The 144,179-nt window shown below is 43.9% G+C and overlaps 3 protein-coding genes and 1 non-coding gene across 7 annotated transcripts; 3 read left to right on the forward strand and 1 right to left on the reverse strand.

Annotated features, from left to right (window-relative positions):
• Positions 1 to 1,121: 1,121 nt before the first annotated feature.
• Positions 1,122 to 76,607, reverse strand: TBC1D22B (TBC1 domain family member 22B). 4 transcript variants are annotated; one of them, XM_045390792.2, is made up of 13 exons: positions 76,406 to 76,607; positions 63,522 to 63,578; positions 54,929 to 55,236; positions 52,534 to 52,713; positions 51,946 to 52,016; positions 50,430 to 50,558; positions 48,136 to 48,201; positions 43,853 to 43,967; positions 21,622 to 21,728; positions 20,771 to 20,846; positions 17,785 to 17,912; positions 17,409 to 17,504; positions 1,122 to 3,021 (listed from the first exon to the last, which is right to left on the reverse strand). In XM_045390792.2, the coding sequence occupies exons 1-13, from the start codon at positions 76,459 to 76,461 to the stop codon at positions 2,893 to 2,895; spliced, it is 1,518 nt and encodes a 505-aa protein (XP_045246727.1). In that variant the 5' UTR covers positions 76,462 to 76,607; the 3' UTR covers positions 1,122 to 2,892. The 4 variants fall into 4 exon arrangements, with proteins under 4 accessions (XP_045246727.1, XP_073894280.1, XP_073894279.1 ...); XM_074038179.1 differs by lacking the exon at positions 76,406 to 76,607 and adding an exon at positions 76,151 to 76,282; XM_074038178.1 differs by lacking the exons at positions 1,122 to 3,021; positions 17,409 to 17,504; positions 17,785 to 17,912; positions 20,771 to 20,846; positions 21,622 to 21,728 and adding exons at positions 32,251 to 33,660; positions 64,517 to 64,595.
• Positions 76,608 to 84,149: 7,542 nt separating this feature from the next.
• Positions 84,150 to 84,253, forward strand: LOC123573251 (small nucleolar RNA U13). Its single transcript, XR_006697978.1, has one exon. It is a non-coding gene; the product is annotated as a small nucleolar RNA U13 (small nucleolar RNA).
• Positions 84,254 to 114,900: 30,647 nt separating this feature from the next.
• On the forward strand, positions 114,901 to 116,854 carry TMEM217 (transmembrane protein 217). Its single transcript, XM_015449466.4, has one exon. It carries the CDS (start codon positions 115,274 to 115,276, stop codon positions 115,910 to 115,912), a length of 639 nt encoding a protein of 212 aa, XP_015304952.2. The 5' UTR covers positions 114,901 to 115,273; the 3' UTR covers positions 115,913 to 116,854.
• Positions 116,855 to 121,177: 4,323 nt separating this feature from the next.
• TMEM217B (transmembrane protein 217B) lies at positions 121,178 to 121,913 on the forward strand. The gene has a single exon (XM_005553132.4). It carries the CDS (start codon positions 121,373 to 121,375, stop codon positions 121,883 to 121,885), a length of 513 nt encoding a protein of 170 aa, XP_005553189.1. The 5' UTR covers positions 121,178 to 121,372; the 3' UTR covers positions 121,886 to 121,913.
• Positions 121,914 to 144,179: the final 22,266 nt, after the last annotated feature.

The following is a 144,179-nucleotide window of genomic DNA, read 5'->3' on the forward strand; positions in this document are numbered from 1 at the left end:
TTTATGTGAGGGAGAAGTAAATTCTCATCCTGTACAAGTCACTGTTATTTATTTATTTATTTATTTATTTATCTATAGACGGTGTCTCGCTCTTGTTGCCCAGTCAGGCTGGAGTGCAGTGGTGTGATCTCGGCTCACTGCAACCTCCACCTTCCCGGGTTCAAGCAATTCTCCTGCCTCATCCTCCTGAGTAGCTGGGATTACAGATGCCCACCACCATGCCTGGCTAATTTTTTTTTGTATTTTTAGTAGAGACGGGGTTTCACTATCTTGGCTAGGCTGGTCTCAAACTCCTGACCTTGTGATCTACCTGCCTTGGCCTCCCAAAGTGCTGGGATTACAGGCATGAGCCACCGCGCCCGGCCTATTTTTGTTTTTTGTTACACATAGCTGAATTTAATTTTTATATGGTTCCTAATGACTGAAACCAAGAAATGCTCTCAAATAAATCCTAGGAAGGAATTCTGGGTGGGGAAACCATTCCAACCTGTCCTTTGTAGATGAAATGTAATCAGCTACCTTTCTTGAGATATTTCACAGTAAGGTTACCAAGAAAAAAATCAACAGCTGACGACCAAAATGAGACTTAAAGACAACCTTACATGGCGGCCGTCTTAGTTCTTTCTGCTTTGGTGGAAACGCACTGAACAGGCAAGCCAGGACACCGGTCCTCTGGTTCTTACTCTGATGACTCTGATGCTGTCTTCCTTGGCCTTGGCTTGGATTTTCCTCTGTGAATGAGGGGGTTAAACTAGATATCTCCAGGTTTTCATCCAGCACAGAAATTCTAGTCTGTTTTCTACCCTCCATCAGATAACATACTCCTTTCGGATGAATCAAATAATCCATGTAAAGTGCTTATCAAAGTGGTTGGCAAGTTAACTCCTTTTAGTAGTTTCATTTACCAAGTTACTCATTTGTGTAGTTTCCACAGTACCTTTCACAGATGGATGCTGGGTAAGTGTTTGCTGGCTGTCCTCTAAGAATGCTTTTTGATCCTCTGCTGATCCCCTGCTCACCTCACAGAAGGCCTGACCGCACACGTACTAGTATCAGCAAGAAAAACTCAGGAAGAGGAGACTCTTTAGGTTCCATGAACACACAGGAGAAAAACCAGCAGATGGAGGAGGAAATACACCATTTATTTACAATTCTTTTCACTTTATCCACAATTTCCCATACAAACATAAAAACTAAAAAAATAAAACCACCACTTGGGAACACAAGTGTCTTTCTTTAATTAGTCCGGTTGAGGGGACCACTGAGGCACACCGAAGGGGAAAAGGAAGAGGGTCGGGAAGAATGCCTGAGAAACAGCTCCAGATGAGAAACCTAACTCACACTGGTGTGGTGGGCCTCACTGGCAAAGAGACTCAAGGGTGTTACCCACCAGGGATGCTGCTCGGCTTCCCAGGAGGATGACAGCTGCTGGCCCCCATCCCCCCACCCTCCACTACCAAATACCAAAACTCAAACAAGGGGTCACACATCTCATGAGCTGTGTGGGGAGTGAAGGTGACAGTAAGGGACAAGGAGTGCTGCTCTCTGAGAAGAGCCCCAAACCCGAGGGACACACAGGAAGCCCCTTTCCTTGGCACAGTCTTCAGTCACAGCTTCTGTCCTGAATACAACGCTGAACTTGAAAATGTGAAAACAAAAGCCCTCCCCAGATTCCGGGGAAGGTGGGAATAAAAACACATAGAGAGGGCTTGCCCGCCTCTGCAGTCCCTTCTTGGGGAGGCTGCTAGGAGCAAAGCGAAGATGCTCCAGGAAAGTCTGGGGGTTGGAGGGCAGGGTGAAGAAAGGGGCAAGGAGGACTCTGAGACACTGATGCTTGGGATGGCTCCACCCGCTCAGCCACTCACTCCAGCAGCCTCCCGTTCTACCCCTCACAGCAGGACACCCAGGACCAACCTGGAGGCGCTGAAGCCACCTTCCTGGCAACTTCCTCTGTGCTAGTGACCTAGATTGCTTCCACATGTTGATGCACATTATAAATATAAAATCATATCTGCTTACAAAGAGGACATATATTTGTACATCTTTACCCATATACATAATAACACAATTTACACATAATATCTTGGAGTGGGTCATCATGGAAAAGGAGTTTGGAGAGGTAAACAGCCCCTTCTGCCTCCCCTGCCCTGATCCCTCTTCAAGGGATGCTTATACACTTGGTCACTGGGGCCCTTCCCAACTAGTCTGATGGGGCTCATCTGGACACAGAAATTCAGACATGTGACTAAATGCTGATGGGTGTGTATACACATTCACACCCACACACACATGCAGACACCTGGTGAGAAAAGGAAAAATAAAATTCCTAGCTCTTGGGTGTAGGCCTCTTCCCAGAGTTACAAGCATCAGTGTCTCCTCCATCTAGAATAATGATTTTAAAAAGCTACCCCTCACTGGCTCAGACTAGGGCAGACGGGGAAGGGCTAGGAAACCAGGGAGAGGGAAGAGGAGCCGGGAGTCTTTTGAAAATATAAGGCGTTTTTGACCTGTGATCAAATCAAACTATGTTCACAAAAAAAAGCAACAGTTTTCAGTTGGGGCCTGTCCCTGTAGGGACAATGTGAGTTGAGACCCTGAGCCTTCCCCTTCTTTGTCCAGTTTCTTTTAAAGGGGCAGACAACCCTGTACCACCTTTTCTGTCCTCTCCCAGAACTGGGCCCATCCACGTGGCATGGAATACTGACAGTGGTCCAAGTGACACATCCAGAGACATGGAGTGGTGGACGCCAGAAAGTTAAGACCTGGGCGGCGGGTGTGAGCTTTGTACAACAGGAGTGGTTCCTGGCCGGGGTCCACGGCTCGCACAGTGGCCACAGTGATCAGACTGCCATCAGAGATGAGGGCAGTCTGGGTCCCCGGAGGAGACAGCACCTATCGGCGGTAGTGATTCGGGGCATCAGCAAACATGTACTTGAGTCTGTATGCCTCGGCGAGAAGCAGCCCAATCTCTTCGTTGCCCCAGTGTATTGTAGGTAGGTTCTGCAGCAGCATGAGGAGACCCTGGAATGCAAGAAAGGGCTTTTTTATCATACCAGACTATAGACCAGCGGACCAGCAACCCCATTCTTAGAGACCAAGGCCTAGAATGGGGCCCCTTCCTCCTGGCTCACACATCCCAAAGAGTCCAGCCTCCTTCCTCCCAACAGCACACAGCTTTCAGTCCTAGTTCACCTCAGGAAGCCTTGCAAGCCTCTGCTGATTCTCTAGTCCACTAACATCTGCCTCTTTAAAAACATAAAAACATAAATAGGGAATGACAACAATAAAGATTTTTAAGAGAGAAAAATAATCACATCCAAATATACCTCTCTTAATCTTAAAGTATTCATTTTCGGTCTTTTTTTCACATGCATATTTCTTTAAATAGTTGTAACAATAATTATGACTTTTTTTTTTGAGACAGGTTCTTGCTCTGTCACCCAAGCTGGAGTGCAGTGGTGCAATCATAGCTCACTGCAGCCTCGAACTCCTGGGTTCAAGTGATCCTTTGACAAAGTTAAAATATAGCCCGGGCGCGGTGGCTCACACCTGGAATCCCACACTTTGGGAAGCCGAGGCGGGCGGATCGCAAGGTCAGGAGATCGAGACCAGCCTGGCTAACACAGTGAGACCCCGTCTCTACTAAACATACAAAAAATTAGCCGGGCAAGGTGGCACATGCCTTTAGTCTCAGCCATTCGGGAAGCCGAGGCAAGAAAATCGCTTGAACCCGGGAGGCGGAGGTTGCAGTGAGCCCAGATAGCACCACTGCACTCCAGCCTGGGGACAGAGCGAGACTCCATCTCAAACAAACAAACAAAAAAGAAACGGACAAAATATTTATAACATTTATAGAAAATAAAAGGTTAATATATGAAATCTATAAGGAATGCCTACAAATCAGTAAGAAAGAAGGCGAACAGCCAAATGGGAAAACAGACTATCCATGTGAATAGCTAACGCACTAATGCCAGTGGCCACTCACACTGTGATGACTTACAAACCCTGCTCCTAGCTGACTGAATACTCCAGCAGCGTCCTGCAGTGCTCAGTGGAAAGGTCTTGTGCATCCTTTATGAGATTTTCTCCTTTAGTTCTAGAAGTGTAGCTGGGCATAAAGCTGCCCAAGGCACATCACTGCTATGTGTGGCCAACACAATTAGGTTCTGGCCAATTCTGGATATGAACAAAAATGATAGGTGTAACTTCCAGGTTTTGCTCTAAACTTCTCTCCTTCCTAAAAAATGGATATGAATGGAGGAGTAGAAGTGATCATCTTAGACCATAAAATTAAAGCACGTGTTGAAGATGGCAGAGTAGTAAGACAAAATAAATCAAAGTCCCTAACACTCCAAAACCATAATGTTAGCCCTGGACTGCTTACACTTAGACTGTTAGTTGAAGGGAAATAAACAACCATCTTGTTTTAAGTCACTGTTATTTTGAGGTCGTGGTTACAGCAGACAAGTTTATATCATCTTAAATACATACCATATCTATCAAAATAAGAAATGCACTCGGTCTTTGATCCAGCAACTCTCCTTCTAACTCTCTATCCTAGGGAAATAGTCACACTATTGTGTGTACAAAGGTATTCACTGCATCATTGCTTCAAATAGTGAAAAAGGATACTAGAAAAGCGTCTGCCAGTGTAGGAATGGTGAGATAAACCATGGATTATCCACATCATGAGATGCAAGGCAGCACTTGAAACAAGTGAAGCCGGTCTACATGTATCAATATGGGAAGATATAGAAGACATTTTGGAAAGGATAAAAAAGGCAGTTGCAGAAAAATATTTACAGTATGATCCCACTTAGGTAAAAGAAAAAAACATAACAATATATTTGTATAGGTACATGTACATATAAACATTTTAGAGAAGTGGGAAACTGTTCACAGTGTTACCCTTTGGGATGGAAGCCTTTCACTTTTCTCTCATTATACTTATGCATCTTATAGAATAAAATCTTTGTATATTATTGTGTTATAAAATAACTTTCTTTTGAGTAATAACTACTCTGGGCTGGGCGCAGTGGCTCATGCCTGTAATTCCAGCACTTTGGGAGGCCAAAGTGGGCCCATCACTTGAGGTCAGGAGTTTGAGACCAGGCTGGCCAACATGGTGAAACCCCATCTCTACTAAAAATACAAAAATTAGCCAGGCATTGTGGTGGCCACCTGTAATCCCAGCTACTTGGGAGGCTGAGGCAGGAGAATTGCTTCAATCTGGGAGGCAGAGGTTGCAGTGAGCCGAGATCGCACCACTGCACTCCAGCCTGGGCAAAGCTACTCTGTGGAAATTTTGTTTACTGAAAAGTAAAAAAAACAGAAAATAAATTACCGATAACTTCACAATCAAGAGGAAGTCATTTTAAGACATTTTGGCATATTTCCTTCCAGTCCTTTTCCTACACATTTTACATGCTTGAAATAGTTTCTCTATATAATTTTGAATTTATTCAGCATTTACCATAAACATTTCCTCTAATATTAAAAATTCCTCGTAGATATTTTCTATAACCAAAGAATTTTCCATGAGGTAAGATGTACCATAATTTACATCCTCCTGTTTTGAGCATTTAATTATTTCTGGTTTTTCACTATAAAAAATTATAATGAACATCTTTATGCACAAAGTCTTATCTTGGATTATTTCCCTAAGCCAAATTCCTAGAAATGAAATTACTATTTCAAAGGGCATAAACTTTATTTATTTATTTATTTATTTATTTATTTATAGTCAGAGTGTTGCTCTGTTGCCCAGGCTGGAACGCAGTGGCAAGATCTCAGTTCACTGTAACCTCTCCCTCACAGGTTCAAGCGATTCTCCTGCCTCAGCCTCCCGAGTAACTGGGATTACAGGTGTGTGCTACCACACCTGGTTAATTTTTCTATTTTTAGTAGAGATGGGGTTTCACCACGTTGGCCAGGCTGGTCTCAAACTCCTGACCTCAGGTGATCCACCCACCTTGGCCTCCCAAAGTGCTGGGATTACAGGCATGAGCCACTGCGCCTGGCCTGCCACAAACATTTTAAAGGTCTTTAACATTCAACCAGAAAATACATTCCAGAAAAATGCCCATTTCCCTAGATCTCTACCAGCACTAAATACTCTCATTAAAAACAGCAAACTTTGCTAATGCTAATGTCTTCCCTTTGGTCTCCAAGCCAGAGAACAGTACTCAAAGCCATAAGTCACGATGGTAGTGAACCACCAGAAGACTGCACATCCCAAGGTCCCCACTCTCCCCTCCATGGTTGCTGGCATCTGCTTTCTCCAACCCTCCAGGCAAACCCCTCCAGTCACATGGTTACAGAAATTCACTCAACCAGAACAGTTATTCAACCAGTTACTGATATTCACTCAACCCAGCAGATGCTTTGCTTTTAAAAACTCTGCCTTCAGCTGATCGGAACATCTTTGGAATACTCCCTCTCACAGGAGTCATTCTCTCTTGGTTCTATCCTGGCCTCAGTCCTGTCTGCCTCAAAGCTTTTTTTGTTTGTTTTCTTTGAAAGAGAACCATCATTTCTATCTCAACTTATTTTTTAAAATGTTGACCTTGGACTATAATACATACCCCCACCCCCATGCCACCATGAATTCCCTGGCCTGTGGTCCCTTTGACTCATCTCTCCTGCTTCCTACCTCCTTCCTGCAACGTGCCCCTATCCCACAACAACTGGAAAAGGCGTTGCCTCTTTTTGCTAACATTCTCCTCAGGCAGGCAACTTCTAGCCTAAGTTAGGCAGACTCTCTTTGTAATGGTCTCAATCTTTTCTGTACCTTAGACTCTTGGGCTGTCTGGTGAACCCCATCCATCTCCTCAGAATAATGGTTTTAAATATTAATACATAAAATAAAATGCATATTAATCAAAAATTTTTTAAAGATTTGTGATATTCACCTCTGTGTGGTAAGATTTCTTTTTCTTATTTTTTGAGATGTAGTCTCGCTCTGTGGCCCAGGCTGGAGTGCAGTGGCATGATCTTGGCTCACCACCACCTCCGCCTCCCGGATTCAAGCAATTCTACTGCCTCAGCCTCCTGAGTAGCTGGGACTACAGGCACAAGCCACCACACCCGGCTAATTTTTTTTTAATTTTTAGTAGAGATGGGGTTTCACCGTGTTAGCCAGAATGGTCTCAATCTCCTGACCTCTTGATCTGCCCGCCTCGGCCTCCCAAAGTGCTAGGATTACAGGCGTGAGCCACTGTGACCAGCCTAAGATTTCTTACAGGAATTTTCTAAATTTTTCTATGATGGTTACATACACTTGCATAACTGATAACAAACAAGAACAGCCAACAAAGGACATAGCTCTCTAGAAGAGAATACTTTTTTTTTTCTCTGAGGCGGAGTCTCACTCTGTTGCCATGGAGTGCAGAGGCAATCTTGGCTCACTGCAACCTCCAACTCCCAGGTTCAAGCGATTCTCCTGCCTCAGCCTCCCGAGTAGCTGAGATTACAGGTACGCACCACTGCATCTCACTAATTTTTGCATTTTTAGTGAAGACGGAGTTTCACCGTGTTGGTCAGGATGGTCTCGATCTCCTGACCTCGTGATCTGCCCGCCTCAGCCTCCCAAAGTGCTGGGATTACAGGCATGAGCCACCGTGCCCGGCCGAGAATACTCTTTGTTGAGATGAGATCTACCTATAATTTCCAATTCTTCCAGTCTTAACAGAAACCTCTCAAAAGCTTCCAAATAATTCCACCCCTGGACAAGTGAACGTCCCCACTTCCCCCAAGGGAAGTGACGCTTAGCCGTAAGGAACCACTCTACCACCTGGTGGCTATACCTAAAACTGCAACATCCCCACCTCTAGCCCCTACCCTAGTCTACCACCTGCTGTCCTCATGCTGCAACAATGGGAAATCCTGCCCAATGGATTAAAAAGTAGAAACTCACTTTGGGAGGCCGATTGCCTGAGCTTAGGAGTTCACGACCAGCCCAGGCAACATGGTGAAACCCCATCTCTACTAAAATACAAAAAATCAGCCGGGTGTCATGGCGTGCACCTGTAGTCCCAGCTACATGGGAAGCTGAGGCAGGAGAATTGCTTGAACCCGGGAGAACTGCTTGAACCTGGGAGGCGGAGGTGGCAATAAGCCAAGATTGCACCACTGCACTCCAGCCTAGGCGACACAGCGAGGCTCCGTCTCAAAAAAAAAAAAGTATAAACAATAATTATGGCTGGGGGATGAAAGTGCTAATCACAAATCAGGAGCTTTTATCTAGGGGCAGAGAAGAGACACTACCAGGGCAGGGAACAACTGAAGATTTGTTACAACGCCAGTTAATGGGAGCACTTAAGTATGACATGCACTCAGATGAGATACTACAGTCAGCAGGAGAAGAAAGCTTGTAGGGCAAGCATCAGAAAGAGATTCCCAATTAATAGAAAGGGAGCAAACACCTTTTGTAGAAAACAGCTGGAAATGGCAGAAAAGGGCCAAGCATAGTTATCTGCTGAAAATCTACACAGGAAAAGGCAATATGGCAGAGAAGGACTTTGAGTCATATGTGACCAGTGGAAAAAAAACAATTAGATAAGAGGCCAAAGGTAAAGGGATAGTGGGTAATAAGCAGAGACTTTGAAAAGGGAAACGTATAGGAAAAGTATAGGAAAATTCCACTAAAGACTGTCCAATAAAGGTGGGAGAATAATTGAGGAGGAAGAGGAAGAACACCAAAGATAATCAGTATAATGGCATTTATTGAGCACTTATTACGTAACAGATGGGCTCTAAATGTTCCACATGTACTTTGTACTAGTTTGTTTAATCCTACGAGATTAATCTCATAGGATTAATCTCATATGTATCTCTCTATGAGATACATATTATTACCTCCATTTTACAGATGAGGAAATTGAGGCACAGGGTTAAGGAACTTGCCTGGGGTCACAGGGTAGTGCTGGCCAGGCATTTGAGTCCAGACAATCTGGGCATGTGCTCACTATCACTAGACTATATACTGCCTGCCCTGGCATGAGAAGTAAGGCATAAAGTAGAAGGAACAAAAAGAAGAGAAGTCATAAAAGAGGCTGTTTGAAGGAAATCTAGAAGCATTCACTTTTTTTGTTGTTGTTCATTTTTACTTTTATTTAGTCATTAAGTCCTTGGACTCATAGTAAGGCTTGATGCCATATTGGTGTCACACTGCCAAGCAATCCAAAGCATATGTTAGCCTTCTATTTCAACTTCTTTGTTTACTAATGTATCACTGGACCCAGCAGGCAGCTCACCCAGACAATCTTAGTAAGGGATTTTGGTGCATAATAGGCCACAGTCCTTACAAAGTATCCAGTTTGTCTTACAGCTGAGAGGTGTGAACCGGCTGCAGATGTGTTACAGCTAAATTCTTTTTTTTTTTTTTTGAGACGGAGTCTGCCTCTGTCGCCCAGGCTGGAGTGCAGTGGCCAGATCTCCACTCACTGCAAGCTCCACCTCCCGGGTTCGCGCAATTCTCCTGCCTCAGCCTCCTGAGCAGCTGGGACTACAGGCGCCCGCCACCTCGCCCGGCTTATTTTTTTTTTTTTGTATTTTTAGTAGAGACGGGGTTTCACCGTGTTAGCCAGGATGGTCTCGATCTCCTGACCTCGTGATCCGCCCGTCTCGGCCTCCCAAAGTGCTGGGATTACAGGCTTGAGCCACCGCGCCCGGCCACAGCTAAATTCTTGAATGGATTTTTATTATCAGTGCCACTTCTTCCTCTGCCTCTTCTTGGTCTTTCCCAGCCACCAGTGTGACCCAGCTGGTGACTAAGAGTTGACTAATTTTACTCTGCAATAAGGGCTGGCACAACCAAAGACAGGATGTATAATGATGAGTAACAAAAGAACATTAAATATGTGCTACTAAATAAGATACTGTATATAGAATCACTTTGCAGTACTGGAACATTCTTTGCAAATGTAAAGTGTATTCAAGCATGTAAAAATACCTTTCTAGTCAAATACTTTAAAACAAACCTCTTCTATTTTGAGAATCAGTGAGGAGGCAAAACATTTCCTCTGGTCCCAAGACAACTTTTCAAAAACACGTCCCTGCCATACAAGCTTGTTGAGAGTCAAACTTTTATTCATTGGATCTTCCTGAATCTAGGCATTTGACAAAGTTTCCTCTCAAAGAAAGCTGTGTAGTTTCCCTCAATGGCTTGTTTTTGTTCATATGTCTAGGAATTGTGCCCTTTCTCACACCAGCTTGTTTTGGGCAGAAGATCTTCAGTTCCCAGGGTTCCCTCCGAACCCTTGTGTGCAGGATTCAAACTGGCAATTCACCAAATGTCTGTAAAGACAGGGCCCCCATTTGGGCAATGTTCCACAATCGCACCCTTGAGTTCTTGCAGAAGTGGTGGGTGGATGCCATCTGGTTCAAGGGATTTATTTACATTTAGTTTATTATTGAGGTCTGGAACATCCTACGGGCTTAGCACTATTTAATAACCCTGACCTGTCTCCTACAAAAGAAACCTTCAGAGTGGGAATCTCTCCAATGGTTTCTTCCAGCTGACTCCCTTGTCATTTCACTCACTCACTCACTCAGTCACTCACTCACTTGAGATTCACTCTGTTGTCCACTGATGGCTCATTGCACCGTTGACCTCCCTGGCTCAGATGATCCTCCCACCCAACCTTCCTAAGTAGCTGGGACTACAGGTGTGTGCCACCATGCCTGACTAATTTTTAAATATTTTTTTGGAGACTGGGTCTCCCTATGTTGCCCAGGGTGGTCTTGAACTCCTAGGCTCAAGTGATCCTCCTGCCTCAGTCTCCCAAAGTGCTGGGATTACAGGCATGAGCCACTGCACCTGGCCTCTTTTTATGTATTTAAAGAAATGTTGATTATTAGTCCTTAGAGTGCCCTGCATGGTGCTCCTCAGATTCCGTCCTGAGCCCTCTGAGGCCTTGCTGGCGCTGGCCGACATATTCCTGGGCTTCCATGTTCTGGGCTTTGCTGCTGCTGCTTTCCCGAGATGACTTTTTAGAATAGAGTGACGAGGTATTTGCTCAGGCACCTGTCCCCTCTGACTCAGGCAGACACTCTTCATAGAACTATTATCCTAGAGTCGGTTTTCAGGCCTCCTATGGGTTGCTTAATACTGTACAGATTTTCTGCCTGCTGCTCATCTAAGTGCCCACAACTGGGCACAGCTTATGCTCGTCTACACGTGCAGTGAATTTTTGACTTTTGGAGGTGTTCCCCTGCTCCCTGTTGTAACCCCTTGGTTTTGGGTTGTAATTATGTGTGCTGCAGTGACCACAGGGGGCTTGTCATGCCTTTCCTCATCACGAACTCACTCAACCAGTTCCTGTCCTGAGGTCTGACATTCATCTGCTTTGGGAAGTCTTCCCCAAGTCTGACATCTGCAACCTGCCTTGATGGCATATTCTGCCAATGGCTGTTGGGAATAAAAACATGTTTTTATTACAAACACCTGTGGGGATAGCAGGCCTCTCAGCACTCACAGGCTCCAGCTGTATTCCCTCAAAAGTTCCCTTTGCTTACTTCCTTTTTCTTTTTCTTTTTTTGAGACAGAGTCTCACTTTGCTGCCCTGGCTGGAGTGCACTGGCGCGATCTTGGCTCACTGCAATCTCCGCCTCCCAGGTTAAAGCGATTCTCCTGCCTCAGCCTCCCAAGTAGCTGGGATTACAGGTGTGTGCCATCATGCCTGGCTAATTTCGTATTTTTAGTAGAGATGGAGTTTCACCATCTTGGCCAGGCTGGTCTTGAACTCCTGACCTCAGGTGATCTGTCTGCCGTGGCCTCCCAAAGTGCTGGGATTACAGGCATAAGCCACCATGCCTGGCCTCTTACTTCCTTTTTCTAGGATCAGAGTGGAAACAGGAGGCCCTGACAGGCCTACTATTGCTGGCCCAGATGGCCCTGTCCTCTGGGCAGATACAGTCCTCGTCAGGCTCCCCGCTGGGTAACAGAAGCTCCCTTCACTTCCGTAGTAGTACATAACTTACGTAACTGTACACTGTGGTAATGAATTGTGATTATGTAAAAACGACCTGCATCAAAATGGGTAGAAAACATCTATTTGTCGGCCGGGCGCGGTGGCTCAAGCCTGTAATCCCAGCACTTTGGGAGGCCGAGACGGGCGGATCACGAGGTCAGGAGATCGAGACCATCCTGGCTAACACAGTGAAACCCCGTCTCTACTAAAAAATACAAAAAACTAGCCGGGCGAGGTGGCGGGCACCTGTAGTCCCAGCTACTCGGGAGGCTGAGGCAGGAGAATGGCGTGAACCCGGGAGGCGGAGCTTGCAGTGAGCTGAGATCCGGCCACTGCACTCCAGCCTGGGCGACAGAGCGAGACTCCGTCTCAAAAAAAAAAAAAAAAAAACAAAAAAAAACATCTATTTGTCTATTTGGTAGGTAGATTTGAGCACTCTTACATTGTCTCCACCATTTACTTTCCTTCCAACCTTTTGAGGGTGGACTCATGACATAAATCTTAAGCGTGCAGGTTGATGACTTTTTACCTAAGTACACACCCAATTAACCACCACCCAGATGAAAACAGAGAACACTTCCTGTGTCTCAGAGACTCTTGCTCCTCCCCAGTCAACACGGCCTCCCCAGCCACTGATCTAACTGAAGCCTGAGAGCTCCACCAGGGCCCAGGCAGGGCTCTACGGCTCCACAGATAGGCCCAGAGCTGCTCTTCACCCATAACCTGCACCAGCCCTGTGGACTCCCTGCTGCAGTCCGCCCTGGAGCATTAGAACCTCTGCTTCCCCCAGGGATGCGTGCGAGGTGATTTCAGGCCACTTGGAGGGAGAGCATGAAACGGCAGCAGGAGATCACGGATCTTTCTGGCAGTGGAAGGAGAAAAACCCAGGAGCCAGAATAGGAGGAGGTCACAAGGAAGACCCTGGGAGGAATTCTTTTTCAGTTTTAAAACAATAGGTTTTTGTTGTTGTTGCTAAATGTTTCTTTGTGAGGAGAAAGCCTGCTAGCAATCTCCAATGTAGGGGGATACATGGGGAAGAAGAAATCTTGAGGTGGAAACATAAGCAGATCCTTGCCTGGGAACAGCCACCATGTGAGTTTAGCTCAAGAGCTCCAGGAAGCACCTGGCAGGCCTGGGACTGACAGGCAGCAAAGCATAGTGGTTCAGAGAGTGGATTCCAGGCCTCTACCACTCACTCGGGTGACCTTGGCCTAGTTACTTTAAAAAAAAAAAAAAAAAAAAAAGGCCGGGCGTGGTGGCTCAGGCCTGTAATCCCAGCACTTTGGGAGGCCAAGGTCTCCCCAAAGTGCTGGGAACCCAAAGGGATCATGAGGTCAGGAGATCAAGACCATTCTGGCTAACCCGGTGAAACCCCGTCTCTACTAAAAAATACAAAAAAATAGCCGGGTGAGGTGGCGGGCGCCTGTAGTCCCAGCTCCTCGGGAGGCTGAGGCAGGAGAATATGGCGTAAACCCGGGAGGCGGAGCTTGCAGTGAGCCGAGATCACACCACTGCACTCCAGCCTGGGCGACAGAGCGAGACTCCATCTCAAAAAAAGAAAAATAATAATAATAATAATAAAGCGCTAAGATTTAGCTGCTATTAGATTGAGCCTCACAAAACTGCCAATATTCAATCATTCTGATCTACAAAAACAATTGCATATGATTCAACCTAACATTATTACTACGATTCTATTACACTAGCCCAGGCTGAGGGCAGGAATTGTCGAGAGTCCCCTCCTACCACAAGAGGCTTTGACCCAGCTCTGCTGACAGCTCTCATTTCAAGCCACCCATGGGCCCCGGAGGATCCAGCCATTCTGCTCCCAGAGTCCTGTGTGCAAATGTGCCTCAGGCTTCTTTGTCCAGCGGTCTCAGGAAGGAAACCTCTCAGTGTGATCTCCTTGTCAGTTTTTGGTCCCTCTGCCAGGCAGTGGCCCCAGACAACTGCTTGGCCAGGGAGAAGCACGCACCCTTGCTGCTGGGGGGTTCTGCTGCAGCTGGGACCCAGCCCTTTGCCCCTGTGTTTTCTGATGCCTCATCCCAGTTTCCTCATCCAGGTCAGCAGTTTCCCCCAGTATGAACCTTGTGTGGTTTACTCATTATGTTAAAAACCACTTAATTAGAAAAGTGGGTTTTTAAAGCTTGCCTCATTGCTTCCAGGACTCATGAATACACTAAAGGTAGTATTAACATCAATGATAATAAGCGCACTGTTTTGAGGACTATGTATCAAGTACACTATTCTAACTGCCTCACATGTATTTGTTACTTTAATCTCATCATAGCCCAAGGAGGTAGGTCCTATTGCCCCATTTATAGATAAGAAAATGGAGGCACAGAGAAACAAGTTACTTACTTACAGCTGCATGTTTAGGAAAGTGGGAGAGCTGGGATCTGACCCCAGGCAGTCTGGCTCCAAAGACCATGGTTTAACCACTGTACTATTGTGTACAGTCCCCAACCTTGACAGGAAGCTATCTGCTTCCTCTCTGGACCCCTTACTGGCTTCCCTTATATCTGGCTCTTTTTCCCTGTTCTTTAAGTGTAACCAGTTTGCTGGTCTGCTAAGACTGCTGCAACTACCACTTTTATTTCTGTAACCACTTCACCTGGTTTTAGTTTGAGTCACTTAAGGTGGCTTTTAGCCCTAAAACTTCTCTTCCAGGCTGGGCATGTTTGGTTTTTTACAATACCTGTATTCATCTACAGAGCTTCCTTCACAGTGATTTCACCACAAGCAGCCCTTCAGCAGTTAGGATACACGTGCCTAATTTCTCTGCGAAAGTCACACCCAACAGTTCAACCTTACACAATGCTCTGTGCCCTTGTTCCTCACACCTCTGCCATGATTCTGTCTCCTAAAGGGCACTGCCTGTCTAGCCTAACACCCAGGCACATTTTCTTCTTTTATCATTCATAGAATTTTAGAACTATGGAGGTGGGAGGAACTTTTCACCTTATCCAGTTTAATCGCCCATTCTATTTTGTCTGAAAGAAAGACTTGAGACTCCTCCACGAACAGGATTAATCGAGGTGTTAATAGCGCAGCAGACAATAGTCCCAATGCTGTTCTGCTGGGTATTGCCAAAAGACCGCAGACCTACCAGATAATTGAAAATGCTACCCAGTAAAGAACATCTCCAGGATTAACATAGCTGTAAAGTCACAGAGTATTGTCCTCTGTTCTGCCGATATTGTGAACTGCTAAAAGCCGTTCCAGGAATCATCTGCACCTCCCTGAGCTGATCTGGGAAGCACTTTTATCACATATGGCAAAGCTCTGAGCCTCGCTCATGATAACTAAATTAAACTTCATGCTCTTATTATCCGGCTCCACCTCAACCACATTATCAAAATGGATAGCTCATCCCGGCATACAGCCATTCCAGCCCCTTGTCCTCATTTATCCTAGAATGCCACACATGCTGCTCACTGGCAGAAGCCATGGTTCTTAATCAGTAGCCTGAAGCCTTGGCACCATGGCTAGCATCTACTCACAGAAATCAACGCATCCGCTCTCCTTTTTCTTCCACAGCCCTTACTTGGGCAAGCTGGGTCCTGTCTTTCCATCTATCTACTAAACAGTCTTCTGTTCTTTTGCCACCTAACACCAATCACAGAGTGGTAACGCTCAGGGATCACATGAGACACTGCTGATCTTCAGAACATCTACGTTATAGTTAGAACTTATAAAAGCATTCAACTTTCTCTGGCTTTTCCCCTTGCTTTTAAAATAAGTATATACCTATTAAAAACAAACCAACCAAAAAAACTCTCAGTTCAGAAACGTGCAAAGCATAAAAGTAATACACTCCCCACCCATAACCCCAATGATTCTCTTTGGAGAGCCTGACAATCTCTCTCCTAAATCCTTATTTCCCTGACCCTGGAACAGCTCCTACCCCACCCACCACCTAACACAGGCTCTTCTTGAGTTTTCTACATAGGGACTCTGAAGCACCCCCACCCCAGGGATTCCTGGAGGCTGTACTCTCTCTGGTCATCCCCTCTCAGCCTCCTCTGCTCCCTGACCTCTTCATGTAGTCACATAAGAGTGTGTCAGGGCTGGGGCCCTGGTCCCCTTCTCTGTCCATCCTTCCTTCCTTAGGGATCTCATCTAGTGTGTTGGCTTTAAGTAGCGTCTAGGCAAAGGCTCCAAAATTTATAGGTCCAGTCCAGATCTCTCTTTCAAACTCCAAACTCAAGATATATTTGCCTAGTCTGCCTCTCTATTTAGACGTCTAATGGTACTTCAAATCCAATATGCCCGAAGCTAGACTCTTGCTGTCCCCACTGTAGCCTTCTCCATAAACTATAAAGCCATCCAGACTCACCCCTTTCTGTTGTACTCTACACCCAATTCATCAGGAAATGTTGTTGGCTCTATTTACTAAATAGATCCAAAATCTGGCCACTTCTCACACCTCCACTGTCACCATCCAAGTCCCACCACCTTCATGTCTCATCTGGAGGACTACAGTAGCATCCTGGGTGGTCTCTATTTCCACTCTTGCCCACACCTACAGTCTACATAGAAGCCAGCGTGGCCCTATTGAAACGTAAGTCAGATTGTGCCACTCTCTTCTGCTCATGGCTCTCTTAGAGCTCCTCTTCCACTCAGAGTAAAAGTCAAAGTTCTTACAGTGGCTACAAAGTCCTCTGTGATCTGGGTCCCTGTGACTCTTCTGACCTCACCTCTTCCTACTCTTCGCTTGGATCACTCTGCTCCAGGCCACACCAGTGACCGCCATGATTCCTTCCATGGCTCAGGCATGCTGCTGCCTGAGGCCCTTGCACTGGCTGTTTCCTCTGCCTAGACACTCTTCCTGCAGATGTCCAGGTGGCTTGCTCCTTCACCTTCCCCAGGTCTTTCCTCAGACGTCACCTTCTCAGTGAACCTATCGAGACTTTATTCGAAATTGCAACCTATCTCTTCTCTATCACCTAATAAAACCTTTACCCTGCTCTACTTTTTAAAAAAATATTATTTCTTAGCACCTTTACATTCTTTTTAATTTACCATTTACTATGATGTTTACTGTATGTCTCCCCACCACTATCAGAATATGTAAGCTTTATGAGAACAGAGACCTCTCTCTGTTTTACTTCCTAATATAGCCTTTGTCTTTGACAGTGCTGGCATGTGGCAAGCATTCAATAAATGCTTGTCAATGAATGATTGAAAGATCTCTCAGGCCTGCCCAGTCACTCTGCAGCCATTCTGGCACAAAGACCCTTCTCACACTGAAGAACCCTGGGCTCCAGTGACTTCCTGCCAACTAAGAGGGATGACCCCTTCAGAGCACCCCTTCTCCCTTCCTACTCCCAGCCAGGTACCTGCTGTGGCACCTTCTGTCTGCGCCGCCCACTGAGGGGCTAACTCCCATTCTAATGTTCACTCCCTGCCCACGCTAAGCTCTTGGCCACTCACCTGAAAGTCCTCCTCATCCAAGATCTCTTTCCTCCACTTGATCAAGAAGGCTGCACACACATAGAGATGAAAGTGGGAGAACCCTTCTGGTTCAGACTGGGAAGCAAAAAAATAGAGTTAGGTCTCCCAGCCCTGACAAGGATTCAGCTCTGGTCCTTTCAGTTCCATTCCTACTGGGAGGAGGGAAACTCTTTCACGGTTGGGGAGATGGAGTTGTGAAGAGACTAAGCAAAGGCCCTGCCCTGAGGCTAAAGCAGACATGGAAGTAGAAACGGGGAGGAGGGGAAACTTCTAAGCAGCTACACTCCACAACTTGGCAGGGAGCTGGACACCTCAGGGACAGCCTGGCACAGAGAGGCCAGGGAATCCCTCCTACCTGATATGTGTCCCACAGGCGGATGGTGCAGCGAAGAGGAAGCTCCCGCATAAGCAGGTTGTTCATCCAGCGGAAGGCAAACTGCAGGTATTCTACCTCGTACCTCCTGAAGTGATTATGTACCTGCTCTGAAACACGAAGCATCATTGGGGATCATCATCCTAGGGGACTGGACCCTGAAAGGGCCACAGGAGCCAAAACAGCGGCCCCCACTTCTTACTGCCCCTCCCATGGGTAAGCAGACACAGAGGGGCAAACAGGCGTCTGACTGTCCTTTATGTTTGATTCCATCATCTCACGGCAACACTGCATGGTTAACTCAGGCCAGCAGACACAACTATTTTAACATCCCACAGCGATGTTCTAGGAGCCCCACTTCCTTCGCGGGGCCGCTCTGGCCACAAAGCAGAGGATGTGAAGTTCACTTGGCTGCTCCACCTTAGTACTCATCAGAGAAGGAGCCAGAATGGAAAAGAACCATGGAGGTCACCTTGGCCACCCTCCTACTGGCAAGGAACTCCTCTTCAGCATCCCCGCCAGATGGCTAGCCAGCAGGAATGTGAACACTGCCAGCGAAAGGGGCTCACAAACTCCACTCAAGGGCAGCCTCTTCCACTGACATATGAAGTGATTCACCAGAAAGCGCTTCGCCATATTCAACAAAACCAGCTGCCTCCTGACTCCCAGCCCTTGTTGTTCGTGTGGTGTTCTCAGGTAAGCCCAAATAAACCTGACTGCTGTTCTACATGACAGCTCTCCAAATAATGCTTAGTGGGATTGTTTTCTAAATTACTGTCCTCAGTCTCCTAACCTATAAAATGGGAATAATCACTCACACCTCAGAGGGTTTCAGGGAAGATAAACGAGAAAACACAAGTAAAGTGCTTACAGTGGCACCTGGCACATGGTAAATATTTCAAACAATTCTTGAAAGAAGAACTATTAACAATGGCCAGGTGCCATGGCTCACGCCTGTAATCCCAGCACTTTGGGAGGCCGAGGTGGGCGGATTGCTGAGCCCAGGAGCTCAAGACCAGGTTGGGCAACGTGGCAAAAGCCTGTCTCTAGTAAAAATACAAAAATTAGCCAGGCATCATGGTGCACACCTATAGTTCCAGCAACTCAGGAGGCTGAGGTGGGAAGATCCTTTGAGCCAGGAGGTCCAGGCTGTAACGAGCCAAGATTGCACCGCTGCACTCCAGCCTGGGCGACAGAGCAAGACTCCATCTCAAAAAACAACAGTTATTTCTGGGGAGAAGAATTTAAGGAGAGGAAGGATTCCTACCTTATCACCCTGGCTGGAGTACAGTGGTGCGACCTTGGCTCACTGTAGCCTCGACCTCCTGGGCTTGAGAGATCCTTCCATCTCAGCCTCCTGAGTAGCTGGGACTATAGTCGTGTGCCACCATGCCTAGCTACTTTTTAAATTTTTTGTAGAGATGTGGTCTCACCATGTTGCCCAGGCTGGTCTTGAACTCCTGGGCTCAAGTGATCCTCCTGCCTCGGCCTCCCAAAGTGCTGGGATTACAGGTGTGAGTCACTGTCCCCAGCCTGTTTAAATTTTTTTAAATGAGGAAGTATTACTTCTACAATGCAAAGAAACATCCAAGATATATATACACTTAAAAATCCACTATTCCAAAGTACTATGCCTTTATGTATCATGTATTTGTAAGGGCGGAAAAAATAAGGATAGGGCAGACAGTGGCAGAAACCACAGCATCTGCTTGTTGGAACCTGATTGATGACCAGCCTCTGGCAGCCAGCTTATCCCCCAGAAGAGGGCAGCATACACCCTGTGCTAGGATAGGCTCCGGTTGAGGGATGTCAGAGACCTGCCCGCGGGGCCCCACCGTGAGGGCTAACAGCTGGGCCAGAGTGATAAGACACAGCGGAAAAAAACATTCCACATGCGGCATATGGGAAGTAACTGTGAATAAACAAATGGGTTCAGAAGACTGAAATGCTGAGTCATAAAACAGAGTGAGTGGAACAACTCAAGGAAGGTTTTCATGAAAAGAGAACCTGGGAAAGAAGACAGAAATATATACAATGCTGGGGGTGGGGGTGGGCAGCAGGTTAGGGAAGAAAGGCTTTGCTTGGGTGAAGCAGAAAATCCAATGAGTAGGAAAGCCTGGGAATAACATTTGTTATTTATAAATGTTATAAACAAATAACATTTGTGTCAGTCAGGACAGGCAGAGTCCTGCGGGAGCTACTACAACTTAACTAGTGTTAGAGATCCCACCGACTTCTCTCCCGGGGCCTCAGTTTCTTCATCAGTCAACAGCAGAGCTTCCTGAGTTGTCCTTTCATTCTAACATTCTACAACTCTAGGCTAAAGCTGAGGAATTCCTGTAAGGCTGTTCCTCAAAGACATGTGCCTTAGGAAGAGCCACATCTCAATTTCCCCACTCCACACAAGTCCTGGGAAGCTGTGTAAAGTCCTGCTCGGGTATCAGCCAGGCCCGAAGACTCCATGTCAAGCCCAGGAGTTCTGAGTTACATCACAACATGAAGGACAAGGCCGGACGACAGGCTGGATGCTGAAGGCAATGGAGAGTCATGGGAGGCTTCAGAGCAGAAGAGGGATGTGGCCAGAACGGAGCTGCAGAAAGATGCAGTTGTGTGACAGATAGTTTGGAAGAGAAGAGTATGGAGGAGGCAAGTCCTCTGAGAAGGAAGCTGGACCAGAGCTGTGGCTGGGGAAATGGGGAAGGGGTGTACTGAGGAGAGCTGCTGAAGGAGAACCGATAGAGACTGGTGATAGGAAACCAAGGGGAAAGAAGAACTTGAGATAACAGCACAGTTCTCACTTTGCCTTCCTGCTGAGATATGGAAGGATACTGGTGCTGCCAGCAGCACTGAGTGCACTGGAAAGGGTCATGGCTAGGAAGACAGCTGAGGAGAGGACCCACAAGTACAACCGGCTCATATCAGAATCAACTGTGCTACTGCTAGAGAACTCTTCTCCCTCTGAACCTACCATCAATCCGGCTGACAAGCTCTTCCAGTGCCTTCACCTTCTTCTGGATCCCTGGTTGTGCAAAGGTGTAGTTATCCTGCAAATGACATAGAGCCCAGGATGAACATGGACTCTAACTTGTGCTATCACCTGACATTCACTGAAACACGTTTAAAAGTTCAGGCTGTTTTCCAAAGCTAGTACCAATGGCCAGTGACAGTGTTCTGGGAAACAAAGAAATCTACAGAACAACAGTGTAGGGGGAAAGCCCAATGGAGCCCTGCAGTGTGGAAGAAACCAACATGCTTGGGGTGCAGGGCAGAAAGGAGCAGTCTACTTCAATGACAAAGCCAAGGCAACATGGAGATTTCTGCAGACTCCAAGGGACATGACACCATCACTGTTTTGTTTTTGTTTTTGTTTTGAGATAGGGTCTCACTCTATCGCCCAGGCTGGAGTGCAGTGGTGTGATCATGGCTTACTACAGCTTTGACCTCCTAGGCTCAAGCGATCCTCCCACCTTAGCCCACTGAGGACCTGGTACTACAGGCACATGCCACCACGCCTGGCTAATTTTAAAATTTTTTGTAGAGATGGGGTCTATGTTGCTAGGCTGGTCTTGAACTCCTGAGCTCAAGCGATCCTCCAGTCTTGGCCTCCCAAAGTGGTGGGATTATAGGCGTGAGCCACCGTGCCCAACCCACCATTGCTGTTTGAAAGCTGTAAAGCTAATGAAGAAGGACAGAGAGAGACCAAAAGGAGGAGGAGCCATAGTGGGTGGTCCTGCCTGATACAGAAGAGCAAGAATGAAACCAAAGGCCTGCTGGGAGCCCCTGGACCTAGATGCTCCCACAAGGGCAGAAGCAGCTCACCTGGATTCCATCCAACAGCTTGCTCATGCACCAAAAGCTGTCAGCCTCAATGCTTCGCAGCATGTCTTGGGACAAGTTGGTCACATCAAAGTTCTCCACATCCTCTTCTGTAAAACAAAAGGTGAAGAAAGTCCAGAGGTCTTATCTAAAAATAGAGAGAGAAAGATAGATTCGAGTGTCTTCAACGGGGTCTTTAGCACCAAGTGAGGACCAGGCTAACCTGATGTTAAGAAACGAGGGCCTGCCCCTTGACTCTCTGTGTCAGGTGGACAAAAGTGTCCCAGGGAAGTTCTTGAAGATCTCATTACAACACTGGACAGGCCATTTCTCACACTAGTCCCATCAGGTTCAACATATCTTTCTCTTCCTTGGTATTTGTTCACTCACTTTTCGAAAATGATACTTCAGGTCTCATGTTCAATGAATTATACTCAGCTCCCTGAAGATGGCCTGGAAAATGTCTTTGATTTCAGCTCAGTGAGCTGTCTAGCACACTCACACTCATATGTAGGGAGAACAGCTAGGATCAGAAAGCCCCCACAGTTTAAAGATGGAATTCCCAAGTTCTGGCAAGGCAGACCCACAGTCTTGCCACTCAGAGGAGAAGGTATGCATGTGAAGGAAGATGAGTCAAGCCTGTGAGTGCTTCTAGGACTTAATTCCAACAAGACGGTATTTCTCAAGATGGGTTCTGCAAAACATCAATCCTACAGGACACTCAAAAAAAGGGTGGGGGGTTGGGTTCCACAGACAAATATGGTTGGGAAATGATGCATTAGATATCCCCATCTTGGAGATTAGCGAAGATCACAGAACACAAAAGGGTTTGAGAAGTTAACAGAAATTCTGCATTAAGTAAATCTGCTTAACTTTGTTTATCCAGCATTTCCCAAGTTTATCTAGCCACAAGACCTCTTTGGAGAGGACTATCTGTTAGCTTCTCATGGAAACCTCCCACTGAGTAACAGGAATGAGAATCTGTCTCGTCTGAGATGCAAGTGAGGAAAACATAAGCAGCCTTCCAGAAACCCGAAGAAGGAAAAGGCTATGTGATGTGTCCTTCCTAGCCAGTGTTTAACTCCCCCTTCCTGTCACAGAGAGGTGAAGTAGTAAGAAGTGCTGTGTTTGCCCAACAAGAAAGGCCCCTGTGTATGTCTGCCAGAGGCCGCACACAGAAACAGTCAAGCCCTTGAGTTCTCCACCAGACAGCTTTTCTCCTCAGACCTACAACCCCTTTTCTGGAAACAGATGTTCACTGCAATCCCTTGCGCTACAGAGACGTAGGCATCAGACAAAATGTATTCAGAATCTAGCTTTTTTTTTTCTTTCTTTTTTTTTGAGACAGGATCTCACTCTGATGCCCAGGCTGGAGTGCAGTGGCATGATCTCGGCTCACTGCAGCCTTGACTTCCCAGGCTCAGATGATCCTCCCACTTCAGCCTCCCAAGTAGCTGGGACTACAGGTGCACACAACCACGCCCAGCTAATTTTTTGTATTTTTTGTAGAGATGAGTTTTTGCCATGTTTCCCAGGCTGGTCTCAAACTCCTGGACTCAAGTGATCCTCACACCTGAGCCTCACACAGTGCTAGGATTACAGGAGTGAGCCACTGTGCCTGACCCCAGCCTTTTCATTTCTAAGAATTGTTACTAAGACCTATAACTGAACCTCCTCAAGATAACATGTAACAACTCTTGGATTCTCATCCTGTTTGAAGAGCCATTTTTAACATGAACATCTGAACATCGAGGCTGGGGAAAAAAAAAAAAAAACCCCTCTTGAGAAGGGTGGGGTGCTTTATCAGAAAAGCCATGACTCTACGAATGATCTGAAAAAAAAAAAAAAAAAAAAAAAAATCCAACTTGAAGGCCAGCTGCAGTTAATATACATAAAGTGCTAAATACAGTGCCTGGCACACAGTAGGCACAATATAGCTATCTTAAATGAAATTTATTAGGAACTTGTAATGACATAAAAAAGCATGTCACAGTATTAAGGAGGAAAGAGGGGAAAAAGTATTTATGGCATACTTTCGTACTGTGCATACAATATTTATGTGTTTATATAAGCACAGAGGAAAGACAAAACATCGCAAGGTTTACAGTATTTATTCCCCAGGTGGTACGAATGAAGGATTTTATTTCCTTAAAGCTTTATTGGACTTTTCAAAATTTCTATAATAAGCATAATTTTTATAGTCATTTTACATGCACAGTATGTTAGAAAAAAAAAGAGCCACAATTGACTACATCTGCCGTTTATCACCAAAAAAGAATAAAGAAGATTTTGTAAAACAACACTAAACTTGCAGAAACTAAAAATCTAGATAGCATATAAAGATCAATTTGAGAAATCACATTTTATTTTTATTTTTGAGACAGAGTTTTGCTCTTGTCACCCAGGCTGGAGTGCAATGGCACGATCTCAGCTCACTGCAGCCTCTACCTTCCAGGTTCAAGCAATTCTCCTGCCTCAGTCTCCCAAGTAGCTGGGATCACAGGCATGAGCCACTACGCCTGGCTAATTTTGTATTTTCAGTAGAGATGGGGTTTCACCATGTTGGCCAGGCTGGTCTCAAACTCCTGACCTCAGGTGATCTGCCTGCCTCTGCCTCCCAAAGTGGTAGGATTACAGGTGTGAGCCACCATGCCCAACTGAGAAATCATATTAAAAAAAACTCTTCCAGGAAATATCATTTTTCTTTTATTCCTATTATTCCTTTTATTATTTTTCTTGCATTCCTATTATTCCTTTTATTCTTTTATTGTATCCTAACTTAAACATTTACTATGTAGTGGTTTTTTTTTTAATGTATGTAAGTATATATACATATTTGTTTTCTTATATATGGAAGTATATATACACATTTGAAAATATATGTAAGTAAATTTTATATATAGATCTATGGATCTAGATATCTATATACAGATATAGATTATATATCTATAGCAATCTATAGATCTCTGTAGATATCTATAGAGATATACTTCTATCTATATAGACAAAGCTATATTAAAATATAATTATATTTTATATTTATATATTATATATTTTATATTTATATAATATATTATACATTATATAATAATAATATAAATATATAATATATTTCTATTTCATATATATGAAATATAATTAAAAATTATATTAAAATAATTATATATTTTATATATTTTATAATATATATTTACATATTACATTTAAGTTGTTTTATCTAATATTTTACATTATGTTTTATATTATATTTTAATATTATATAATTAATTAATTTGGTTAAATTATATTGGGCTGTAAAACCCAGCTCAGGATCTTCCTTTGACTTTCTGCTTCATGTTACATTTCTAAGGTCTGTGTTCCTGTACATGCCTCTAGTTCATTGCTGCATAGTGTGCTTCCATCACACTTTATCCATTCCCTCAGGGATGGATATACCCAGGTTGCCTCCAACTCTTATGACCATAAACAATGCTCCAAGGAACTGTCTCCTTTGAGAACTGCTCTGGGTCACAGGCTCAGGCAGACTCTTCTCCAGGACTAACCTCACAACAATGCACAAAGGAGGAGAGCCCTTTCCCTATTCATGAGCATGACTTCTAATCCATCCTAGGCAGCAGCTCCCTCTTTATGAGAATAGGGTTGTTGGAAAAAAGTGAAACCCACAAGGAAGGATCGAGACAAAAACCACCCCCACTCCTCATACACATTTCCCAAAGGAAGATCCAGAGCTCCATAAAAAATTGAAGGGTCTTTTCCAACTTGGGCATTTTAGGATTCCAGAACATTGCAATGTAAATACAAGCAGAATTGGAAACCGCACATAGCAGGGTAAAAAAAGAGCAAGAGCCCCAGTTCCTGGGGGCAACAGGATCATCACTGTCACATCAGCCCTAATGACCTGTGGCTTTTTTGTCAGACAGAATAGCAAGCACGTGGCTAAGAGAAGACTCTGGAGCCAGACTGCAGACCTCAAGTCCTGGCTCTGTCACTCAGTAGCTATGTGACTTTGCACAAATGACTTTACTTTCTGTGTCTCAATCCTCATGTGTTAAAGTGGTAATATCGGTACCAATGTCATAGGATATCTTATGGATTAAATAAGTTAGTTAACATATGAAAAGTGCTAACAACAGTGCCTGGCATAAAATAAGCATTACATAAATGTTAGCTGGCATAATTATTATTGTTACCAAAGGAACAAATACACTTCTATCTTAGTTAAGCCACTTTTTTTTTTTTTTGAGATGGAGTCTTGCACTGTCGCCCAGGCTATAGTGCAGTGGCGCGATCTCGACTCACTGGAAGCTCCGCCTCTCAGGTTCACGCCATTCTCCTGCCTCAGCCTCCTGAGTAACTGGGACTACAGGCGCCCGCCACCATGCCCGGCTAATTTTTTGTATTTTTAGTAGAGATGGGGTTTCACCATGTTAGCCGGGATGGTCTTGATCTCTGACCTCGTGATCTGCCTGCCTCGGCCTCCCAAGTGCTAGGATTACAGGCGTGAGCCACCGCGCCTGGCACTTTTTTTTTTTTTTTAATTAAGAGACAGGATCTTACATTATTGCCCAGGCTGGTCTTGAACTCTTGGGCTTAAGTGATCCTCCCACCTCAGCCTCCCAAAGTGCTGACATTACAGGTGTGAGCCATCATGCCCAGCCAGCACTGATATTCTGGATCTATATTATTCATAGCCAAACTTAATCCTGATATACCTGCCATCCCAAAACATACTTTAAAAATAAGTCAATTTTAAAAGTTCTCTACTTCTGCGTTTCATCTTAAGGAGGAAAACCTGACTAACAACATGAAGTCATAAGTTGGTAAGGTGCCATGCTCGGTAACTGTACCCACTCCAAACCTTTAGCCATCTAGGGAGCAAAGGGAATAACAGACAAGGCACTGAACCCTATTTTGGGGCCCTGAATTGGGGGCTGTTGTTTGCCCATTAGCCCTTTGTTTTCACAGCCAGTGAGATAGCTCCCTAGCACTTCAGAGAGTGGGAGGGAGGGTTTAGTTCTATTTTTCTGCCTGCTGGGAGGATAAAATTCAAACATTTAGTCAAAAACTGTGAGCTGAGTACACCAGCAAAAAGCAGCGGAGAAAGGGAGGAGCAAATGCTCTCTGAAGGGCTTCATTCAGCATAAACAATCTGTTCAGAAGGATCATTAAGCGTCCACTTGAGGAAATTCAACATATAATTGAAGCTGAAATGGGAAACCATGCCAGCAGTGTAGTCTCGAGTGAGGGCAGCGTCTTTGGTTGTCATGACAGAGCATACAGCAGCAGGACTCAGATGGGAGGAAACGAGATTTGAAGGGATATTTTACGGCTATTTTAAGAGGCAAGGCATCCAAAAGGAGGAAACCCAAAAGCTCTTCATAAAAATCAAATTGGCCACTCTGGGCCTGACAAAGAACATGCCCATTTATTAGCTGATGAAATATACTTGAGTGATGGCTCCAGTCAACTGTTTAGTTTTCTAAGAACTCTGAGCCCCAGTCCTAAAAAATCAGCTTAATATATGCCTGAAAAATTCCCTGACAGCTTTGGGAAGAACTGGTTTTGCCTATACTGACAAGAGTAACTTGTCTATTCACTGCTCTAGGCACTTCCCAGGAACCATCTGTGATCTCAGGGCAATTTTCTAGATGTGATCTGGTGGGCCAGCATGATTCAACCTGACCAGCCGGACCAAGACGCTCCAGTGTCTCAGCTGCAGATAGCCTTTCTATTTTCCAAAGCCTCTGGTTTACCTGATCCGGGTCCTTGTTGTTGTTGTTGTTGAACTGGACTCATAAGAATACCTTGTGTAACATTTTCTGATAATAGGCCGGGTGCTATGACTCACGCCTGTAATCCCAGCACTTTGGGAGGTCCAGGCGGGTGGATCACAAGATCAGGAGTTCGAGACTAGCCTGGCCAATATGGTGAAACCCCGTCTCTACCAAAAATATAAAAATTAGCTGGGCATGGTGGCAGGCACCTGTAGTCCCAGTTTCTCAGGAGGCTGAGGCAGGAGAATTGCTTGAACCCGGAAGGCAGAGGTTGCAGTGAGCCGAGACTGCGCCACTGCACTCCAGCCTGGGCGACAGAGAGAGAAGACTCCGTCTCAAAAAAAAAAAAAAAAGAAAAAAAAAATGTCTGATAACAAAAGTAAACTGAGAAAAATAGAAAATCCTTTTCAACCATACATCTAAAGAACCCCTTGAAACAGGAACAAATATTTCATCCAGAAAAAAATAGTTTTAAGAAAACCATCAAGAATTCATCTTATTCTATGTAATAATTTTAAACTGGTTCAAGTGCTATATATAAACATATTGTTGGGTGTTATGCATCTGGCATTTTCAGGCAAGTACCTCATGGGAGCAGCTGAGACAATAACAGCACTGCAAACCTGTAAGTGTAGAGAGGGTGGAGAGGCCCCTCACTAAACCTGGGAAAGCCAAACCACCTGACAAAGACAGGGGAAGCTGGTCTCTGAGAGAGATGGCCACTCCAATGAGATGGTTGGAGGAAAGACTTACTCCGAGATTCCCACGGAGAAGAGACCCACTGGGAGGTAGTTCTGTTTCGTGAGGCCCATGTTTCTGACTGTCAGAGGAGATGTGCTATTTTGAAGATGCTGCTTAGCTGACCATACAGCATTCTGACACTGTGCCTGTCAATCAGGGTGGTGACTATTAACTTGGAATAATACATGAACTCTGGCTGCTCAGTATGAGATAGCACAGGTATACATGTATCATGATGCTCTGGTTAAAATTAATTTTAAAAACCAACGTACCACCAAGTTTTCACTGTTTTCCTTAAGTTGCTGTATTACTTTTACTTTCATTTGCAAACATTAGTTGCTGCTGGTTAAGTCAGCCTCCTGACATTGGCTATAGGATCCCAGATTATATGAGCCCAAACTCTGAGTATTCGGGCTATGGGGTAAAGGAAGAGGAAGCAAAGGAAAGGCAAGGTCCAGCACATACTTAACCTTCCAGGACCTGCCCAAAGACCATTCCCAGAGATGGGCAGCCTGTTACTAAGACGCTGTGGATGTGAACAGGCTCTGGGAGGCTCAGGACCCCCAGTGCCAATGTCAGCTGTTCATACCTCAACTTCTCCTGTTACGATTTCTCACTTATCCCTGGGGTCAGATAAGGGACAGAGAGCAAATGCGTACCACACCCTGCTCAGCTCACTGCCAGGGTAGAGGACCAGGCTAAGTCTTATACTCTCAGAAATGACAAGCCACAACTTGCCCTTGGAGAGCTTACCTCCTGCAATGATAGGAAATCCAGCACTGGACACCCCACCAAACGCACACACCGTCCTCAAATGTCACTGAAAGCAGCTCAGCATCCTGGCTGGGCTATCTCCACACACTGCTGGGAAGACCCTCAATGTTTCTCAGCTGCCTATCACACAGGAGACTACTTCATCTATGAAGATGGGGCCAGGAGGCAGCTTGAGTCCCAAATAGGGTGGCTGCTAAAAATTCAGCATCAAGCCCACTCCCCACCAATTCCCTTCAAACCAACAACATTAAAGTGGAAAGTTCTTACTGTATGATTCAATTCAGATAAAGCTTAGAAATAGGCAAAACTAATCTAGGTGTTAGAAATCAGTAAAGTAGTTACCCTTGCAGGGGCAGGGGAGGAGAGGACAGGGTAGGGACTAGGAGGGAACACAAGGGGACTTCTGAAGTCCTAGAAACGTTCCATGTCTTGCTATGGGTGCTGGTTATTTTGGGGAAATTCATCGAACTGGGCATGTATGATAGATGCACTTTTCTAAATGTACAATTTAATATAAAGTTCACATTTTAAAAAGCAGAAAAGGAATATCCTCTTGAGACAATAATAAAGTTTGTCCAGTTTCATCTTTGGCCTAGCCAGACAGGGAAGAACAGACTGCATGAGCTGATGTCATGTGCAAAGAGTCAGATGTAAGATGGAGGATGCCGCCTCCCAGGACTACAGCAGTGCCCTGCACGTGTGGGTGCTCATCAAAGACTTGTTGACTAAGTGGTGGTGCTCCACCTCCATCTCTTAGGGGAGAGAGAACTTCGGCTAATTCGGCACAGAATCAGAAAAGTGTAACTCACTGCCCTCCAGTGGCCAAGCCTGGTGAAGCTGTACTCATTTCTGAGTATTCTGCAGTTATCACGGAATTTTCATTCTCTCATTCATCTGGACATGTGTGGAATGCCTATTTTGGACGCCAAAATGAAGGTACTGGGGATATGAAGATGTTTAAAATACTCTTTGGTCTCAAAAGTGCCATGGGAGAAATCTACAGAGTGACAGAAATAGCAATACTGGATGCCGGGGGTCGGGGGACCCCAGTGAAGGCTTCTAAGAGGAAGGGGAGTCTTAAAGGGTACACAAAGATTAGCTCAGGAGATAAAGAGGTGGTGCAGGATAAGGCTTTACATTTACAATGTCCATTCTGGATTGCTGAGTTTGAGGGGTGAAGCAGAGAGCAGGTCACAGGGCCTTTGCATGCCAAGTTAGAAAACCTGGACATTTAACCTATAGGTGATGGAAGGATTTTTGTCAGAGGAATTGTATGGGTGAGTCTGTGTTTGAATGGTGTGGAAGATTGGTGTGAAGGAGATAAAACCGGGGGTGAGAAAACATGCTTGGCTGGTTCAGCAATCCAGGCCTGACCTGGGGCATGCATAGTGGGAATGAAGAAGAAGCATATCAAGAAACATTTAGGACGTAAAATCATCAGACCTTTGTAAATGATTGGATATCAAAGAGCAAGGAAACAGAATCATGAAGAATTCTTAGCATTTCTGACTTAGGTGACAGGAAATGCTGCCAACTAAGAGAAAAGGGTGCCTGGGTAAGGGAAGGAGAAGAGCCAAACACAGAGTCTGAGGAGCCTAGGAATAGCAAAGATTGCCTAAAAATAACTGTTCCCTTCTTCCTCCTCGGTAACAGGACCCCTAAGGGTATTGGCCACCTAAGACAGACTGTTTCTCAGCCACACTTGCTGCTAGGTGTGTCCACAAGATTAAGTGCAGACAAAAGAGAATCAAGCCCCAGAGTCATGCACCGCTTTCAGAAATGTTCTTAAACAGAACAAGTATGCCTTGCTTCCTTTCCTTCTCTATACTGGTTGGAATATAGATGTGATGGCTGGAGCACAAATAGCTCTTGGATCATGAGAAAGAAACCACATGCTGAAGATTGCAGAATGAGAGAGAGGAACCTGGATCTCTGATATTTTGGAGCAGCAGATAAGCCCCAGATTACTTACCTCTGGACTTTTAATGTGAGAGAAATAAGCTTTTCCATCTTACTTAAGGAACTGTTACTTGGGTTCCCTGTTATGTGTAGCCTAGCTAATCCTAAGTGATCATCTATGACATAATCACGTGGAATGTCATGCAGGGAACTGGACACAAGTCAGAGGTCTGCGGAGGACTTCCTTTCTGAGAGTTCCACTGCCATCATGCTTCCAGGTAAAATCTACAGTGAAAATCTTATTGTGCTGTTTCATGCAGAGGAAAAGAGAAAAGGTTACTTGATAATTGGTGTTGCATTTTGTACCCAAAAATATCATCAGATACCACTCTTCTTTTGAAATAGGAAACATCATGAGTCCTGCTCTTCTACATGACTTCCTTATATGAATCACTTCTGTTGTTCCTGTTAAGCAGTTTATTTTGATGACAGCAACATGGTCAATTGGACCTTAGTAGTTCAGAGCTAGGCTAATATTGCCTAAGCCTAAAAGCTCTTGGAGGAAAGAGTTTAGAATTATACCAGTCTCAGAGATAAGATTCCAGAGACTTTATCTCCCCAGGGGTGACCCCCCACACCTGCAGCACTGTCACCACTAGACCCAGACACAGCTGGCTTATCTGCAGAGGACCCACTTTTACAGGAGCAGCTGGCTTCAGCAGATAAAGAAGCTGCTTGGCGGCAAGGCTAGAGCTATAGACAACTTCTCTATCAACTCACAGGGGAATCACTGGAACTCACTGTTTCCAACTACTTTACAACAAACATGGCATAAAGCATGAAGCAGGCTCAGGTACTAATTTTTAAAAGTGATAGAGGTGGTAGAGAATAGGTAGGGGAAGAGATATGACAGAAGCCAAATAACGTCCCAGTGGCGTGTGGACCCCATGACTCTACTAGGGCAGATCCCCCATGCTATGATTCAGTGAGATGGGGCAGTGGGGTAAGGCTGCCTGGAGAGACCTGCCCAGGATAATGAGGGCAACTGCTGGCCTGTTCCATGAGAAAGACACTTGAGGCTTCCTACAGTAGGGAGAGTCACACCAGGAGGGCCATAGAAAAAACCTTTGACAGCAGCTGCCTCATCCAGATATGCCACCATGAGAGAAGTACAGAAGAGAAGCATTATTGCCCAGACAAAAAAATGATGCTTGATGGCCACAATGTTGTATCTATGTCTGTTCAAGAAACGCGTGAGGGTGAGAAGTCTGTATTTCTTTGAAATTTAATTTATATCCAGCAAGTGACAGGTAAATAAGATGAAGTACATCCATATAATAGAATATTCGGCCATAGAAAAGAATGAAGTACTGACACGCGCTACAACATGAATGAATTTTGAAGATATTATGCTAAATAAAAGCCAGACACAAAAGACTCCATATTGTGTGGTTCCATTTATATAAAATGTCCAGAATAGGGAAATCCCTAGATACAGAAGATTAGTGGTTGCCCAGGGATACAGGGGCTGGGAGGCTTAGGGGTGATGGCTAAAGAGTACGAGTGTTCTTTTTGGGGTGATAAAAAATGTTTTAAAATTGATTGTGGTGATATACAACTCTGTAAATATACTAAAAATTATTCACTGTACCCTTTAAATGACTAAACTGTTTGGCATATGAAGTCCATCCCAATAAAGCTGTTACCAAAAACCCCACAAAAATGGTAACTTATAAATTTATTGCAACTCCAATAAAAACTGTATTAATAAAAGGTTCCCCACTCCTAAATTTGATAAAAGTTGATTCTCAAGCTCAACTGGATGAACCTGGAAGACATTATGCAAAGTAAAAGTTGGTTTACAAAAGGACACATGCTGTACGAATCCACTTACATGAGGTATCTAAAACAGTCACAAACATAGAAACAGACAGAGTGGTGGCTGCCAGGGGCTGGGGGAAGGGGAAACAGAGGGTTGATGTTCAGAGGGTACAAATTTGATAACTGTGTGCAAGATGAGTATGTTCTAGAGATCTGCTGTACAACAATGTGCCCACAGCTAATGATACTGTATTGTGCACTTCAAAATTTGTTAAGAGAATGGTACTACCTAGGTTTTCCTCTAGGATTTTTATGGTATTAGGTCTAACATTTAAGTCTCTAATCCATCTTGAATTAATTTTCGTATAAGGAGTAAGGAAAGGATCCAGTTTCAGCTTTCTACTTATGGCTAGCCAATTTTCCCAGCACCATTTATTAAATAGGGAATCCTTTCCCCATTTCTTGTTTCTCTCAGGTTTGTCAAAGATCAGATGGCTGTAGATGTGTGGTATTATTTCTGAGGACTCTGTTCTGTTCCATTGGTCTATATCTCTGTTTTGGTACCAGTACCATGCTGTTTTGGTTACTGTAGCCTTGTAGTATAGTTTGAAGTCAGGTAGCGTGATGCCTCCAGCTTTGTTCTTTTGACTTAGGATTGCCTTGGAGATGCGGGCTCTTTTTTGGTTCCATATGAACTTTAAAGCGGTTTTTTCCAATTCTGTGAAGAAACTCATTGGTAGCTTGATGGGGATGGCATTGAATCTATAAATTACCTTGGGCAGTATGGCCATTTTCACGATATTGATTCTTCCTATCCATGAGCATGGTATGTTCTTCCATTTGTTTGTGTCCTCTTTTATTTCACTGAGCAGTGGTTTGCAGTTCTCCTTGAAGAGGTCCTTTACATCCCTTGTAAGTTGGATTCCTAGGTATTTTATTCTCTTTGAAGCAATTGTGAATGGAAGTTCATTCCTGATTTGGCTCTCTGTTTGTCTGTTACTGGTGTATAAGAATGCTTGTGATTTTTGAGCTTCTGCACAGCAAAAGAAACTACCATCAGAGTGAACAGGCAACCTACAGAATGGGAGAAAATTTTTGCAATCTACTCATCTGACAAAGGGCTAATATCCAGAACCTACAAAGAACTCAAACAAATTTACAAGAAAAAAACAAACAACCCCATCAAAAAGTGGGCAAAGGATATGAACAGACATTTCTCAAAAGAAGACATTCATACAGCCAACAGACACATGAAAAAATGCTCATCATCACTGGCCATCAGAGAAATGCAAATCAAAACCACAATGAGATACCATCTCACACCAGTTAGAATGGCGATCATTAAAAAGTCAGGAAACAACAGGTGCTGGAGAGGATGTGGAGAAATAGGAACACTTTTACACTGTTGGTGGGATTGTAAACTAGTTCAACCATTATGGAAAACAGTATGGCGATTCCTCAAGGATCTAGAACTTGATGTACCATATGACCCAGCCATCCCATTACTGGGTATATACCCAAAGGATTATAAATTATGCTGCTATAAAGACACATGCACACGTATGTTTATTGCAGCACTATTCACAATAGCAAAGACTTGGAATCAACCCAAATGTCCATCAGTGACAGATTGGATTAAGAAAATGTGGCACATATACACCATGGAATACTATGCAGCCATAAAAAAGGATGAGTTTGTGTCCTTTGTAGGGACATGGTTGCAGCTGGAAACCATCATTCTTAGCAAACTATCACAAGAACAGAAAACCAAACACCGCATGTTCTCACTCATAGGTGGGAACTGAACAATGAGATCACTTGGACTCAGGAAGGGGAACATCACACACCGGGGCCTATCATGGGGAGGGGGGAGGGGGGAGGGATTGCATTGGGAGTTATACCTGATGTAAATGACGAGTTGATGGGTGCAGCACACCAACATGGCACAAGTATACATATGTAACAAACCTGCACGTTATGCACATGTACCCTACAACTTAAAGTATAATAATAATAAATAAATTTTAAAAAATAAAAATAAAAAATAAAAATAAAAAAAAACAAAAAAAACAAAAAACAAAATTTGTTAAGAGGGTAGACCTCGTGTTAAGTGCTCTTATCACTGTAAGAAAAAGATAAAAAATAAACAAAACTGAAAAATAAAGAAGTTCATCTGGAAGAACAACCAAGACAGTATTTTTTGAAAGGGTAATGAAAGAGACTGGCACTGGGGTGGGCAGGGGGGCGGAATTAAAAGAAAAAAGCCACTAATAAAAAATAATTGGCCAGGTGCAGTGGCTCATACCTGTAATCCCAGCGCTTTGGGAGGTCGAGATGGGTGGATCACTTGAGGCCGAGAGTTCCAGACCAGCCTGGCCAACAGGGTAAAACCCCGTCTCTACTCAAAAACACAAAAATTAGCCAGGCATAGTGGCGCATGCCTATAGTCCCAGCTACTAGGGAGGCTGAGGTGCAAGGATGGCCTGAATCCAGGAGATGAAAGTTGCAGTGAGCCGGGATTGCGCCATTGCACTTTAGTCTGGGCAACAGAGTAAGACTCCATCTCAAAATAAATAAATAAATAAAATATATAATAATAATAATTTAACAACTTTATAAACTCAAAAAATCTAAGCTGTGTGGTACTGGATAGAAATGGAGACAAATGAAATTAAACCAACAAAGCAGCAGAACCATGTAATTAAATGTATGTAATATTATGAAGAGAGATAGAGAGATTTCACATCAGTGAAAAGATGGTGTATCATTTATAAATGGTGTCGAAATATTAGCTATGCAACTGGAATAGTAACTATAAATTTCAGTTCTCACCATACAAGAAAATAAATCAGTAATGGAATTTAGAAAGTTAAATGTTAAAACCACCAGAATATTAGAAGAAAACATGGGAGAGTATTTTTGTAATCTTTTTTTTTTTTTTTTTTTTTTGACAGAGTCTCACTCTGTCACCCAGGTTAGAGTGCAGTGGCGTGATCTCGGCTCACTGCAACCTCTGCCTCCTGGATTCAAGCGATTTTCCTGCCTCAGCCTCCCGAGTAGCTGGGAAAACAGGCAGCCACCACCATGCCCAGCTAATTCGTGTATTTTTGGTAGAGACGGGGTTTTGCCATGTTGACCAGATTGGTCTCGAACTCCTGGTCTCAGGTAATCCACCTGCCTCAGCCTCCCAAAGTGCTGGGATTACAGGCGTGAGCCACCGCGCCCAGCCAGTATTTTTGTAATCTTGAGGTGGGGAAGGAAAGAGTTCCTAAGCAAGATACCAAATCCAAAAATCCTAAAGGAGAAGCTGCTTCCTTCAGAGGCTTCATCACAGTTTGCAATTATCTGGTGACTTGTTTGTGAGCCTCCCTACCAGACAGGAGTTGCCACAAGGGCAGGCCATGTCTATCTCCTTGTCTATCTCCTACACATAGTGACAGCTCAATAAATACTTGTTGGACAGATCTGACTGCATAAAAATTAGTAAGTTCTACATAAAGAGACACAATTAGCAAAGTTAAGAGATAAACAATGGTCTGGGGAAAATATTAGGTTGGACTATATAAAATCCCCATGTTGGGGGGTAAAAAATGGTTGAGTATTAACAATTTATATGATTCAACCTAATATTTTTAACACATAGCAGATGAAGGATGAATTTATCTAATATACAAAAAGCTCTTACAAAACAAGACACGTCAATAATCCATTAGAAAAAACAGGTTAATGATTAAAGCAGCAGACCACAAAAGAAAATGATAATACAGATGAGAAAAGATACATAGTATCACTGACCAGAAAGTAGGAACAAAAACTGAAACAAACCATGATCTATCTGCTAGACAGGTAAAATACACTAGACTTCATCCATACACAGGTTTTGCTAAAGAGGTGAGGAAAAGTGCATCCACACATTCATGGCTGGAGTACAAACTGGTATAAACATTTTTGGATTATAATTTAGTAGTACCTATTTGGCATGCTTTTAGGATTAGTCATTTCACTTCTAGGACTCTTTCAGAGAAATACGTATTTTAACAAGTGCACAAGAAAATATGTACAAGGATATTCACTGCAATGTTACTTACAACAGCTAAAAAGTGTAGGCAACTTAGGCCGGGCACAGTGGCTCACGCCTGTAATCCCAGCACTTTGTGAGGCTGAGACGGGCAGATCACAAGGTCAGGAGATCGAGACCATCCTGGCTAACATGGTGAAATCCAGTCTCTACTAAAAAATACAAAAAATTAGCCGTGCGTGGTGGTGGGCACCTGTAGTCCCAGCTACTCGGGAGGCTGAGGCAGGAGAATGGTGTGAACCTGGGAGGCGGAGCTTGCAGTGAGCCGAGATCATGCCACTGCACTCCAGCCTGGGCAACAGAGCAAGACTCCATCTCAAAAAAAAAAAAAAAAAACAAAAAAAAAACAAAAAAAACTGTAGGCAACTTAAATGTCCTTCTAGAGAAGAAAACTTAAATAAACTGGTTAAGCCTTATTACAGAAATAATGGAATTGATGAAAATAATGAAGTGGATCTGTATGTTCAGGCTTGGAAAGCTTGCTGTATGACATTTTTAAATGAACACAAGCAAAATATAGAAAAGTATGAATAGCTTGATTTCATTTTTCTGAACCCAGTAAAGAAAAACAATGCATGCAGCTCCATCCATACATAGGAAACGGTCTGGAAGAACACATAACAATAGGTTAACAACTGTAGTTATCTTGGGGGTGTGTGCGTGTGTGTTGTAACACTTCTATATATATATATTTTTTATTATACTTTAAGTTCTGGAATACATGTGTAGGACATGCAGGTTTGTTACACAGGTACACACATGCCATGGTGGTCTGCTGCACCCATAAACCTGTCATCTACATTATGTATTTCCCCTAATGCTATCTCTTCCCTAGGCCCCCAACCCCCAACAGGCCCCGATATGTTATGTTCCCCTCCCTGTGTCCATGTGTTATCATTGTTCAACTCCCACCTATGAGTGAGAACATGCGGTGTTTAGTTTTCTGTTCCTGTGTTAGTTTGTTGAGAATGATGGTTTCCAGCTTCATCCATGTCCCTGCAAAGGACATGAACTCATTCTTTTTATGGCTGCATAGTATTCCATGGTCTAAATGTGTCACATTTTCTTTATCCAGTCTATCATTGATGGGCATTTGGGTTGGTTCCAAGTCTTTGCTATTGTGAACAGTGTTGCAATAAACATACACGGGCATGTATCTTTATAGTAGAATGTTGTTTTGATTTTTTAAATAAGCATACTTCTACTACAATTTTTTTTTTTAAAGATGAGCAATAAGAAAGGTGCTGCCTGCTTTAGAGCATTGAATATAATTGGTGAAGCCATTAGAAGTCCAAGGACAAGGACTGAAGTTGAGATTCCACCAAGTCATATAAAGAGCACAGGTATTAAGACCAAAATACCTAGGTTTGAGTTTGAGAAGCTCATTAGACCCCTGAGTCTTGGATTTTTCACCTTATAAAATGGCTTGATACGTCTACCTTAAACAGACATTGGGCCCTAGTAAAGGAAATCAGGTATGTCCAAGATCTTTGCAAATAGTGAAGTACTTTAAAAACCAGGGTAATGTTGCTTCTTGGCCAGAAAAACAAGGGCTACAACTACAAACTCCTAGGGAAAGAGAGATGGATGGGAGCTGGAGGATTAGGAGAGACAGCCAAGTATAATATGCAGCTCTGATTTGGACCCTGATTCAAACTGTTAAATAGATTTATGAATACGAATGTATAGTAGATTACATAAAGGAGCTATTACTACTTTTTAGATGTGATAACTGCATTGTGGCTTTGTGTTTTAAAAAATGTCTTTGGCCAGGTGCAGCAGCTCACACCTGTAATCCCAGCACTTTGGGAGGCTGAGGCGGACAAATGGCTTGAGTCCAGGAGTTCAGGACCAGCCTGGGCAACATGGCGAAACCCTGTCTCTACAAAAAATACAAAAATTAGTCAGGCATGGTGGTGCGAGCCTGTAGTCCCAGCTACTCTGGAGGCTGAAGTGGGAGGATTGTTTGAGCCCAGAAGACGGAGGTTGCAGTGAGCTGAGATCGTGCCACTGCACTCCAGTCTGGGTGACAGAGTGAGACTGTCTCAAAAAACAAACCAAAAATTATGTATGTGTGTGTACATACATATATACCTTTCAGAAATACATATAAAAACATTTATGCATAAAATGATATGATGTTTGATATTGAGATTTGCCTCAAAATAATTCACAATGGTGAGGGAGTAGAGAATGGATACAGGTTTAGATAAAACAAGACTGGGATCAGGCATGGTGGCTCACGCCTGTAATCCCAACACTTTGGGAGGCTGAGGCAGGAGGACGCTTGAGCTCAGGGGTTCAAGACAAGCCTGGGCAACGTGGCAAAAACTTATCTCTACAAAAAATACAAAAAATTGGCCAAATGTGATGGCACTCCCCTGTAGTCCCAATTATTCGGGATGCTGAGGTGAGAGGATCACTTGAACCAGCAGGTTGAGGCTACAGTGAGCCATGATCATGCCACTGCACTCCAGCCTGGGTGACAAAGTAAGACCCTGTCTCAATCAATTAATCAACAAATAAATAATACTTTATTATTTATTATTATTTTTTGAGATGGAGTCTCCCTCTGTTGCTCAGGCAGGAGTACAACGGCGCGATCTCAGCTCACTGCGACCTCTGCCTCCTGGGTTCAAGCAATTCTCCTGCATCAGCCTCTCCAGTAGCTAGGATTACAGGTACATGCCACCACACCCTGCTAATTAGTAAATAATACTTTATTATTAAAAAATGCTATTTACTGAATCATCTGAGCCTTCAGCAAGTCATAATCTTTTTGCTACTGGAGGATCTTGCCTCAATGCTGATGGCTGCTGACTGTCAGGGTGGTGGTTGCTAAAGGCTGGGCTGGTTGTGACAATTTCTTAAGACAGTAATGAAGTTGGCCACATTGATTGACTTTTCCTTTCACAAAAGATTTCTCTGTAGCATGTGATTCTGTTTGACAGCATTTTACCCACAGTAGAACTTCTTTCAAAATTAAATCAGTCTCTTGCCTGCCACCATGTAAGACATGACTCTGCTCCTCATTTGTCTTCTGCTATGATTGTGAGGCCTCCCCAGCCATGTGGAACTTTGGCTGGGGAACAGACCAGGGAATCAATGGCTTTGGAGAGGAGCCAAGAATTAAATCTCAGCTAATGAACCTTATTCAGTCTGTAAGAATATTGATGAGAGTGGCATTGATAATAGTAAACTCAACTGCAATTGTGTTTCTCTTATTATTTGGATGAGTATCAGTAGAGGAAATGGCGACTCAGAAGACATGCCAGCAGAAGTTATTACCTCAGTCATTACTGGAAATCTTAGCTGGCTGACCTTGCACTTGACAAGAATGTAACGGTGAAAATAAAACCAGACTTTCTATTTATCTGAAAAAAACAAAAAAAGTTAAAAAATGAAGTCAATCTGGCCAGGTGTGGTAGCTCACTCCTATACTCTCAGGACTTTGGGAGGTCAAGGCAGGACTGCTTGAGGTCAGGAATTCAAGACCAGCCTGGGCAACACAATGAGAACCTCATCTCTACAAAAAATTTAAAAATTAGCTGGGTGTGGTGGTGCACAGCTGTAGTCCCAGCTACTCAGGAGGCTGAGGCAGGAGGATCACTTGAGCCCAGGAGTTTGAGATTAGTTTGAGCTATGATTACACCACTGCACTCTAGCCTGGGCAAAAGAGTGAGACCCTGTCTCCAAATAAATAAATAAATAACATTTTTAAAAAAATTGGAGTCAACCTTCTCAAATCCTGCCACTGCTTTACTAATTGAGTTTACATAATATTCTAAATCCTTTGTTGTCATTTCAAATGTTCATAGCATCTTCACCAGGAGTAGATTCCATCTCAAGAAAGTATGTCAGCTATAGCTTTACTAAATTACTAAATATATCTCTTAAATAATAAGACTCAGAAGTTGAAATGACTCCTTGATCCACAGGCTGCAGAACAGACATTGTGTTAGCAGGTATGAAAACATTAATCTCCTTGTACATCTCCATCAGAGCTCTCAGGTGTCTAGGTTCATTGTCAATGGACAGTGCTATTTTGAAAGAAATCTTTTTTTGTGAGCAAGAGGTCTCAACAGTGGCCTTAAAATATTCAATAAACCATGCTATAAACAGATGTGCTGTCATCCAAGCTTTATTGTTCCACTTATAAAGCACAGGCAGAGTATATTTTGCATAATTCTTAAGGGCTCTAGGGTTTTTGGAATGGTAAGTGAGCACGGGCTTCAACTTAAAGTCACCAGCTGCCTTAGTCCCTAACAAGAGAGCCAGTCTGTCCTTCGAAGCCAGACTCTGACTACTCCTCTCTAGCTATGAAAGTCCTAGATAGCAGGCTGGTCATAGTGGTTACTACATACTTGTAATCCCAACTACTCAGGAGGCCAAGACGGGAGGATCACTTGAACCAGGAATTCAAGACCAGCCTGGGCAACATACTAAGACCCCCTCTCTACAAAAATTGTTTTTATAAAGTTAGCCAGGTGTGGTGGGTGTGCATCTGCAGTTCTAGCTACTCAGGGGGCAGGAGGATGGCTTTAGTCAGAGTATAATGTTACAGTGTGCTATGATCATGCTACTGTCTCTTAAAAAAATAATTAAATTTAAAAAAGAAAGTCCTGGATGGCATCTTTTTCCAATAGAAGGCTGTTTTGTCTATACTGAAAATCTGCTGTTTAGTGTACCACCTTCATCAATGATCTTAGCTAGATCTTCCAGATAATTTGCTGCAGCTTCTCCATCAGCACTTGTTGCTTCACCCTGCACTTTTTGTTATGGAGATGGCTTCTTTCCTTAAACTTCATGAAAACCAACTTTGCTAGCTTCAAACTTTTCTTCTGCAGCTTCCTCACCTCTCTTAGCCTCTATGGAAGTGAAAAAAGTTAAGGCCTTGCTCTGGGTTAAGCTCAGGATTTAGGGAATGTTGTGGCTGGTTTGATCTTCTATCCAGAACACTAAAACTTTCTCCATATCAGCAATAAGGCTATTTTGCTCTCATATTATTTGTGTGTTCACTGGAGTAGCACTTTTAATTCCTTCAAGAACTTTTCCTTTGCTCACAATTTGGCATACTGGCACAAGAGGCATAGCTTTCAGCCTGGCTCAGCTTTTGACCTGCCTTCTTCATTAAGCTTAATCACTTATAGCTTTTGATTTAAAGCGAGAGACATGTAACTTCCTTTCCCTTGAACATTTACAAGCCACTGCAGAGTTATTAATTGACCTAATTTGAATATTGTTGTGTCTCAGGGAATAGGTAGGCCCAAGGAGAGGGAGATGAGGAAGGATCAGCTGGTGGAGCAATCAGAACACACACAACATTTATAAATTAAGTTCACTGTCTTATATGGAGGCAGTTCATGGCACCCTGAAATAATTACAACAATAACATCAAAGTTCGCTGATCACAGATGACCATGACAGATATAATAATAATGAAAAGTTAAAAATACTGTGAGAATTACCAGAATGTGACACAGAGACACAAAGTGAACACATGCTTTTGAAAAGTGGCACTGATAGACTTGCTCAATGCAGGGTTGCCACAAATCTTCAATTTATAAAAATGCAATATCTACAAAGCTCAATAAAACAAGATATGCCTGTACCAAGATTAGAAAGCAGTCATATCTATCACAGAAAGGCACACTGCTTGATGGGGTTGAGGTAGTAATGGGATGGGCACCTAAAGAAAGTGAAGACAGGCTTGGAACAAAATATAAATACAAAAAACAAAGCTAACAAGATAATTAAATATCTAATCAGAACTACAGCTGCTGAGGATTATTTTTAACTGGCACAACACTGTTAGCAAGATTTCATGACAGCATTTAGACTTCAAATGTAAATTAATGAATGGGTTAATACCATCCTAGGCTCATTCTTCAATACTATTTTAGAAAATTATTACTGCAAGAAGCAACTAAAAAATCCCAACAGATCAGCTAAACTGCTCTCTTGATAAAATTATACAACACAGTAGAATTATGCTGCTTCCAAAAGTTGGTCTATTCAGGCAGGGGGGTGGGGGGAAGATGTAAAAAGTCCTCTAGAAAAAGCCTTCTTAGTCAGTTGCCTTAGTTTTCCAAGATTGCCTCATGAAAGACCTCATCATCCCTTTGAGCCCCATTGGAAAACCTGGATAGGATAGACCAAGTGAGACATTTCTTATGCTGTCCTCTCCAAAGGGCTCCACTCTCACCCATTTCTCATCACCCAACCCCCTAACCCCTCCAAATGGCTTCCTCCAAAAACCACAATCATCCACCACCCTCAGAGTCTAAAGAAAATGATTTTAGTCCTAGCTCTGCCTCTAATAAGGAGACAGAGAATCTCAAAACTTCTCAGTGAAATGAGGGATTACGTGAATGGCTTTCTAAGATCCCTTTCGATGTTCTTATTCCTACATGAGGTTCTCCTTACCTAAGGAAACAAAGCATCAGGCCGTGGCAGATGGGTTTTCCTGTGACTCTCTCAGCAGAAGTGATTAAGGAAACCAAAACAGAGACACAGGATCCTCAACTCCTTTAAGACTCTGCTTAACTTAGGCTGGCCGGCAGAGGCTGGGACTACAAGAAAACCTAACTGCTGCCATGAAATCAAATATCTTTCTAAAGTGACAAGAACCCAGTGGGGTGAGAGGTGAAGAAGGAGTGGGGAGAAATCAAGGTCTTGGAGTTCTCCTTGGCCCATTCCATCACTTCCTGTATGTGCTGGGTTCTGGTGCCACAACCTTTTGTCCTCTGCATGTCCACATCCTGCTCCTAAGATATAGCAAGTGAACTGGAGTGTGCAGGCCTGACGTCCAATCTAAAATTCCAGTTTACATGGATGAGAGCCTGAGTCGGAAACAAGTTCAAAATAATCCTAAAATAATCTCAAATAAACCATAAAACTACAAAACATATCAATGTGGTCATTCTTGTGACAAAGCAGATCTTTTTAGGTGAGATCTGTGACCATCTTAAGAGATAAATTCCAGGCAGCAATCGCTGTTAAAAGTAGTTTTAGCTGTGTATTCCAAAGGCACTATCTATTTTCTAGCAAGACATACCCACTGGCTGGACTCTTGGGAAAAACAAACAGACAGACGGCAGATAAGAAAGAGCAATAGCTTGTTCAACTTGGTACTAATGCTTCTTACCCACATATTCTGAGAGGAAGACGACAAAGAATGGAGTGACCAGGTCATTAATTCCCTGGACATACCCACTGGCAGGGTGGCGGATGGCCCAAATAAATAGAATTCTTTCAAAGATCTAGGAAAATGAGAAAGAAAGACACGAGTGTTAAATCATGGGGACACACTCCCTCCCTCCGTTTACCTACTTCACTATTTACCTCTGGGTTGGTGTAGAATGTTTAGGAAAATTTTAAAATACTGTGGGATAAAGAAGTATATAAATGCAAAAAGTTTCTAATACACTAATTGTTTTCAAGTAGGGGTAGACACTTCTTGCTCTTTATTCATTTTTTCATTATCTGGTCACCATAATACGAAATTGGGAAAAGGAAAGAATTGCAACCCAAATGACTTAGAAAACATTTGGGATGAATGCTGTTAATTCAGGCCACCACATTCTCATCTGTAGATACTGTTTTCTATTTCCAAGAGCAAGATATCAGAACATCCTAGTTCTGATGCTTTTTTCTAAATTTTTTTTTGTCATTATAGGATTTAGAGAGGAAATACCTTCTCTACTACCCTCCACTCTCCCTGCTGAGAAGAAAGGAGGTCTAGATTTAATTCTAACCCAGCCTGACTAGGACCAAGCGACAGACTGCACATTGCAGGAAGTCACTTCACATATCAGGATACAACTCAGACATCTGCTAAGGATAGGAAGTTAAACAAAATCCTATGGACTCCTACAGCTGGGTATTTGAGAACAGAGAAACCAGCCAGGGCCCCCATGGGAAAGACCCTGGGGTTTAGCGTATTAGCCACAAGAAGCCAGAGGCCTAGGCTGGGGACAAAGGAAAGATCTCTATGGTCCCTTTACAGAATCATGCCCTGTACCACTCAACTATACTCTCCTTGCTTTCATTAGGCCCTCTGAGTTTCTCCCCACCTTCTCTCAACCTGATGATACCCATTGCCTGGTTTCATTCTGTTGACCACAACTCCTGAGTCTGACACATTCTTGAGACTGGTTTTGACTGGGCTGCCTCATGTCTCTGTGAACCACACCAGAGAGATGACAGAGGTGATGGTGAATACATGCAGATGATAGGGTAGGAGATTAGAAAGCACGTGGACTCAGGAGAATCTCAGCCAATCACCTCAGCATCAGAATGAAGAGGCCCTCTCAAGCAGGTGCAAGGGAGAAAAACCTCCCAGGGAGACCAATAAACAGGAAATGGTTATATGGTTTTTGGAGATGGTTATCTAGTGTAGGAGGGACATAGAGAATCTAGAGACATATAAAGGATGCTCCCCAGCCCCTCTGTCATAGATAGTTGTGTCTACAGCTGGCAAACAGAGCTGAGAAACGGTTTCCTTCACTGTCAACACTGCTGCCTTCACAGGCAGTGAGAACAAAGCCCTCCCTCGAAGGGAGCTGGCCTCTCTGCCTTCACTAGACCTACCCATTTGCTTTGTGCGGTTGAGGAAAAGGCACAGCAACCTCAATTGCATTCAGCCCAACACTCTAATGGGAGCATTCTTATACTCTATTTCCTCTCTGTTGCTAAATGACCCCTCTATCTTGAAAACACAGCCAAAGCTAGAACCATCATTTTCAGGAAAATCTCAAGAATTCCCTGGCTCACTCTCTTTCTTTGTATTTCTTGTGACCTGGGTCTGTCTAGATGCCTCTGTTAAAAAGCTCCTCCAGGTTGGTCTTTCCAAAGGACTTAGAAGGGCTTCTACTCCATAGGATCAGCTCCTTGTAAATACTCATATCCTTGGTGCCTGGCTGTAACAATGGCCAAGTACATGGAAGCTAGCTGTTCAGAATCAGGAGACCTGCAATCATCCTCTTTAGTAAGGGTGGGACAACACAAACACACTCACACGGTCAAAGTGAAGTGGTCAAAGAGATGGAAACTGAAGAGCACCAAGCCTGGTAATCAGGGGAGACCATGGGATGCTCACTGTAGAAAAAGTCTGGGATAATCCTGCCTTATAGAGAGGAGTGGATAGGAGAACCCCTGGAGGTTTTCCTATGTCTCTTCTACTAGTGTGGGTACTTTTTACATACTATAGTCAATTCTCAGGTATCTTTCAGGTTTTCAAAGCAAGCCTTTCCGTATTCAGTGTTACTTAGTTCTTTACTTCTTGGTTGGCATTTTTACTAGACTGGATGGTGGCTCACGCCTTGTAATTCCAGCATTTTGAGAGGAAAAGCAGTAAGAGTGCTTGAGGCCAGGGGTTCAAGACCAATCCTGGGCAACAAAGCAAGACCCCATCTTTACAAAAAATTATGAGAAAAAAATTAGCCAGGTGTGGTGGTGCATGATTGTAGCCCCAGCTACTTGGGAGGCTGAGGCAGGAGGACTGCTTGAGCCCAGGAGGTAGAGGCTGCAGTGAGCTATGATCACACCATTGCACTCTAACCTGGGTGATAGAGTGAGACCCTGTCTCTTAAAAAGTTAAAATAAAAAAAAATTAAAAAGATGACTGTAGCCTGCTAGATGAAATGGTAATTCAGGAAAAATTGGAAAGAATAAAGTTTGAGTTCCCATATTGTATTCAGGATGCACTACTAAGAGAAGCCACCAGCCCCCAACCTTTTTTTTTTTTTTTTTTTTTTGAGATAGGATCTTGCTCTGTCACTCAGGCTAGAGTGCAATGGCACGATCATGGCTTATTGCAGCTTTGACCACCTGGGCTCAAGAGATCCTCCCTCCTCAACCTCCCAAATAGCACAGGCACAGTAGCACAGGCACATACCACCATGCCTGGCTAATTCTGTAACTTTTTTGAGACAGAGTCTCGCTATGTTACCCAGACTGGTCTCAAACTCCTGGGCTCAGGCTGGTCTCAAACTCGTGGGCTCAAGCAATCCCTCTGGCCTTGGCCTCCCAAAGTGCTGGGATTATAGGAGTGAGTCACCATGCCTGGCTGAGAAGCCTTTTAAACTGACTACTTTCCCCATCTCCAAATTTAGAGTAAGCATGCACAGGTAAAAGAAAAGTCTCTGAACATCTCCAAGTTAAAATGAGGAATAAGCAGTGCTGACCATGGAAAACTGTATGGGAGGATAAAGGGATCGTGAATGGGTTTTTAGCTTCCTATGAGCTGAATCTTATAGTTAAAATAATGGTGTTACCTTCAAAATCTTATTTATGCTATGGGTAAGACATGAGGGACCCCACCAGTGGAGACATCTATATTTAAACAAAATTATAAATACAACCCAAAGTCAAATAGAAATTATTTTCAGCATTTTAACCACCATCCCTCTCTATTATGAGAATGGCAAGTTCTGTTAAAAGAGCACTAACACTTAGTGTCCTGGCTACTGTAAAGTTGCAAAGGAAATCCCTAATCTTAAGAAGTTTACAGTTACTGCTTGAGTCAAAACATAATAGTCCCACTGACACCTTCCATGTACTTCATTAACTTGTTAGGTCTCAAAACATAACTACTAATCCCACTTCTAAATATATACCCAAAAGAATTTAAAACAGAGACTCAAACAGATAGTCACATACCCATACTAGCAGTAGCATTACTCACAATAGCCAAAATGTGAAAGCAACCCATGTGTCCACTGACAGATGAAGAGCTCAACAGTATGTGTTACATATGCACAACGGAATATTATTCAGCCTTAAAAAAGGAAGGAAATTCACACATGCAACAACAGGCATGAATCTTGAAGATATTATGCTAAGTGAAATAAGCCAGTCACAAAAGGACAAATATTTTATGATTCCACTTATTTGAGCTACCTGGAGTAGTCAAATTCTTGGAGACAAATAGAATGGAGGCTGCTGGGGAAGGGAGTTAATATTTAAAGGATACAGAGTTTCAGTTTGGGAAGATGAAAAATGTTCTGGAAGTGGATGGTGATGGTCATACAACAACGTGATTGTACTTAATGCCACCGAGCTGTACACTAAAAAATGGTTAACATAGCAAATTTTATATTATGTATATTTTACCACAATTTAAAAAATCACTACTTCCAGCTTGATAAAGTAGAGCAAATACAGGAATAGGAATTCTAAGATGTGGGTTCTTCATTCTGCCACCAGGTAGACTCGAAATTCTGAGCAAGTTCCTTAGCCTTTCAAAGTGTTATTCCGCTCACAGATTTGTTATGAAGATGAAATGAGAATGCATGAAACCATGCTCTAAAGGAACCAAAGCTGCATATATGAACATAAGGTACTATTATGATTAGCCGCAAACCTGTAAACAGGTGCCACAGAACTATGCAGGGAGAAGCGCCAAAGAACATTAAGTAATTCCCTCACCTCCTGTACAAGTGGTTGCTGGAACAACGGAATGAGAGGATTCGTCCTTGGAATGTCAATGTGAATCTGAAAAAGAGAAGGCATGTCCAAAAACACAAATGCCAGTTTGTTCTTTTTTTTGTTGTTGAGACGAAGTCTCACTCTTGTCCCCCAGGCTAGAGTGTAATTGGCACTATCTCGGCTCACCGCAACCTCCGCTTCCAGGGTTCAAGCGATTCTCCTGTCTCAGCCTCCCAAGTAGCTGGGATTACAGGTATCTGTCCCTATGCCTGGCTAATTTTTGTATTTTTAGTAGAGATGGGGTTTCACCATGTTGGCGTAGCTGGTCTCGAACTCCTGACCTCAGATGACCCACTCGCCTCGGCCTCCCAAAGTGCTGGGATTACACATGTGAGCCACCGTGCTCGGTCCAGTTTGTTCTTTTGACAAGTTTTTTTTTTTTTTTATTAAAGAAATGGGAATGAAAGTAGTAAGAAAACACAGTTTATCTTCAGAAAGAAGTGACTGACACAGAAAAAAAATCTAGTTATACCTACCTGCCCATATGGAACATGTTTCCATGATAACAGTAGTTTATTAGGAAACCGCCCAAAAGAAACCACTTAAGTCAAATGGCAATAGGCTTCACAGCCTGAGGGTTTTTTCTTATTGCTCTGAAGTCTGTTTCACTCTGGGCTGGCATGTATGTAGCAGGTATGATCCAAGTAGGTACCCCTCTTTCAGAATCTTACTCATCGACAGTTCCTAAGAACTAGAAGAGCTCAGAAAGCTGCATAAATGTCCTAAAATAGGGAACCAGAGATGAACTTGTTTATGAAGTCATGACGTGTAAGAAGTGGGGAAGGGCCAGGGGCAATGGCTCACGTCTGTAATCCCAGCACTTTGGGAGGCCGAGGCGGGTGGATCACTTGAGGTCAGGAGTTTGAGACCAGCCTGGCCAACATGATGAAACCCCATCTGCACTAAAAATACACAAATTAGGGCTGGGTGCGGTGGCTCACACCTGTAATCCCAGCACTTTGGGAGGCTGAGGTGGGTGGATCACCTGAGGTCAGGAGTTCGAGACCAGCCTGGCCAACATGGCAAAACCCTGTCTCTACTAAAATTACAAAAATTAGCTGGGTATGGTGGTGTGCGCCTGTAATCCCAGCTACCCAGGAGGCTGAGGCAGGAGAATTGGTGGAACCTGGGTGACAGAGACTGGTGTGAGCCGAGATTGCACCACTGCACTCCAGCCTAGGTGACAAAACAAGACTCCGTCTCAAAAAAAATAAACAAAATATTAGCCGGGCCTGGTGGCGCATGCCTATAATCCTAGCTACTCGGGAAGCTGAGAGGCAGGAGAATCACTTGAACCCAGGAGGCGGAGGCTGCAGTAAGCCAAGATCACGCCACTGCACTCCAGCCCGGACCACAAAGCAAGACTCCATCTCAAAAAAAAAAAAGTGGGGAAGGACCAAAAGCAGTTGGCCTTCAGTAACTGAAGCTGAAAGTTCTTACTTCTGTTACCTAAGACGTCACTATGTCCATTTCAATTCGGGGATTTCCCAATGCCCAGTCTAGCTATGCAAAAGAATGTGTCAGCAGCAGCAGCAGAGGCTACTTCAGTTCTTGAGGCTTGTTGTAGATAGCTGCCCACCTTTCACTTTCTGCAACCCCTGGCCTACTCTTCTCCTCCCTCCATGTGTGATGTTGGGAGCAGACCTTTCTGCAGACCATGAGGACCATTATGGGCAGACGGAAGACTCCCTGACAAGACTACTGATAGCTACAGCTCCTACAGACAGTCACAGAGGCCGAAACAGCACTGCAGCTGCCAGGAAGACATACGGATGTCATAGTCCAGAGGGACTGGACCACTGCTAAGTGAGCTTGTCTTTCCTCTCCATACTCGATAACTCTTACTACTCATAGCGTGGTTGGTGGACCAGCAGCAGCAGCATTGCAAGGAAGCACATTAGAACTTCAGGTTTTACCCGAGACCCGCTAAATCAGAATCTGCATTTTCTCATAATCTCTAGGTGAGATCGTATCAAAATCCTAGGTGATTTGTATGTACATTAAAGTTTGAGAAGCACCGCACTGACTAGTGCCAAAAAAGTCTGTCTATTTAAAATGGCTAAAATCAGAGCTGCTGAATGAAAAGAGGGGAAACAGTTTTGAGGATAAATTTAACTCCTAACCAACATACCACAGCCTGAGGACTTGGAAAGCCTGTACCCTGAGAGCACTACCATGAGACACACCTAAAGTGTATGACTGGTAAGCAAAGAGGCAGCAGGTGATGACTATACCTGTCTGTAGGTATCCTGGTGATGTTCCTCATTTCGAGAGTCATAATACTGTTCAATGAAGCCAAAATATTCCTCCCGCTTCCGCTGCAGGGTCAACTTTCTCCTCTCAGTGTTTGCTGGGAGATAGCCCTATAGACAAGACTGCTGGTCAGATAGGGAAAGACAATGGTTGGATAAATCCTTAATTTTTATTTTAATCTATGCAGTGGTTTGGAAACTATCAAGAAGGAAAACTGCCAAGGGTAAATCCCTTCTTGGTTCTGGCCACCCATTTTTTGCCCTCTTCTCATTGAATGAGATCCACATGTGAGCAGATGAAGCAAGGCCAGCTTTCCCAGGATTATTTACTCCCTTGGCCCTGTACTGTGCTGAAGCTTGAGCCACTGGTGAGCACTCCTCAGCTCCCAGAGCTGGCACAGTACAGGAGTGAATGTAGGTCAGTGGGAGGGAGCTGGACCCAAGTCATGGCCTTGGAGGGCTGCGTGTGTCCAGGGCCATACTTCTGAGAAATGCAGGGATATAGCAACCTCTACAGCACATCTCAGCAGTGTGCCAAGTAAGTTGGTGCCAGTTACATTCTTTTCCAGTGTAACTTTCAGAATTACCAGCTTAGGAAGCAGCTGAATGGAATCCGTGACATAACAGCTACAACACTCAGACAGAACTTCTGGCAGCAGCCCCCAGCCTAGCCAAAGCTCCAGGCCAACTTTCATTCTTATCCTTGGTCTAGATCCCACTTTCATTCTTATATTTTCTGTTCCCCTTCCGTTCTCACCAAATCTACTCTGAATAGCATTCAAACTGATTAGAAGTGGCAGAGGCAATGATTACATGGTTGCAAGAGTAGAGGTGGGGCGAGCAGTCAGGAGACAGACCCTTCTTCTTGAAAACATTTATGTAATGCATTCCACAGTGAGTGCCTGGAGAGCAGGGACTGTGGTTTATTCATTTTTGTATCTGCTCAGAGCATCTGGCACTATGCCTGGCAAACAGCAGACCCTCAATCAATCCTCACTAGATGAATGAATGAATTTTACAGGCTCAGGAAACCCAAGTGTTCCTATCGTAGCGGCTGGCACAGTGCTCTGTACTTGGTGAAAGCAGGACTAGTAAGGCTTCCAAGGGAGGCCCATTTATCAACTCTTTACAGATCAAAGTGGGTTTCAACTTTTGGTTACTCCAACTGAAACAGGAGTAAAGCACAGGGAATGTTTGAGCTTGCTCAAAGCAAGTGCTGGGGTCACCCTATCTCACTCACTCTATTCTTCTTCCTCGCTGTTAATAACGTGAGACCATGACTATTGGTACAAGTCTGTGTACCTCTACATGTGTGTGAATAAACTCTCAAGAAAGTGTTTCTTTATGCACAGAAATAGGACTACAGTCCCATAGTTCTGTCATATCCAGTAGGACTAGAGAAGTCTATGGAGTTAAGACCAATGTGTCCAGACTAACCTCATCAGGCAAGAAGGGCTGTGTGAGGCTCACACTTCTCTACACAGTAGGTAGAACTCACCGACAGGAGTCTCCAGGTTACAGGTCGAACCTCCCTGGGAACCCCTGGCCAGCTACACTTCCTCAGTTCATCTGTAAACAGAAAACAGCCTTGTTAGGTGAACTCTCCACAAATGCTCTAAAGCAAACCGCAACCAGCACTGCCTGATGTCTCCTTCCATTCATGTAAGACCACCACCACCACTTGCTACCCATAAGCACAGGGAAAAGCCCAAAACAGCCCTGAGCAGCCAAGTGCCAAGGACATGGCCTTGCAGTAGCAGTCCTGTCAGCTCAGAGATGAAAGTTAGAGGGGAAGAGAAAGACCAGTGGGTGTAGATTTCAGCAAGAGTCACCATGAGATAGAGGAGATCAAAGTCAGAATAGTTGCACTAGGGTCTACAGGTCACAGAAACCAGTCCCACCTAATTTGGTCCATAATCTCTAGTAACATATGTCTGACTTAATACCTGCATGTCACTGCAATGGGCACCAGGTCAGGAGAAGCTAGAAAAGTAAAAGAAGGAAGAATAAAGAGCAGTAGCTTCCAGGTCTCTGAGAATTCCAGTCACCAAAAGCTCCTACCTTGCCTGGGCTCACAGGGACTCACCTAAGTCAGTGTTGTGGCTGGAGAGAAGCTGACGGAATTTTTCTAGGCGGGTTTTCTCCCGGACAGTCATTGGGGGGGCCCCAGAGGCGTTCTGATCCGAGATCCGGGCAACGAGGGGGATGATGGGCCGGAGAGGGAGTGACTGCTGTTTGTGGAGTGGGTTCCTCAGGCATGTATCACCTGAGATCATTTGAAAAAGAAACAGAATGGGCTGTGTGAGGAGCATGGATTCTGAGAAGCCTTAAACCTAATCGTTCAGCATCGTGTCTCCTCCCCAAGGCCGTGGCTGCCTGTGTGCACTGCCTGAGGTGCCCAGCTGAGGGGCAGCGAGGGACCAGAACCCAGCCACGCTCCATTCACTGCCCAGAGAAAGGGCTGCATTTATATCAAACACACCAAGGCACCTTAGGTGCTAACAGAGACTCCAGAAGCTGCAGCAACTTTTGAGAACTTTTTTGGTGACTCTAAAGGAAAATCAAATGTTTTCTTTCTGCCCCAACTTGGAACTTTTCTTGATGCCAAACAGTGAGTTTAGTTTAGTCTAAGGCAGAGTTTTCCTTCCCATTCCACATCCCAGAGCACATAAGGAATGATGACAAGGCAGATGACACCACAAAGCACAAGGCTGCAATAAATGGAGGTGGTTGCTCTCCACAAGCCCCGGAACCCCCGGCTGCTCCATGGACTAAGAGGATCAATATCTCCACACATCCTGTACCTGGTTCTTGGCCCATCAGTGTGCCCTGGTGAGAAGCTCTGGCCTAAGGCAATCCTGCCTTTGGTGGCTGCGGTTCCTTTGTGCACCTACATTTCCCACCAAAATGAACCAGTTCTTAATTCTGCCAGGATATGACTGAAATAACAAACAAAGACTCAAACTGAACTCTGTCTTGTTCTCGACATTTCTAGACTGGATGGTGGGTAGGGTGAATAAGCACTACAGGACTCACATATATTGAGTGTTTCCTATGTATAAGGCATATAGGTCACTTTTACATATGACCTCTCATTTGATCCTTAGAACACATGGTAGGAATGTATAACTATTTTACAGACAAGAAACTGCAGCTCAGGGAGATTAAATTATTTGCAAGTGAGAGGTGAAAAACCACCTTAGGTAAGCCTGACTCTGAAACTCTTGTATTATCACAAGCAAAACTCAGTTTTTAATTCTAGTTGTGCTTACATGACTGCCTCATACTCTTTACACGGCTGGGCCTTAAAAAGTAGTAGTCATAACAAAAATTAAACATTGAATATCAACCAACCAGTACTACTAGAAGGCTTACAAAAACAACTTCCACGAGGCAGTTGGCTGGGACGCCTAGTGTAACGAGAGGACTAGAAAATGCAGACACACTGCAGAGCTGAGACAGCTGTAAATCTCCGCTATTACCTATTTACAGACAGATGCCCGCAGGAGAAAACCTCCTCAGGGAGAATGCTCTGGGCTGGGCTGGGGAGGTCCTGGCTGCACAGGGCAGCTCATTATGGATCACAGTAGGGGCCTTCCTCACACTGGGAATCTCTGGAGACCCTCCATCACCGTGTGTACACACCTTCCACAGCCTGCAGCTGTGGCCACCTGGTCAGTAACACTGAATGCCTATCTGTGCATGGCACTGAAGGTTCACGCTAGAGCCCAAATCAGTGATGGAAAACAACTGTGGAATGATTGCAAAGACCTTACAGCCATGAAAAAAGTTCCCTCAGAACATGAGCCAGGGCTCTGATGTTCTTCTACTTCCTTTTCATCCTTTACCCGCTCACCGCTTTAACTCTCACTGCAATGACAAAGCTTCCCTCTCCAGTTCCCAACACACTTTCATAAAACCCATTAGGGCAACATTAAACACAACCATGAATATTTAAAGGAATACACTGAGAGTCCCCAAAGGTCTAATAAAACCACCATCGCATCAACCGTTACTCTGGCCAGTTTCCCGAAAAGAAACAGAGAGGCCTCTACTTCCATCCCACCCAACCTGATGGGACCTGCCTGATGGTCAGGAAGCCGAGACCTGGGGCCTTTAGGCACATTTGCTCCCTCCCTCAGGAACAGGAAGAGACAATTTTATGCTAGTAGCTGTTCCCCAGGGCTGAGAAAGTCAAACCACAGTGGCCAAACAATTGTGAAATTCAGCCACTAACAGCTTTAAATTAGTTAATATTTCTAAACCTGACCAGGACTAAAGCAATGTGAAGCAATCAAACCAGAAGTTTTGGACTCCACCACAGGGAAAGTAAGAAGAGAAGAGGAGAATGGCAAACAACACCTGGGTGTTAGAAAGTGAAGCCCCAGGTCACCAGACTGGGCAGCCACCACAAATCGCTTTTATTTAAAATGCACGCTGCTGAAAAGCCTGAGGCTATGAAGGGAGCAGGAAGGACTTACTAGAGTTTCTGGACAGCTGGGCATCACTGCTGGACTTTATGACCTTGTAGTTGGCAGGAACATCCGATGTCGTTGACTGGGACCGTTCTGGTTTTACCCTCAGCTTGCTGTGGTTTTCTAGAACTTGGGCTGCAGTTGCCAAAGCAACTTTTGAGTTCAGAGTTTGGAAAGAAGGTGAGGAAAAGTCCTCTTCCTCATCATCGCCAATGTCCCAAGCATCACTGGTATTCCGTGCAAACTCATGAAAACTGGAGGCCTTCTTATTCTTCAGAGGAACTGTGCTGACTTTTGATCGTTCTTTAATGAAACTTCAAGAAAGGAGACACAATTACCAAGGAATGGCCTGACACATCTGACCACCTGCATTTGCTTATTATTATAATGTTAATAAATTACAAACTACTCCATACATAATCATTAGCTTCTTCAAACAAAAACTGCCCATATCCATTCTTCATCTAGATACATCCAGACCAGCCTGAGATCGCAGAGACAGATGTAGCAGAGACAGCAATGGTCACCAAACATCCCATGTGCTCTTGTATACTTCCTGGCCCCCATGCACTTAGGTGAGGCCATATGACCAGTTCTGGCCAATGGACTAAGAAGAGAAATAAGGCGATTACTTCCAGGCAAAGTAGAGAATAGGTGTCAGTTCTGTATAACCTCTTTTTTTTTTTTTTTTTGAGACAGAGTTTCTGTCACCCAGGCTGGAGTGCAGTGGTATGATCATGGCTCACTGCAGTCTTGACCTCCTGGGCTCAAGTGATCCTCCCACCACAGCCTCTTGAGTAGCTGGGACTACAGGTGTGCACCACCATGCCTGGCTAATTTTATTATTATTTTCTGTAGACACAAGGTTTCACTATGTTGCCCAGGCTGGTCTTGAACTCCTGGGCTCAAGTGATCCTCCCACCTCGGCCTCCCAAATTGTTGGGATTACAGGTGTGAGCAACCATGCCTGACCTATAGCTTCTCTTCTATCATGATGACTGGCAAGATGGTAGAGACTCCCTCAGCCTAGGTAACTGAGTGACTATGTGAAGCAGCAGTAACTATGTCGAGGAGCCTGCCCTCTGCCCTTACCCACCCCCATTTTAGACATGTAGCATGAGCAGGAAATAGACCTTTACTATGCTAATCCACTGAGATTTGAGAGTTGATCTGCTATCACTTAGAGTAGCACATAAACTACTGGCAGAAAACGAGATAATTTTAGGTAGTCCACATATGTAGCATTAAACCTTAAGTCTCAAAATAAAAAAGTTGTTCCACTTTTTGGTCTTCCACTAGCCTTGAGAAGAAAGTTGAAGTTTGGTGCTACTCTGTCTTTAGACCATTTTCTAAGTAGGTGCCAAAGTGAGAGCAGCCTCAGAATCAACATATTTTCTAGCAACAAGATCTGGCTTTAATAAGACTGTTTGGTTTTTCACTGGGTATTTATACGGTTCTTTTCTTTTAAGAGTCAGGGCCTTGCTCTGTCACCCAGGGTGGAGTGATGGAGTGCAGTAGAGAAATCTTGGCTCACTGCAGTCTTGAACTCCTGTGCTCAAGCAATCCTTCCACCTCAGCCTCCTGAGTAGCTGGACTACAGGCGCACACCACCATGCTTAGATTTTTTTTTTTTTTTTGAAGAAATAAGGGTCTCATTATGTTGCTCTCGCTAATCTCAAACTCCTGGCCTCAAGTGATCCTCTCACCTTAGCCTCCCAAATTGCTGGGATCACAAGTATGAGCCACCGCGCCCGGCCGGTTTTCATTACATTTTTGAAGCAGATGATGATTCAATATATTTGAAGTAGATTAAGAATTGGAATTTATTCAAATGAAGACTTGCCAATAGAAACTGGGAGGACACTTTCCAACACAATGAAGAAGAAAGAAGGGAGAAAAGACTGTCATTCCCCGTGACATAAAGACATGAGACTCAAGGCAGACCATTCTGAGGTTGCCAGAAATGATTTTAAGGACACCAGCCCACAAAACCCAAAATTCAACCAACCAATTTAAAAGGCAGCTCTACCCTGAGGAAAGAAGCTTTCCTGGAGGAAGGGGTTGGTTTCACCTAGAAAAGGGGAAGAGTCTGAGGACAAAACAAGGTTGGTGAGAACCACCCACAAGAATGAAAGAGAAGGCCAGGCACAGTGGCTCACACCTGTAATCCCAGAACTTTGGGGGGCCGAGGCAGGCAGATCACCTGAGGTCTGGAGTTCGAGACCAACCTGATCAACATGGTGAAACCTCGTCTCCACTAAAAATACAAAAATCAGCCAGGTGCAGTGGTGCACACCTGTAATCCCAGCTACTCGGGAGGCTGAGGCAGGAGAATCGCTTGAACCCAGGAGGCAGAGGTTACAGTGAGTCATAATTGCGCCACTGCACTCCAGTCTGGGTGACAGAGCAAGACTCCATCTCCAAAAAAAAGAAAAAAAAAAAGAACGAAACAGCAAAGCAAGAAGTGAAAGGTACTTTGGTTTACCACTGACAGAAGGCAGAGAATCCACAGACCAGGAACAATAAACAATAATGGGTAAATTTAAGGCTCTGAAGCTTTTCCATGTTTACTAGTCATACTCTCTCCAGAGGAGATACATAAATTCACACATAAATATTGGCTACTCACTGGCTACCAGACCCTATGCTAAATTTTATATATACCCATTGTCTCATCTAATGCCCATTAACAATCCTATGAGGTGGGTATTGAGCAGGCAGTGAGGTCTGGGCTCAAATCCAGGTCTACCTGACTCCTGAGCCAGCGTGTGCTGCTAACTACTTACTCTACCTAGAAAAAAGCAGCTAAAAAGAAGAAGGCCAGGGCCTAGAAGGATCTGTAGCCTAGGAAGAGAAGTCGCCAAGTAAACTGAGCCACACACCACCACAGCTGTAATTCTCCCCAACTATACACAGCCAATAAGCCCGACTCTCACACCCCGTAGGAAAAAAAAAAATCTCACCTTGTAGGAAAAGACTTAGGTCTGACACACACAGCCTATTCTGAGTAGACAGGAAAGAAGCCACATCTAGGCATGGGCTCCTTGTACGAGAAATGTTGCCCCTTTCTGTTGACCCCAGTAGTTGCAGCAAAAAGTTAATCCAGGTAACTCCAGCTAGGGATGCCTTTGGTTTATACATTCCATTTAAACACAGTTCAAAGTAGTTTATACTTAACTCAAGGTAAAAGAATGCCACAGTGTGGCTTGAAGTCTAACCAAGATTATTTATTATAATTATTATGATTGAGATGGATTCTCGCTCTGTTGCCCAGGTTGGAGTGCAGTGGCGCAATCTTGGCTCACTGCAACCTCCGCCTCCCGGGTTCAAGTAATTCTCTTGCCTCAGAATCCCCAGTAGCTGACTAGGGACTACAGGCGCATGACACTAAGCCCGGCTAATTTTTGTATTTTTAGTAGAGACGGGGTTTCACCATGTTGACCAGGCTGGTCTCGAACTCCTGTCCTCAGGTGATCTGCCCACCTTGGCCTCCCAAAGCGTTGGGATTACAGGCATGAGCCACCATGCCCCACCTTAACCAAGATTATTGAAACACAACTCTATCAAAGTCACAATCAAACTGGCCTCTGATGAACACCTTCACCATACCTCCTTACAACTGTACGGCAAATCACAGTTTAGAAAGCACCTTTGCAGATACTTCACGCAATCCTCACAAATCTGTGAGGTAAGTCTTACTATCTACTTTATGAATGAAGAAACTAAGGCTCAGAAAGTTTCAGTAATTTGCCCAAGGTCATGGAGATGGTAAGTGGCAAAGAAAAAGGGATTCAAGAAGTGTAGGGAATACTAAAAATTTCAAAAACCTAATAAATGGCACATTTGACTTGGTAAAGTACTTGGTGATGAGTACCTTAGTAACACAAACACCTAAGGGTATGTTGAAAAAGAGTGGCCACAGGTTACACTGGTTAGGAGTATAAAAGATCAAGCATTCTGTCATTTGATCATACTACACTGTCTTACTGACACAGATGTTCTACTTAACAGAATTTTCTAGAAAAATGTTTGACACTGGCAAGTGATATGAAGTAAGTGGAGAAATTTAGTAACAATCAAATAAATTCAGGTATCTTAGTAACTAGTGTGGCTTCATATGAACTAGTTTTATAACTCGGAATTAGGACCTAGCATACTTAAGCATCAATTCAGAAAACAATAAACTCAGAAGCTTGTTATACCATCAAGTGGCCAATGGAGCTGCTCAGCAATGAGACTAGTTTTATCTGAGCTATAAAAATTATTGCAGGCAATAGTATCACTAATAGTAATCATTTGGCAAATTAAAGTCAATATACATGGACAGGGAATGACTTCCTGTGCTTGTGCAGTTTCGATGATTGAAGACCCAATGTAAAGGCTTCTGCTGTGATGTGTATTAACCACAAAGTAATTAATGATGGGCTGAAGTGGAACGATAATCATGTAGCAGAGAAAGTCATAAAAATGTCCTAACAAAGGTACTAAAATAGAGGCGATAAATGTTTTATGGCAACAATCTGAAATTGTAAAATGGTCTGGTGCAGAGGTAGACGTGGTCCCATGTTGTAAAATATCAGTATCAAACCACCACATACATGAAAAAGGGAACCAATTAATCCAGTGACAATTAAATTCCTCCCAAACTGTAAAGCTAAGTAATTACTCCTATTGAAAACATGACTGAAACTCTGCTGAGGGATCAATGAAAATATTCACGATTTTATATCATTAATAGGTGAGAAAATAATAGTATATAAAGTTTGCCTTGGCAGTTTGAGATATGGAAATATTCCTGAAGATCTGTCCTAAATACAAAATTAGGAAAAGCTCAGTTGATAACAGGTGCAGACAAGGTATGGTGATCTTGATCAAAACATAAAATGGACAGTACACTCAATGCCTTATATATGAATGGATGAACGGATTTATAGGTTAGCCACGTGTTTGTCAAAGGTTGTGCTAGAACAGATCTATTAACAATCAATAACTCCTGACTGTGACCAGAATGGTTGTGGTTACATGTAACATAATACTCAACTATGATCCTTAAATCGTAAGACCACAATGTAGGTCTAGGCTGTTGTCTTTGCTATTTTCGTTGTTTTTTTTTTTTTTTGCCTCGGTGTTACAAGTTGGCTGCTATAGCTTTCAGAATCACACTCACACTACCACGTTCAAAAGCATGAAATGTGAATGGCAGCCAAAAGAGGGTTTCTTCACAGAACTGTCTCCCATTCTGACCAAAAAAGAAAATCTTTCCAAGAACCCTCCCCCAGGAGACTTTCTTTGGCCAGAACCAATGAGATGAGACCACTCTATGCCAGTCACTGGGATTACTAAAGAATTATCATGAAAGGCTTAAACCAATCTTAATACCTCCCCTAAGTGCATTGTTGCTTACTCAATATCTGAACAAAATTATGGTTCTTGAGCATGAAAGAAGCAGGCACAGGGAAGACTATCAGGTAGGTAACCAGTAGTGCCTGCCTCACTGGCCAACAGACCAGAAAGTCAATTCTTGATAAAACCAAAGAATAGTAGAATTCATTCTATTTAATGTGACGATCACACAGATATCACAGAAAACATGCTCCCCTTAAGAGCTAACAGCCAGATACGGTGGCTCACCCGTGTAATCCCAGCACGCCGGGAGGCCAAAGCAGGCTGATCACTTGAGTCCAGGAGTTTGAGACCATCATGGGCAACATGGTGAAACCCCATCTACACTAAAAATACAAAAATTAGCCAGGCATGGTGGCCCACGCCTGTAGTCCCAGTTACTGTGGGTGGGGTTGGGGGTGAGGCATGTGGGAGCTGAGGCAGGAGGATGGCTTGAGCCCCGGAGGTCAAGGCTGCAGTGAGCCCTGATCGTGCCAGTACACTCTAGCCTGGGGAACAGAGCAAGACTCTGTGGGAAAAAAAAAAAAAAAAGGCCGGGCACAGTGGCTCATGCCTGTAATCCCAGCACTTTGGGAGGCCAAGGCAGGTGGATTACTTCAGTTCAGGGGTTCGAGATCAGCCTGGGCAACATGGCGAAACTGTGTCTCTACAAAAAATACAAAAATTAGCCAGTTGTGGTGGTGCACACCTGTAGTCCCAGCTACTAGGGAGGCTGAGATGGGAGGACTGCTTGAGCCCAGGAGGCGGAGACTGCAGTGAGCCAAGATGACACCACTGCATTCCAGCCAATAGAGTGACCCTATCTCAAAAGAAAAAAAAAGAAGACATAACGAAAGGTGCAAACCAAGGAACATTAAAGAAAAGCCTGCTGTTTAAGTAAATGAGATAGTTTCATTCCTTCATTCAATAAATATGTACTCAGTGCCTACTCTGTGCCACATGCTGGTCTAGAGGCTATGAGTACAGTAATGAACAAAACAAAGTCCCTGCTCTCAAGAAATCTATACAATAGTGGTTTCTGATTTGAAAAAAAAAAGCGTGCACCTTGCAGACAAGAACAGCAGTCATGCTTCCTCAGTAATTCAGAAGACTGTGCCTTATACATACACCAAATCGCAAAAAAAAACAAGTTGGAAGAATTATAGAAAGTGCACCACATACTCAGCTAGGTTATTTTTAAAATTTTTAAATACTGATAATGCATATTTGATATAGCATTCTTCTAGGTATTCAAAATACTTTAATGTATATAATACTTTTTTTCTTATTTTAAAAACTACTTTATTTATATATTTAGAACAGTTTTAGGTTCACAGCAAAATCCAGAGGCAGGTACAGAGATTTCCTATATACTCCCTTCTCCCACATAGGCACAGCCTCTCCATTATGAACATCCGCCACCACAGTGGTACATTTGTTACAACTGATGAACCTACACAGATACGTTGTAATCACTAGAAGTCAGTAGTTTGAATTAGGGTTCACTCTTGGTGTTGTACATTCTGTGGGTTTGAACAAATGCATAATGACATGTATCCACTGTTTTTTGTTTTGTTTTGCTTTGTTTTTTGAGACAGAGTCTTGCTCTGTCGCCCAGGGTGGAGTGCAGTGGCTTGATTTCAGCCCACTGCAACCCTCGGCTCCCAGGGTCAAGCAATTCTCCTGCCTCAGCCTCTGGGGTAGCTGAAATTACAGGCGCCCGCCACAAAGCCCGGCTAATTTTTGTATTTTTATTAGAGATGGGGTTTCACCATGTTGGCCAGGCTGGTTTCAAACTCCTGACCTCAGGTGATCCGCCCACCTCAGCCTCCCAAAGTGCTGGGATTACAGGGATGAGCCACTGCGCCCGGCAGTATCCGCCGTTTTTATACTATCATACAGAGTAGCTGCACTGCCCTAAAAATCCTCAGTGCTCCACTTATTCATATCTCCCCTCAACCCCACCCCTTGGCAACTGATCTTCTCACTGTCTCCCTGTTTTGCCTTTTCCAGAATGTCATATAGTTGGAACCATAATTGTACATTATCTTGACTTCCCTATTAAGACATGGGCCCCAGGAAAGTGAGAACCTACGTCTGTATCTCCCAAACCATTCAGCTTTCATTACAAACAACAACTTTCCCAGAAACTAGTCTCTAAAATTAAGCATGCCCCCAAATAGAGGCCAAAGTTCTTAGAAAATCTCACAAGGTGACCTACCCCCTCATTTAAGTTCACTGTGGCTCAGTGATGGTCCATGAGAGACAGATGGGATAAAGGGATAACTGGGGGTATGGATACATAGCCACACATCTTGGATTTAACTAAAGTCTCTGTTGCATTTGAAAATAATTTATTAGAGTTCTAGAGATATAGCCTCCTAAATAGCTTTTATTTATTTATTTTTATTTTTTTGAGATGGCATCTCACTTTGTCGCCCAGGCTAGAGTGCAATGGCATGATCTCAGCTCACTGCAACCTCTGCCTCCGGGGTTCAAGTGATTCTCATGCTTCAGCCTCCCAAGTAGCTGGGATTACAGGTGCCTGCCACCACACCCAGCTAATTTTTGTATTTTTAGCAGAGACAGGGTTTCACCGTGTTGGCCAGGCTAGTCTTGAACTTCTGACCTCAAGTGATCCACTTGCCTCGGCCTCCCAAAGTGCTGGGATTACAGACATGAGCCACCATGCCCAGCCCTAAATAGCTTTTAACTCTTCTGTACATATGCCTAGGTCTCTTTGAGTGTGTCAAAGGGAAAGAGGAACTAAAGAATGTCAGCCTAAAGTTATACTCTGTTGCCCTAGTTCTCATAGTAAAAGTGAGGAAAAGGTGGCAGACCTACCTATATTCAGAAGCAGTGAGCCTCGGAAACCAGATCTCCTGCTAAAAGATCTGGAGGTCATCAATCTTCTGGTTTCAGGGACAGCATTTAATCAATAAAGACGTTTTGACCATTCTCTTTTGACCAAAGAATCGGATACCAAACCCTACATATACCAGTTCCCAATATAGGAAAACACAAAATCTCTAATGGATGTTAATTTCCCATTTAGCAACGGACCATTTGGAAGTAAGAAGATTGCTCATCTCCCGGTACAAAATAGGGCAGAAGAGAAGCTAAAAAAGGTCAAAGTGGAAACTGTCATTTCAACAAAATAGGGGAGCGCATAGGGGTGACAGAAGTAGATAGATAAAAGGAAAATGTCTTGACTTACTTTTTGGTGAGCCGAGGGTCAAGAGGAGGATGCTGTGCTCCATATACAGGCTGGATGCTAAAAGCAGAAAAAAGAAAAAGAAGAAATAAACTGTTAGTTTAGCTGGGAAACTAAATACGTTGGCTGAGTACCATCTGCATCACAAAATTGGATGGGACTTTGAGAAATAGGTTATCTCTAATAACTGTACTCAAGTCATCCCCCAAAGAGAGCAATCTTCCCTTTAAAAAATATATTTGATAATGTTCATTTTCCCTGGTGAAGTTTCAGTGCCTTACACACCTATGCGTAAAGAAGGCAAGATGGAAAGGTAACGGGCTTTAGAGCTGGAGAGAGCAGAATTCAAATGCCAGTGCTGGCACTCAGTACCACTATGAACTTCAGCAAGCTTTTTGACTCCTTTGAACCTGCTTTGCCATCTAAAGTGGGAATACTGCCTACTTGAAAGGCTCATCGGGCTAAAAGACAGTGAAGGGTGACCTAAGGAACTCACACACTGCAGGAGGGGTATAAAGTGACATAACCACTTCAAAAAACAGTTTGGCCATATCTAGGAAGAATGAAATATGCATACCCTAAGACCCAGTATTTTCACTCCCAAATAGGTACCTTAAGCTAAATACACACCTATATGTATTAGGAGACATATATAAGACTATTCAAACCACCATGGCTCCTCTTAGCCCCAAACTAGAAATAACCCAAATGTCCATCAGTAATAACAAGAGAAATCAATTGAAACACATTTATACAGTACAACATTATACAGCAATGATAATATATGTGAAGTAGGGCTTCGAGTAACAATGTGGATGGATCTTACAAATGTCATGTTGAACAAATGAAGTATAAGAGAATAAATACTGTATGATTCTACTTATATAGACTTCAAAAACTGACAAAAGTAGTTTCTATTGTTTAGGGATGCATGCAGAGTAATATTATAAAGAAAGAAAGGGGCCGGGCGCGGTAGCTCACGCCTGTAATCCCAGCACCTTGGGAGACTGAGGCGGGCGGATCACGAGGTCAGGAGATCGAGACCATCCTGGCTAACACAGTGAAACCCGGTCTCTACTGAAAAAAAAAAAAAAAAAAAAAAAAAAAAGAAAGCAGTAAATGACATAGTTCCCTCTGGGGGAAAGAAAGGAGGAGAGAGCAAATAGACACAGAAGTTTCTGGGGGTGTTCACTTTGTGATTATTCATTAAGCCATCATACCACACATTTGTGCTTCATGTACTTTTCTGTAACATATCACAATTAAAAGAAAATGAGCTGGATGGGATGGCCCACACCTATAATCCCAGCACTTTGGGAGGCTGGGGCAAAAAGACTGCTTGAGCCCAGGAGTTCGAAACCAGCCTGGGCAACAAAGTGAGACCCTGTTTCTACAAGAAAATAAAAAATTAGATGGGCATGGTGGTGCATGTCTGTAGTCTCAGCTACTCAGGAGGCTGAGACAGGGGGATCGCTTGACCCCAGGAGTGTCCAGACTGCAGTGAGCACACCACTGCACTCCAGCCTGGACCCTGTTGGAAAGGAAAGGGAAAGGGAAGGAAGAGAAGAAAGAAAATGAGAATAAATGACTTGAGAATAACTATATATCAAGCCAAATTATTGTTTAAGTATAAATGTAAAACAAAAACAAAACAAAACAAAACAAAAAAACAAAAAAAACTACTTTCAACATATAAGAACTCAGGGAAAATGTGTTCCTTAACTCCTGCCTGAAGAAGCTGTGAGAGAACAAACTTTAATCATGAGATAGGGAAACCATGGCAAAAGGATTGGTGGAGAGCCCTGAATGAATCCAACCTTACAACTAGGTCTTACATTTGAGGCAAAGAGAATGTAAAAGTAATATAATTGACAAATGTTAAAAGGAGGAAAAAATGGACAAATGAAGTCCATTGACTTCTTCATCTTTTACCGACAGGGCTCAGAAGATATTTAAAGCAGATAGCTCAATGTGCAAATCTATGTCACTACCTGCTTAACATTAAATCCTAATGTAGATTTGCAAATGTGAATAGACGAATATGTATGTTTTACGACAGAAAATAAAACCAAGAAAAATAATATAATCAACTAGAAGGAGGTGGAAAGAGAGGGGTGAGGAATATACTTACTAATTTCATCATTGCTCATGGTAGGGAGTCAACGGGTACTGTCTGAAGAAATATCGTATAAAGTTACACTTACAAACATAATCACTATAATAAAAAGATAAATCTTCCAAATTATCAGAATATATATATATATATATATATATATATATATATATATATATATGAGGGGAGGGCATATATATATATATGCCCTCCCCTCAAAAGCAAGCATAGTCCACATAGTGAAAGATTTTTTTAAGAAGAAAATATTTTTAAAAGGTCAAGCATGGTAGCTCACATCTGTAATCCCAGCACTTTGGGACACTGAGGTGGGAGAACCGCTTGAGGCTAGAAGTTTGACGAGCCTGAGCAACACAGCAAGACCTTGTACCTACAAAAAATTTAAAAATTAGCCAACTGTGGTGGTGCATGCTTGTAGTTCTAGCTACTTGGGAAGCTGAGGTGGGAGGAATACTTGAGCCCAGGAGTTTGAGACTACAGTGACCTATCATGTCACTGTACTATAGCCTGGGCAACAGAGTAAGTCCTTATCTCAAAAAAAAAAAAAAAAAAAAAAAAAGGCAAGGCACGGTGGCTCACACCTGTAATCCCAGCACTTTGGGTGGCCGAGGCAGGTGGATCACGAGGTCAGGAGATCGAGACCATCCTGGCTAACACGGTGAAACCCTGTCTCTACTAAAAATACAAAAAAAATAAAAATAAAAATTAGCCGGGCATGGTGGCAGGTGCCTGCAGTCCCAGTTACTCTGGAGGCTGAGGCAGGAGAATGGCATGAACCCGGGAGGTGGAGCTTGCAGTGAGCCAAGATCGCTCCACTGCACTCCAGCCTGGGCGACAGAGCGAGACTCTGTCTCAAAAACAAACAAACAAACAAACAAAAAAGATGAAGAAAATATATATATATATATTTTTTTTTTTTGAGACGGAGTCTCGCTCTGCCGCCCAGGTTGGAGTACAGTGGCCGGATCTCAGCTCACTGCAAGCTCCGCCTCCCAGGTTTATGCCATTCTCCTGCCTCAGTCTCCCGAGTAGCTGGGACTACAGGCGCCCGCCACCTCGCCCGGCTAGTTTTTTGTATTTTTAGTAGAGACGAGGTTTCACCGTGTTAACCAGGATGGTCTCGATCTCCTGACCTCGTGATTCGCCCGTCTCGGCCTCCCAAAGTGCTGGGATTACAGGCTTGAGCCACCGCGCCCGGCCTGAAAATATTAAAAATTGAACTAAAACTAAATAAATATATCAGTTATTCCAATAAATATAAAGGAGCTAACTTACCTATTAAAAGAGAAAGGATAATTACCAACAGGAAAGTAGTTAAATAAATTACAGTACATCTTTTAAAAAGAATGGGGCAGTTCTGGCCAGGTGCAGTGGCTTGCGCCTGTAATCCCAGCACTTTGGGAGGCCAAGGAGGGCAGATCACCTAAGGTCAGGAGTTCAAGACCAGCCTGGCCAACATGGCGAAACCCCATCTCTACTAAAAAATATAAAAATTAGCCGGGCATGGTGGCAGGCGCCTGTAATCCCAACTACTCAGGAGGCTGAGGCAGGAGAATCACTTGAGCCCGGGTGGCGGAGGTTGCGGTGAGCAGAGATCGTGCCACTGCACTCCAGCGTGGGTGACAGAGCAAGACTCCGTCCCCAAAAAAAAAAAAAAAAAAAGAATGAGGCAGTTCTATATTCACTGACATGAAATAAACTCAGACATTAACTGAAAAAAGATGCAGAACTATATGTATGACACCATTTTTGTAAAAATCTTTAAAATAGATATACGCATTTTATGTATGATTAGGTCTATGTATTCACAGAGTATCTGAAAAAATACAAAAGACACTGGTAGCAGCAGTTTGGAATAGGAACCAGATGACTGGAAGATGATGGGACACCAAAGAGACTCAGTTTTCACTGCAAACCCTTTCTGATGTAGTATCATGTACAAGTATCACCTTTATAAGAAATAAGCAATCTTGAGAAGGTTAGAAGGTTCAAGTGGGATGATATGTCAAAAGCCCTTCAGCATAATTCCTGGTGGGTGGTAATGCTCATTTAATGTTAAGCAAGAAGTGACGTAGATTTGCGAACGTTAGAACACTACCCAGCACACACTCAGTGCCCAAGAAACGTTGATTTTCTTCCTGCCTCCCATTTTTATAATTTAATCCATACCCAACATTTAGAAATTGAAACAAACTTACCAAATACTTGTTTCACATAACAGAGGTGATCCTAAAGGATGCTTTTAAATAAAAATATAGCCAATTCAATCACTTTCACATTAATTTCTATTAAGATTTCAGAGGAAATCTTATATATAATCTTTAATTTATGAATACAGTCCCTACCTGTTTAGCTATAAGAATCTTTACTCCCTAAACCTCTCTGGAAGATTAATACGTGTAAGCGAACTATTACCTATATTACTACAGAAATACAAACTCTGAAAACAATACTAATTGATGTGTTTAAAGGGTTTCCTAGGCAGAGAGAAAAAAAGAGGAATCAGAGTAAAGGGAAAGTTCTGCTGAGAGAGGAAGGGGGTATTAGACACGGACACCCCCACCTACTGCAAAAAAAAATCCCAAAGGGCTACTGATATGCACATTAACAGCTGCAAATAACCTAAGAGTATACCTGAATTATTCAAGTCCACAAGCCCTCCTCACAGTAAAATATAAAATCAGAGGATAAACTGCATGAAGATCTCAACAGGCTGGTTAGGTAAGGTGACTGGGTAGAAAAATAAGAGAGGGTCCTTAGATCCTCTCCTTAAAGGAGTTTTACCATCTGCGAGTAACCCAGGTAGAAAAAAAGCAAACCTAATTTGTGTAGGCTGAAGGGCCAGAAGCCATCAGTTACCATCTAGGAAAGGAATCTTACAATCACAGTAGACTATTTTTTTAAAGCTGTCAGCCCAAGGTGCTGGCATAGCCAGAAAGGCTAAGATAAATGATGGACTTTATCAGCAAAGGCATCAGAGCCCAAATTGAATTTGTTAACATATTCTTGAACTAAACCATTATGTATCTAAACCTGGAACACTTTGTATAATAAATCAGTTTACTGCAGCTTAAAAAAGACAGGCAAGAAGTTAGAAAAGAGAAACCAAGATGATCACAGAGACTAAATGGAGATAGACCAGAAGAGCCCAATGATCAAGGTGCTCAATTTCCTGACATTTATAATTCACCTATCACTGTCTGTATCATCCCTACTCCTTCCAAACCCAAACTCAGCTCTAAGAAAGGCTGATCTCCACTCCACCTTCCAAACTTATTAAACCCATTATTAAATAAGGCTCTTTTCCCTACTTGGAATGCTTTTCTATTTTCTACATCTCTTTTCAAAACTGTATCCATCCTGCAACATTCTCTTCAAATTCTACACCCCTCATGAAACTTTCCATATCCCTACCCCCAGCATCTACTAACTCATGTCTTCTCTAGTTCCCTAACATACATAAATCAGGGCTGATATTACTTTTTTAAAACAAACTAGATTTAGGTCATAATATAAGACACAATCAGGGCTGGGCGTGGTGGCTCACACCTGTAATCCCTATACTTTGGGAGGCCGAGGCAGGCAGATCACTTGAGTTCAGCAGTTCGAGACTGGCCTGGCTAACATAGCAAAACCCCGTCTCTACTAAAAATAGAAAAATTAGCTGGGCTTGGTGGCACACACCTGTAATCCCAGCTACTCAGGACACTGAGGCACAAGAATTGCCTGACTCTGGGAGGCAGAGGTTGCAATGAGCCGAGATCATGCCACTGCACTCCAGCCTGGGCGACACAGTGAGACTGTCTCAAAAAAAAAAAAGAAAAAAAAGAAAAAAACAAAAAAGACACAATCAGATAAGCACTCAACATTCAGCCTAAGCAATAAGACATTATACAGTCAAAATCCCAGCCAGGCACGGTGGCTCACACCTGTAATCCTAGCACTTTGGGAAGCCGAGGTGGGGGAATCACCTGAGGTCAGTAATTTGAGACCAGCCTGACCAACATGGAGAAACCCTGTCTCTACTAAAAACACAAAATTAGCTGGGCGTGGTGGTACATGCCTGTAATCCCAGTTACACGGGAGGCTGAGGCAAGAGAATCGCTTGAACGTGAGAGGCAGAGGTTGCGGTGAGCCGAGATAGTGCCATTGCACTCCAGCCGGGGCAACAAGAGTGAAACCCCGTCTCAAACAAACAAACAACAACAACAAAAAACACCCTTGCATACCCCTTCCTCCCTTCCTAGGAAGTTGCTCTATTGGATCTGGCATTTTTCACACTCATTTTTATATTTTCATTTTCTGTGTATGTATCCCTAAATAATGTATGATTTTGCATGTTTTTTAAACTTTATATAAATAATATCACACTGTAAATATGACTTATTTTGGCTCTAAATCATGTTACTTTAAATTTTACTTAATTCCATGGCTAACTGGCTGATTTCTCCAACACAAGTTAAAAAAATACAAAACATTAACTCTAACACAAGTGAAAAAACATTTTTTTTTTTTTTTTTGAGACGGAGTCTTGCTCTATCGCCCAGGCTGGAGTGCAGCGGCCGAATCTCAGCTCACTCCAAGCTCCGCCTCCCAGGTTTACGCCATTCTCCTGCCTCAGCCTCCCGAGTAGCTGGGACTACAGGCGCCCCACCTCGCCCGGCTAGTTTTTTTTTTGTGTGTATTTTTTAGTAGAGATGGGGTTTCACCGTGTTAGCCAGGATGGTCTCGATCTCCTGACCTCATGATCCGCCCGTCTCGGCCTCCCAAAGTGCTGGGATTACAGGCTTGAGCCACCGCGCCCGGCCTGAAAAAGCATTTAATTGACATTTTCAAACACAAAGAAAAGTACAGAAAATGACACAATAAACATCCATGAACCCATCATTCTGATTTATAAATGTTAACATTTGTCACATTTCATTTAAGAAAAAAAGTGTTAGGCCGGTCATAGTAGCTCACGCCTGTAATCCCAGCACTTTGGGAGGCCGAGGCAGGTGGATCACAAGGTCAGGAGATCCAGACCATCCTGGCCAAAATGGTGAAACCCCATCTCTACTAAAAATACAAAAAAAATTAGCTGGGCATGGTGGCGTGCACCTGTAGTTCCAGCTACTCGGGAGGCCAAGGCACGAGAATCGCTTGAACCTGGGAGGCGGAAGTTGCAGTGAGCGGAGATCAGGCCACTGCACTCCAGCCTGGCAACAGAGTGAGACTCTGTCTCAAAAAAAAAAAGAAAAGAAAAGAAAAGAAAAAACAAAGTGTTAGACTACTGAAGCCCCAGATGCAGTCCCTAGTCCTGTTCCTTCACTTCCCAAGAGATAACAATTACTCTGAAATTGGAGGGAACTCCTCCCATCTGTTTTTATACCTCTACAGATATTCATACATCCATAAACAATACACAGTATTTTTTATGTTTTTAAACTTCACATAAAACACAGCACATTGTACATATCATTCGACATCTTGCTCTTTGCATTCAACAATGTGTTTTCACCCAATTCCACATTTAAGTTTGTCTGATTACAAATGTAACATATGTTTAGTGGAAAAACCAGAAAGTCAATCATACACAGCCTCTTCTCCAGCCATGATGCCAAGCAGATTTTTTAGTGGTGCCATATCTTTTTCTGTAGCCCCCTTGCCACCTGGCAGAGCATGACACATATCAGCAGGCACTTAACAATATTTAGTAAGTGAAGATTAGATCTCTACAAAACCTAGGCCTCTGCTTATGCTAGACCTAAAAACCAGAGGTTAACACACTGCATCTTGAAGAAAACACACCACATACGCAGAGAAAAGAATGCCATGGAATATGCTGCCACACAGACAAAATGGAACAAAAGTTCTGATTAACCTCCGTCACTCTCTTTAATAAAACCAACACCATACAATGTACTGACATAGCTGTTTTGACTAGTTGGAACAGTGCAAACATCTTGGTAGGAAAAATCAACAGGTGTCTGTTTAGCACCGATAAAACAGCTAGCACAAATATGGGAAAAAGACCTATCAAATTTAAATGCCAAATGTGTTGGCAACTGATCTAGGTTCACATACTCAATCCACATTAGTCTTCCAGAACAGGTGATCTATGCTGTTTCAATGATAATTTGGTATCTTCTAGTCACTCACTCTACCAGTAAAACATCTCTAAGCCAAGAACAGGTTGTAATGTACCTGCCCAGACAGGCTATGACTTTTACACTAAGTCTCCTGTCAGATTCATTATTACTTTAGGATTGGGTTCAAGTCCTTAACTTGGCCTCTCCTTCCAACAATGAAGGGCCTAGAAGACTCAGGTAATTTGGATTTTGGCCAGACGCAGAGGCTCACGCCTGTAATCCCAACACTTTGGGAGGATGACGTGGGCAGATTGCTTGAGCCCAGGAGTTCATGACCAGCCTGGGCAACATGGCAAAACCTGGCTCTACGAAAAATACAAAAATTAGCCAGAGCTGGGCACGGTGGCTCACACCTGTAATCTCAGAACTTTGGGAGGCTGAGTAGGGGGCGGATCACTTCAGGTCAAGAGTTTAAGACCAGCGTGGCCAACATGGCAAAACCCCCTTCTCTAGTAAAAATACAAAAATTAGCTGGGCATGGTGGCATGTGCCTGTCATCCCAGCTACTTAGGAGGCTGAGGCAGGAGAATTGTCTAAACCTGGGAGGCAGAGGCTGCAGTGAGCCAAGACCATGCCACTGCACTCCAGCCAGGGCAACAGATGGAGACCCTGTCTCAAAAAAAAATAAATAAATAAAGTGATTTTTTTTTTCCTCCTGTGCCCAGGTTCTAGACACACACACACACACACACACACACACACACCCCGATCAAAGCTTTTTTTCCCCCCACAGGTTTGCGCCACCACGCTCAGCTAATTTTTTTGCGTGTTTTTAGTAGACACAGAGTTTCACCATGTTGGCCAGGCTGGTCTCGAACTCCTGACCTCAAATGATTTGCCCGTCTCAGCCTCCCAAAGTGCTGGGATTATAGGTATGAGCCACCACACTCAGCCAGATCAAAGCTTTTCAATTTCAGTTTCAAAAACTAAAGCAAGGAGAGAAAACAAAAATGATAGCTACTATCATTGTAACTATCATTATTGTAATAGCTAATATTATTGTGTACCTCCTAACCAATTATTATGTATTATCTCATTTAATCCTCATAACAGCCCCATGGGGCAGATACTCTGTCCCTATTTTAGAGATGAGGAGACCGATGCACTGAGAAGTTAATTAAATCCCATAAGATCACATAGCTAGAAAGTAGAGCTGGGATTTGAACCTAGGCAGTCGGATTTCAGAGCCTGCATTTTTTTTTTTTTTTTTTTTTGAGACGGACCCTCGCTCTGTTGCCCAGGGCTGGAGCGTAGTGAGGCAATCTCAGTTCACTGCAACCTCCGCCTCCCAGGTTCAAGAGATTCTTGGGCATCAGTCTCCTGAGTAGCTGGGACTACAGGGGCACACCACCATGCCCAGCTAACTTGTATTTTCAGTAGAGATGGGAGTTTCACCACGTTGGCCAGGCTGGTCTTGAACTCCTGGCCTCAAGTGATCTACCCTCCTCAGCCTTCCAAAATTCTGGGATTACAGACCACCACACCCGCCAAAGCCTGCATTCTTAACAACAATGGTACAGATTGCCTCTTATCTTCTAGGCATCAACACAATGACCATTTGATGTGCTAAGTACACAGGGCTCATGTGAATAACTCAGAGAACTTAAAAAGATGTTTAGTTCCACCAAGTTACCACATGACCCAGCAATTCCACTCCTACTTATCAGCAGAAGAATAGAAAATATATATCCAAACAAAAACCTGTGCATAAATGTTCATAAAAGCATTATTCACAATAGCCCAAAAGTGAAAACAATTCAAATGTCCATCAACCGATGAATGAACAAAATGTGATATATCTACACCATAGAACACTATTCAGCTATAAAATAAAATGAAGTACTGATACATACTACAGCGTGGACAAGCCTGAAATCACTGTGCTTAATAAAAGAAGCCACTCACAAAAGGCCTCATATCATATTACTCCATATATATAAAATGTCCAAAAGAGGTAAATCCACAGAAACAGAAAGTACATTAGTAGTTACCAGGGTCTGGAGTGGGGTGGATGGGGAGTGACTGTAAACAGGTATGTAGTTTCTTTTCGGGATGATGAAAATGTTTTGAAATTAGTGGCGATAGTTGCACAAAACCATCTGTACTATAAATGAATATACTAAATACCACTGAAATGTACACTTTAAAAGAATGAATTTCATGGTATATTAATATCTCAATAAAGCTGTTATTTTTAAAAAGAACGTTTCATTCATTTGTAACTTGTTATTTTATGTAATAAAATTTTTATTTGTTGTCACTAAGGTTGTTGGATCATGATCAGACAGAAAGAATCTTGTCATCGCTTTGATTTTTCACCTTTCAATTTGCAATGAAGAGTAAAGCAGTTTCATTTCCAAGTTGCCATGCGTCTAGTACAGTCATTTGTGTCATTTCCCCACCCAGGAGAAAGTTTTTCTTCCCTAAGACCGAAAGAGTACAGATGCAAAAGTTCTATTCTTGAGAAAATGCTCTAATATTTTCTTTAAATCAAAGTACCTTTCTATCTAAAAGAACCTTAGTTTTCTCCCACGACCAGAGGCTTGTGGGCTTTACTGCTAAAAGCACACAGCTGAAAAATATTTCTCTTTACCAAGTAAGGTACTAAAAATTATTATGAATTGTGACAATATTTGAATACCTTAAAACAAACAAGGAAGACAATGAGCTGGGGTAAGGATCTGAGTAACATTCTTTTAAATGTTTACTTGCTCTAATAATGACAGTAATATTAATAACTACTGTCTTCTGAGCAACTATAATGTGCTAAATAAACACTGTCCTAGGTTCTTTACAAATAGGGTATTTCACTTAGTCCCCACAGTAACTCTGAGGAAGGTATTTTTATTTCTCATTTCATAGATAAGGAAACTGAGGCCTAGATAGATTATTTGTCTTGGTCACACACACAGGAGAGCCCAAATAGTAACCCAAGTCTTTCTGAACTCAAAAGTTCTCTATTTCTCTATATTCTTCGAAATGAAAAGGGAATCCAGAAGCTTGAAGAAACTGAAAAGACTTCTCTTCCTATCTCAGAAAAGTAGTGCTTTAAAAAAGTTGACTGTTCTTATAGTCAAATACAGGAAATACAGGAAAAAAAGATTGTTAATAGCAACCACCAGTCAGAAGGCACAGAAGCACATCTCTTGCACTGCTTCCTGATACAACTGTCTTCCTATTGATTCTGATTATAATCTTAGGATGTCAAAATTTAATGATCTCACTATGGAAAACCCCGGAGAATAGCAGTTAGCACAACTAGAGAGCTCACTAAACCAGGAAGGAAAAGGAATCAGTTGGCAGGAAGTGGTGCTTACCTAAAAACACAGAACATCTTTAACAGTTATATCAACACCGCAAGTCCGCAGCACTTTAATCTGAAGTTATCTTTCTATTATTTAATAAGTATTACTAAAAGCTGATTTCCACCTATTTTCCATATGTCTACTAGGATCCTTAATAAAACAAGACTCTTGGTGGGGCATGGTGGCTAACGCCCACAATCCCAACACTTTGGGAGGCCAAGGCAAGAGGATCACTTGAGGCGAGGAGTTACAGACCAGCCCAAACATAGTCAGACCTTATTTCTATTTCATTGGGGGGAAAAAAAAAAAGTAAGGCTCTAACTTAGCCACTATTGACCCTCATCTCCCTCTTGCTTAAAAAAAAAAAAAAAAAAGTCACGAGTTCAAAAGATCATCCCAGAAAGAAAAAACCTGAATCCATTAGAAAAGGTAGCACGTGGGGCACAACCAAACATGAATTTCATCACCAAGTAGACTGTGGCTGGCAGAAATCTTAGATTCACGACTGAAATACACACTCTTCCTTATACTTCTCAGGACTTTGCCCAAAATAAACTGAAACAGTAAACCAACAGTAGACTGATGAATGGATAATTTGCCAAAAGTCTCAACATACACCACAAAGAGGGTGGGAGTAGTCTTAGGAGGTCTGCTCTCCAGCTAAACAACTGAAGAATGAAAGAATTTAGTGCATTTGCACAAGAAGTGCATTACAATACAGGGGAGGAAGAAGTCACTTGGGGTTGGACAAATCCTTAGAAAATGCCAAAGGAATAACCTGATTCTGTGGTCGCCTTGTAATAATTCCCAGTGGGAAAGGCCAACTCAAGATAAAGTAAGGTCGGAGTTGAGAATTGTCCTCACTTTTCCTGCCTAACCCTCTCGGCAGGCGACCCCAAACTCCCACAAGAACCCTTCGGGTAAGTGCCGAGCTGGGGGAGCAAGCCATCCTCGAGCGACCAACCACCTGTGCGTGGTGGAGACCCCTGAGAGGGAGTCCTAATTAGAGTGGGAAGCAGCTCTGGGGAGGAACCCCCGAGACCAGGGCCGACACTGACTACTCACCCAACTCCACTCCCCTTTACGCCCAATCTTCGGCCACCTTCTCGCTGAGGTCACCCCTCCAGAAACCTCCGCCCCCAGACCCCGGTCTACACCCACATCCAGCCGTCCCCAAAGCTCGCTGTTCGCTCCTCTGCCTGACAGCTGCCCCAAACCAGTCTTCCGGCCTCGGTGGCGCCCCAGGGCCGCGGGATTTAGGGATTAGGATCTGGAAGGGTTTGGTCCAATACCCTCTCCCTCTCAGCGTCCTGGGCTCACCTCCCCGGCAGCTTAGCGCTCCTCTTCCAAAACTGCTTGCTGTTGTCAGCGGCCATTGCTCTGGCAGGGGGAAGGCCTTGTAGGCGGGCCAAGGGGTTGCCTGGCGAGATGCCCCCAGACCCCGCAATCTGAGGGCCAACCCAGGCCGCTTCCCCGCCGCCGGTCACCCGCTCCCAGCTCCTAGGGACGCCATCTTGGATGTGGGCACCCCTCCACCCAGCACCGCTGCCATTGGTGGGCTGCGCAAGCCGTGGACGGGCCGACCAATCGGGAGCCGGAATCCTGCAGGCCGCTGAAGCCAACGGGTAACGTCAGGGTCTGGGCACACAGGTGGACGGGGAAGGCGGAGCTTGGACGAGCAGAGAGGTGGGGCTCAAAGTTCCTAACCCGCAAGAGGGAAGAAGCAGGTAAAGTAAGGGACCTATGGGAAGGAAGAGAGGGGATTATCTTCTTCGTGAGGAATGAAGTTCCTGAGTCTAATATTTTTTGGCAAGAGAGAGCATACTATGTATTTATATATAGGAATATTTGACCTAAAAGTAAAGGCCCATGTGTTTGTTGTGGCCCATTTTTAACATCTCTCAACTCAATGACACTCTGGTTATTACCCTCCCTTCCTCGTTCCGTTTAGATGTCCATTCGTTTTTCTGAAGGTCAGCAGGGACCCGATAGCCCGGGATTGCTAACTGCTCAACACGTGAGCAACGGTTCATCAGAGTCTCCCTCTCCCTCTGTTTATTGAAAACGATTGAAGGACTTGTGCTGTGGGTGAAAAATTCAAATGATCTAATCCCTATGTCAATCCATAACTCTCACTTTCTGACTATGCTAACGGTGTATAGGAAATGGTTTATCATAGCTGTCCAACTCAGATTACCAAATACGATTTCTTTGAAGGACACAGTATAGCTCCATCGTGTGAATCACAAAGTTAAGGATGTATCTCCTCCCGGCCCCACCAACATCCTTAATTTCCCTTGTTAATCTGTTATAAATCTTGCACCCTTGAATTTATTTTCAATCTAATTTTCCCAGACAATGAGATTTAATATTAGCATTTTGAATCCTTTGAATGTCTTGTCGGTGTTTTTTGCTGTTTTTGAGTTTCTGTGGTTGTATTCCGTGGTGATTTGGGGAGAGAGGGAAAGCGGGCACCAGTCCAGAGTGGTTTTTGTCCCATCGAAGGACTGTTGAGGTGGGCTGCGTGTCCCCCACTCCCCCGCCACCCTCCATTTACAGCTACCACATGTACTTCCACATATTGGAGAATACATAAAGACCCGACCCCCGACGGGTATGTCCTCCAACGACGGTTTCTACATTACTCCCATTTTCAAGCTTCTTTTGTCCCCTAATTTTAGAATTATAGGATTGGATGATGAGGGCTATTTTTACTTCTTCTGAATCTTTCATGCTTTTATACACTTTCATCTTATTTTCTTCATGGGCATTTAACCCAGGAAAAAAAGAAAGAAAAAGTCCCTGTATTCTTTTAATCATTTTACCTGCCATTCTCTGGCACTTCTTTTTCTTAGGATGCAGTGACCAGCACTGCACACTAAGCCCAAAGAGGGATGTACTGAGGCTTTGTTAAGGTTGATATTTTGTCTTTATTCTGAACAGCCAGAACTTTTGCTGGCTGTTTGGGCTTTAGAAGAGTTGATGTCTTGAAGGAGTAATCTAAAACAACTTCTAGATTCCTTACTTGGGTGGCAACCAGCAGTTCAGAGTTCACTGTCTTAAAGGTATCCTCTGGATTGTCTTCCCCTATGTGAGCTGCCATACACTCATCCATGTGACAAGATACCTGCCACTTTCCAGCTTACACACATGGTTTTAGAGATGTTCCAGAAACTGTTCCCTATTGATTTGACATTTTACTATGTAGAAAGCAAAGTATAATTTGTGTACCTAGAAATATCTCAAAACACTCCTTTTTCTTAATATTTTATGAAATGTTAAATAACACTGATTCCCAGGGGATGTTGTTAACAGTGCTCAACCCAGAGAAGCCCTATTATCACTACACTTTGTTTTCTATATCAGTTTCCCCTCCAAGAGTTTTTAAAAATTCACACCAGTTACCTGGTGATGACTTTTTAAATAGTATTTGGTAGGGAAATTGAGATCGTTGGAACCTTTTTCACCACTACCAGTTGGTCACCCTAATCTTCACCAACCACACACCCGCTTACAGCAGCCTGCTATTCAGCTCCCTGCTTCCACTCTTACCCCGTTACAGTACATTACCCATATAGCAGCCAGAGAGACCTTTTTTTTTTTGAGACCAGGTCTTGCCCTGTCACGCAAGCTGGAGTCCAGTGACATGATCTCAGCACACTACAACCTCCACCTCCCAGGCTCAACCAATCCTCCCACATCAGCCTCCTGAGTAACTGTGACTACAGGCACATACCACCATGGCCAGCAAATTTTTTGTATTTTTGTAAAGATTGAGGTTTCACCATGTTGCCCAGGCTGGTCTCGTACCCCTGAACTCAAGCAATCCATCAGCTTTGGCCTCCCAGAGTGCTAGTATTACAGGTGGGAGTCATCACACCCAGCCCAGAGACACTCTGTTAAAATGTAGACCATATCATGTCACTCCTCTGCTCAAAACCTTGCAATGGCCCCCACTGTACTTGGCATAAAATCCAAGCTCCTTAAAGACCCTACATGACTTGGCTCCACTCACCTCTCCAGCCTCATCTCATTACACTTTCTGTCTTGCTTAATCTGCTCCAACCATGCCCATTGGTCTTATTGCTGTTCCTTGAACACTCTAAACATGTTCCTACTTCAAGGCCTTTGCATTAGCCATTTCCTCTGCTTGGACTTCTCTTCCCCTAAATGCCTTGCTTCCTCATTTCATGCAGGTATATACCCAACTGTCTTTACCTTGTAGAGACCCTCCCTAACCACCCATCTTAAATACTGGCTACACTGCTCTATTTTTCTTTTTCTTTCTTTCTTTAGTTTTTTGACACAAGGTCTCACTCTGTTGCCCAGGAGTGCAGTGGCATGACCACAGCTCACTGAAGCCTTGACCTCCTGAGCTCAAGCAGTCCTCCTATGTCAGCCTCCCAAGTAGCTGGGACCACAGTGCATGCTACCACACCCAGCTAATCTTTTTATTATTTGTAGAGACAGTCTCCCTATATTGCCCAGGCTGGTCCCAAACTCCTGGGTTCAAATGATCCTTCCTCTTCAGTCTCCCAAAATGCTGGGATTACAGGCATGGGCCACTGTGCCTGGCTCTGTTTTTCTTTGAAGCGCTATCACTACAGGCCATATTATGTACTTGTTTGGTGTCCATCTCTATGCGCTAGAATAGAGGCCCCCTGTCTGTGTCCTGTTAGGAACCAGGCCACATAGCAGGAGGTGAGCGGCGGGTGGCATGCAATCATTACCGCCAGAGCTCCGCCTCCTGTCAGATCAGCAGCAGCATCAGGTTCTCATAGGAGTGTGAACCCTATTGTGAACTGTTCATACAAGGGATCTAGGTTGCACATTCCTTATGAGAATCTAATGCCTTGTGATTTGAAGTGGAAACGTTTCATCCTGAAACCCCCCTCCCGCAAAATTTTCGTGGAAAAGTTGGCTTCCATGAAACTGGTCCCGGATGCCAAAAAGCTTGGGGACTGCTGCCCTAGAATGTGAACCCCACTAAGACTGGGACTTTGTTTTGTTTCCTGCTGTATCCCCAGCACCTAGAATAGTGTTTGGCACACTCGCTAGTGCTTAGTAAACGTTTACTGAGTGAAAGAAGGAAGAATATAAATATTTCTTGTCTTTGAATTCTATGTTGTTCACATATTTTTTTGTTAGGAAAGATGATAGAAACAGTGTTTCCTAACCCGTAGTAGGATATGTCCACTTCACCAATGATTCTACATCCTTGCCTACACTCTTGGTTGAGGAACAGTCTTCTCTGAGAAAGATTGTATTCTTCAAACTCTTTTGCAGCTTTAAAGGAATGTGCCTGTACCTGGAATGATGAGGGAGGGAGCCACCCACCTAGTCAGGAGATCAGTTGGTAGCTGTCATCAAAGGGCTGATAGCTATGACAGCCACTCTTGTCCAGCAAGAGGTGTAAACCATTGGTTTGAAGTTCCCGAGAGGTCCTTAGAGGCCTTCTGATGGAGATCCTTCTTGGCAGACATTCACTGGTCCACTAGACCAGTGCTTCCTATACTATATTGCACATGTGAATCACTGAGGATTATATTAAAAACCTAGATTCTGATTCAGCAGGTCTGAGGTGAAGCCTACAACTCAGAATTTCTTTCTTTTTTTTTTTTTTTTTTGAGACGGAGTCTGGCTCTGTCACCCAGGCTGGAGTGCAGTGGCCTGATCTCAGCTCACTGCAAGCTCCGCCTCCCAGGTTTACACCATTCTCCTGCCTCAGCCTCCCGAGTAGCTGGGACTGCACGCACCCGCCACCACTCCCGGCTAGTTTTTTGTATTTTTTAGTAGAGACGGGGTTTCACCATGTTAGCCAGGATGGTCTCGATCTCCTGACCTAGTGATCCGCCTGTCTCGGCCTCCCAAAGTGCTGGGATTACAGGCTTGAGCCACCGCGCCCGGCCACAACTCAGAATTTCTAACAAGCTCCCAGGTGACACTGATGCTGCTGATCTATGGACCTCACTTTGTAGCTCTTCTGTTACTAATATAGTATGGCCTGTGATTGTTGAATTTATCTCAAGAGTTTATTCTGAAACTATAAGTAGAGGCTTCTCAATATTGTTTACCTGCAACTTTTTACTTTTCCCCCTTCAAATTCATCTTCATTCAAAAGAGGGTTAAACAACTTAAAATGGGGCAAACTATAGTTAAGGGATGAAATATGCTTGGGTTGACTGTGGACTCAAAAGAGGTAGGCATATCCCAACCCTTAGAGAAAGTTTTATGAGAGATAATCCTTGAGTAGGGACAGAAAAGGAAGGAGAAAGGCCTGAAGAAAGTGACTATAGGAGGAAAGTCACTTCAGGACAGGAGCTCCAATGGGAAGATAAAAATAGAGAAAAAAACCTTTGGACTTACAGAGAGATCACTGGCAGACTTTAACCTTAGCAAAGGAGTGAAGTGGAATGAAGGAAGTAGACACTGTGATGAGGGGAAGGGTTAAGAAATGAGAGCAAGAAGCAGCCCTCACAATGCACTGTGCAATGTTGGGCCACCTAAGAGATAGTGAGGTCAAGCTGGGATTTAACAGGAAGAGAGCTTTACAGTATCTTAACGACCACTGTAAGAGCCAATGCAGAGATCAGTTATATTAGAGAAGGCAAGGGGATAAGCAAAAAGACTGAAAAAGCAAGAGGTTATAGGAATAGAGGAAGAGAGAGTTTTCAGAATTTGGGGGTGAAGGGAAAACTAGGTATTTCATTCCTAAGAATTTATTCTAAGAAAAGAAGTTGGCCAGGCGCGGTGGCTCACGCCTGTAATGCCAGCACTTTGGAAGGCCGAGACAGGCAAATTACGAGGTCAGGAGATCGAGACCATCCTGGCTAACACAGTGAAACCCCTTCTCTACTAAAAATACAAACAAATTAGCCAGGCGTGGTGGCGGGCGCCTGTAGTCCTAGCTACTCGGGAGGCTGAGGCAGGAGAATGGCGTAAACCCGGGAGGCGGAGCTTGCAGTGAGCCGAGATTGCGCCACTGCACTCCAGCCTGGGCGACAGAGAGAAACTCCGTCTTAAAAAAAAAAAGAAAGAAAGAAAAAGAAAGAAAAGAAGTTACCGTACCTGGCAAGAAGAAAGGAGAAAATCTCTGTGTACAGAGATATTCTTTGCCTTGCAACCAATAATAAACAGGGAAAAATGAAAAGAATATGAAGATTTAAACATGAAAAGGCAGTTACGTAAATTATGGTGTGCAGTTTATAAACTTGAACCATGTCGTACCATTAAAGAGGGCGAATTTGAATGCTACATAGCACATCAAAAAGGTGTATGAAATGATGTACGGCAGGGAAAAGGTAGAATATAAAATATCTTTGCATGCTTTCAGTAAGAATATATGGGTTTTGTCAAAGATTAGAAGAAAACGTGGAAAAAATAAGCAAATTTTGGTAGAGGGTAGAATTATACATCTTGGTACTTCTGGAACTTTTCTTTAATGTTACCATTTCATTTATTTATTTATTTATTTATTTATTTAGAGATGAGATGTTTTTGAGATGGAGCTCTGTTGCCCAGGCTGGAGTGCAGTGGTGCGATCTTGGCTCACTGCAAGCTCCGCCTCCCGGGTTCGCGCCATTCTCCTGCCTCAGCCTCCCTGTAGCTGGGACTACAGGCGCCCGCCACCGCGCCTGGTTAATTTTTTTTGTATTTTTGGTAGAGACGGGGTTTCACCGTGTTAGCCAGGATGGTCTCGGCCTCCTGACCTAGTGATCCGCCCGCCTCGGCCTCTCAAAGTGCTGGGATTACAGGCGTGAGTCACCGCGGCCGGCCACCATATTTTAATATTATAAAATATACATCGCCTGGGTACAGTGGCTCACACCTGCAGTCCCAGCACTTTGGGAGGCTGAGGCAGGTGGATCACTTGAGCTCAGGAGTTCGAGACCAGCCTGGGCAACATGACAAACCCCGTCTCTATCAAAAATACAAAAAATTAGAGAAATGTAGTGGCACACACCTGTGGTCCCAGCTACTCAGAGGCTGAGGGGGAGGATCACTTGAGCCCAGGAGGCGGGGGTTGCAGTGAGCCGAGATCGTGCCATTGCACTTCAGCATGAGTGAGACCGTATCAAAAAATACACATATATATATATACACACACACACACACACACACACACCCCTCACGCCCCTCACTACATATACATGTTGATATATCTGTGTGTATGCATATATATGTGCATACAGGTATCTGTATGTTATGTATGTATACATATATGTATATATGTCAACCAGGGGTTGACAAACTTCTTATAGCAAGGGCTGAATTGTAGATATTTTTAGACTTTGCCAGCTATATGGTCTCTGGTGCAGCTATTCATCTCTGCCATTGTCGTGTGAAAGCAACCATAGACAATAAATCAGCTCTCGGAGCTGTGTTCTAATAAAACTTATTTTATCCACATAGAAATTTGCACTTTGTTACATGTCATGAAATATTCTTCTTCTTTCAAGTTTTTCAACAATTAAAAAATGTAAAATCCGTTTTTATCTCCTAGATCATATAAAAATAGCTTACCAGATTTGGCCCATCATTGGTAATTTGCCATCTCCTGCAATAAATAATAAAGAACAAATAAGAAAAAGATTAATAAACAAAAAATCTCAAAATATAATTAAAGTTCCATTTTGTTCCTCTCTGATCTCATTCCCCTCCCTCTCTCCAGTGGAAACCACGATCCTGAGTTACAAGTTCAGCATTCCCATGCGTGTTTTAGAGTTTTATTACATATGTGTGTATCCATAAACAACATGTTTTTCATGTTTTGAAACTTTATAAATAACATCATACTGTACATATGCTTCAGCAACTGGCTTTTTCACTCAACATTCTGTTAATATGTTGAGCTCTAGTTTACTCATCTTAACTGCAATATATCATTCCATTATGTGAATATTCCTCAATTCTCATTTCCAGTTATTTTTATTTTGAGCATTGCTCATTCAACACTTTTATACATTATCTCATGGAAATTTTTCTCTAGTGCAGTTTTTTTCAAATTATGGTTTCTCAACTGTCTTAGTCCATTCAGGCTGCTATAACAAAATATCATAGATCAGTCTTTTTGCAGTTCATAAGCAAGATGAGTGGGTGTTCATGCCCGTGTGTGAGATGTGCCTCCCTCAAACCTTGTTAAGATGTCAGCACATTAGCTGTCTGACATGAAAAAATAAAAAACAAAATATCATAGATTGGGTAGCTTGTAAACAGCAGAAATTTATTTCTCACAGTTCTGGAGGCTAGGAAATACAAGATCAAGATGCCAGCAGATTTGGTGTCTGGTGAGGGCCCATTTCCTGGTTCATAGGTAACACCTGCTGGCTGTGTTCCCACATGGTGGAAAGGGCCAGGCAGCTCTTTGGAGCCCCTCTTAAAAGGGCAGTAATCTACCTTCATCACCTCCCAAATACCCCACCACCTAATGCCATCATATTGGTGATTAGTTTCAACATATGCATCTAAATCCAATTTTGAGGGGACACAAACATTCCATGGCATCAACTACTAGTGAGTTAAAGTGAACTTAAAGGTTAGGACCTTTAATGAAATAGAATAGACAGAAATAGAAAAGATCAGAATGTGTTGCATGTAATATGGGCATTGTTTTGCAAAATTTTTTCCCAGCTTTTTTACGCTTACACATACATACGTGTGTGTGTGTGCATGCACGCCTGAGAGCGAGAGATACTTGGTTTGATGTAAAATGTACTTCTCAATAAGAGGTTGTGATCAGCATGTTTGAAAAGCAGTGCTTTAAGGTACAGTACTAGGAATATCTAGGAAAGGCATTGCTGGATCACAGAACATGTACTACTTCCACTTTACTAGATGGTGCCAAATGTTCTCCAAAATGGCTTTTCCAGCTTATCCTCACAGCAATGAGTGTGAGTTTCCATTGCTCCACGTCCTCACCGGTAGTAGAATTTTTTCATGGGATGTTAAATATATCATACACACAAAAGAATTTATAAAACTGATGTGCACAGTTTGATTAATAACATTTGCATTCATGTACCCACTCCCCATGCTATACAACAGGATATCACCGATACCTTAGAAGCCTCTTAGGGGTCCCTTCCTATGGGCATTCCTCTTTTCTCTCTCTTTCAGATGTAACCACTCTGCAGAATTTTATATTAATAATTCCCTTGTTTTCATATTTTCTACCTATGTTTGTAACCTTAAGTAACATACTATTAATATTGTATATATCTATTCTTCTGTTGCCTGCTTCTTTTAGACAATAGTATGATTTTGATATTTACCTATGTTGATGAGTGCAGCTATAGTCCACTCATTTTCACTGTTGTAGTAGACCATTTTATAATATCATTTTATCTATGCTGCTACTGATGGACATTTGGTTGTTTCACATTCTGTGCCACTATGAACTCTGCTGCTACAAACTTTCTTATATGTGTCTTCTGGATAAGTGAACAACTAGAAAGATTTCTCTAGGATGTTGACATGGAAGTGGAATTGGTGGTCTGGAGTGTATGCATAAGTTCACCTTTGCAAAATACAACCCAACTGTTTTTCAAAGTGGTCATTCTACTTTACACTTCCAACCACATGGGATGAGAGTTCCATTTTTATTTCCTGTAACATGGTTTCAACAGTAAATAAAATTTGGAGGGAAAAGGTAGTTCAAAGTCAGATCCTGAGGGAAGGACAAAATGTAGTTGAACAGGAAGCAGAAAAGTAGAAATCTTAGTCTCTGTACCGTCACATAGAAATCTTCCTTCCACTGGGTGTGGTGGCTCATGCCTGTAATCCCAACACTTTGGGAGGCTGAGGCGGGTGGATCACTTGAGGTCAGGAGTTCGAGACCATCCTGGCCAACATGGTGAAACCCTGTCCTCACTGAAATACAAAAAAATTAGCTGGGCATGGTGGCACGTATCTGTAGTCCCAGCTACTTGGGAGGCTAAGGCAGGAGAATTGCTTGAACCTGGGAAGTGGAGGTTATAGTGAGCCAAGATAGCACCACTGCACTCCAACCTAGGGGACAGAGTGAGACTCTGTCTCCAAAAAAGAAAAAAAAAAAAAAAAACAGGAGAAGAAGAAGAAGAGGAAGAAGAGGAAGAGGAAGAAGAAGAAGAAGAAGAAGAAGAAGAAGAAGAAGAAGAAGAAGAAGAAGAAGAAGAAGAAGAAATTCCTTTCTTCCTTTCTATTTTCATAAATTTCTACATGGCACAAATTCAAAATCTAAAAATGGATATGCTTAATTGTGGCCACAAAAAAGGTATGTCTACATTAAAATCCCTGGAAACTGTGGATGTTATGTTATTCAGAAAAAGGGTCTTTAACAGATATTAAGTTAAAGATTTTGAGATGAGATCATCTTGGACTGCTTGGCTAGGTCTCAAATCCAATGACAAGTGTTCTTTTATGAGAGAAGATACAGACAGAAGAGAAGGAGGCAGTGTGACGGCAGAAGCAGATTGGCATGATGCAGCCACAAGCCAAGGAATACATGAAGCCACCAGAATCCAGAAGGGGCAGGAAAGGATTCTCTGCTAGAGCCTTTGAAGCATAAGTTTACTTGATTTGGGACTTCCAGCCTCCAGAACCTTAAGATAACAAATTTCTATTGTTTTATGCCACTATGTTTGTTGTGTTTGTTGCAGAGAAGTCCTAGGAAGCTCACGCCGGATATAAAGAAAAACTTGATCTCCCTCACAACTTTTTGCCCATTGCCACCTATTTCTGCTCCCCAGAGGCAACCACTGTTACCAGTTCCTTGTACACCATCCTTATAGAGATATTCTTAAAGAGACCCCTAGTAATTGGCAGGAACATTGAAAATCATTTTACGGATGAGAAGACTGAAGCTCAAAGAGAGGAAGAGGCTTGCCCAAGGACCCTAGGGCTAGCCAGCGGCAGATGAATAGCAACCCAAGTTTCCTATTTCTTGTGCTCCTTTAATGTAAGAGAAGTATCTAGAAGCAGATTTTGATATTAGGCCAGAGAGAAAGACGAGCAAGGCATTGGGTGAGTGAAGGGAGGGGAATGCTGTGAAGGTGAGAATGGGGGAAAAAAATTATGATTTTACCTTAGGTTGACCTCAATTCAATGCAGCACTGCACCAAATCATTGCCACACACTGTAGATAGAAATCAGTTCTTCTAACTAACTTTTATTGAGCATCTACTATATTCCTGGCACTAAACTATATTAAGAACTATAAACATACAGCTCCTGTCCTCAACAAGTGTATAATCTAGTAGAGGAGTCTGGTTAGTAAGTAAAGCAGCATGACAAGTGATAAAAATGGAGGTGTATACTATAATATGTCCTAAGAAAACACAGAGTGGAGCATGATCCTCTCTGATTGGAAAGCTAAGGAAGGCCTTGAAAGATGAGTGTGATTTTACTAGGTAGAGAGGGAGGGAAAAGCATCCTAGGCAGAAGGATGAAACATACATGGAACTATGGATGTCTACAAGGAGAAATTACGTATGAGAAACTGTAGGAGATGCTGTCAGTACCTCACCCACATCCCTCATCCTCTTCGTGTGCTAAGTGCATCTCTTTGCCTGAAGGCTCTTCCCCCAGCTCCCAAGAACTATAGAAAACCATGCTGTTCACGCTCATGACATACTGAAAATGTCTAAGAGTTAACTCCTGGGAGCAGCCCTCAACTAGTGACTGACTCTCAGGAGTTTGTAGATAAACACCCAAGTTCCTTCAACACTTAGAGGGGATAATTCTGAGGTGTGTGTTTCTCAGATTTCTTTACAGAATTAAGCTCCTGTTGTCCATCATGGTAGTTGGCTTAATAGTTTGCTCTTGCCGGGTTCACACCTGTAATCCCAGCACTTTGGGAGGCCGAGGTGGGTGGATCACCTGAGGTCAGGAGATTGAGACCATCCTGGCCAACATGGTGAAACCCTGCCTCTACTAAAAATACAAAAATTAGCTGGTTGTGGTGTCACGTGCCTGTAGTCCCAGCTGCTTGGGAGGCTGAGGCAGTAGAATTGCTTGAACCCGAGAGGCGGAGATTGCAGTGAGCCGAGATCGCGCCACTGCACTCCAGCCTGGCGACAGAGCGAGACTCCATCTCAAAAAGAAAAAAAAACCAAACAAACTTCGCCCTTTATTGACTGCCTTCCTTCCCCTATATCACTTCTACCTCTTTCCCCACTCATGTTTCTGTCACCTCCAAATAAACTACTTGCACTCAAATCCTTGTCTCAGGGTCAGCTTCTTGGAGAATCCAAACTAAAATTAACCATAAGTAACTCTACATGGTAAGACCAAAGAGTACAAGGAATGGTGTGCAGGGACAAAAGACACTGCAGCAGGGGTCTATCATAGTAGACTTCTAAGGCCATGTAAGTCTTATGTTACCTTTTCCTTTAGGCAGTGGGACATTCGTTGCCAGTTTAAGCAGGGACATGACATGAACAGATCTGCATTGTAGAAGGACCACTCTAGTCACATAGTTAACTATTAAATGGCTTCTGCTACACTTAGAATGAAATCCAAACTCCTAACCATGCCTGATAGGTACTGCATGACCCGGCACCTGGCTGTCTCCCCATCTTCTGATAATTTTTTTTTTTTGAGACAGAGTCTTGCTCTGTTGCCCAGGCTAGAGCGCAGTGGCACAATCATGGCTCACTGCAGCCTCGACCTCCCATGATCAAGCGATCCTTCCACCTGAACCTCCTGAATAGCTGGGATCACAGCATGTGCCACCATATTGGCTAATTTTTAAAATTATTTTGTGGAGATAGGGTCTCACTATGTTGCCCAGGCTAGTCTCAAACTCCTGATCTCAAGTGATCCTCCCACCTCAGCCTCCCAAAGTGCCGGGGTTACAGACGTGAACCACCACGCCCAGCCTGAGAAATGTCTATTCATTTGGCACTTGTGGGTTGACCCTAATGGCACAGCAGTGTCAGAAGCCAGATGAAAAGTAGAAGTAGACTAGATTATTGTTCTCAGTTTCACTCCCTCTTGCAGTGCATAAGAGTAGATGGAGTATATTTCCCTGCAAGACTTCTGGCCGAAGGAATGTGAGCAAAAGTAACAGTTTGCCTCAAGAAGTATTACGTGTTTCCACTCCCATGCCTGCAGTATGAGACAAGCATGCCCTGGGGAGCTACTGGCCCAAGGAAGATAACAGACATGTGGGAGCAGTCAAAAATCCAGACTGAAGCCTGGAACCCACTCCAGGCAACCTTCAGCCTGAAGCTTGAATAAGAAAAAGAGATGCTTGTGGTTTTAAGCCACTGAATTTTGCATCATTATTGTGGCAAGAGCTAATTACTACAGGAGAGAATTAGAGGAGAAGTAGAAGAGAAAAGTGAGCTAATAATACGCTTTCAAGAAGCTTAGCTGTCAAGAAAATGAGAGCCTGTTGGCCGGGCGCAGTGGCTCACACCTGTAATCCCAGCACTTTGGGAGGCCGAGGCGGGTGGATCACCTGAGGTCAGGAGTTCGAGACCAGCCTGACCAACATGGAGAAACCCCTTCTCTACTTAAAAAAAATAACAAAATTAGCCGGGCTTGGTGGTGCATGCCTGTGATTACAGCCACTCGGGAGTTGAGGCAGGAGAGTCGCTTGAACCCGGGAGGCGGAGGTTGCGGTGAGCCAAGATCATGCCACTGCACTCCAGCCGGGGCAACAAGAGCAAAACTCTGTCTCATAAAAAAAAAAAGAAAAAAAAGTAAAGAAAAGAAAATGAGAGGCTAGTCGATATCCTCCTCCTCCTCCTTATGCTCCTCCTCTTCCTTATTGTCATTATTGTTCTGTTTTGGTATTTTTGCTGCCCATGATATAAATCCCTTTCCCACATATGGAGAATTTCCCACTCTATGAAACTCTGTGGGAAGCAGAGCCCACCTCCTAGTATTATAGCTGAAAACGCCAGCTACTTATTTTCCCAACCTTCCTGTGCTCTAAGTCATGGCACATGTTGTAGGCTCTGCTAATAAAATGCACCCACTCTAGACTTTGAATCAGGAGGAGTTTGTGATGCAAAGAAGCAGAAGTAGCACAGAATCCATTCCACTGATGGGCAATGCCAGCATGGCAGCACCCCCCAGTTTGGGAGAATAGCTGGGGCAGCAGCAACATTCAGGATCTGGTGCTGGGCCTCTCAGTGTAACTATGGAGTCAAATGCTCATTAGCAGCAGTGGCAGTGTCTTCAGTGACCCAGCTCTGTGGTGTGATGTTGGGGCTATCTACCACCCTGTAAGGAAAAACCTCTGAACATAGTGTGGTAGATTTGTTACATTAACGATCTTAATTCTTCACTGGAGGATCTCATCTTGTTGGACTTCCTCATTCTCACTGGGCTTACCCTTTTGACTTACTATGGTCAATGGGATGTTAGTAAACACTACCCAAGCCAAGGCTTGCAAAGCACTTGTGTGACTGGCTTGCTCTCACTGTTTCTCTCTGCCATTGCCATGAGAACATGTCTAGGCTAGCCTGCTGGATGATGAAAAACATGTGGAACTAGGCCAAGTCTCCCTAAGTTATCCCAGCTGAGGCCATCCTAGTTCAGCCAACAGCCAGTTGAGCCTCAGACATAGGAATCAGCTGAGCCAAAATCAACAGAATTGCCTGGCCAGCCAACAGTTGACCCCAGACACTTGAGTGAGTCCAGCTGAGATCAGCTCAGCTCAGCTCAGCCCAGCCCCAGATAAACTGAACCTCACAAACTTGTGTACTAAATACATGTCCATTGTTACATGCCACTGTGGTTTTATGGTTGTTTATGTGATGTTATTTTGACAATATACAGCCAACACACATATGATTCTCCAGATTTCTCCACAAGTCTATGAGCTGTGGTTTTTCTGCTTAAATCAGCCAAGAGATGGCACTTGTTGCTTGCTCTGACTTACACAGAGAAAGACTGAAAGTAAATTAGAGAGAAACATGGGGTCAAGGGAAAAGCTGAAGTAGGCGAGACTTCAGCATGTTTATGGGCCAAAGATTGGAGGCAGTTGTATTTGTTAGGCTATAAGTGTAGCTGGAAAATAATAGTGCTTTAGACACGATAGAAGTTTACAGTTTTTCTCCCTCATGTGAAAGAAGTTTACAGTTTTTCTCCCAAAGGGGTTTCAGCCTCTGGTGAAACCACCTTTGCAAAATTATGACAGTAAGAGAAATCTGACACAGTTGACTCCTTCTTACTTCTAACCTCCAAGTTCTCCTTGTTCATTCCTGTGCATAAGCCAGACTTTGGAAAGAATTTAGTTTACAGTTTAACCTTAAAGCAAGGATGAAAATAGCCCTTTCCAAAACTAAACCACCTTTGTAAAACTAATAAAAGGCCACAAGTTTAGGATTATGAGAGGGCCTGAGTAGGTGGAGTTAAATGATAACCAGCCATTGTTCCAGAGGTCACAAAATTTGTAACTTCCACAGTTCCCCTGTAGATAACATCACTACTGTAGAACCTAAAATTGGCCTTTTGAGATGCCTTTTCAGACTTGCATTTCTGAGGACTGGCTGACTCCATCTGGGCTCCTGACTCCTGACTGAACCGGTCCTGTGCACCCCCCACCCAGAGGCAGACTCAGCACACAAGGACGGTTTTCCGCATCCCTATGATGGCATCCCCCACCAGTCAGCACCACCCATTCCCTAGTCCTCTGCCCACCAAACTATCCTTGAAAAACCCTAGCCAGGCGTGGTGGCGCATGCCTGTAATCCCAGCTACTTGGGAGGCTGAGGCAGAAGAATCGCTTGAAACCAGGAGGCGGAGGTTGTGGTGAGCCAAGATCACACCATTGCACTCCAGCCTGGGCAACAAGAGCGAAACTCTGTCTTAAAAAAAAAAACAAACAAACAAACAAAAAAAACCAACCCTACCCTCTGAGCCTTTGGGGAGATTGATTTGAGTAATAACTCCATATCCCGTGTGATATAGCCAGCCTCCTGTCAATTAAACTCTTTCTTTACTGCAACGCCATGGTCTCAGTGAATTGGTTTTGTCTGTGTAGCAGGCAGGAAAAACTCCATCTCATAAAAAAGAAAAGAAAAGAAAAGAAAAGAAATTGCCACCGGGCAATTACACTGGGATGAAGGACAGGGAGAACATGACCTTTCTCTTCAATACCTGGTGGTTTCCTCCATTTTTCCCCCTTTCAAACCATTCTCAGAACTTGGTCACATGACCACACTCAGCTGCACAGAAGGCTGGAAAATGTAAACCTTATTCTGGCCAACCGAATTTATAACTAAACGCTCTGTTTCAGAGTGGAAGAAGGGGCAAACAGAGAGTAGTAGCCCTTGCCAAAGTAAAGAAGATGGAATAATTAATGGGACAACAGCTCTACGGTAGACTTTATTAGTTATTTCCTTCCCTATTCTTTGTTAAGGGGGCTCTTTTTTGTGTAGGAGGCAGGGCGACTGTGTTCACAGTGTGAGTATAAATCATAATTTGCCTAAACGAGTTATGGCAATCCCATTCAACTTTGCCAGGAACTTGCTTTCCCAGACTCTCCTGCAGCTACATGTGCCATGTGACCCAGTTCTGACCAATGAGCCATAAAAAGAAGACTGCTAGGGGCTTTCTGGAAAATGTTTTACTTCCTATGAAAGAGACAAACATGGAGGAGAGCTTACTGGCACACTCCTGCCTAGGATACTGGTGTGAGTCACTGGGGCAGTCAGCTTATGACCACAAAAGTAAGGCCAAAAGAATTACAGATGCCAACCTAGAGCCCTGACACCTTTTTGAGGATCTGAATACCTTGAGAGATGAGCAGGTGGAGAAGGAGAGAAAGAATATTTGAGAAAGTAGGAGTATTCGATGCATGAGAAGGAATGCTTAGCAATACCCCTGGAAAGTTGGGTCCCAGTCAGATCTTGAGGGCTTTGTATGAAGTAGTGTGATTTATTGTCAGAATTACCTCTTTCCAAGCTGGGACTGGTTTCCCTGTTTGTCCGCTGATTCACCACCAAAGCATGACAGGCTTTTCTCTTTGTAGGTTTAAGAGGACTGCCCATCTCTCCCCGCTCAGAGAATTGAAGAACTTTTGTTTTGGAAAATCTAGGCTCTTGAAGGCAAAGATCTAGATGATATGGGTGAGTAGGGAGTGCTGATTTGAAAAGTTGAGGGTGAGTAGAATGGTTCCCAACTTCCTACAGCAAGTGGAATTTCCTTCCCATGGGGGGTATAGAGAGGTACAGGTTCTGCCCACCGTGGGGGCCTGTGTTTGACTCCCTCCCAGACCCCATAGTGTCTGATGGGTTAGCTGAGTGAACACTTGCCGGGGACCGAGCCCTAAGCCATTGTCTCCAGGGCTATGAGCAGTGGGACCACTGAAGTGTGGACATCAAGCCCTTCACAGTGACCACACTGTCTTGAAGTCTAGAACTCTTCCCTCAGATTCCAAGATTGGGTGAACTCAGGGGGTTCTGTGTGACTCCATCAAGGGGCAGGGAAAGAGCAGGCAAAAAAAAAAAAGAAAAATTGAGATCAAATTTTTCCCTAACTCCTTGAGGAAGCAGGCCAAAACAGACTTCATATTACTTTTTGAAAATAAAGACAACATGATAAAGCCATCTTTTGTGTTAGCATTCAGTTACAGTGCAAATGTACACTGTTACATACAAAGCCAAGGGAAATCAGTGAGAAGAGGTCATAAATTATCTCAATGACTTTTTTAAAAAGTTGATGAAGTTTTAAGTAAGAAAATATAGAATGTATGCCTGTAAGAATTCAAGCTTATATATACACAAAGTGTCCGTTTGTTTTTTTAAAAATATAATTTAATTGGCCTGGATATTGCCAGACTAGAAAAAAAATTCAATCTCTCTTATCACCGGGGATCCCTCTTGCTCCCAGGGATGCCCCAGAATCCAGATGTAGAACCTGGAACAGAAAACCTGTAGCATCATTGGGGGTGCTGACAGCTGCCTCATGCCAGCCCAAGAATGGGGACCTTGGAGCCCGCCAGTACCTGCTTCTAGCGCCACATGAGTTGTAGGAATCCTTACTGAGGTTGGAGGATGGAAGTTGGAATCCCTAGTACTCAGGATCCATTCCCCTCTCCAGGTAAAATGCTGAGGTGTCCCTTTTGAGGTCCTGCTCCCTCCTTGGAGCTCTGAAGCTAAGGAGTGAAGGGTCTCCATATTCCCCACCACGTAGACAGCCACCTTTTTTTTCTTTGACAAAGAGTAATACCTTTAGCCTGGGCAACATAGTGAGACCCCGTTTCTAAAAAAAAAAAAAAATTAACCAGGCATGGTGGCATGCAGCTGTAGTTCCAACTACTTGGGAGACTGAGGCAGGAGGATCAGTGGGGCCCAGGAGGTCAAAGGTGCAGTGAGCCAAGATTGTGCCACTACACTTCAGCCTGGGAGATAGAGCAAGACCCTGCCTCAAAAAAAAAAAAAAAAAAGTAATACTTTTATTTTATATAGAACTCATGAACATTGAAAAAATGCTAATATCCTAATACATTAATATATTAAGTAAAGACATAACTTGCGAAAAGGTCAATAAAACTGGTTAACTCGTCATAAATGTTCAACCTTAGGAATAATCAATAAGATACAAAAATTAAAATATTACTTTTCACCTACTACTAGGTTAAATAAAGAGAATAAATCAAAATAGAATCTTAAAATAGTAATACCAAATGATAGCAAATACATGCTAAAACAGATATGCACATATATTTTTGATGGAAGAGTGAATTAGTAACAACCATGTGGTGTTTTGTTTTAATGTCTTTTTTAAAATTTATTTTTCTGTTTTACATTAATCATGTTTCTCAAATACACACACATACATGTATACATACATAGAGGTGTGATAGCCGGCCTCAAGCTTGCCTCAATAATCCCTGCCTCCTGGAATTTACACCCCTATGTTGTCCTCTCCCCATAGTCCCCTGCAGAGTCAGTGAGTGTGACCCATTAAATACAGCTGAAGTGATGGATATCACTTCTGAGATTACTAAGATAGTGCAGCTTCCATTTTGCTCTCTCTCTCTCTCTCTCTCTCTCTCTTTCTCATCACTTACTCTGGGGGAAGCCAGTGGCCATGTCATGAGGAAATTCAAGTGGCCTATAGAAAGGCCCAGGAGGTGAGGAACTGAGTTCTCCGGCCAACAGCCAAGAAAGAACCGAGGCTTCTTGCCAACAGTCAGAGAGAGAGAGAGCTTGAATGAAGCTTCCCTCCCGCAAGTAGAGCCTTTAGATGGCCCCCCGCCCCAGCCAACAGCTTGACAGCAGCCCTGTGAGGGACCTTGAGCCAGAACCACCTACCTATGCTACTCGTGGATTCCTGAGTCATGGAAACTATGAGATAGTAAATGTTTTATATCATAAGTGTCTAAGGTTTGAGGTAATTTGTTACAGAGCAATAATGACTAATACAAGAGTTCAGAGGGCAAAATAGTCACACATACTTAAAGGCTTTAAAAAGTCCCAGCAGTTTTCTGTCTCACCTCTTCTTAGCCACCCAGACACACTCCCCAGAGGCTACTGCCCAAGTGCTAGGCTGCCACTGCCAGATTTCCTGTTAGGAGAAGAAAATAAATCCCTAGTTGTTTAAACTACTATTGTTTGAATCTCTGTTCCTTGCAGCCAAACGCTTTTTTTTTTTTTCTTTTTTTATGAGCTAGGGTCTCACCATGTTGCCCTGGCTGGTCTCAAACCCCTGGGCTTAAGTGATCCTCCCACCTTGGCTTCTCATAGTGTTGAGGTTACAGGTGTGATCCCACAGTGCCCAGCCCCAAATGCATTCTCAACCAGTGTAAATGAATCAGGCTCTAAAGCATTATAATGTGTTCGTCGTCATTGTTATTTTCCTCCCTAACCCAGTGTTGCAAGAGATCCATCTGAAATGAGCTGGCAGCAACATACTCTACTGAGATCACAAGTCAACTTGTGAGAGCAATTTAAAATGTAAAGTTCTTGCCAGCAACTGCAAAATGCATCATTATCTTAGGTACCACTGAAATACAAGTATCATTAATTACACTATGCTTCAATGCTTTCGCATATCGTAGAATTTTATTTTATTTTATTTATTTATTTATTTATTTATTTATTTATTTATTTATTTTTGAGACAGAGTCTTGCTCTGTCACCCAGACTGGAGTTCAGTGGCAAGATCATGACTCACTGCAGCCTCAGCCTCCTGGGCTCAAGCAGTCCTCCCAAGTAGCTGGGACTACAGGCATGGCCACAAAGCCCAGCTAATTTTTGTATGTTTTGTAGAGATGGGTTTTTGCCATGTTGCCCAGGCTAGTCTCAAACTCCTGGGCTCAAGTGATATGCCCACCTTGGCCTCCCAAAATGCTGGAATTACAGGCATGAGCCACACTATGCCCAGCCCATGACTGAATTTTTATTGTATGCTTATCAAAATAATTTTTAATACTTATTTAGACATAGGGCTTTTGTTTTTGTTTTGGAGACAGAGTCTCTGTCAACCAGGCTGGAGTGCAGTGGTATGATCTCGGCTCACTGCAACCTCCACCTCTTGGGTTCAAGTGATTCTCATGCCTCAGCCTCTCTAGTAGCTGGGATTACAGGCGTGCACCACCATGCCTGGCTAATTTTTGTATTTTCAGTAGAGACAGGGTTTCACCCTGTTGGCCGACTGGTCTTGAACTCCTGATCTCAGGTGATCTGCCTGCCTTGGCCTCCTAAACTGCTGGGATTACAGGCATGAGCCACCATGCCCAGCCTAGACCTAGATTTTTTTAAATCATGTATCAATACTTAGAAGAATACTCAACCTCAAGAGTAATCAATAAAATGTAAAAATTAAGTCTCTCCCTTTCATGTTGGCATCCTTAGCCTACTTGTTTTTGTCTTCATGCTTGTTGCTTCAGTAACAAAATAGCTGCTGAGGCTCCAGGCATCACACCACGTTCAAGGCAAGAAAAAGGAAGAAGTGAGAATGGTGCCAGCCACATCATCTTCTCTTATCAGGAAAGGCAAAAGTCTTCCTAGATCTCCCAGCAGGTTTCTGCTTATGTGTCAGTTGCTAGAACTGTGTGCCATGAACACCCTGGATACAAGCAAAAACCTGGAAAAGCACATATTTTGCCTGGGTCTGGGCTCATTGCCATCCTGAGAAAAAGCAGACTTCTGGTAGCAAAGAAGGTGGAAATAGGTATTGGGAAGGAAGCTAATGTTGTCTGCTACAACACAGCTTAATAAGTAGTAGTTTTATGTGCATAATAAATAGTAGCTACTCCTTGGCATAAAGTAAGAATAATGATAACAAAAATACTTACATAATTATATTGTGTAAGTGCTTACTATGTGCCAGGAACTGTTCTGAATGTTTTAAATATGTTAACTCATTTAATCTTCACAGCAATTTTGTGAGGTAAATGTTACTATCCTTGGTTTTTGGGTGTTTTTTTTTTAGTATTTTTAATTCTACTTTATATGCATACAATTAGATTGATCATAATCCCTGGTTCATGACATACCCTCATTGATCCATGCTTGGCTCTCTTTTGTTTACTTTTTAAATATTAGTTATTTTAAATAATATATAGGTACCTTCAAATCCCCTATCCAAAATAAAATTAGGGTCTGGTCAGCAATTTGCATCTGGCTGTGTGGTACCCCCAACGTATTTTACTTCCTCCCCTGGACAAGGTGATCATCATCCAGAATTCTGAGCTCATTATCCTTCACTTGGCTTTTCATACAGTTTTATGGTTTTCTTGTGTCTATATAAAGTCCTAAAAATATGTGTGTGTAGTGTGTGTATATATATATAGAGAGAGAGAGAGGATTGTTTTTAACTGTATGTCTTTAGTACTTTTTTCACTTTATATTACATTGTTAAGAGTGTACCATATTGTTGTATGTTGCTACAGTTGTTCCTTTTGACACCTGTTTAACACTCCCATTGTGCAAATATGTAGCAGTTTATTCATCCTGAAACCATTCTTTATTGAAGTGCCTATAACATTCTTATTGATTTTCTCTTTTCTGGTTATTAACTGGTCTAATTCTGTTACATTCAAGCTTTGCCATTTGATTCTAACAGTTTTCCAACATCCTTTTTCATGGCTGCATGAGGTCCTGAATCTTCTGCAAGACTTGCAATAATTTCTTGCAAATGACTTGCCTTGTGTTGTGTGTTGTCAGATATTTACGTCGGGCTACTAGGGAGAGGCTGACCAATAAAGATTTTGACTTGATGGGGCTTAGTGCACACAGAGAGCCCTCCGTTTCAGCAAGGGGAACATTGGGGGGCTGAGAGAGGCAGGCAATGTCAATTCACTTATGAATATTTTCTTGTCACGATGACTTGTTTCCCTGGGCAACCTGGCAAATGTGGGAGAACTTTGATTATGAACACTCAGATACGCAGAAGTCCCTACATCGTGGCAAATTCTTTAACACTTCTCCCACAAAAGGTAGAATCTGATTCCTCTCCCCTTGAATATGGCCTTGGTGACTCACTTCTAAAGAATAGCGTCCAGGAAAAGTGTTGCTATGGGACTTCTGAGGCTAGAATAAGAAAAGGTGATACAGCTTCCATCTGGCTTGCTCTTTTTGGGACACTCATTCTGGAGAAGCCAGTCATCAGACTGTGAAGGTGCCCAAAGGAGCCCACACAGAGAGGTCATGGAGAAGCCCACGTGGATGGGAACTGAGGCCTCCAACTGACAGCCAGCAGCAATCGCCAGGCATGTGAATGGGTCTTCTAGGAGAGGCTACAAAGTTTGAGAAGCAGTAGCAAGTCATCCTGGACATGCCCTGTCTAAATTCCCCACAATGTACAGAATTAAGCTAATTGTGCTTTGTCTAAAGTCCTCACCCATCAAATCAATGGTTATCTTATGCTACTAAGTTTTGGGGTAATTTGTTATACAAACTAATAAAATTATTAAAAAAAAAAAAGTAACTGGCACATCCAATTTAAAGATGAACAAGCTGAATCTTGGAGAGAATAAATTCAGAGTACATTTACTGTGAAGCCAAGATTGAAGCCTGGCCATTTGACTTGAAAATTTGCTGATCTCAACCTTGACACCCTTCCTATAATGGTCTATTATTCCCTTTCATTTTCAGGATACCCTTGGTTACTCAGAACACGACTAATTAGCTTACTCTCCCACCCCAGGATTGAACCTAGGAGGGCAATGCTACCACCAAAAAAATACACATGCTCATACTCTAAAAATAACCCACTCAGAAAGGGTTAAACTGAGCTGCAGATTGGCCAATGATAAATGCTTAGTTCTGGGCCTAAAAAACAAAGAGTATTTAAAAATAAATGGCCGGGCACAGTGGCTCATGCCTGTAATCCTAGCACTTTGGGAGGCAGAGGTGGAAGAATCACTTGAGCCCGGGAGTTCAAGACCAGCCTGGGCAACACAGTGAGACCCTGTCTCTGGTTTTTTAAAATTGTTTTTAAATTAAAAATAAAATAAACATTACATACTTTTTTGAGTTCAAACATGATGTTAAAGTGAGATGAAAGGATAAAAATCAGTTTTCTTTTACAATGTTTTGTTATGTTAAAAATTTTTTATCTACCTAGCTTTATTTCTCTAGTATGAATATTTTTTTAAACTCTACACAAAGATATTGCTATGGTTTGAATGTGTTTGATCCCTCCAAAATTCATGTGTTGAAACTTAATCCCCATAGTGGTGGTATTAAGAGATAGGGACTTTGGGGCAGGGATGAAGTCATGAGGGTTCCTTCAAAAATGGGTTAGTGCTTTATAAAAGGACTAGAGGGAGCTAGTTTAGGTCCCCTTGCCCTTCTACTTTCCTCCCTGTGAGGACACAGAAACAAGGCATCATCTTGAAAGCAGAGAGCAGTCCTGACTAGACACGAATGCCAGTGCCTTGATCTTGGACTTCCCAGCCTCCAGAACCATGAGAAATACATTTGCGTTCTTTATATATTACCCAGTCTGTGGTCTTCTGTTACAGCAGCATAAATGGTCTAAGACAGATATCTTTAATTTAAAATAATTTAAAATGTTGCCAGCATTCCAAGATGGAATTGGAATCACTTCCAATTGTGTAGTATTTGAAGTAATATACCGTTTCCAGAAATTTTCACAAATAAAAAAAGCTTTGTTCTATCCCCAGCTACTTCTCATGATAATATTTTTAGCTCTTGGTTTAGACTATGATAGAGTTATCCAGCTGTCCTTCCACATTGCCAGCTTTAACCATTTTTGCAGTTAAGAAGATACTGTATTTTTTTAAAAAGCCCACACCAGCATAAGGGTAGACAGTGGGATTTATTTAATGATCTGGGTTTATTAGGAATTCATGAAATAATTATATTTTCATAAATTCATTTTTATTAAAATTATGCATGTGTGCATAATATTAATATGTAAACCTTATAATAAAACCAGCATTTCTTTTTTATTTCTACCCTATCCTTATTCATACTTTTCATAGGTAACCACTTTCAATTCTTCTATTTCCCCTCCTATTTACCTCTTTATCTCAAAATTATATGTGTATACCGATATTTCTTTTCTTTTTTTTGAGATGGAGTCTCACTCTGTCGCCTAGGCTGGAGTGCAGTGGCACCATCTCGGCTCACTGCAACCTCTCCCTCCTGGGTTCAAGTAATTCTCCTGCCTCAGACTCCTGAGTAGCTGGGACTACAGGCACAAGCCACTACATCCAGCCAGATGTGGACTTCTTATCCTCTACACACACACTCACTGCCTTTCCTCCCAAACTCTTAACTGTATCATCACTAGTGGCTATCTCAAGATTACAACTTCATAAGCACAGGTACTCCTCAACTTACAATGAGGTTATGTCCCAAGAAACCCATCATAAGTTGAAAATATTGTTAAGTCAAAAATGCATTTCAGTGGCCAGGCGCGGTGGCTCACGCCTGTAATTTCAGCACTTTGGGAGGCCAAAGTAGGTGGACCATCTGAGGTCAGGAGTTTGAGACCAGCCTGGCCAACATGGAGAAGCCCCACCTCTATTAAAAATACAAAAATTAGCTAGGTATAGTGGTGCATGCCTGTAATCCCAGCTACTGGGGAAGCTGAGGCAGGAGAATTGCTCAAATCTGGGAGGCAGAGGTTGCAGTGAGCCAAGATCACGCCACTGCACTCCGTCCTGGGTGACAGAGTGAGACTATCTCACAAAAAAAAAAAAAAAAGAAAGAAAGAAAGAAAAGAAAAGAAAATGCATTTAATACACCTAACCTATCAAACATCATCACTTAGCCTCGCCTACCTTAAATGTACTAAGAACACTTACATTAGCCTACTCTTGGGCAAAATCATCTAATACAAAGACTATTTTATAATAAAGTGTTGAATATCTCATGTAATTTGTTGAATTACTATACTGAAAGTGAAAATCAGAATGGCGGTATGGGTACTCCAAGTATTGTTTTTACTGAATGCATATCACTTTTGCACCATTGTAAAGTGGAAAAATTTTAAGTCAAACCATTGTAAGTCAGGGACCATCTGTATTGTTTATTGTCCAAAGGAAATGTGATGGTTTTTGGACTATGATGAGAGCAGTGGAGATGGTGCTACGGTTTGAATGTATATGGCCCTCCAAAAGTCATATGTTGGAACTCAAATCCCAGTGTGATAGTAGTAAGAGGTGGAGCCTTTGGGAAAATGATTAAGTCATGAGGGCATCACCTTTGCGAATGAGATTAATGCCCTCGTAAAAGAGGATTCAGAGAGCTGCCTCTTGCCCTTCCACCTTCTCCCATGTGAGCATGCAGCAGCAAGATGCCACCTGAAAGCAGGGAAAGCCAGCCCTGCTGGTGCCTTAATCTTGGACTTCTCAGCCTCCAAAACTGAGAAATAAATTTCCGTTGTTTATAAATTACCCAGTCTGTGGTATTGTGTCATATTGCATGAATGGACTAAGATGGATCAGAAAAATAATGATTCAAGAGATTGGTGGGAAGGAGAGTTGATGGAACTTGGTGAGTTCTTTTGGATGTTGAGGATGAGCAAGAGGAAGGTACATGGGGAAATGGGTAGAAGAGGGTTAATATCATTTACTTAAATAAAGACCAGAGAAACAGCAGGTGGGGGCGGGAGTTTGGCACATGCTAAGTTTGAGCAGCCCCCAAAGAGTTCCCAAATGGAGGCATTCTAGTTGAATATGTCAACTGAAGCTCCAAACTGAAGACCAGATTGGATTGGGAGTCACCAGTGCAGTGGACATCGCATTTGTTTTCGGTGTACATGGCAGCTGAACCACAGTGAGGTTACCAAAGAAGAGAGCATAAAGTGAGAACAGTGTCTTGGTTTGTGCACTGAGGGAGACTAGCCTTTAGGAATAAACAGAAGGAAGCTAATAAAGGAGGCTGAGAAAGAGTTGCCAGACAGGTGAGAGAAAAACAAGGTGAGTTTGGTGTCAGAAGTCAAGAGAAGATGTTTGAAGAGATAAGGAGTGGTCACCTGAAATGATAAATGGAAGGTTCCGGGGAGGGCAAGAGCATGGGCTCTGGAACAGAGATAACAACATGGTAGAGGAGGAGAGACTTCCTCTTTGTAACAAAGGAAGGGAGTGTGTATGTGGAAATGGGGTTTGTGGATTCTGAGACCAAAGGTTTGGACTAGCTGTTGCAGAGAACAGGAGAGGAAGTTAAACAGAGAAGGGTAGTAGGATTTCCCAGCAGTGTTTAGAGCCAGTTAAACTGGTGACCATTAATAGGGTATAAAACTATTGTCAGGAGGCTGAGACAGGAGAATGGCGTGAACCCAGGAGGCAGAGCTTGCAGTGAGCTGAGATTGCACCACTGCACTCCAGCGTGGATGACAGAGCGAGACTCCATCTCAAAAAACAAAACAAAACAAAACAAAACTGTTACATAGGACCCTTAGTCTAGATTATCCTTGAAAGTTTGGAAAAAGTATATAGAAAATCCATTATGGGCAGGAGCCTTGTGGTAGAAAGTTCTCCTGACTTTTGCTATTTCAGCATGTTACTCTGTTTGTGATCTCTAATTCTCTTTGCATCAACTTGGGAAAATTCTATTTTTTGGAACGAGGCGTCCTTTTGTGCCCATTAATCAAATCTATTAGCCCAGATTTAAGAATAAATTCCATTTCACCCCTCTCTCCCCCCCCAGCGAAAGACTTACACAAGCAAAAAAGAAAATACCTCATAAGGTGACTTATCCTTCAGCTGCCCAGTTTCAGGGAAGGAGAAAGCAAATAATTCGGTTCATGCAAGCTTGAGGTTTTTGCCTGGGTCCCACCTCCAGAGATTCTGATTTCAGTAAGTGTGGGCTAGGGACTGAGATTCTGTAATTTTTTTTTTTTTTTTTTTTTAGCCACACGGTAAGGAAGACCTAGGAAGCAGGGGTCTGAGGAAGAATAATGGTCTGAAAGTGGGGAGAAAATCCAGAAGCAGAGTAGCCCCATTTCGTGAAAGAAAAAAAAAAATTGTAAATTTCTCTCCGCATTGAAAATGTAAAAATGTATATATATTATATATAAAAGATAAAAGATAAAACACCCAGGCAGCATGAGCTTTCTGGTGATTTTTTTTTTTTTTTTTTTTTGAGACAGAGTCTCGCTCTGTTGTTTAAGTTAGGCTGTGGGATTAAACCAAATCAATTCAAGAACCTAGTTAAATCACTGTCACTAAATTCCATTTAATTTAGTTTAACTTAATTTTTATTTATTTTCTTTTTGAGATGGAGTCTCACTCCATCTCGTCACCCAGGCCGGAGTGCAGTGGCACCATCTCGGCTCACCGCAACCCCACCTCCCAGGTTCATGCCATTCTCTTGCCTCAGCCTCCTGAGTAGCTGGGACTATAGGCACATGTTACCACGCCTGGCTAATTTTTGTATTTTTAGTAAAGATGAGTTTTCACCATGTTGGCCAGGATAGTCTCGATCTCCTGACCTCATTATCCGCCTGCCTCGGCCTGCCAAAGTGCTAGGATTAGAGGCGTGAGCCACCGTGCCCAGCCTGATTTCTCAAAAATTAAATGGAGGCCAGGTGTGATCGCTCACGCCTGTAATCCCAGCACTTTGGGAGGCTGAGGCAGGTGGATCACTTGAGGTCAGGAGTTCAAGACCAGACTGGCCAACATGGTAAAAGCCCATCTCTACAAAAAAAAAAAAAAAAAAAAAAAAAATGAGCTGGGCATGGTTGCTTGCACCTGTCATCCCAGCTACTTTCAAGGCTGAGGCAGGAGAATCACTTGAACCCAGGAGGTGGAGGTTGCAGTGAGCAGAGATCATGCCACTGCACACTTCAGCCTGGGTGACGAGATGGAGTGAGACTCCATCTCAAAAAGAAAATAAATAAAAATTAAGTTAAACTAAATTAAATGGAATTTAGTGACAGTGATTTAACTAGGTTCTTGAATTGATTTGGTTTAATCCCACAGCCTAACTTAAACAACAACGACAAAAAAAAAAAAAAAAAACCTTTGTGTTGTTATTTAGTTTCACTGAAAAGAAAATTCATCATTAAAACCCTTTTCAAAAAAATTAACTTAATTTTTACAAGACAACTGCCCAGCTGTAGAGAGGCAATTTACCCAGGTCCAAAGAAAAATTCAAACGCTGTTCTGCTTAACTGTGTTAAGCAGAATTTTGGCCCCTTTATTGGTTTGCTAGGGCTGCTATAACTACATATCATAGAGTGGCTTAAACAACATAAATTAATTTTCTCACAGTTCTTGAATTCTGTGATCAAGGTGTCAGTAGGGTTGGGTTTTTTTGAGGCTTTTCTCCTTAGTTTGTAGATAGCCACCCTTACCACCCCCGCGCCATGTTTTCACATGGTCATCCCTCTCTGTGTGTCTGTGTCCTAATCTTCTCTTCTTGTAAGAAATGTCAGATTAGGTCTGACACTAATGATATAATTTTAACTTAATTACCTCTTTAAAGACCCTACTTCTAAATTCAGTCACATTCTGCAGTGCTGGGGGTTAGGATTTCAACATAGAATTGAAATCCCTGGCGAGGAGGGGCACAATTCAGCCCATAACAGCCCTTATGGCCTTTGCCCCCTCGTATCACACCTGTGAGTATGCAAAATGGACTTTGCAGATGCAATTAAGGTTAAGGACCTGAAGGTAAAGAGATTATCTTGGATTATACAAGTGGGTCCAGTCTAACCACACAAACCGGTAAATGGAGAGAATTTCTCCAGTTAGAGTTTCTTTTGTGACAGAAGAAGTCAGAGAGATTCCAAGCGTGAGAAGGACTTGCTGTACCACTGCTGGCTCCGAGAGTCCAGGAGCAAGGCCTGGAAGGAGGCCTCTAAAAGTCAGGGGTGGCCCTCAGCTAACAGCCAGTAAGGAAATAGGGATCTTCATTCTACAAATGCAAGGAACTGAATTCAGCCGATAAACTGAAGGAGGCTGGAAGGGGATTCTTCCCTAGAATTTCCCAAGAAGCATCCCGCTAGCCCAGGATACCTCCATTTCTACCTTGTAAAATCTGCAGCAGAGAAACCACCAGTTGAGTATTGAGGCAACTGGGACTAGTGACCCGCAGAACTGAGATACTATTATAACTTTGTGTTGTTTTAAGCCACTCAGTTTGTGGTAATTTGTTATGGCAGCAATAGAAAGCAAATCAACAACCAACTGCTGCAGAGTCAGCACATTAAGGAGAAGTACTAGAAATTAAATCTATAGATGACTGTAACTTAGAATAAGCCAAATAATAAAATGAATCTAATGAAGTTACTAGTAAAACTGAAAGTTGCTAGGGATCCACCCACCTTGGTCTCCCAAAGTGCTGAGATTACAAGCGTGAGCCACTGGCCTTATTATTATTTTTTGAGATGGAGTTTCACTCTTGTGAAAATTGCAACATGGCCCTCAAATATGTTTTGTCTGAACAGCACAATCTATTAAGGAAATTTGAATTCAAATACTTTCAGGCAGGTGGACACTGTCCTAATTGCTACAATCTCTACCACTCCCTAGTAACTTTTTCTTTCTTTGTTTTTTCTTTTTTGAAATGGAGTATTGCTATGTTGCCCAGGCTGGCCTCAAACTCCTGGGTTCAAGTGATGCTCCTGCCTTAGCCTCTCAAGTAGCTGGGACTATAGGTGCAAGCCACCACACTCAGCCCTAGTATCTTCACACCCCTCAACCTCACCCATTTATTTGACTTGCCTAGCTCTGGAAGGCCTTAGAGTTTGAGACTCTTGCTTTAGAAGTCTCTTTATCTCACTTGATAGAGCAAATGTGAAATTTTCCATAACATGGAAACATTAACTTTTTTTTCTGTGTTCCTATTTGTGACTTTTTAAATCTCAGTATTGGATCATTTTTTTCCCTACAAACTTTTTTCCTATATATATATATCAAGATACATACAAAGTCAATATTAAATTATGTTTTAATTTTGCAAATTAAAATATTTACTTCATATAAGCATATCAGTCAAATGAGATTGTGTAATAATGATAAAGATAATGATAATAATAAACATTTAGGCTGAGCTCAATGGCTCACGCCTGTAATCCCAGCAGCATTTTGGGAGGTTGAGCCAGGTGGATCACGAAGTCAGGAGTTTGAGACCAGCCTGGCCAGCATGGTGAAACCCCATCTCTACTAAAAATACAAAATTAGCCGGGCATGGTGGTATGCGCCTGTAGTCCCAGCTACTTGGGAGGCTGAGGCAGGAGAATTGCTTGAACCTGGGAGGCAGAGGTTGCAGTGAACTGAGATCGTGCCACTACACTCCAGCCTTGGTGACAGAGCGAGACTCTGTCTAAAAAAAAAAAATTGTCTTAGCTTAGAGCAATCAAGAGTACACACTTAGAAGTTCTGCAGCATAGATGGGAAAAAGAATGGGAGGGAAGGGAAGGAAGGAGAAGAACTAAGACAGAGAGAAAGAAGAAGGCCGGGCGCGGTGGCTCAAGCCTGTAATCCCAGCACTTTGGGAGGCCGAGACGGGCGGATCATGAGGTCAGGAGATCGAGACCATCCTGGCTAACACGGTGAAACCCCGTCTCTACTAAAAAATACAAAAAACTAGCTGGGCGAGGTGGCGGGCGCCTGTAGTCCCAGCTGCACAGGAGGCTGAGGCAGGAGAATGGCGTGAACCTGGGAGGCGGAACTTGCAGTGAGCTGAGATCCAGCCACTGCACTCCAGCCTGGGTGATAGAGCAAGACTCCGTCTCAAAAAAAAAAAAAAAAAAAAAAAAAGAGAGAGAAAGAAGAAAGGAGAAAGGAACATAATGGCCCTGAGAGTTAGTGAGGAAGATGACTCAGATGAGAGACAACAGAGGAAGAATTGCCAACATTGACCAAAGGCCTACTCTAATCAAGGCCTTACTCTAGCCAAGGCCCTCCTTAGGAGCTAGGGGATGGATGGAGTCTCTGGGCTCAGTGAATTAAAAAAATACCTGAAACACACAAAGCACAAGTAGGTTGAGTATGAAGGCAAGTGATTTGGTTTGGAGGCAGAAAGTTGTGAATTCAAATCCTAATTTTGCTGCTGAGCAGATATACAGACCTGGACAAAATTAATTAGCTTCTGTAACACTCAATATCCTTACTGGTAGCCATGAAAATGATTATTATAAGTATAAAATATTTAAATAACACTTTAAGACAATATATAATAAAATATATCATAAGACAATACATGAGTTATTACCAAGTTAATTGTAAGGAAATGGTGATCTTGGGCCGGTGCCGTGGCTCATGCCTGTAATCCCAGCACTTTGGGAAGCCGAGGTGGGTGGATCACGAGGTCAGGAGTTCGAGCAGCCTGACCAACATGGTGAAACCCATCTCTACTAAAAATACAAAAAAATTAGCTGGGTGTGGTTGCCTGCTCCTGTAATCCCAGCTACTCAGAAGGCTGAGGCAGGAGAATCGATTGAACCCGGGAGGCGAGATCGTGCCACTGCACTCCAGCCTGGGCGACAGAGCAAGACTCTGTCTCAAAAAAAAAAAAAAAAAAGAGAATGGTGATCTTGAGATAAAGGGGAGATATCTCTTTATGAGGAGATGGTGAAGAAGCATAGACTCAGTGAAATAAGCATGTAGACAGGAGGAATCTGCTGGATTCTTCAAAAGAGCAAAGTCACGGGAGGTGCTAGATCCCAGTGGATCACTAGTTCTCGTTACACTTCTTCAATAAAGAAGTTTAGGAAGTATAACATGGTACAAGCTACGCCACTGCAACAAAGAAACCCCAAAAGACAATGGCTTATTTATGATGGGAGTTTATTTCTCTCTCAAGTAGCAATGACCCACGGCTGATAGGGTAGGTCATAGATCAGTTCCAATCATGGCTAAAAAACAGGAAGGGGGAAAGGGAGAGGGTGAGAGCACTCCTAATTCTTTTATGAGCAAGACTGTAAAGTGGCACACATCACTTCCATTAGCATCCCGTTGGTCACGGGGCCACATACATCAGCAAGCGAAGCTGGGAAATGTAGTCATTAGCTGGGTGGCCATGTGTCTAGCTAAAGGTAAAAGTGAAAAGGGAGAAATGAATGTTGGGAGACAATTATCAGTCTTTGCTAGATATAGACCAATGGGAACCCAAAATTTTAATGAGATTTTTAAGAAGTACAAAGAGGACGTTTGCTATATGTGTTAGTTGGATGGGAGGCAATGAACAACACAGGAAGGCCAATTACCACACAGTATGCCACAGGTATGAGATTAGATTACATGTCTTTTTCCGCTCTTTTTATTTTTTCCTTAGGGAACTCAGGTATACAGAATTGAATTATTCATAATCCTAGGTCATAGAAAACAGTCATCATTAGTACATGCACTTTTGTTCTTTTATTTACTAATTTGTTTTTTAAACTATGATGAACACTTGTGAATTTCTCATTCAATCCAGGAAACAGAATAATACCTCACAATGATCTATGTGCCCCTGCCCCTGTCCCTGCCCTTTGCACTTCAGAAATAACCACAATCCCAAATTTTGTATCTATTATTCCCTTACTTTTGGTAATCTTTTTTTTCTTTTTTTTAGTCAGAGTCTTGCTCTGTCACTGAGGCTGGAGTGCAGTGGCACAGTCTTGGCTCACTGCAACCTCCGCCTCTCAGGCTCAAGTGATTCTCATGCCTCAGCCTCCCGAGTAGCTGGAATTACAGGGATGTGCCACCACCACACCTAGGTAATTTTTGGATTTTGTTTTTGTTTTTGTTTTTGTTTTTGTTTGTAGAGATGGGCTATGTTGGGCAGGTTGGTCTTGAACTCCTGTACTCAAGCGATTCACCTGCCTCAGCCTCCCAAAGTGCTGGGATTACAGGCGTGAGCCACCATGCCTAGTCTTCCCTTACTTTTATAATAAAGTTTTATTCACATATATATGTATGGCCAAAAAATATATTCTTAAATTTTACTTAGTTTTGATTTTTATGAAAATGTTATCATCATACTATGTGCTCTCAATCTTGAAAAATATTTTAGAAAAATATTTACAGTGGTTCATGCTTGTAATCCCAACTGCTCAGAAGGCTGAGGTGGGAGGATGACTTGAGGCCAGGAATTTGAGACCAGCCTGGGCAACATGGCGAGATGCTGTCACCCAGGCTGGAGTGCAGTGGCGTGATCTCGGCTCACTGCAAGCTCTGCCTCCCGGGTTCACGCCATTCTCCTGCCTCAGCCTCCAGAGTAGCTGGGACCACAGGCACCTGCCACCACATCTGGCTAATTTTTTATATTTTTAGTAGAGACAGGGTTTCACTGTGTTAGCCAGGGTGGTCTCAATCTCCTGACCTCGTGATCCACCCGCCTTGGCCTCCCAAAGTGCTGGAATTACAGGCATGAATTACAGGCATGAACCACCGCACCTAGCCAAAAAAAAAATTTTTTTTAATGAGCTGCATGTGGTAGTGTGCACCTGTGGTCCCAGCTAGTTAAAAGGCTGAAGCAGGAGGCTCTGCTGAGCTCAGGAGTTTGAGGCTGCAGTGAGCTATGATTGCATTACTCCACTCTGGCCTGGGCAACACAGCAAGACTCCATTTCTATAAATAAATAAATAAATAAATAAATATATATATATATATATGAAAAATAGGCTAGGCGCAGTGGCTCACACCTGTAATCCCAGCACTTTGGGAGGCTGAGGCGGCAGATCACCTGAGGTCAGGAGTTTGAGACCAGCCTGACCAACATGGTGAAACCCCGTCTCTACTAAAAATGCAAAAATTAGCTGGGCATGGTAGCACACGCCTGTAATCCCAGCTACTTGAGAGGCTGAGGCAGGATAATTGCTTGAACCCGGGAGGCAGAGGTTGTGGTGAGCCAAGATCACGCCACTGTACTGCAACCTGGGCAAAATTCTGTCTCAAAAAAAAAAAGAAAAATATTTTAGTTGAGTATAGAATCCTAGGTTGGCAGGGTTTTTTGTTTGTTTGTTTTGCTTTGTTTAGCACAATTAAAATATTATTCCATGGGATTTTTGTTTCCTGTAGAAGTCTATAACTGTTGGTCTTTTAAATAAAAAGTCCATTGGCTGCTTTTGAGATTTTGTTTTTGTGTGTGGTGTTCGATAGTTTGAGTACCATATGTTTTGTGTAGATTTTATTTCATTTATCCTTCTAGCAATCAGGTTTCTTGAATCTGTGCATTGGTGTTTTTTTTTTCAGTTGTGCAAATCCTCAGCTATTTTCTCTGTAAATAGCTACCCCCATTTTGTCTCATGTCTCTTTCTCTATCAGAACATCTTATTATATCTTTCATGTTTCTTAACTTCTCATTCATATTTTACATCTTTTTGTCTCCCTGTGCTACATTCTGGATAATTTCTCGTGATTTATCTTCTGTTTCCTGGTTAACTAATTATTCCTCAATCTGTGTCCAACCTGCTACCATTTATGTCCACTGAATTTTAAATTTCAGATACTGAGTTTTTCTTTTTTTTTTCTTTTTTTTTTTTTTTTTGAGATGGAGTCTCGCTGTGTCGCCCAGGCTGGGGTGCAGTGGCGCGATCTCGGCTCACTGCAAGCTCCGCCTCCTGGGTTCACGCCATTCTCCTGCCTCAGCCTCCGAGTAGCTGGGACTACAGGCGCTCGCCACCACGCCCGGCTAGTTTTTTGTATTTTTAGTAGAGACGGGGTTTCACCATGTTAGCCAGGGATGGTCTCGATCTCCTGACCTCGTGATCCGCCCGCCTCGGCCTCCCAAAGTGCTGGGATTACAGGCTTGAGCCACCGCGCCCGGCCGAGTTTTTCATCTTTAGAAATTCTATTTGGTTGTTTTTCAAATCAGCTAGTGATGGCAGAGGCTGCTGCCATCACTCCGGCTGTCACTCCAACTGCAGCAAAGAGGCGCGGCTGGGGCTGCACACTCCATGGAGCCGGTGGAAGCCCGGCCCCTTCTGAGTTAAGGCGGGAGTTCCCCGGGTGCTACTGCAGCCGCCCACACCACAGCCGTAGACCCCGCCTCCGGCTGTACGCGGCAGGCAGGAGCCCCGCCCTCTTTGGCGGGCGGCGGCTGACCAAACTGTGGCTGTGGATCCAAGCCTCCCTGTGCTCTTGGAGGAGGGCCGGGAATAGGCAGGATCTGCCCTCCCAGGTGCAGCTGCAGCTGCCAGGACCCACGGCTGCAGACCTGGGTCTCCCACTTCACTGAGCAGGCAGGAGCCAAGGACTAATAGGAGCTCCCAGGTGCAGCTGCGCCTGCCCTCCCAGGTGCAAGACCCGGGCGTCTCTGCAGCCTGCACCCTCGGGGGCCCCAGAAGGACCCGCTCCCCGGCCTCCTCCCATCCCTGCAGGCTCCGGAATGTCTGCTCCCGCTGCCTGGTCTCTCTCCAATCCCGGCACCTATTCAAATCTCGGAGCCGGATTGGGGCAGACCCTTGAGGGGCCACGAATGGCAGCGGGAGGCATACTGATTCCTGGGTGGAAGAGGGCGGGTCCTCAGTAAGGCCCCACTGCAGGCCAGGGAGAGCCTGAAGGCTGGGGCCAGGCCGCCAGTCCTGGAGACCTGAGTGGGAACTCGTGGTGCCTCTTCCAGCCTGCCCATGGCCGCCCATGGACCAATCTGCATACACTTCCTCCCCTCTGAGGTCCATGAAAGACCAGGGCTTAGCCAGAGCAGGGCAGAGGATGGCTAGAGGATGAAGAGGGCAGAGAGATGATAGGACGACCAGCTGCAAAGAGGAGCTATCCTCTCTGCTGATAGGAGACAATGGGAGGACCAGCTACAGAGAGGAACTACCCTCTCTTCTGAGAGCATCAGAGACCTGCAGAGACGTCAGGACTATCAGCTGCATAGAGGAGCAACCCTCTCCAGGGCCTTCTCCCTGCTGAGAGCAGCAGATATTGGCATGACTTGCCTACAGAGAGGAGCTACCCACTGCGAGTCTCCTTTGAGCTGATGAGCACTTAAAGCTCATCTTCATCTTGTTTACCCTTCTCTTGTCTGTGTACCTCATCTTGGACACAGAACAAGAACTCAGGCAAAGGTGCCTCTGGCCACAGAGGTTTCTAGCCTTTTTGAGGGACTTCTCAAAAAAAAAAAAAAAAAAAATTCCACTTACATGACATAACCAGAGTAGTCAAATTAATAGAAACAGAAAGTAGAATGATAAGTTTCCAGGAGCTGGGGCAGGGGGAAATGGGAATTTGTTGCTTAATGGGTGTACAGTTTCAGTTTTGCAAGATGGAAGAGTTCTAGAGATTGTTTGTACAACAAAATGAATATACTTAACACTACTAAACTGTCTACTTAAAAATGGTTAAGACATAAAATGTTATCTCGTGTATATTATATATCTGTGTATTATATGTGCATGAATTACACTACAATAAAAGTAAAACAAAAATTTTAAATAATGCAAAAATATAGTAACCATAGTTGTTTTATGATCAGATACTACTGCAGTTCCGTTTTGCTATCTGTTGTTTCAGCTGGTTCTCACAATGCCTTGTTCCTTACGTGCTTGGTTATTTTTCACTATATACTTGTCCTTGTCCCTGAAAAACTGCTGATGAAAATTCATGGAGAATGAAGACCAGCATAAAAGTACAATCCTCCAGAGAGGGTTTGAATTTGCTTCTGCCAGACACTTAGACACACTTTCAGTTTAGGACTACTTTAAACTAGATTTATAACTTAAAGTTACAAAAAAATTCTTCATGTAATATGGACTATAAATCTACCAAAAAAAAAAAAAAAAAAGGCCAGTTATGATTACAATGTCTCAAGGAGAGTTTTCTCCCTACCTGCTCAGTGTAGTTAACAAGCCAACTTTTCTTGGAGTTTCCTGGCAGAAAGATGTAGGGGAGGTTTACTTCTGATTCACCTTTCCCCAAATCGTAGGCCTCTGGGGATGCTCACAACTAATACAGGAAAGACTCCTCACCTTGGTGGACCCTGAGCTTTGATTTCATTCTTCTTTACCCTGCATTGCTGTCATAATGAAATCCAAGTTTGCCTAGATTGGCAAATAACCTCAGAGCAAAATTTACTTCCTTCCACTTGGGCAGCACTTCTATACTTTATATTTTTAAACTATTTTATCCAGCATTTTAAGTTGCTTTTTAGCAACATGTCAGCCCAAATAACCAACCAGTCAGAAGTCCCTCTACTTTATTTCCTGTTTCATTGACTTATGCTTTTCTATTTATTTTCTTCCTCCTACTTTTGTATTGTTGTTATTTTCCCTCTAACTTCTTGAGTTGAATACTTAGCTCATTATTGCATTTTCTTTTCTATTATAAGGCTAGTCTACCTTAAGGCTCTAAATTTCCCTTACAGTATACATCTTTCATTGTAATCCATATTTTGATATGTAGTAGAGAAGCGATTGCCCGAAGCCAGTTGGCGTCCACCTGTTTTTATCATCTCCACCCAACAGGGTTCTTGTGCTGCCCTGGTTATATTCTGAAACATCTGCACTCAGGTCTGAACGAGTACAGGCAATTTTCACCATCTGGGCAGCAATGGTAGCCCAAGGCAATGCTAGGAGAATTAACAGCATAATTTTTTTTCTTTTTTCTTTTTTTTATATTTTTGAGACGGAGTCTCGCTCTGTGGCCCAGGCTGAAGTGCAGTGGCGCGATCTCAGCTCACTGCAAGCTCCGCCTCCTGGGTTCATGCCATTCTCCTGCCTCAGCCTCCGAGTAGCTGGGACTACAGGCGCGCACCACCACGCCCAGCTAATTTTTTGCATTTTTAGTAGAGACGGGGTTTCACCGTGTTAGCCAGGATGGTCTCAATCTCCTGACCTCGTGATCTGCCCGCCTCGGCCTCCCAAAGTGCTGGGATTACAGGCGTAAGCCACCACACCCAGCTTCTTTTTTTGATACAGGGTCTTGCTCTGTCACCCAGGCTGGAGTGCAGTGGCACGATCTCAGCTCACTGCAGCCTTGACTTCCTGGGCTCAAGTGATCCTCCTACCTCAGCCTCCCAAGTAGCTAAAACTATAGGCATGCACCATCACACCTGACTAATTTTTGTAGAGATGGGGTTTTACCATGTTTTCCAGGCTGGTCTTGAACTGCTGGACTCAAGCAGTCTTCACACCTCAGCCTCCCAAAGTGCTGGGATTACAGGCATGAGCCACTGTGCCTAGCTAAGAGCATAATTTAAGCCATCTTTTTCTAACTCAGCTTTTTCCAACACTGGCTACCTATGAAAATTAGTAGGAAGTTTGAAAAATACTGCTGCCTGGGTCCCAACAAGAGAATGTTGTGATTGGTCTGGGGTGGGGCCTGGACTTGAGTACTTTTGGTGATTCTAAGGTGAATCCAGGGTTGAGAACCACTGCTGTAATTTTTTTTTTTTTTTTTTTTTTGAGACGGAGTCTTGCTCTGTCGCCCAAGCTGGAGTGCAGTGGCGCGATCTCGGCTCACTGCAAGTCCGCCTCCCGGGTTCACGCCATTCTCTTGCCTCAGCCTCCTGAGTAGCTGGAACTACAGGCGCCCGCCACCGCGCCCAGCTAATTTTTTGTATTTTTAGTAGAGACGGGGTTTCACCGTGTTAGCCAGGATGGTCTCGATCTCCTGACCTCGTGATCCGCCCGTCTCGGCCTCCCAAAGTGCTGGGATTACAGGCGTGAGCCACCGCGCCCGGCCCCACTGCTGTAATTTTATTTGGTCATTGCCACCGACTTGACTGAATCCTCTCTCTTCCCCACCCCCAATCCATTTTAAACAGCCTCTGTCTTCCCAAGACTATAGTTTCTTGGTTTTCATATTGCTGTCTATGTTTCTCCAAGGTGGACTGGGAAAGGAGGCAGAACCCTGGTAATTTACCATGTTGGCAGGAACTAGAATTCCCCCTCATGTTGTCTGTCTTCACAGGAGGTCTCGGCGTGAAACAGCAGCAGTGGTGTGGGATGACTGCCAAAATGGGCACCGTGTTGGCAGGGGTCTTCACCATCATGGCCGTACACATGTATCTCATCTTTGAACATAGTCACCTAGGGCATGGCAATTGCAGTGAGATCGCACTAAAGTACGAGAGTGCAAGTGGCATCATAAATGACTTCATCATCTGCTGGAGTTTTAAAATCGTCCTCTTCCTCTCTTTCATCACCATCCTCATCAGCTGCTTCCTCCTGTACTCAGTGTATGCCCAGATCTTCAGGGGCCTGGTCATCTACGTTGCCTGGATTTTTTTCTATGAAACCGTAAACGTCGTAATACAAATCCTCACCAATGACGACTTCAGCGTTACAGAGGTCAGAATCATGCGCTGGTTTGGCTTGGTGTCTCGTACCATCATGCACTGTTTCTGGATGTTCTTTGTCATCACCTATGCCCACATAACCTACAAAAACCAGAGCCAGGGCAATATAGTTTCCTACAAGAGACGAATTTCTACAGCGGAGGCTCTCCACAGCAGAAATAAAAGATTATCAGTTTTGGGTGGGCTCAGTGGCTCATACCTGGAATCCCAGCGCTTTGGAAGGCAGAGGTAGGTGGATCGCCTGAGGTCAGGAGTTCAAGACCAGCCTGGCCAATATGGCAAAACCCCGTCTCTACTTTAAAAAGTAGAAAATTATCCAGGTGTGGCAGCACACGCCTGTAATCCCAGCTACTTGGGAGGCTGAGACTGGAGAATCACTTGACCTGGGAGGTGGAGGTTGCAGTGAGCCGAGATCACACCACTGCACTTCAGCCTGGGTGACAGAGCAAGACTCTGTCTAAAAAAAAAAAAAAATTAGCAGCTTTATTCACCACTATAAGCAATCATGTTGGCCCTTTTCTTTCCCCTGAGAGGTAGGTATCTCAGGTTCCTGGCGTAGTTCTATTTCCTTTTCTTCCCCCTACTTTTGCTTAGCAGTTCCGCAAGTAGAAACCCTACTGCCACTCTTTCAGGAGAACATGGAGAGAAAATGTGATTATAATCACAACTTGAACATCCTGCTCATTGAGGGTATTTAGTTAAAGGATATTGTGATTTATCAAACCTTCTTCTGTGAACTCCACCTTTCTACCACCTGATGGGTCAAAATGAACGGAATAAGATGAAGCTGAATTGCAGTATGGCAATCCTTTTTTCTTGGCATCTTCATTAGCCTTCAACCCACAGCTCTTTAACCCTGGGATAAGCAAATCTGTATTTATACCTCAGATTTTTGTAGCACAAAGGATGTTGTTGGTCCTGGGGTGGGTTTGTGCTATGATTTCCCCACTATTCTTCTGTTTTTTTCCAGATAAGAAAAATAATAAAAATAGAGAAAATTCGTCTGTCTTGAATTTCCCCACCCTTCCCAAATTTGTCAAGGAGTGTGAAAGGCACTTCCTTAATCAAAAGATATATGTTAAACATATTTCTGTATCTGTCGCTGTGCTGTACTCTGTAGTGTGAACACTGTACTGAACATTGTGTATACACCATATACAAAAATGTATAAGATATGAATGACTATGAGAATTTTGTAGTTTAGTGGAAGAAAGTAAATTATTGTTTATGAATCAATTAGCCAATCATATAAGACAGTATATGATTACATACTATCACAAATAAACAGATATCACTTTGCATTCAGGTTCAGAGACTGTCCAAAGCACGTTTTTTATTTTTGAGACCGAGTCTCGCTCTGTAGCCCAGGCTGGAGTGCAATGGTGCGACGTCGGCTCAGTGCAACCCCTGCCTCCTGGGTTTAAGCGATTCTCCAGCTTCAGCCTCCCGAGTAGCTGGGATTACTGGCACAGGCCACCACGCCCAGCTAATTTTTGTATTTTTAGTAGAGGCGGGGTTTCACCATGTTGGTCAGGCTGGTCTTGAACTCCTGACCTTAGATGATCCACCTGCCTCAGCCTCCCAAAGTGCTGGGAGTACAGGTGTGAGTCACCCACTGCTGCTATAGTAACTGAGTAATTTATAAAGAGCTGAGATTTATTTTCTCACACTTTTGGAGGCTAGAAGTTCAATACCAAGGTGCCAATAGGTTTGGTGTCTGGTAAGGGCCTGCTCTCTCTGCTTCCAAATGGTGCCTTGTTTCTGTGTCCTCCAGAGGGCACAAACACTGTCCTTACATGGCAGAAGGGATGGAGAGGCAAAATAAACTAGCTAGTTCCCTCCTGCCCCTTTATAAGGTCACTTATTCCATTCATGAGAGCTCTGCTCTTATGATTTAATCATCTCCTAAAGGCCCCATCTTTTAATGCTGTTGCATTAGGGAATAAGTTTCAACATGAATTTTGGAAGGCACAAACACTCAAACCATAGTACTCACCATTTGCCAAGCTGTACTCATCATTGTCTTCCCCGCTCCCATCCTAAGTGCTCTCCTGCCCCTGTGCTCCTCACTTCAGAGGATGGGCTGTCCTCCATCCAGGTGCTCATCCCAGACTCCTTTTCCCACAGCCCCAGGCCCCAAATCTGTGCCCCAACATCCATCTGCTGCCTTACTTCACCTTATTTCCTTCCATGGCCTCTCAACTCCTCTGTCTACCTCCACCTTTGATCCCTTTCTGACCCATGGCCCTCATAGCACCAAGAAAGATTTTTCTGAAATGCAAATAGGGCCAGGCGCAGGGGCTCACGTCTGTAATCCCAATACTTTTGGAGGCCAAAGCGGGTGGATCTCTTGAGGTCAGGAGTTCAAGACGAAGCTGGCCAACATGATGAGACTCCTTCTCTACTAAAACTACCAAAATTAGGCAGGTATGGTGATGGGCACCTGTAATCCCAGCTACTCGGGAGGCTGAGGCAGGAGAATCGCTTGAACTTGGGAGATGGAGGTTGCAGTGAGCCATAATTGCGCCACTACACTCCAACCTGGGCAACAGAGTGAGACTTTGTTTCAAAAATAAATAAATAAATAAAAAATGCAAATCTGATTATGTCTGTCTGTCTGTCTCTCTCTCTCTCTCACACACACACACACACACACCCCCACACACCTACACACCCTGAAGAACCTCTCCTTTACCTTTCAGAGAAACATCCACATGGCTGGTAGCAGGTAAGGATCATTCCTCATCTGGCCTCTGCCAACCTACACAGCCTTCCCCTCTGCTCAAGCTAAGCCAAACTTTCTGTTTCCAAAATGGCTTTTGCCTGTCCCTGTGCCTACCCCTTTGTGTTGTCCCCTTTGCTTGGGGTGAAGTCCCTCCTTTTTCTGCCTAGTTAATGCCCGTGTCTTTTAAGACCCAAGCTCAGCTATTGCCTACTCCAGAAAGCTTCCCCGATTTTCATCCAATGATTTTCATCTCTCTCATTGTTACATCTTGACAACACTGAGCCATCTCTTCCTCTATCACATTTATCACATTGCACTATAAGTTTTCTTTTTTCTTTTTTTAGATGGAGTCTCACTCTGTAGCTCAGGCTGGAGTGCAGTGGTGTGATATCAGCTCCCTGCAACTTCTGCCTCCCGGGTCCTGGTTAAGCAATTATTCTGCCTCAGCCTCCCAAGTAGTTGGCGCGTGCCACCACGCCCAGCTAATTTTGGTATTTTTAGTACACATGAGGTTTCACCATGTTGGCTAGGCTGGTCTTGAACTCCTGACCTCGTGATCCGCCTGCCTCATGTTTTCTTTTTTATTAATTAAAAGCAATTTTTAGTCATTTGTTTTTTTATTTGTCTAACTTCCACACTAGCATATTTACCTGCTTATCTCCAGTGCCAAGCTCATCCCCCAGCACCTAGTAGATACACAATAGATGTTTGCTGAGTGAGTGTTGAATGAATAGAAGGTACCAGAAGACCTTGGCCAGTGGCAGAAAGAGAAGTTAGGCCATTATTATAGTGACTCAGGAGAGAGGTGCCAAGGGTGGAGACCAAGGCTGGGACAGCAGAGCTGTGGAACCAGTGGGGTTTATATAGACATTTCCTTGAAACTTGCAACATAAAGCAAACGAGTAAAACTGTGTGGTTCAGGGCCGTATTTTTAGATGATTCAGGTGAGTACCCCATGGGTAGTGGCTGCTCTGGAGGCTGCCCTGTGAACTGAGCAGAGGTGAGGTTTCATTGGTGCAGACAGGGAAGTATGAGTGCAGCCATCCACCAGACAACACATTGCCTCCCTCCTGGGCCCTCCAGCCAGGTTCTAGAGTGCACTGAGAGTTTTGTGTATCAGGAGTCACACAGGGTTGGGAGGATGGTGGGGAATAAAATATAAGGATATTTGGGATGAATCTGGAAAACCTGATGCTAAGTGAAGTAAGCCAGATACCAAAGGACAAATGCTGTATGATTCCGTTTATATGAGACACCTAGAGCAGGCATATTTATAGAGACAGCAAGAAAAATGGTTAGTAGGGACTGGGGGAAGAGGGGAACGGGGAGTTGATGTTTATAATGGGTACATAGTTTTTGGTGGGGATGATGAAAAAGTGCTGGAGATGGCCGGGCATGGTGGCTCATGCCTGTAATCCCAGCACTTTGGGAGGCTGAGGCGGGAGGATCACTTGTGGTCAGGGGTTCAAGACCAGCCTGGCCAACATGGTGAAACCCTGTCTCTGCTAAAAATTCAAAAATTAGCTGGGCATGCTGGTGCATGCTTGTAATCCCAGCTACTTGGGAGGCTAAGGCAGGAGAATCGCTTGATCCTGGGAGGCAGGGGTTGCAATGATCCAAGATCGTGCCACTGCACTCCAGCCTGGGTGACAGAGCAAGACTCTGTCAAGAGAGGGAGAGAGAGAGAGAGAGAGAACGGAAGTTCTGGAGATGAATAGCGATATGCTTGCACGACAACGTAGTGAATGTACTTAATGTCACTGAATTGCACCTTCAAAAAGGGCTAAAGTGGTGAATTTCACATTCTGTATGTTTTACTGTATTTGGAGTTGATCCAGTGAGTGAAGAGGAGAGGACAGGAGAGAGGCCAGTGGCAGTCTGTCTGTGCTCTGCCTGGCTGGACAGGACCCGTTCTGGTCACCTCAGAGAGAGGCCAGGTCAGGCTTCCAACAAGTTATCCCCCATTGGACATTCATCGGCCAGAGGACAGCCCTGTGTTCTCCTCATGTGTGACTGTGCCCCTTCCTTTGCCCCACAACAGAGGTAGCTAGCCAGTGTAGTGAATGAACAGGAGAGAGGTTTGCTCAGCAGTCCTCTGAATTGGGCGCCAGTAAGAAGGAGATACAGGCTGTGGAGGAACATATGCACTGGGGCCCAGCCTACCCCAGCCTTGGGTCCTCCATTATCAACATGCCCTCAAGGGATCAGCTTGGGCACCAGCTTCCTGCTGCCTGCCATGAGTTGACCTCTAGAGCTCAGGTGTAACCTAGGTTGCAGCTGGAGGTCTGCCCACTGGGCCTTCACCTGCACAATGGTCGCTTATTATTAAGGCATTTTGGCCTTGGGCAGAGAAGACAGTAAGTCTTGCCTGGCTCCATAAACCTCTACCCATTCCATGCCTGCTGGCCAAACCCTATGACTTGGGACAAGGCTGGGCCATACCCAGGGAGCAAATCAGGGAAATTTCTAAGGGCTTGGAAGGAAAGAGTCGGGGGGTAGGGGATGTCAGGGTTGATTCCAAGCCCTTGAGGAGCCATGAGAGTTTTCTGACTTCAGAGAAGCAGACTCCCCAGATGGGAGCTTCATTCACAACATCATTATTCCCAATACGTACAAGAGCCTCTGAATTCCCACAAACTTACATCAACAGGAGCACTCTTTTTGCCACTTTAAAACAAAGCTGAAACTGGAATAGCAGAATTGGAAGCTACTGAGGAGAGTCCCAGGCCAGTGATACATTCATTTCCCAATGAGGTGGTCATGTCTAGCTAGTTAGGTCAGAGCAGGGACTAGACCCCATGTCTCTTAACTTCCAGCCTATTGCCTGTCCACACACCATCATTGCTCTTAACTCTCCTATTTATATATAGTGGCTTGGGGGATCTGTCTAAGGCTACCTCTGCCATCTTGTCATGTGTCTTCATGATTTTCTTCCTGCAGGAGGTGCTCTGGTAAAACAAGTATAAAATGAACGTCAGGATGTTGTCCCTCATGGTGGGCATCTTCTCTGTCCTCAATAGCATCCAGTTCTTCATCTTTGACGTGAACCACATGACAAACATTGGCTATGAGGCCAAGTTCCACATCTACATGGACTCAAAGTCAGAGCTAGTCACTTGGATCCTGTCCAACAGGGCTAACATCAGCACTGGCCTCTCCTTCACCACCATCATCATCAGCTGCTTCCTCCTTTATAGTATCCACAAGAATATCTACACGGGGCTGCTGATCTATGCCATGTGGATCATCACTTACGAGTGCATCAAATTCTCCATAGTCCTGGTCCTCAACAGGATCACTGAAGATTTCTTCAAGGAGCTGAGTTACTTGCACTGGATCTTCCAGATCTCGCACATGCTCCTGCACTTTTTCTGTCTGCCCTTCATCGTCAAGCATGCATACAACCTTTACAAGGAATCCCAGACTGTGAGCAGGAAACGCCGCCACATGCTCTCCTCCACCACTGCAGTGAACTCATGACCACCTGTCTGTCTGGGAATGTTGTACCAGAAATTAAACTGAACCATGCCAGGAAAGGTGGGAGGGAATGGTGCTCCTCAACAATGGAATCTCCCCACCCTGCCTGGCTTCTGTTGATGCTGCTTGGTTTGTCAGGGCTTTTGAGTTTTATGCACTGAGGAATGATTCTTGGGAGAGGGCAGGTTGTGCGGATCAATTATTTTACAGATGTGTTGTGTGACTTGTTTTAGCAGTTAATGATATGTGGCCTTGTGCTTACTTAACCATCTCACTGGTGTCTGTTTTTGCCTCTCACAGTCTCCTCTGCTCTGCATATCCTTAGTTTCTAGTTCTTCCTTTATGGATTGGCCCACAGATGCCGGTTCTGCTGAGTCCTTTGGAGCAGTGTTGTCCAATAGAGCTTCCTGTGCTGATGGGAATGTTCTCTATCTGTGCTGGCCACTAGCCATGTGTGGCAACTGAGCACTTGGAATGTGGCTATTACAACCCAGTAACCAAATTTTAAATTTTATTCTTTTTTAGCTAATTTCCATTTCAATAACTATGTATGGATGGCTCAAGACTAGCCTATCCTCCCAGCATGGTGGCTCACGCCTGTAATCCCAGCACTTTGGGAGGCCAAGGCAGGTGGATCACTTGAGGTCAGGAGTTCAAGACCAGACTGGCCAGCACGGTGAAACCCCATCTCTACCAAAAATATAAAAATTAGCCAGGCGTGGTGGTGGGTGCTGGAAATCCCAGCTACTCAGGAGGCTGAGGCAGGAGAATCACTTGAACACAGGAGGCAGAGGTTGCAGTGAGCTGAGGCCACGCCATTGCAGTCCAGCCTGGTTAAGAAGAACGAAACTCCGTCTCAAAAAAGAAAACAAAAAAGGCCGGGCGCGGTGGCTCAAGCCTGTAATCCCAGCACTTTGGGAGGCCGAGACAGGCGGATCACGAGGTCAGGAGATCGAGACCATCCTGGCTAACACGGTGAAACCCTGTCTCTACTAAAAAATACAAAAAACTAGCCGGGTGAGGTGGCGGGCGCCTGTAGTCCCAGCTACTCGGGAGGCTGAGGCAGGAGAATGGCGTGAACCCGGGAGGCGGAGCTTGCAGTGAGCTGAGATCCGGCCACAGCACTCCAGCCTGGTGACAGAGCGAGACTCCGTCTCAAAAAAAAAAAAAAAAAAAAAAAAAGGCTACCCTATTGGACAGCACAGCCTCTGGAGATTCACTTTACTCCTGCAGTAACCATAGAAAAGACCCCTTTCTAGAATCATGTCTTACCCTGCTTCCCTCATACTTTTCAGAAAGCAATTTCTCATGTTGGTTCATAATAACATGGCAAGAAGGATCCCCATTTAAGATAGTGCCAGGATTTTTCAACTGAAGCACTACTGACATTCTGGACTGGATAATTCTGTCCTGCAGGGGCTGTCCTTTGCACTGTAGAATGTTTAGCAGCATCCTTGGCCTCTACCCACTATTTTCCAGTAGCATCCACCTGTTCCTCATGCTGTCATGACCAAAAATATCTCCAAGGGATTAAGCCCACCCATCCCCTCCTGGGCTGGTGGATTATGTAGTTTTCAAGTCAGATAATAAAACAGGATCAGTTGGGCAAGGTGGCTCATGCCTATAATCCCAGCACTTTGGAGGCCGAGGTGGGTGGATCATTTGAGGTCAGGAGTTCAAGACTAGCCTGGACAACATGGTGAAACCCCGTCTCTACTAAAAATACAAAAATTAGCTGGATTTGGTAGTGCTTATAATCCCAGCTACTCGGGAGGCTGAGGCAGGAGAATGGCTTGAACCCAGGAGGTCGAGGTTGCAGTGAGCTGAGATGGCGCCACTGTACTCCAGCCTGGGCGACAGAGTGAGACTCTATCTCAAAAAACAAAAAACAAAAACAGGGTCGGGCGCGGTGGCTCACGCCTGTAATCCCAGCACTTTGGGAGCCCAAGGCGGGCAGATCACGAAGTCAGGAGATCAAGACTATCCTGGCTAACATGGTGAAATCCCATCTCTATTAAAAATACAAAAAAAGGCCAGGCGCGGTGGCTCACGCCTGTAGTCCCTGCACTTTGGGAGGCCGAGGCGGGCGGATCACGAGGTCAGGAGATCAAGACCATCCTGGCTAACACGGTGAAACCCCGTCTCTACTAAAATACAAAAAATTAGCCGGGCGCGGTGGCGGGCGCCTGTAGTCCCAGCTACTCGGGAGGCTGAGGCAGGAAAATGGCGCCAACCCGGGAGGCGGAGCTTGCAGTGAGCCGAGATGGTGCCACTGCACGCCAGCCTGGGGGACAGAGTGAAGACTCTGCCTCTTAAAAAAAAAAAAAAAAATACAAAAAAAAATTAGCCAGGCGTGGTGGCGGGCACCTGTAGCCCCAGCTACTTGGGAGACTGAGGCAGGAGAATTGTTTGAACCCAGGAGGTGGAGGCTGCGGTGAGCTGAGATGGTGCCACTGCACTCCAGCCTGGGCATCAGAGTGAGACTCCATCTCAAAAAACAAACAAACAAACAAAAACAGGGCTGGGCGCGGCAGCTCATGCCTGTAGTCCCAGCACTTTGAGAGGCCAAGGTGGGTGGATCACGAGGTCAGGAGATCGAGATCATCCTGGCTAACACGATGAAACCCCGTTTCTACTAAAAATACAAAAAAATTAGCTGGGCGTGGTGGCAGGCGCCTGTAGTCCCAGCTTGTTGGGAGGTTGGGGCAGGAGAATGGCGTGAACCTGGGAGGCGGAGCTTGCAGTGAGTGAAGATCACACCACTGCACTCCAGCCTGGGCAACAGAGCGAGACTCCTTGTCAAAAACAAACAAACAAAACAAAAACACAGGACCAACCCTTTGAAAAACAAAAAGAACCCCCAAAAACATCTCCAGGCATTGTCAAACATCCCCTGGGGTGAGGGGGGTCAAAGTTACCCCTAGTTGAGAGACACTATTGTAAAGCAACAGGCCCCCCGTGTTGAGAGCTGGCCGGCCCCCACCTTGAACTAGGAGCGCTGCTTTTCCTGAGAGCTCTTCACATTCACCAGTTGTGTAGTCTTCATCCTAAAGCTCCTGTTTTATGGTTTGACGAAACTGAAGCTCACTGGGCTTCAGTGATGAGATCAAGGTCATATGGTAGCAAAAGCAGGACTTGCATCTCATCATCTGACTTCATACAGGAAAGTTGGCTCCCTGATTCATTCTTACTTTTACCAAGATAAAAAGGAAGCACCTCCTTTTAGGGTAGTTCCTTTTCCCTTGAAAAATGTTGGGAGTAAAGTCAAGAGACATGTCTGTTTTGGCCATACTATTCCAAATCATGAGCATAAGAGTGACAGTAGCTGGCTTTTACTGAACACTCAGAGCCAGGTACCATCCTATAACCTATAATTCACTCAACTCTTCCCAACATCAGTTTGAACCTGGGCCAGTTCCCCAAATGACCACAAGATGGCAGTCAGTAATAAGCTTTTGCTTAGAGCTGTTGGCCCCTCAACCAAATCCTCTAAGGGTGGCTGTTCAGGATTTACGGAGCTTCCAGCTGATGACTGGGAGCTAATGTGTGTGCCTCTGCCCCAGTCTCACAAGGCATGCCTTGTCTGATTGTGACTTGCTAGTACCGGAAACACAAAATATAAAACATGGGCCAACTTCTGGATTCTGATTCCCCATCCCGGTTGAGGTCGCTAGGGTGGGAGGTGAACCTGGGCAACATTGGGGAACTGGAGACCTGTGTGTTGAAGAAGCGTAGGGAGAAGCAGAGTTCCAGGAATCAGCTCAACTGAGAGTTACTTTAGTTAAGAAAGTTTAAGACACTCAAACGCAAGGTTGTGCTATCCTCTATACCAAGACTCCTCAAAAGCATGGTTGCCTCTGCCTTCACTTCCTGGTCTCCTGTGCTTTCTAGAACCCATCCAGTTAGGTTTCTCCCCCACCGCCCCACTGGGACTGCTCTTTTCAAGGCGATATCCACACTGCTCAAGCCAGTGGTCAGTTCTCCACCTTTGCTGACCTGTCCTGCAGTGGCTTTTGACTGCTGATCCCTCTCTCCTGCCAACAGGTTTCTCTGGTGGCTCCTCTGCCTCCATCTCCATCCCTGCCCTGCCCTGCCGCACTGGCTCCTTCTCCTCAGTCTCCTTTGCTGGCCTCTCCTCATCTTCCCGACCTCCAAACACTGGAGTGCCCCCGGCTCAGTCCTTGGTCTCGTTCTCTGTCTCACTCGCTCCCAGCTCACCTGGTCCAGACCCATCACTGATAAGCCCCATATACATCTTCAGCCTGGACCTCTCCCCTAAACCCTGGCTTTGTTTATGTAGTGGCTTTCTGGATGTGGCAGCCAGCTCTAACATGGTTCCCAGAGATCCCTGCCAACTGATATTCACATTCATCACCTCTTCTTAGATGTGGGCGGGACCCAGTGATCCTCTTCTAGCAAAGAGAACATAGCAAAAGCGATGGGGTGTCCTTTCCAAGGTTAGGTTACAGAAAGATGATTACATCAGTGCTGCCCGCTCCCTGAGGGAAGCTGGCTGTCATGTTGAGAGTATCTTTATGGAAAGGCTCACACTGCCAGGAGCAGAGGTCGCCAGCCAAGAGCCTATGAGGAACAGAATCCTACCAACAGCCCCATGAGGGAGCTTGGAAGCAGATCCTCCCCTACACAACTCTTTTTTTTTTTTTTTAAATACAATATGGGGGTCTCCCTATATTGCCCAGGCTGGTCTTGAACTCCTGGCCTCAGGCAATCCTCCCACCTTGGCTTTCCAGAGTGCTGAGATTATAGACATGAGCCAGCATACCCAGTCAGGATACGTTTTGGGGAGGCTACTGTCGTAGAGACATTTTTGTAGAGATGTGACATGTACTAGTTATCAAATTACCCCAAAATTAGCTGCTTAAGACAGCACATTTATTCTGTCTTAGTTTCTGCGGACAGGAGTCCAGACACAGCTTGCCTGGTTCTCTGACTCAGATTCTTTCAGGGTCTCACTCAGGCTGTCTCTACTTTTATTTGCTTTTTAGAGATAGGGTTGCACTCTGTCACCCAGGCTGGAGTGCAGTGGTGCAATCATAGCTCACTGCAGCCTTGAACTTCTGGGCTCAAGTGATCCTCCCACCTCAGCCTCCTGAGTAGCTGGGAATACAGGTGTGCCACCACATCCAACTAATGTAAAAACAATTGTTTTTGGTCGGGCGCGGTGGCTCCCGCCTGTAATCCCAGCACTTTGGGAGGCTGAGGCGGGTGGATAACGAGGTCAGGAGATCGAGACCATCCTGGCTAACATGGTGAAACCCCATCTCTACTAAAAATACAAAAAAAAATTAGCCAGGCATGGTGGCAGCGCCTGTAGTCCCAGCTCCTCGGGAGGCTGAGGCAGGAGAATGGCGGGAACCTGGGAGGCGGAGCTTGCAGTGAGCCGAGATGGCGCCACTCACTCCAGCCTGGGCGACAGAGCGAGATTCCGTCTCAAAAAAAAAAAAAAAAATTTTTTTTAAAACTTTCTTAAAATGTGGGAGTGTAGCCCGGCATGTTCATGTCTGTAATCTCAGCACTTTGGGAGGCTGAGGCGGGTGGATCACCTGAGGTCGGGAGTTCAAGACCAGCCTGGCCAACATGGTGAAATCCTCTCTACTAAAAATACAAAACTTAGCCGGGCATGGTAGCGGGTGCCTGTAATCCCAGTTACTCAGGAGGCTGAGGCAGGAGAATCGCTTGAACCCAGGAGGTGGAGGTTACAGGGAGCCGAGATCGCGCCACTGCACTCCAGCCTGGGCAACAAGAGCGAAACTCCATCTCAAAATAAATAAACAAACAAACAAACAAATAAATAAATAAATAAAAATTGGGGAGTGTATCCCAATCCATACTCCTGATTTTCTCCCATATACCTGCCCTAACCTCCAGTCTTTGGCACCTCTACCCTTCCATTGCTCAAGTTAAAGACCCAGGAGGCATCCTTGAGTCCTCTCTTTCTCTGAGCCTGTATCTAACCCCTCAACACTCCCCATCAGCCCACCCTTCAATACAGATCCATATCCAACCACTTCATATCACCTCCCCTGCTACCTTCCTGGCCCAGGCCATCACCATCTCTTGCCCAGGCTATTGCAGTAGCAGCTCCTGACTGGCCTCCCCACGCCGCCGCTGTGTTCCCTTTACGGTCATACAGAGATTCTTCTTCTCCGCCCAGCCACCAGAGGGCTCCTATTGAAACCTGAGTCAGATCATGTCTCTACTCCGCTCCTGTAGCCTGCCAGGGCTCCCCACCACACTCAGGGTAGAAATCCCAAGTCCTTACCATGGCATGCCAGCTGCTACATAACCCAGTCTCCTGTCACCGTCTGATGTCCTTTCTAACCACGTTGTCCGCCCTGCCTCCCTCTGCTGCAGCCATGCTGTCTTCCTTTCGGTCCCCCTAACACAGCCAGCACACTCCAGCCTCGGGGCCTTTGCACTCGCTGTGCCTTCCGCCTGAAATATTCTTACTCCAGCTATTCACCAGCTTCCTCTCTTGCTCAAAAGGCATCAGAAAGGCCTTCTCTACCAACCAGTGTGAAACAGCCCCTCCTTACCCCACCCATGTGTCTCTTTCCCACTTATTCTGCTACATTTTTTCATAACATGTACTATCACCTGACTTACTCTATACAGTTGCCTCTCCCACCACCACCCCCCAAAAATGTGAGCACCATATTTACTTCACTGATGTTTACCCAGCACCTAGTTCAATACCCAGCATGTAGCAGGTGCTTGATAAAGATTCATGGAATGAATGGACATAGACTCTCAGTTTTGTTTTTGTTTTTGTTTTGGAGACAGAGTCTCTGTCACCCAGGCTGGAGTGCAGTGGCACCATTGCGGCTCAGTGCAACCTCCGCCTCCCAAAGTGCTGAGATTACAGGCATAAGTCACCATGCCCGGCCTATGAGGGGCAAATTATTACTGCTCTTTCAGTCTCCTGTTCCTGCTCCTTTCTTCTCTCATTCAATTCTGCAGATTCTGGTGAAGAATCTAAACACAGGTAGGAAAATGCCCACAAACGACACGATTTCAGCCCCTTATTCCTTTCCTCCTTTCCCAGTCCTGTTCCCTCGTACCAACTGCTACCACTAGAAGCACCACCTCATCTCCATCTCACCAGTGGAAAACAAGTCTTTCTAACAGTGCAGGTGTCCCCGGGAAGAGCAGCACTCTAAGAGCTGTCACCCATCCCTGACACTTTCAGTCCGTGAAGATCCCCCAGCCTTCCATCCTACTTTTCTTCATACAGTTTATTACTGTGTGGCAGACCCTGAATTAGGAATTGAGGAATACCCGGGGAAGCAAGACACAGCCCACATTCCAAGGGGCTCCCAGCCTAGTGAAGGGCCAAGCCACTTGGGCTATTTGGACCCAGGACGATGGGTGCTAGAGGAAGCACTGGGGGCTGCAGGAGGAGGCCTTGGAGGTGGAAAGTCAGGGAAGTCTTCCTGGAGGAGAAAACCTGTAAGCCGAGTCCTGGAAGATAGTATGATTTAGCCCTTAGGAAGGAGGGGAAGAAGGCTGGGTGCAGTGGCTCCCGCCTGTAATCCTAGCACTTTGGGAAGCTGAGGCGGGAGGATGGCTTGAGCCAGGGGTTCAAGACCAGCCTGGGCAACATAGTAAGACTTCATCTCTACAAAAAAAATTTTAAAATTAGGCTGGGCACAGTGTCTCATGCCATGCCTGTAATCCCAGCACTTTGAGTTGGGGCAGATCATTTGAGTTCAGGAGTTTGAGACCAACATGGCCAACATGGCGAAACCCCATCTATACCAAAAAATATAAAAATTAGCTGGGCATGGTGCCGGGTGCCTGTAGCCCTGGCTACTCGGGAGCCTGAGGCAGGAAAATCGTTGGAAGCCGGGAGGTGGAGGTTGCAGTGAGCCGAGATCGCTCCACTGCACTCCAGCCTGGGTGACAGGGCAAGACTTCGTCTCAAAAAAAAAAATTAAAAAAATTAAAATTAGCCAAACATGGTGGTGTATGCCTGTATCCCAACTACTTGGAAGTCTGAAGTGGGCGGATCTCTTGAACCTGGGAGGCAGAGGTTGCATTAAGCCAAGATTACACCACTCCCACCAGCCTGGATGACAATGAGACCCTGTCTCAAAAAAAACAAAAAAGAAAGAAAAGAAAAAGAAAAAAGAAGGGAAGGAGGAAAAGGAAAAGTGGGAGCCTGAGAAGGCGCAGGTACCCCTGGGATAGCAGATCTGTAAGCTCTTTTCAGTCATTTCCACCTAGGGTTACCGGAGGGGCTGTGTGCAGCGGATGATAGTGTCAAGAGGAAGCACGCAGGCATGGAACTTCCCCAGACAGAAGAGGGTCTCCGCTTTCCCACGGCCTCTGCTCTTAGGTGTCTAACCACCAAGTATTTCTTCAGCAACTTTCCCACCTGACTGTGGCTGCCTTTAACTCCAAGTCATTTCTAGCAATAGTGTCCCACGGAGGACAAACTTCGTTCTCTGTCAGTTTCTCCCCACTGGTTCAAGATACGTCAGTGTTTCCATGAGGTTTACTTCTTTTCACCTCGCAGCCTTCACTCTCCATTTCCCTAGCCTCCTTTCCCCTAGTCCTCCCCACAGGACTTGCTACCTTTCTTCAGTCTCTTTTTTTTTTTTTTTTTTTAATGTTTTTGCTGTGTCACCCAGGCTGCAGTGCAGTGGCGCCAGGCTCAAGTGATCCCGCTTCAGCCACCTGAGTAGCTGGGACTACAGGCACATGCCACCACACCTGGCTAATTTTTGTATTTTTTTGTAGAGACAGGGTTTCGCTATGTTGCCTGGGCTTGTCTTGAACTTCTGGGCTCATGTGATCCTCCGGGCTCTGCCTTCCGAAGTGTTGGGATTACAGGAGTGTACCACTGTGCCTGACCTCAGTGACTTCTGACTGTTGGTCTGTACACATGGACTAAAGCTTTGCCTGCCCCCCACCCCCACTGCATCACTGTCTCCACCCAGCTAGTGTTTTATGAAGGGCCCTGGAGGAGGCTGCCTGGAGACAAGGACTGAGCCCCTGACTCCCAGACACACAGGGAAGATGCGCAGGGAAGCGCTCTCAGCCTCCCTCCCATGTCATCCTCTCACCAGCTATTAGGAAAACAGGGACTCCTTTAAATGCTTACTTTTTTCCCACAAATAAATTATGATTTTATTCCCTGGGAAATAATTTTTTTTTTTATTTTTATTATTATTATTTTTTGAGACGGAGTCTCGCTCTGTCGCCCAGGCTGGAGTGTACTGGCCGGATCTCAGCTCACTGCAAGCTCCGCCTCCCGGGTTCGGGCCATTCTCCTGTCTCAGCCTCCTGAGTAGCTGGGACTACAGGCGCCCGCTCCCTGGGAAATAATTTTTACAAATGCCTCTGATCATATTTCGTTTCATTAACAAAGGATTTTTTTGTTTTGTTTTACACCTATTTTGTTATTATTATTTTTTTAAATTTTATTTTAGGTTCACAAGCACGTGTGCAGATTTCTTTTCTTTCTTTTTTTTCTTTTTGAGATGGAGTCTCACTCTGTAGCCCAGGTTGGATTGCAGTGGCATGATCTCGACTCACTGCAACCTCCGTCTCCCGGGTTCAAGCGATTCTCCTGCCTCAGCCTCCCGAGTAGCTGGGATTACAGGCACTCACCACCACGCCTGGCTAATTTTTGTATTTTTAGTAGAGAAGGAGTTTCACCGTGTTGGCCAGGCTGGTCTCAATCTCTTGACCTTGTGATCTGCCCGCCTCAGCCTCCCAAAGTGCTGGGATTCCACAGTTTTGTTGTTGTTGTTTTGTTGTTTTGAGACAGAGTCTGCCTCTGTCACCCAGGCTGAAGTGCAATGGCGTGATCTCGGCTCACTGCAACCTCTGCCCCGTGGGCTCAAGCAGTTCTCCTGCCTCAGTGTCCCGAGTAACTGGAATTACAGGCGCCCACCAACATGCCCAGCTAATTTTTGTATTTTTAGTAGAGTTGGGGTTTCACCACGTTGGCCAGGCTGGTCTCGGACTCCTGACCTCAGTAATCTGCTAGCCTCAGCCTCTCAAACTGCTGGGATTACAGGTGTGAGTCACTGCACTTGGCTGGATTCCACAGTTTTGTGATCCTCACCCTTCTCCAAACTTCCACCCTCTAGTAGGCTCCGATGTCTGTCGTTCCCTTCTTTGTTTCCATACGTACTCAGTGTTCAGCTCCCACATGTAAGGGAGAACATGCAGTATTTTTTTTTCTGTTCCTGTGTTAGTTTGCTTAGGAAACAAGGGTTTTATGCATGTGTGTTTGGTGTATGATGTGCGTGTCTGTGCATCTGTGTTGTGTATGTGAATGTATGCATTTGTGTGTGTGTGTATGTTCGTAATCTGGGTTTGTGCATGTGCATGTTTGTATTTGTGTCTGTTGTATCTATGTGTGTATGTTTGTGCATCTGTGTTTGTGTATGTGAATATGAGTGTGTATTTGTGTATGTTGTGTCTGTGTGTATGTGTGTTTGTATGTCTATGCTTGTATATGTGTGTGTGTGCTTGTGTATATGTAAAAGACTGAGTTAAATAATTACTTGGTAGCTTCTGTACTGGAAGGGATTAAAAAGAAATAATTACCTGGTGATTGTTAGAAATAACTTTCATATTAAAGATATATAAAACTCAAAATTTTTTTCAGACTTTACATGTTTTTAAAATCTCCTTCTGCCTCCTACCAAGGATACAGAAATGTATCCTGTGAGGGGCATCTTATTTAAAATGTATGTTTGGTTTCTCTCCCCCGACAGTGTGGCGCTGACGAGAGGTCTTTTGTGAATGATGTGATGGAGAATGGATTTGAAGTCAGCCTGCTTCTCAAACGGAGTTTTGGGGGAAATAAAGGATTCCTTTCAGAGGCATTGGGAGAAAGTACTTGTAAAAGTGTCCCAGTGGCTGGGCACAGTGGCTCATGTCTGTAATCCCAACATTTTGGGGGGCCGAGGCAGGAGGATCGCTTGAGCCCAGGAGCTCAAGACCAGCCTGAGCTGGTCACTACAGGGCAACGTAGTGAGACCCTGTCTCTAAAAAATAAAAAATAAATTAAAAAAATAAAAAAACAAGAAAAGAAAAATAAAAAGTGCCCAAGCAATTAGGAATCCTGTCAATTCAGCAAATAAACATTTTGCAGCTCCTTTTCAAGCATTTCCCAGCTCCCAGCATCTTCCTCTCCAGCCTCCTCCCTGCTACCTGGACCTCAGCCTGGCCCCACCTGCCCCACCCTTTGATCTGAGGAACTCTTGCATTTTTTGGCCTGATTGGGATTATTTTATTTAGCATTTGATCACCTGTGTACAATAACCATCCACCTTCTCCACCTTCTGACATCCTGGAGCACACCTATGTTTCCCAAACATATGCATTCACACCTTCTTTCATTCATCAAAGTTTATTCATTCATCAAAACGTATGGCTTGTCAACTATATGCCTTGTGCTAAGTGAGGCAAAAATAAAAAGCAAAATGCAGTCTTGGCCCTGAATCAAGTAGAGAGCGTGTCAGGAAGTCATTACAGTACTATGTGATAAATCAGGTAAGAGAGGAAGTCCAAAGTGCTATGTTATCTCTATTTGTCAGTGATTCATTCAACGAATCTTTATTGAGTTCATACTAAATATATCAGGCCCAGTTGTAGATATTGGAGTGACAAAGGTGAAGAAAACAGGTAAATTCCGGCTCTCACGAAACTTACATTCTGAGGGGGAAGACAGATGGTAAGCAACGAAACATGCACATCTATATAATCATTTCAGCTACGATAGGTGCTGGGAAGAGAATGAGACAAGGTAGTATAATTGAGAGTTTGGTCCCAAATAACAAGACGTTGCCAGTCCTAGTAGTTCTGTCCTCTCATGATTGACTGGCTCAGGAATACGCTCTTGACTCACTGGAGATGGGCAGCCAGGAGGCCTTTGGACACAGGATGTCTCTCTGGGGGAGGTGATGCTTAACACGACTGAGAAGCTCTGTGGGAAGGACATTTGAAGCAAAGAGCAAGTGCAAAGTTCCAAGCAGGGGGAGCAAGTCTAGGGTGTTCAAAGAACAGTCAGGAAGCCAGTGACTGGGCTGGGCGCGGTGTTTCACACCCATAATCCCAGCACTCTGGGAGGCCGAGGCAGGCAGATCATCTGAGGTCAGGAGTTCAAAACCAGCCTTGGCCAACATGGTGAAACCCCATCTCTACTAAAAATACAAAAATTAGCCAGGCATGGTGGCGGGCGCCTATAATCCCAGCTACTCAGGAGGCTGAGGCAGGAGAATCTTTGAATCCGGGACATGGAAGTTGCAGGGAGCCAAGATCGCGCCATTGCACTCCAGCTTGGGTGACAAGAGTGAAACTCCGTCTCAAAAAAAGAAAGCCAGCAACTGGAGCACGGTGAGGAGGGCATGGAAGACAAGGTGGACCAGTATGCCTTCCAATCCCTCTAATGTACCTTCCTGGGCCTCAGAGCAGAAAGCTAAAACCAACATTCCGGATGCCTTGGCAGATACAGTCTTGGAGGCTGCACCTGGAGAGTGAACTTGGGAAGGTGGAAGTGAGGCAGAGCCCATCTTCCTGCTGCCTTTGACTTTGCTGCTGGCAAGTAAGGTCATGGAGACTCCCTGGATCTCCGCAGCAACGTTCCAGTGTTTGATCGCTAGCTTAGTGAGCAGCTGTAGCTTCCTGATCCCTGTCTTCCTGTCGGCAGTGGCTCTCCGGGGGGCCAGTTCAGTGGTGTTCCTTCAGGAGTTACTCCCAAAGGCCAAGCATGAAGCCTCCTATACACCTCCTTCCAAGGATGTTGAAGGAAGCAAGTCCCTGTATTAAATCCCTTTCTGCTGCAAATACCTGGAGTGGTCTCTGGTTCTCTGCAACTGGGCCTGGGGGATGCAGAGGTTTGGGGGACCCAGCTCTCATCCTCCAGGAGACCCCACCATTAAGCAGAGAAGAACCCACTAATCCTACTCTCTGTTTCCCACAACAGTCAAGTCCTTTTTCATAATGAAACATTTCTTCTAACTGCAGGGTAGTTCAAATTTGGTCAAAGAATTGTGGGCAGTCTTAATAAACATAAATCCACAAGTTTCTCTTTGCCACATTTGTTGGATTGCTCAAATAATTTTTATTTTATTTTACATACTTTTTTTAAGAGACAGAGTCTCTCTCTGTTATCCAGGCTGGAGTGCAGTGGTGTGGTCACAGCTCACTGCAGCCTCACACTCCTAGGCTCAAGTAATCCTCCTGCCTCAGCCTCCCAAGTTGCTGGAACTACAGGCACATACCACCTTGCCTGGCTAATTGTTACTTTTTGTATAAAAATACAAAAAATAAGGTGTCCCTGCGGAAGAGGTCTCACTTTGTTGCCCAGGCTGGCCTTGAACTCTTGGCCTTAAGGGATCCTCCCCACTCAGCCACCCAAAGTGCTGGGATCACAGGTGTGAGCTACTGTGCCTGGCCTCAAGTAGAGGTGGCAGGCTTGATTTCCCTGGGCCATCTATTTCGGAGTAGGTTACACTTGGCTAGATGTTCAGTGACCTGCTCATCATTACAATGTTATAGACTAGCCAGGTATGGCGGCGATACTGGTCTGCATTTCCAGGTGACTTACCAATGAAAGTCAACACTTATGGAGTGCTACTGTGAGCCAGACCTGGACAAAAAGCCCTGAGGGAGATTTTCCCTCCAGGTGCTTACCGTTTAGCGGAGAGAAATACGCAAATAAGCCATCAGAACTAACACTGATTGAGTGTTTACCAGGTACTGCTCCAAATGCTTTACACGAATGAACCAATTTATTTTTCAAGACAGTGAAATAAATCATATTGTTTTTCCTATTTTACATATAAGGAAACTGAGGCCCTGTGTTCCTGCCCTCGCGGTGCTCACAAGGTAGGAGGGAAAGCTGACAGCTAAGTATATCAGTTGTGATACAGAATAATAAAGGGTTTGGGGGTACCAAGGGGTAGGTTAACTCTTTGTAGGTGACTTACTGGTAAGAAAGCCTTCTTTGGAGAGGTGACACACAAGCTGGGTTTTGAAAAATGAAAAGTGAAGACAGTCTGCAAGGCCAGTGGTTGTGGGGTGGAAGGTAGGTCAAGGGTCAGGGTTAGGGCAGAAGGCATTCCAGATGGAGGGCATGGCAAGTGCAAAGACAAGGTGGTGTGGAACAGGATGGTGTGTTGCAGGAAGCGGGAGCTCAGTAGGGTTGCAGCAGTGCTAGTGGGTAGCAGCTGGAGGGGAGGCTGGAGAGTGAGCAGCTGCCATGTCTTGAAGGGGACTCCCGTCTGCCACCCGCCACCTCTCATCACCCCCAGCCCCCACTGCTGTGCTGAGTTTACATTTTTCTCTGGGGCAGTGGTAAGGGTTGTAATTCATCCATTAGAGTATTGTGAAATCAGTTAAGCAGGTCAAAAAGGAATAGAATGGAACAGACTAGACTGGAATAAAATAAAGATGCAATATTCTCGTATTAAGAGTAAATGCCATTCTGAAAAATGCTTCCATTTTATATATTGTGATAGAGACTGCAAGTTTTCCATGAATCCATTCTCCTCTCTGTATCTTAATAATCAAATCCCTGGCTGGGCGCGGTGGCTCACACCTGTAATCCCAGCACTTTGGGAGGCTGAGGCGGCAGATCACCTGAGGTCAGGAGTTCAAGACCAGCCTGACCAACATGGTGAAACCCCGTCTCTACTAAAATTACAAAAATTAGCCGGGCATGGTGGTGGACACCTGTAATCCCAGCTACTTGGGAGACTGAGGCAGGAAAATCACTTGAACCCGGGAGGCAGAGGTTGCAGTGAGCTGAGATAGCACCACTGCACTGCACTCCAACCTGGACGAGAGAGCGAGACCATCTAAAAAAAATAATAATAATTAAATAAATAATCAAATCCCTGAGTCTTGGCACTTTGGCTTCCCAGCTAGAGACTACATTCTCCAGCTTCCTCTGCAGTCAGGTGTAGAAATGTGACTAAGTCCTGACCAATAGGATGTGAGCAGAAGTGGTGTGTGTCACTTCTAGGTCACCTTCCTAAAACAAATAGGTATGCACTTCTTTGTGTCTTTGTGTCTTTCTGTCCTTCCGGGGGCTGGGATGCAGATATGCTAGTAGGAACTGGAGCAGCCACCTCGGGCCTGGAGTTGGAAGCTGTGTATTGAGGGTTAACACCCTGAGCCCTGAAAAGCCCAGCCCTAGGCTGTAAAAGAGAAGTCAACTTATGTGAAAGAGAAGTGAATTTCCACCTTATTTAAGGCACTGTTACATATCTGTTACATTATCTCAAAACAATCCCTAATACACATACGCACATACATGCACGTGTGTATGTGTTCGTATATGTATATATGTATGTGTTTACACACACATATGACAAACTATACTGTAAATTATATTTATTACTATGGCTTTGTGGGGGAAAAATAAAGAGAAACTACCTGCCTTTAAAAGATATTTTGGCTGGGCACAGCAGCTCATGCTTGTAATCCCAGCATTTTAGGAGGCCAAGGCATGCGGATCACTTGAGGACAGGAGTTCAAGACCAGCCTGGCCAACATGGTGAAACCCCATCTCTACTAAAACTGCAAAAAAAATTAGCCAGGCATGGTGGCGGATGCCTGTAATCCCAGCTACTCGGAAGGCTGGGCTTTGAACCCGGGTATCAGAGGTTGCGTGAGCCAAGATCCTGCCATTGCGCTCTAGCCTGGGTGACACAGTAAGACTCAGTCTTAAAAAAAAAAAAAAAAAAAAAAAAAAGTGTTTTAAGCAAGTGAGCAATGCAATCAGATTCATGTTCCCAAGCTGAAAGGAATCTTAAGGATCACTTAGCCCAGTTATTCCTTCTTATAGATGGAAAATCTGAGCCCACTGAGGTTAAGCAAATTATTCAAGGTGCTGAGGCTCAGTGGCAAGAGCTAGTTTGCGAACCCTGATTTCTGAATCCAAGACCAGATGTCTTCAGTGTCACCAGCTGACAAAGATTCATTTATCTTGCTCTCTCTTTCAATCCTCAAATACATTTCAACATCACTTTATTCCTCTAATTTTCTAATTAATTTAATTCAATTCAACAAATATTTATGTATAACCCTATTATATACTAGGTTATAAAGACAGAGGAACAACCTTCATAAAATTCTCCTTAGCTGGTATCAAAAATAGATACAGAAGTAAATATTTATTGGGTTTATGCATGGATTCATACATGTACGTATCTTTCCTAGTTCTGACCACTGAGAGGGCAGAGAAGCAATGATATCCTTGTAGCAACTGAGCACATCTAGAGCTCAGATTTTTTAAAAAAATAGATTTAGGGGGTACAAGCTCATATTTGTTACAGGGATATATTGAACAGCTGGGCTTTAAGCATGACCATTGCCCAAATAGTATGCATTGTACCCATTAAGTAACTTCTCATTCCTCACCCTCTTCCCATCCTCCTACCTTTCCAAGTCTCCAGCGTCTATTATTCCACCCTCTGTGTCCATGTGTACACATTATTTAGATCCCACTTATAAATGAGAACATGTGGTATTTGACATTCTGTTTCTTTTTTTTGAGACAGAGTCTCACTCTGTTGCCCAGGCTGGAGTGCAGTGGCGCAATCTCGGCTCACTGCAGCCTCCACCTCCCGGGTTCAAGTCATTCTCCTGCCCTCCCAAGTAGCCTGTCACCACACCCCTCTAATTTTTGTATTTTTAGTAGAGATGGGGTTTTGTCATGTCAGTCAGGCTGGTCTCGAACTCCTGACCTCAAGTGATCTGCCTGCTTTGGCCTCCCAAAGTGCTAATCACCATGCCCAGCAGGACTTTTTGTTTCTGAGTACTCCACTTCAGATAATGGCCTCCAGTTCCATCCATGTTGCTGCAAAAGACATAATTTCATTTTTTAATAGCTGAGTAGTATTCCATAGTATGTATATTTTATTTATATATATTATAAATATAATATGCATAATAGCCATTTTGACTAGTATAAGGTGATACCTCATTATGGTTTTAATTTGCATCTCTCTGATGATTAGTGATGCTGAGCATTTTTCATATGCTTGTTGGTCATTTGTATGTCTTCTTTGAAAAGTGTCTGTTCATGTCATTTGCCCACATTTAAATGGGGTTATTTGTTTTTTTCTTGTTGTATTGTTTGAGTTCCTTGTAGATTCTTCATATTAGTCCTTTGTTGGATGCATACTTTGCGAACATTTCCTTCCTTCCTTCCTTCCTTTTTTTTTTTTTTTTCCAGGATCTCACTCTGTCACCCAGGCTGGAATGCATGGAGTGTAGTGGCATGATCATAGCTCACTGTAGCCTCAAACTCCAAGACTCAAATTATCCTCCCACCTCAGCTTCCAGAGTAACTGGGACCACCAGTGTATGCTACCATGCCTGGCTAAGTTTTTCATTTTACTGTTTTATAGAAATGGGGTCTCACCATGTTGGCCAGGCCAGCCTTGAACTCCTGGGCTCAAGCAATCATCCCACCTCAGCCTCCCAAAGTTCTGAGATTATAGGCATAAGCCACTACACTTGGCCTGCAAATATTTTCTTACATTCTGTAGGTTGTATGTTCACTCTGTTGATTATATCTTTTGCTATGCAGAAGCTTTTTCATTTAATAAAGTCTCATTTGTCTATTTTTGCATTTTCTTTTGAGTTCTTACTCATGAATTATTTGCTTAGGCCAATGTCTAGAATTTTCCTAGATTTTCTTCTAGAGTTTTTGCAGTTTCAGGTCTTACATTTAAGTTTTTAATCCATCTTGAGTTAATTTTGTATATGGTAAGAGGTATGGGTCCAGTTTCATTCTTCGGCATATGGCTATCCAATTTTCCCAGCACCATGTATTGAGTAGGGTGTCCTTACCCCAGGATAAATTTTTGTCAGCTTTGCAAAGACCAGTTGACTGTAAGTATGTGGCTTTTTTTCTGGATTATTTATTCTGTTCCATTGATCTATGTGCCTATTTCTATACCAGCACCATGCTGTTTTGGTTACTATAGCCTTGTAGTATAATTTGAAGTCAAATAATATGATACTTCCAGCTTTGTTCTTTTTGCTTAGGATTACTTTGGCTATTTGGGCTTAAGCCCAGGAGGTTGAGGCTGCAGTGAGCCAAGAATGTGCCACTGCACTCTAGCCAGGACAACAAGCAAGACCCTATCTCTTAAAAAAAAAAAAAAAAAAAATAGCCTGGGTGCAGTGGCTCATACCCGCAATCCCAGCACTTTGGGAGGCCGAGGCGGGTGGATCTCGAGGTCAGGAGTTCAAGACCAGCCTAACCAAGATGGTAAAACCCCATCTCTACTAAAAATTTAAAAAAATTAGCTGGGCGTGGTGATGGGCACCTGTAATCCCAGCTACTTGGGAGGCTGAGATAGGAGAATTGCTTGAATCCGGGAGGTAGAGGTTGCAGTGAGCTGAGATCATACCACTGCACTCCAGCCTGGGTGAAAGAGCGAGACTCCATCTAAAAAATAAATAAATAAAAATAAATAAATAAATAAATAATTTAAAAATAAAAATGAATTTATTGAGACCTGTTTTGTGGCCCAACATAAGGTCTACCTTGGAGAATGTTCCGTGTGCTGATGAGAAGAATGTATATTCTATGGTTGTTGGGTAGAATGTTCTGTAAATGTCTCTTAGGTCCATTTGGTCTAAAGTCCAATTTAAATCCAGTGCTTCTTTGTAGATTTTCTTTCTCGATGATCTATCTAGTGTGTCAGTGGGGATGCGAAGTCCCCCACTATTGTTACATTCCTGTCTATCTCTTTTCTTAGGTCAAGTAGTATTTGTTTGATGAATCTTGGTGCTCCAATGTTGGGTTTGTATGTATTTAGGATTGTTGTATCATCTTGTTGAATTGATCCTTTTATCATTATATAATGACCTTCTTTATCTTTTTTTTTTTTTTTTTTTTTTTTTTTTTTGAGATAGAGTCTCACTCTGTTGCCCAGGCTGGAGTACAGTGGTGCAATCTCGGCTCACTGCAACCTCTGCCTCCCAGGTTAAAGTGATTCTCCCTCCTCAGCTTCCCGAGCAGCTGGGACTACAGGCATGCACCACCACGCCCAGCTAATTTTTGTATTTTTAGTAGAGACAGGGTTTCACCATGTTGGCCAGGCTGGTCTTGAACTCCTGACCTCAGGTGATCCACCCGCCTCAGCCTCCCAAAGTGCTGAGATTACAGGAGTGAGCCACCGTGCCTGGCCTATCTTTCTTTCTTTTTTTTTTTTTTTTTTTTTTTTTTTTTTTTACTGTTGTTGATTTAAAGCCTGCTTTGTCTAAGTATAGCTACTCCTGCTCACTTTTGGTTTCCATTTGCATAGAATATCTCTTTCCACCCCTTTACTACCTTCAGTCTATAAGTGTCTTTACCAGTTAGATGGATTTCTTGTATATATGATTGGATTATTTTTTCTTATCCACTCCACCACGGATTTGGCTTTTAAATAGCATTCTTCAATCAAAGGAACCAAAGTTTCTTGGAGAAGTAGTTGATTTCAGTGCTGGGAAGGGAAAACACATGAGGAACCCGGAGTAGTTTATGGTGGCAGAGAGAAAGTGCTCAAAAAAGGATGGGAGCTCATTGAAAGGACTCAGGAACCAACCTGAAAGAGCTCCCAATGGCTAAAGCTGAAGCAGTTTGAGCAACCAAATAATTAACAATAGTAATGGATTCTATAACCCATAGAATAAAATACATATCCATGAGTCCATACTGATATGAATAACTGAATAAACAAAATGACCTTCTTTACTTATCTAGATGACTGGAAATGTGAGAATTTCAATACTCATAGCTGTGGGTAGGCTTGAGTAATTACACTTTGTAGTATCTGGAATTAAAACCACTTGTAGGCCAGGCGTGGTGGGTCACGCCTATAATCCCAGCACTTTGGGAGGCCAAAGCTGGCAGATCACCTGAGGTCGGGAGTTCGAAACGAGCCTGACAAACACATGGAGACACGCCGTCTCTACTAAAAATACAAAAATTAGCTGGGTGTGGTGGTGCATACCTGTAATCCCAGCTATTAGGGAGGCTGAGGCAGGAGAATCTTTTGAACCCAGGAGGCAGAGGTTGCAGTGAGCTGAGATCATGCCATTGCACTCCAGCCTGGGCAACAAGAGCAAAACTCTGTCTCAAAAGAAAAAGAAAAAAAAAACCCGCTTGTAGTAGACAAGCGGTTTTGTCCGCCACAAGTGGCTTATCTCTGCCACTCAACAGTCTTGTCATCCTCACCATCTATAAAATGGGAATAAGATCATCTATCTTGCTTACCCCATGATTCTCCAAAGAAATAAATATATAAAAGGAAGTGGCTGGGTGAGGTGGCTCACACCTCTAATCCCAGCACTTTGGGAGGCCAAGGTAGGCAGATCACTTGAGCTCAGGAGTTTGAGACCAGCCTAAGCAGTGTGGCAAAACCCTGTCTCTACAAAAAATACAAAAATTAGCCGGGAGTGGTGGTGTGTGCCTGTAGTCCCAGCTATTCAGGAGGCTGAGGCAGAAGGATCGCTTGAACCTCAGAGACAGAGGTTGCAGTGAGCTGAGATTGTGCCACTGCACTCCAGCCTGGGAGACAGAGCCAAACCCTGTCTCAGAAAAAAAAAAAGAAAGGAAAAAAAGAAAAAAAGTAAAGGGAGAAAAATCTCCTTAATCATCAAGTACTCCAATCACCTATGTCATAACATAGTTGATATTCCTTATTTGTGGATTGTGTATTTATGAATTTGCCTACATGCCAAAATGTATTTGTGACCCCAAAATCAAAACTCATAGTGCTTTCACAGTCATTGCAAATATGTGCAAAGTGGTGAAAAATTTGAGTCATCCAGCCGGGAACAGTGGCTCATGCCTGTAATCCCAACAATTTGGGAGGCTGAAGCAAGAGGATCACTTGCACCCAGGAGTTCAAGATCAGCCTGGGCAACACGGCAAGACCCCATCTCTACACACACACACACACAGAAAATACAAAAATTCGAGTCACCCAACGTGCATGAGTTGCTCAGTGATCCCCCCTGAGGTGGAACAAAGCAATGCTCTGCCTCCTTGTTTGCGCTCTCAGACTGTCAACAATTGTCCTTTTGGTGGTATATTTAGTGCCACAGTTTTTGCATTTTTGTGCTCTTTGTTGGTGGTTTTACTGTTTAAAACAGGCCTTGCTCTTGCCCTTCCTCTTTCTGCTATGTGAAGACACAGTGTCTCCTCTCCGGATGATACAGCAACAAGGTGCCATATTGGAAGGAAGCAGAGAACATCCCTCGCCAAATAATCAATCCTGCTGGTGCCTTAATCATGAACTTCTCAGCCTACTCAAGAAGGCCATCACCATATGTGAGCTGATCCATCTTGGACTTCCAAGCCTCCAGAACTATGCTGCTCATTTGAAAGTATGATTACTGCTGTTCCAAAACAACAAAAGCTTTGCAGGGAATTCATCCGTGAACAGTAGCAGCAACTTTCATTGCTGTATTAATTATCCCATGCAGAATTTCCGGATTCAACAAATCTTTTTACCCTGTTCTTAAAAGCACCATATTACTAAGAATAGGAGTGTTCCACCTCTTTAAAGACATGCGTCTGTACATATCTTTTATATATTGCTTCTCACTTTATGTCATCTTCAGAGATTTATTTTAAATATTACATGTCTCTTAACCAATGTAGAATAAAAACCAGTAACCCATTTAACAATTAAAAATAAATTTAAAAATAATAATAATAATAAAATAGCCCTCAAGGGCAGTGCTGAGGTGCTGTCTTATCTTTCTATGCACAAGAAGCTATAATGTGCCTTACAGAGAAATATATGTGTCAGATAAACTTTATTAAAGCATGAGTTATAGCACTTTTTTTTATATATATACACACACACATATATATACACATATATACACACATATACATATATATGTGTATATATATACATACACATACATTGGAGACAGGGTTTCACTGTGTCTCTGTCTGGAGTGCAGTGATGCAATCACGGCTCATTACAGCCTCAATCTTCCTGCCTCAGGCTATCCTCCCACCTCGGCCTCCCAAGTACCTGGGACTACAGGTGTGCACCACTACACCCAGCTAATTTTTTTTTTAGTCTTTTTGTTGATATGGGGGTCTCACTATGTTGCCCAGGCTGATCTTGAACTCCTGAGTTCAAGCAATCCTCCGATCTTGGCCTCCAAAAGTGCTGGGATTACAGGTGTGAGCCACCACACCCAGCCAACAATTTATATTACATAAATGTCTTTAAACAGAAACACTCATATTATAACATAAGCTTATGTATAGATTAGTTGATGA

Source organism: Macaca fascicularis, chromosome 4, assembly GCF_037993035.2.
Source record: "Macaca fascicularis isolate 582-1 chromosome 4, T2T-MFA8v1.1".
Lineage (NCBI taxonomy): Eukaryota > Metazoa > Chordata > Mammalia > Primates > Cercopithecidae > Macaca > Macaca fascicularis.

Coding starts and splice junctions, on each gene's coding strand:
- TBC1D22B (XM_045390792.2), bottom strand. CDS start 76,461: ATGGCCGCTGACAACAGCAAGCAGTTTTGGAAGAGGAGCGCTAAGCTG. Junction 52,714..54,928: donor CCAGCTGTCCAGAAACTCTA/GTAAGTCCTTCC, acceptor AAATGATCTCAG/GTGATACATGCCTGAGGAAC. Junction 20,847..21,621: donor AGCTGTTGGATGGAATCCAG/GTGAGCTGCTTC, acceptor TGTCATTTGCAG/GATAACTACACCTTTGCACA.
- TMEM217 (XM_015449466.4), top strand. CDS start 115,274: ATGTTGTCTGTCTTCACAGGAGGTCTCGGCGTGAAACAGCAGCAGTGG.
- TMEM217B (XM_005553132.4), top strand. CDS start 121,373: ATGAACGTCAGGATGTTGTCCCTCATGGTGGGCATCTTCTCTGTCCTC.